This window comes from Physella acuta, unplaced genomic scaffold (genome assembly GCF_028476545.2).
Source record: "Physella acuta isolate Inbredline_101_S28 unplaced genomic scaffold, ASM2847654v3 ptg000079l, whole genome shotgun sequence".
In the NCBI taxonomy this organism is placed as follows: Eukaryota; Metazoa; Mollusca; class Gastropoda; family Physidae; genus Physella; species Physella acuta.
In genome coordinates, this window is record NW_026731599.1 from 195,001 (window position 1) to 297,867 (window position 102,867).

Below are 102,867 nucleotides of genomic sequence, written 5' to 3' on the forward strand. Positions count from 1 at the left end.
TGTCATTATTAATTCATTTCCACACCTATTTGAAAACAATTTAGTATAAATTTTAAAGAAATGTATCTTTTATCCAATAGGTTGTTTCGTTTATTTTTTGTTCAGTCAAAGAAAGAGGTAAATTAAAAGTTTAAAATCTCGACGCAGTCACGTCCCTTTATTGAGCGGTCTACGGCATCAGATATCTCTTGACCAAATCTTTGTATGTGTCCCCTACAGGCCACCTCTGCCCTGGACACAAAAACAGAACGCAGCATCCAGTCGTCCCTGGCCCGTGTCTGTGAGAACAGGACTACTCTGATCGTGGCTCATCGCCTGTCAACAATCATCCACGCACATCAAATTATTGTTCTAAATGAGGGCCAAATTCTGGAGATGGGCACGTAAGTTTTGTTGGCCAAATAAAGTTTTGCTGGCCACATGTTCTTCATGATGGCCAAATTAAGTTCGGTTGGCCAGTACGTACAAAGTCGGCACATCGTTAAATGAGGTGGTAGGTGCCATGTTTTTTGTTGTCAGCAAAGTTTTACATACAGTTTTACATACAGTTTTACATACAGTTTTACATACAGTTTTACATACAGTTTTACATACAGTTTTACATACAGTTTTACATACAGTTTTACATACAGTTTTACATACAGTTTTACATACAGTTTTACATACAGTTTTACATACAGTTTCTTACATGGTTCAGTCATGCAGAGCTGGTAGACCACTTGACTGAAAATGTCGTGTTTCTTTCAGTCATGCAGAGCTGGTAGAACGTGATGGTCACTACGCCGACATGTGGCGCCAGCAGTTGATCCAGCAAGAAAAAGGGGAGATCACAGCGGAAGAAACAAAAGAAACCAAGTCTAAAAGAGGGAGGTTCTAGCACGCCATTAAACACATCACTTCAAAGTCTGGCTTTCATGTTTTCATAAATAACAGAATATCACAAAAACGTCGAGACCATGTTACAAAAATCCGAATCTTTTCCGATGAATACTGACGTTAAGTAGATTTCATCTGACAGATCTTGCTGCTGAAGGCAAAGACAGACGTTAGAAAATCATCGACAAATATATTTTTTTAATAATTTCCCTTTCATGGTTAGTGCATTCGTGTATGGTGAAAGGAAGTCCTCTATCTTGAAATAATCAAATCTGTATTTAAGCTATTGTAAGTTATTCTTCAAGTTTTATCAAATACAAAATGTACACACTTTTAAGGGCGTGGGCGGGTGTACCAAAATGTTTATTTCCAAACCTAATATAATCAGATTTGGCTTATAAAATTATTTGTTTAAATTTTGTAAAAATTCTTCCGTTGCCATGGTTATAGCGGCCATATTAGATTTTTTAAAGCTTCATTTTTTTTTTAAAATTAAATTGTTTTGTACCAACATCATGAAAACGTAACATTGCCAAGAAAGAAAGGTGTTGAGTTATTTGGTAGACTTACCGGTTAGGCTTAGCTCCAGCCATTTATAGCCATATCCAAAGGATAAGAATGTTAGTTCAGAAAACGGTTTAAGAAAAATTATAGAGCCTTACACAATGCTACGCTCATTATAGCCACATCACGTGATGCTGAAATTAACTTACATATGACCTGCCATTTTTAGCGCAATTTCCATTCTGGAGAATTGCGATTATTAACTCGTCATTTCTGGGAATGGATGGATGGATGTCCGCAGCTTTAAGGCGTATCTCCTCCTCAACGAAGCAATATCGAGGACTAGTTCCAAAAGCGAATATGTTAAGCAAGTTCCGAGGATGATTGTGGGCCAAATAAATTCCCGGAATTCCTTCCTGGATTTCCCGGAAAAGCCAAAAAACCTCGAACAAATGCAGTTTTTGCTCCATATCTCGGCAACCAGACCACTTAGCGACTTGAAACATTTACCAATCGATTCCTGCCATAATTTAGACCAATATTGCCGAAGAAAGTTTTCAAAAATATCCTTTCGTTCGGTCACAAAAAAAAAAAATTTTAATTATTTAAACTGAGCATCTTGTAGGCCTAGGATGATATTTTAAACTGAGCATCGTGTAGGCCTACTAGAAGAAGCGAAGCGGTGAAGTTCCAAACCAAGCACACTGGCTCAGGCAGTCGCTAGTGAGAGATAACGTCTACTTGACGCATGTTAATTAAGGAAATTGCGCTTAAATTGTCACTAGATTTTTTATTAACTTGTTTCATATCGCGGTTTGTTGCACAAATATAATGAGGATCTGAATCAAACATCAAACCTCGGGTAACTTCCTACACTACACATACAGCATACTCTATATCTACTTACTACACATACAGCATACTCTATATCTACTACACTACACATACAGCATACTCTATATCTACTACACATACAGCATACTCTATATCTACTACACTACACATACAGCATACTCTATATCTACTACACTACACATACAACATACTCTATATCTACTACACTACACATACAGCATACTCTATATCTACTACACTACACATACAGCATACTCTATATCTACAACACATACAGCATACTCTATATCTACTACACATAAAGCATACTATATATCTACTACACTACACATACAGCATACTCTATATCTACTACACATACAGCATACTATATATCTACTACACTACACATACAGCATACTCTATATCTACTACACTACACATACAGCATACTCTATATCTACTACACTACACATACAACATACTCTATATCTACTACACTACACATACAGCATACTCTATATCTACAACACATACAGCATACTCTATATCTACTACACATAAAGCATACTATATATCTACTACACTACACATACAGCATACTCTATATCTACTACACTACACATACAGCATACTCTATATCTACTACACATACAGCATACTATATATCTACTACACTACACATACAGCATACTCTATATCTACTACACTACACATGCAGCATACTCTATATCTACTACACTACACATACAGCATACTCTATATCTACTACACTACACATACAGCATACTCTATATCTACTACACTACACATACAGCATACTCTATATCTACTTCACTACACATACAGCATACTCTATATCTACTACACCTACAGCATACTCTATATCTACTGCACTACACATACAGCATACTCTATATCTACTACACTACACATACAACATACTCTATATCTACTACACTACACATACAGCATACTCTATATCTACTACACTACACATACAACATACTCTATATCTACTACACTACACATACAGCATACTCTATATCTACTACACTACACATACAGCATACTCTATATCTACTACACCTACAGCATACTCTATATCTACTACACTACACATACTCTATATCTACTACACTACACATACAGCATACTCTATATCTACTACACTACACATACAACATACTCTATATCTACTACACTACACATACAGCATACTCTATATCTACTACACCTACAGCATACTCTTTATCTCCTACGAAAATAAAAGCCACCAGCACTGTTAAATAATGTGTACAGAATTACTAACAATATTAAAACCTAGCTTAAAAAAAAGCAATAACTAAAATTCAACCTTAACTGTGTGAGAAATAATTTACCTTGGTGCAAAGCGATAACCGCCCAACCCCCCCCCCCCCCGGTCATTAGCCCACAGATCACTTACCTCCTCTCAATTACCATCCTGTGTAATTACCCCATTACACAATTACCATCCTGTGCAAAAAGGCGCCCAACCCTACATACACTCCCCTATATAAAATAATTGAGGATATCAGTCATGTATAAATCTGTTTTCTTAAATTTTACTGAAGAATGAGGATTTTTTTAAAAATTGTCTACCCCTTTTGGCGCCCCATTCGATCTGGTGTCTCTGACAGGAAGCAATGCAATTTTTCTCCATAAAAATAAAAGCCAGATGCAATTTGACACTGTTCGTACGAGAGTCATAAAATTTTGGGGAGTTGGTGGAAAGGGTTTCGAGAAAGAAAAAAATTCTTAAGTGTGGCACCCTGGGAGGGTTCGATTTTTCTCATTATACGATTATGAGCCCAGAATCCAGAGGGGAATCCAGAGGGGCTATCTCATCAATTGCGGTCATAGGTAATACTAGATTCAGCAGAGGCGTAGCGAGGGAGGCGGGGGGGTACATATGTCCCCGGGCGCCAACCCTAGGGGGCGCCAAAATGGGTGGGAAAAAAATTAAAAGCTCATTTTAGCTACAGTTTTGCATTATAAATATAAAAAAAACGGGGGGAGGACGCCAAAATGAAAGTTTGTCCCCATGCGCCAGGAATGGTGCTACGCCTCTGAAATTCAGTGATAAAACTACACCAGGTTCATCCGCCAGCTCCCCGGCGGTTGAGTGGCCCAGAGCGGCCAAGACCCACCTCAGGCGACACTACGGTTTAGATGGGCTACTATAAATGTTCACTAAGTAGAATAATGAGCGCCCGCCGGCGCCCTGGCAGTTGGCGACAGAGAGCGCCCCGGGCTCTACCGAGAGTGCCTCTTTAAAGAGCACCCTACAATAGGGACACGGCGGCACACGACATTTTATAATTAATCGAATTAGGGGCGCCCCTGCAGAAGTATAACCAGTGGCTCCCTGGAGCGCCAAGGGACGCGTCTCTAACACATGGGCGGTCGCCAATGTGTGTTCTACCTCACTATTACAGAGGTTGATTAACGTACACTCAAGGCTTTCATACAGTGAGCCTTGGTGCGTCTAGGCGGCAGTGTGGACAAACCCGCGCCCCAAAAACGAATATGTGGGTTTGTTTGTTTAAGCATTACCAAAGATTTCATTCGTTTGTCATTCAAATTTGAGAAGCTAATGCTAATACCCCTGTGGTGGTTTTTGCGAAAAAAAAATTCGATTTGGTGGCGCCCCGGCAGGGTTCTATTTAGCTCCCCGGGTTTTCCCGTGAGTACTATGGTACCTTTGTTCGTTTTAATAATTGCGAAACGCTATGAATATGATGGGCTACTATAATCGCTCACTATACCGAGTGAGGCGCCTTCCTACCTAGGCCCACCTACCTACATACCTAACTCCCTGCCTACGTACCTACCTATCTACTAACCTGCCTGCGCTGCTGCCTGCCTACCTACTTTACTACCTACCGTTATTCCTGCCAAACTGCTTTCCTTCCACCCCGCCTGTCTACCTACCTCACATCCTACTTACACACACACACATATCTTCGTATGTATATATGTATGTGTTAGTGTGCTCTAGGACTATGTACTTTTACATTTTAGTTGTTACGTAGAACTATTCAGTATAAAGGAGTTTCCTTTTTTTTTTTTTGACGTTGTAACTGCCGCTAAAATATTCTTTTTTGTATGTGTGCATAAAATAGTGTAGGTTTATTAACAAAAGTAAATGTTAGTATGTATTTAAGTGTATATAATCATTTTCGTCAAGCCAATGTGTTCATAATCTTAAATTTAAAAACCCATGAAACTCGATAGCCAAAGATTTAGAATGACAATAATTGCTATTTAACCAGAAACACCTATTCTAATTATTGTAATAATATTTTTTAAAATAAATATACACAGAGATATATTGTTTTCTTATATAATTAATTTAAAAAGTCAACTGTATTTCATAACGAAAATTAACACAAAATACATTCGAATAGAAACTGTCAAGGGAGACTACTCTAATATTTGTAGGAATAATAGTTTTTATTTAGAGATTTTTTTTAATTATTAGAAGAACAGTTAATCATGTAGGTTCTATAAAAGATTACCTTGCATTTTAAAAAAAAAATATATTCGATAGGTTTAGAATGAGAAATAGTCAAAATTATTTATTATATTCATTAGTTGTTTTTTTTAATAATATAGTACAAAGACCTGTTTTAATTATGTTTTAAAAATCTTATTTTAATTAATAAATTATAAATGAAGATCGAGGATCTATATTTTAAAAAAATAGTTTAACAGTCCCTAAACAATTGTATCAATCGCTGAGAAATTAAGAATTAATAATTACGTTTAACGCTTTATTAATTAAACGAGTTGAATTATTTCCGTTTTGATAAACTCTCTCTCTCTCTCTCTCTCTCTCTCTTTATAACTACTAACGCTTTATCATTGAGTTTCTCGAGAGAAAAATACAGGAGAGCGGTAGTTATCATTGACTCTGTCATTGATAATTTCATTGAGTCTTTCATAGAAAATAGTGTTTGATCGGCTGCTTTCCCCATAGACTTTACACCAGCATCTGCTAAGTGATGTTGTTTACTGTCTTTCTGATATTGTGACCTAACCACCAACTTTCCGATGCTTTTATGTCATTATCCACTTTCTGTAACCTAGCTCCAAGCCATAAAGTTTAAGAGACTAAACATTTAGCTATAAATCCTGATTGAAAATTTTTCGACAATGCATTTGAATTCCACATTGGCTTATATTGTTTAAAAAAAACATTTTATCGCTGCTGATTCAAATCAGAACATCATGGGCGGTGCCACTATCAGTGGTTATTACAATTTCTTCAACCAGTACAATTGGTTCTGCATTTGTTGTTGACTGTGTGCGAGAAGGCAGCGCACATCTGCGAAATCCAAGACTTCGAGATATTGTGTCCGTGGGATTCTGGTCGGTTTGTTTCCTATAGCTCAGGGGTCGGCAAACTTTTTAGACGAAAGAGCCAAAAGTTACAATTTACAAAATGTCCCAGCTTTTAAAGAGCCACATTTTTTCAATATTTGGTATTTGATTAGGATTATGTAAATAAAGTTGATTTGGTATTTAAAATAAATAGCTTTAAATATGAAATAATATTTATTCATATAAACACATTGACACGTTTCACCAGAATAGTAAAATTAGTAATCAAATAATATTATTCTAGGACTATCTCAATCCACTTTAGAAGCTGTTAATTTTTATTTTATTTTTTCTTTACGGATATCACCGGCTCTGGAGGTGTCTCCCATTAGCCAGTCAGGCCTTAACACGGCAAACGCCTTCTAACTGGCTTGGATATAGGTTTGAATAACTTGCATTGTTCGCTTCTATTCTTTGGTTCTCACCAGGCTAATCTTCCATCCCACTGAACGCAGGGTAAAATCGTACCCCACCGTCCAGTAAAAATGAAATTATATAACTATTAATATTTGTGCAAGGAGCTGGACAGCCGCATATGGACGTCAAAAGAGCCGCATGCGGCTCGCTAGCCGCAGGTTGCCGACCCCTGCTACAGCTTGTTTCATTATACAATAAACTAGTAAACAAAATACCTAGATCTATGTCGTATTCCACTGTGTACAATAAATTAAATGTTTCTGATAATTTGCTATTTTTTGTCACTTGTGTGACCTTATTTTAACAAACTTATAATCCAATTATGTACTATATCATAATAGAGACTGTTCCAAAGATATACCATAATAAACCGGGAGCGATCTCCCCTAAACTTTCTCGAATATTCTTTTATAATAAACCGGGAGTGATCTCCCCTAAACTTTCTCGAATATTCTAATATAAAATTACGAGGGATGGCAACTCAGGACATAGACAATATTTGTTACCCATTTTTAATTACTTAAACTTTTTATAATAGAATAGAATCTCGTAAAAAAAGAATTGCACACCAAGTGAAAAGTTTCCCCTGTCAAACCTGACGATCTATGGGGCAAGTGAAGTAGAGTTCACTTGTGTGATAGATTAAGAATTACACAACGGAGACAGAAGCCATCAACATGTAAACAGCTTTATTTGTTAACCGGAAAGGGACGGAAGTACAATGCACAAGGGACATCACTCAAGATAACAATATAAATATAATGCTAATACAGAAGAGTGAGTTCCCTTGACCTCACAATTATCTCAATCTATTACATCCCTTTACCCTTAGAACACAATAACACATCTCTCAATAGAACAATTGATAGTATCCTAAAATCACCAATTATATTGTAACATGAACATTATGGTAGATTACATCCTTACAAACAATGCACAATATGTTACAACATAATTAAAATACAAAACAATAATGTCAAAGTCCTTTTGACCTTTAAAATCATAGGTCTAACTTATTTGGGACTTTGATTGTCCTGCTTGACCTTCTCAGTGGCTTTTGATTTGGTGACTCAAGATTCTGACCATTTGGATTCTCTATCTCAGGAGGTCTAGGATTTAAATCATTAACTCCAGAATTTACATTTTCTGACTCCAGACAACTTGGTTCACTCATATCAACAGAACTTGGTTGTGGAACAAACTGAGTTGGTGTGAACTGTTCAGATTTGGTGGGATTGACAGATTCACACTTATTATCTGCACAAGTTATTTTTAACTGGTCTGCATGTCTACGGACAATAAGTCCATCATTTGTTTTTACTTTATAAGACACAGGTCCTGTACATTGAACAATTTGACCTGGTATCCATTTTTCCTTTCTCCCATAATTTCTTAGATACACATTATCATTAACTGAAAATTCTCTTTCAATGGATGATTTGTCATGATTTACTTTTTGTGTATGTTGATGTTGGGAAACAGACCTTTGAACAGTTGGATGCAGTAGGTCAAGATGAGTTTTAATTTTCCTACCACATAGCAATTCACATGGTGCAACACCTGTTGTTATATGAGGAGTTGTGCGGTATTTGGTTAAGAACCTGTTTACTCTTTCTCTAAGAGAAAACTTGTTACCGGTATTCATTTTTACCATAGCGGTTTTGAATATGCCTACCGCTCTTTCAGCTAAACCATTCCCAGCAGGATGATAGGGGGATGTGGTTATATGCTCAATACCATTTGCCACACAAAACAGTTTAAACTCATGAGCTGTGAAACTAGGCCCATTATCTGAAACAATTTGATCTGGTAATCCATGAGTTGAAAATATTTCCTTAAGTTCTATAATGGTATCATTTGCAGTGATTGTGTTCATGATTTTAACTTCTAACCATTTAGAATGTGAATCAATAACAATTAAGAACATTTTGTTCATGAAAGGTCCTGCGAAATCTATATGTATACGTTTCCATGGCTCGATTGGCCAGTCCCAGTTTTGCAAAGGTGCTGTAGCTGGTTGATTTGAATGTTGTGCACAGCTTGAACAAAGTTTTACATATTTTTCAATATCAGCATCCATATGTGGCCACCAGAACCATGATCTTGCTAGACTCTTCATTTTGGAAGAACCAAGATGAGTATCATGTAAAGTTCTTAAAACTTCTTTTTGTAACATTTTGGGGATAATTACTCTTGACCCCCATAGTATACATCCATCTTCTAGACTTAACTCTGCTTTTCTTATTTTATATGGCTTTAAGTCCTCATTCACTGACTCTTCAGGCCAACCATTTTTACAGTACTCATATACTTTTATTAAGCACTCATCTTTTTGTGTTTCTCTTTTAATATCATTCACATTTATATTGGAGTTATCCATGATAGTGAAGAGAACAAATACATCTTCTGGTATATAGCTCAGGCTTTGGTTTTTTAAAGGTAATCTGCTAAGACTATCTGCACTATTCTCAGATCCCGGTTTGTATTTCAATTCATAATTGTATGCAGTTAGTGTGATAGCCCATCTTTGAATTCTTGGTGAGGCATGCTCAGGTAGGGTTTTGTTTTCTCCAAATAAACCTAGCAATGGTTTATGATCTGTAAAGATGGTGAACTTCCTACCAAACAGAAACTTATGAAATTTCTTAACACCAAAAATGATGCCTAAGCCTTCCCTATCTAACTGAGAATAATTTTTCTCAGCCTGGTTCAAAGATCTACTGGCAAAAGCAATGGGTCTGTCACCCTTCTCATCCATGTGGGACAAGACTGCTCCTACACCATCTGGTGAAGCATCACATGTTAATATAAGTCTTTTCCCTGGGTCATAGTGAGTTAGTAAGGTGTCAGAAGACAAAGCCTCTTTTGCTGTATTAAAAGCAGTATCTTGTTGTTTACCCCAGTGCCAAGTTGCATTTTTCTGTAGCAGCTTGTACAGTGGTGATAGTTTACCAGACAGATTTCCTATGAACTTTGCATAGTAATTTATCAAGCCCAAAAAAGCTCTTAGTTGTTGGGTATTTTCAGGTTTGGGTGCTTCTTTAATGGCTTTTGTTTTCTCAGGTTGAGGTCTGATGCCTTGTTTGCTCAATATATAACCAAGAAAACTAATTTCTGTCAGCATGAATTGACATTTATCTTTGTTTATCTTTAAACCTTTTTCACCAACAATTTTCAATACTTTATCAAGTGTTTTAAGATGTTCAGTGTCATTCTTACCAGTTATGTACACATTGTCAAAGTACACACAAACATTTGGAATATCCTTAAAAATACTGTCCATGACAGCTTGGAAAATTCCAGGGCTAGATGATATGCCAAAACATAGTCTTTCATATTGGTAGAGTCCTTTATGTGTGTTTATTGTCGTATAGACTTTTGAATCTGGATGCAGTTCTAGTTGAGTGTAAGCATGACTAAAGTCTAATTCAGTGAATTTGTCTCCTCCTGCCAAATTCAAAGATATTTCCTCAATGTTAGGTATAGGGTACCTATTTAGCTCTATTTGCTTATTCAGTGTAGTTTTATAATCTCCACAAATTCTTATAGAACCATCCTTTTTTAACACTGGCACAATGGGCGTTGCCCAATCGGAATAGTCTACCTTCTTTATAATGCCATTAGATTCCAATCTACTTAGCTCATTTTCAATTTTATTCCTCATTGCATAAGGTGGAACTCTAGCTTTGCAGTATCTTGGATTTGTGTCTTTAATGCTTAACTTCACTGTTCTATCATTTAGTAATCCAGAGTTACCAAAAACACATTTATTTTCAGATATAACTCTATCTAGTGAAGTAAGACTAGATTCTTTTACATTCTTCAATGAACAAATACTCTCCCAATTTAACTTAAGATCACTTAACCAGTTCCTACCTAGTAATGGTGGTCCATTTCCTTCAACCACAAGAAGAGGAAGTTTAACACTTTGACCATTATAACTTACATGAACCATACACTCTCCTATTACCGGAACATTGTCACCAGTGTATGTTGTTAGACACTTGTGACATGGCTGTAGAGACACTGATCCTCCTGTGACAGCGTCAAAATCTTTCTTTGTTATGACTGTTAGAGATGCTCCAGTGTCAAGTTGGAAGCTGATGCTCTTACCGTTGATATAAACTGGTACATTGATGGGAGCATGACTTATTGATTTCACAGAGAATAGGTTGAAATCCGGCTGCGAATCAGTTTGAGCATTTTCACAGGTAGAGTGGTTCATTGGTTGGGTTAGGTAGTCTTGGTGAGAGTTAACATAGTGCTGCCTTTGGTTGCGGTACTGTCTTGACTGGCTAGATTTAACAACAGACGAAGACTTTGCAAAGCAGGCCTTGGCAATGTGACCTTGCTTACCGCACTTATAACAAGTTGCTAACTTAAACTTGCACCGATGAGATGCATGGGGACCTTTGCATCGATGACATTTTTGATAATTATTACTAGATTTAGATCTAGGATTTGAACGAGCAGGCTGTTTAGCATAAGTTGGAATGCTCTGATGGGGTTGATGTTTATTGACTAACCTGCTGTTTACTGCATGGATCTCTGAAGGTGCTAAAGATCTCGCCGCATCAGATGACTGCTGGAATGACATTGCAAGTTGTATTGCTTTTTCCAATTTTAGATCTGACTCGAGCAGCAACTTTCTTTGAATATCAGGGCTGTTTACACCTGTCACAAACTTTTCACATAATCTGTCAGACAGCGTGTCTCCGAATTCACAAAATCTACTTAAATGACGTAAAGCAGCAACATATTCTGATATTGACTCGTTTGGTTGACGAGTCCTACTGTCAAATCTAGCTCGACATAGAAACTTTGATGGGGTAGGCGCATGGTGGTCTGTTAGCAATTTGCTCAGCTCGTTAAAGCTCTTGGTAGTTAGACTAGCTGGTGCGCATAAGTCCTTTAGTAGCCTAAATTGTTGAGGCCCTATGACTGTTAACAAAACAGCTCTCTTTTTGGCTTCTATCGTCACGTTGTTAGCTTCTAGGTAAAAGCTTAACCTATCTAGGTAATCTTGAATGATTTCATCATTCGAATCAAATTGATTTATTTGGCCATACAGCGCCATTATTCTAGAAATACTTAGCTAATAAGCTCTAGCAAACCTCTTTTTTGCGTAAGTAGGTGCTCTTTCTAGTGGATTTTTATCCTCGTCGCCAAAATGTGATAGATTAAGAATTACACAACGGAGACAGAAGCCATCAACATGTAAACAGCTTTATTTGTTAACCGGAAAGGGACGGAAGTACAATGCACAAGGGACATCACTCAAGATAACAATATAAATATAATACTAATACAGAAGAGTGAGTTCCCTTGACCTCACAATTATCTCAATCTATTACAACTTGTTTCTGTGACCTCGCATATGAAGAGATAGTGTGGTCAGCACTATGCCCAGCCGCCTTTACTTTCCCTAACAGGAGTTAGGTACCCATCATAGTTGGGTGGACTCAGGGACGGTCTACTGACTTGAACTCGGATTCGAACTCAAGACTAATGGGTTAGCAGTACAGCTCTCTACCGCTAGACCACTCCGTCCCACACCAAGTGAACGCCTAATAAAATGTGTATAAAAGTGCGGGATATTATTAGTACTTTATAAATTTATATGCGTTTTTTGAGAAATCGGAAATAGCGTAAATTAGTACTTCCGGTCAACGGAAATTACTCAAAATTTGACAGAAGGTAGAGAATAAGATCTTTTACTTACTTGTGAAATTTCATGCATCTATCTAAAATAGTACGCAACTTATACGCTTTTGAAAAATTCAAAGTAGAAAAAGTACCACTTCCGGTTATCATAAATCGCTCAAAAGTTGATCAGGATCTACGATTTTGATAAAACACTTATATATGAAATTTCATCAAGCTAGCTGTAACGGTACTCAAGTTATCGTGTTTACACACAGACAGACACACAGACATACGGACAGAATTGCAAAGTCCAGTCTAGTAGTCTGGAATCTTTTACTACAGCCGGTATACTTCCAATAAATACAAAAATATATAGATCTACAAAAGCAATTTTTTATATAAAATATTTCACGAAACAGCCCTCTCTTAATAATCAGACTTATTTTCTTTTTAACACAAAATGAAGTTGTCGTCTTAGCTTACCCATCCCGTAAACAAAATGAATTTTATTTTCTTCAATAATGTTTTTCGTGCACCTTGATGGTGGTTTTATAAAAAGTTAACAGGTCTACTATAGCAGTGATTGTTCTACAGTAACTAACAGTAACACTGTTGCGTAGAAGAATATTTTAAAACCTACAAGAGCTGTAGTTTGAAAGATACTTCCATGACTTACTGCCCTTTTTAAAATAGGGGTGTCCATAAAGCTCATTTAAATATTTTTGTACTAAGTAAATTAAAAAGCAATTGAAATTCTTAATTATTATTTAAATAAGACATACTAAAGAATCGTATAGCTATAATAAACCGGGAGTGATCTCCCCAAAACTTTCTCGAATATTCTTATATAAAATAACAGGGGATGGGAACTCGGGCTATAGACATGATTTTTAATCCATTTTAAATACTTAAAGTTTTAAAAATAGAATAAAATCTCGTAGACAAAAGAATGGCACACCAAGTGAACGCCAAATAAAAAAGTGCATAATGGTGCGCAATATTATTAGTACTTTAAAAATTGACATTAGTTTTTTGAGAAATCGGAAGTAGCGTAAATTACTACTTCCGGTCAACGGAAATTACTCAAAATTTGACACAAGGTAGAGAATTAGATCTTTTACTTACATGTGAAATTTCATTTATCTATCTGAAATAGTACTCAAGTTATAGGCTTTTTAAAAATTCAAATTTGAAAAAGTACCACTTCCGGTTATCGGAAATCGCTCAAAATTTTTCAGGATCTACGATTTTGATAAAATACTTATATATGAAATTTCATCAACCTAGCTGTAACGGTAATTAAGTTATCGTGTTTACACACACACACACACACACACATACGGACACAATTGCAAAGTCCAGTTTTTACCACTCGATAACGCATAAAACGCCAAAATGTTTATATATTTGTATTAATAATTTTTGCCTGATTAAAATAAGTCCACTATACTTCGGATGTGATGAAGGACTGATGAGTAAAAAGGTTAAAACTGTAAAAAATTTCATGTTATTACAATACTTTCTCTATACTTCGTATATACGAGAAAGTAAAAAGACTGGCATAAATGACTTAGCGCCTACTACAAACTTCCATCTAAACTCAGATGACGCTTATTTTTACTTTCTCGTATATACGAAGTATAGAGAAAGTATTAATGTAATCGTGCAAAAAAAAAAGTCGAGATTTTTACAAATATCGACGTTTTACACCTCGCTGATACGGAAAAACATAATTTTGCAATCTTGTCCGTATGTCTGTGTGTGTGTCTGTCCGTCTGTGTGTAAACACGATAACTTGAGTACCGTTACAGCTAGATCTAGATCTTTTTGTCCACAAAAAAAAATGTTTGTTGGAGGTGGCTGAGGAACTTTGCCCAGAAAATTCAAAACGATCTGAAAATGTAGCTCGCCGTGTTGCAGACATTGATGAAAACATTGTGACTTAAGCAGTGGAAAAAGCAAGTTTCGCCATTTTTCAATTGCAATTGATGAGTCGCTGAAATTTATATAGATCTATATTTCTATATATTACTATATAATTTATATTTCGTTGGGGGTGGGGAAAGGGGGGTATATGTTCTTCGGTGGGGAGAAACTGGCCCCCGAACTGATATTTGATAGCTAATATGCGGCCCTCGGGCTGAAAATTTGGAGACCCCTGCTCTAGATCTATAGAAATCTAGATCTAGATCTTCCGTGTGAAAACGTGTTGTCATGATGACAAAGTGAAATTGTATAAGCGATGGATCTAAAATTATTTTAGATCTAGATCTAGTCTAGAGTCTACTCCTTATCTTACAGATTCAGTCAGTGTCGGAGTGTTGTTAAAAACTAAACTGAATGGTCAGTACTATTTTTAAAACGTTTAGATTTAATTTTATAGATATCTAGATCTAGATCTAAAGGAAGATTTTTTTTTAAGTCATGAATCCAGATTTCTAGATCTAGAAGTCTAGATCTACTTAACTAAACTATTCTAAAAACTTAAAGTTCAGCAAGGAACCTAGCCATAGATCTAGAATCTACTTAGATCTAGATCTAGATCTAGTTTTAGATAGATTCTACATCTGACTCAAAAACTTGAACGGAAAGTTTGAACGAAAGGTGCTTTTTAAAATAAGTTCTAGAATCTAGATCTAGACTAGAGTCTAGACTCTAGCAGTGGAAGGTCAGAAAAAGTGAAACTAATCAAAATTTAAATATCATATGACATGTGCAAAGTAGTTGAAAGTAGTTACTAGACAGAGATATAGTTTTATAGTCTAGATCTAGGTCTAGAATCAAGACTAGAGTGGAATCTAATCTAGAGATCTAGATAGATTCTAGATTATTAATAATAGTAGATCTAATACTAATAGCATTTTATATAATAAAAAAATATCTAGATTTCTCTAGGCCTAATGTAATACTAATAATATTAATTATTAATTACTTAAATAATTACTAATACTACATCTAGATTCTAGATCTATTATTATTACTAATAATATCTAACTTACTAGGCCTAATACTAATTACTAATTAATTATAGGCTAATAATCTAGATTCATAAATAATTAAAATTTTTTAGTCAAGAACTACTTTTTACTTTTTCTATTAAATTAAATATTAATCTAGATATTCTTACTAGATCTAGCTATTAACTATTAAATTATTAGGACTACTAATCTATTGTTTTAGCAGGTACATTAAATCATCAAGTAATGTGAAACAAAGGTGACTCATTAAATTTTAGTAATTATTTCACATTTTTAGGAGGATTTATGTTTTTAAAGTTTCAAAACTGTTTCAAAGTATCAATCATGTGCATGTTTTTAAACAATTGTAAAAAATACTTTTAACTTTTAAGTAATAAATCAAGACTAGCTATGTTTTCATCAGATGCAACCAAGCTTATTTAGATCTAGATCTAGGATCTAGATCTAGTTACTTTAGCAGCCGTCTTAGTACTTACTCATGGTTTTTTTGTGATAAAATTATAGTAGGAGATTCAGGGGAAACCACTCTAATTTACAGATGGTCGCTGTTAATATAGCTAATCTTGCTCGCTATGAACGCTGTTTAAACTTAATGTCTGATATATTTAGCCATTGCTTTTGGTTTATTATTCTGTTACCTATTACATTAGAGTTAGACACAAATATATCACAATGAATATAGTAATATACTTGTATTAAAGCCGTAAAAATGAGGTAACTTTTTTCACATTACTTTACTAGCCTCGGCCAGTTTTACGCACCTAAAATGATAGATTACTTTAAATTCTAATTAAAAGTTAAAAATCTAGATTAGTAATCTTATAGGTAATAGTTTAGTCTACCTCTAGAATCCTAGATTGAGTCTAGAACAAATCTCAATAGATCTGGAAAAATTTTAGATTTTGGCAGTTAGGCTGCTATTTCTAGTGGTCAGCTAAATCTATTCTCGAGGTCAAACACGATCTAAAAATTAAAAAAATAGATATCAGGACTGCCTGATTTTTATTTCTTCATAGCAAATCAATGTTAAATAGTTTTATTTCAACACCAAACCAAAGGTATCTGCAGGTTAAAAAAAAGGAATAAAATATTAGTGAATGTAACAGATCTATTCTAGTAGGCCTACTTATATAAAGACAAAGTACAGTGTCAGTTGTAGGTCAGATGATAGTCGTAGATCTAACTACTGCTAGATCGAAGTGTTCTTTTTTAAATTGTTATTACCGCTATCTAGCAAGTGTGGTAGTAGATTTAAGTCTATAAGCCTATGTGAACTTTAAAAAAATGACCAGAACTAGGTCTGTTTTTAATTTTCTTGAATGGGAAGAAGTGAGGGGGGGGGGGGGGGTGGAGGGAAGACATATACTATATTCCTGCTAAACTCCCAGTGACCCAGTCGGTCGACCGATCTATCTAAAATTGATAACTGCCATAAGTGTCTAAAGATCTACTAGGTAAAGTGGAATATTAAGTTGCAGGCATCTCTAGTCTGAGTACATGATTTATGGCCTCTATGTTAAATTATTTAATAATTGGACTTAAAGCCTAGTTCTAGGCCTTTTTTAGTTGACTTTTGAGGTGAATATGTAATTGTGGGAAACACTCTTTTGAATTAAAATGATTAATTAAAAGTATGATTGAATTTTATGTTGGCTAAAATTTGAGATGAAATGTTAATTTCTTCAATTAAGGGCATCTTAAAATAAGTTTCTATTTGACATTTTTTCAGTGTCATCACCCCAGAGTTTATGTTGATCAAATGTGCACATTCAAGCTTTAGCCATCACTGTTCTTAGAAGTGTAAGCTATGGCCTATTAAAGAAACTGTCCTGCTGCCCCTCAGTAATAGAAGCCTAACCCTATTTGAAAGATGGAGTTTTGTGGCAACAGCACAAGCTGGGCAGAAGCTTGGACAGATAATGGCCTGAACCGCTGTTTCTATGAGTCCACATCATCTACAATTCTTTTTCTGTTCATCCTACTGGCAGGAAGTGCTCAGTGTGTCTTATTTAGCAGATATGCCATAGGTCTACACAGGACACCTGTGGGCTGGGGATATCTTGGACAGGTATGTCCCATGTTTGTAACTGGTTAGCCAGGCTATGCATTCTGCGTGCAGACCCCCACACCCCATGGGCTGACCCCTACACCCCATGGGCTGACCCCCACACCCCATAAGCTGACCCCCACACCCCATAAGCTGACCCCCACACCCCATAAGCTAACCCCCACACCCCATGGGCTGACAGCCACACCCCATAAGCTGACCCCCACACCCCATAAGCTGACCCCCACACCCCATAAGCTGACCCCCACACCCCATGGGCTGACAGCCACACCCCATAAGCTGACCCCCACACCCCATAAGCTGACCCCCACACCCCATGGGCTGACCGCCACACCCCATAAGCTGACCCCCACACCCCATAAGCTGACCCCCACCCCCCATAAGCTGACCTCAACACCCCATGGGCTGACCCCCACACCCCATGGGCTGACCCCCACACCCCATGGGCTGACCCCCACACCCCATAAGCTGACCCCCACACCCCATAAGCTGACCCCCACACCCCATAAGCTGACCCCCACACCCCATAAGCTGACCCCCAAACCCCATGCTGACCCCCACCCCCCATAAGCTGACCCCCACACCCCATAAGCTGACCCCCACACCCCATAAGCTGACCACCACACCCCATAAGCTGACCCCCACACCCCATAAGCTGACCCCCACACCCCATAAGCTGACCGCCACACCCCTTAAGCTGACCCCCACACCCCCCACACCCCATAAGCTGACCCCCACACCCCATGGGCTGACCGCCACACCCCTTAAGCTGACCCCCACACCCCATGGGCTGACCCCTACACCCCATGGGCTGACCCCCACACCCCATAAGCTGACCCCCACACCCCATAAGCTGACCCCCACACCCCATAAGCTGACCCCCACACCCCATAAGCTGACCGCCACACCCCTTAAGCTGACCCCCACACCCCATGGGCTGACCCCTACACCCCATGGGCTGACCCCCACACCCCATAAGCTGACCCCCACACCCCATAAGCCAGGGTTCGTGCGGCCTCCTGAAATTCCAGGAGGTCCTGGAAAACTCCTGGAATCTTAAAAAACGTAAAAATCTCCTGGAATTCTCCTGGAATTTGAAAAAATATAAAAACCTCCTGGAATTCTCCTGAAATCTCATGAAATTTTATTAACCCGCGGCGCAAAACCCGACCGAAATTATTTGATTTTGTTCCGCCAATAATTGAATAGTAGTTTTTAAATGGGACGAAAATAAAAATAAACGCATCGGCCGTCGTCCGACTGAATCGCACTGCCATGATCTACACATCGTGTGGCACAGCCGAGTGTGTGGTCACGTGACGCTAGGCGATTGACCCGATTGGATGATACTATAAACAATTTCTAAAGATAGATAGGCCTACATGTGTTCCCGTGTTTGACTTGTCGGCTTTTGGATTTTTAAAGTAGACAGGCATGTTTCATAATTTTGTCTTAAACTATTGAAACAGCAAAAACAAATTGTAGTAGTATTTACGGCTCAAAATTAATCTTCTTTAGAAAACCCGGATAGCTGCGACCCGATCAAACAATGCTGATTCGCGTAACGCTTCATTATTTTATTTTATACATTAATTTTTCGTAAAAATGGCTATAGAAAATAAATTTAATTTTTCCAGTGGCTCTTTTTTCGGTTGACTAAAAATTGTTAATACGCTGAATACTAGCTTGCCAAATCGACCAAAATGGGCTGGGGTGGGTGGGGGAAGACAACTGACCATCCTACACGGTATGTAACACCCAACGTAACATCCATAGCTCAACCCGCCCCCACTACTCCGTGACGCGACAAGCCGACGGTCGGCGCCTTTGATGTTGTGTAACACCCGTACGCTACCCGAGCAGCTCGTGTGGTTTCATGCCCCACCTCCCTTCCCCCTTCACTTTGTGGAGTTGATGTTACTAATCCTTGGGCATAGATCAAGAAATCTTGCCAGACTTTTGTCTCTGAAAATACATAATATTCGTCTGACACGTTCATCGGGTTGGCCGACTAGCCTAGCATCATTGGATGTGGCATCGAAAAATCAATAAAATATCACGAAATGATATTAATAGGTGAAGTCTGCTTGCATTTATACCTCTTTTATAGTGAAAAACTCTTTAAAATTTGGTCCATACCCTCCCAGTATTTTTCCTCTTTCATGGTCTATCCCGGTTGTCTGAAAAATCTGCTATTTTTTTTTTAATAACAAAAAAAAAATCATAACTTTTTTGCTTATGGTCAGATTTTGAAAATTCAAACTGGTCTGTAGTCAGATTGATAGCCTCTATCTATTCTATCCTAATATGTAACTAATATATTGATTACATTTACTGAAATTAAATTTTTGCATTGGCTTAGCTAATTAAATGTATTATTAAGTACGCTTTTTTTTAAAATGTACAAATTGGGTTTCTTTTTTGTTTTTAAAATCTCCTTGAATTTTTTTTTAAACTCCTGGAAAAGTCCTGGAAAACTCCTGGAATTTTATTTGAACTTTTGAGCATGAACCCTGATAAGCTGACCCCCACACCCCATGAGCTGACCCCCACACCCCATAAGCTGACCCCCACACCCCATGGGCTGACCCCCACACCCCATGGGCTGACCCCACACCCCATAAGCTGACCCCCACACCCCATGGGCTGACCCCCACACCCCATGGGCTGACCCCCACACCCCATGGGCTGACCCCACACCCCATGAGCTGACCCCCACACCCCATAAGCTGACCCCACACCCCATAAGCTGACCCCCACACACCATGGGCTGACCCCCACACCCCATAAGCTGACCCCCACACCCCATAAGCTGACCCCCACACCCCATAAGCTGACCCCCACACCCATGGGCTGACCCCCACACCCCATAAGCTGACCCCCAGATGCTGTTGTCCCCAGATAGCCTGCACCATTGTGTTGATGCTGGAGGCCCTGGTGCACATGATACTCTCTGATGTTTACCTCAAGAATAAAATCCTTCTTGGCTACCAGGTATGTGTTCATCTCTTGGTAATGTGTATGATCTGTTGATGGATGTGTATGGATCTGTTGATGGATGTGTATGGATCTGTTGATGGATGTGTATGGATCTGTTGATGGATGTGTATGGATCTGTTGATGGATGTGTATGGATCTGTTGATTGATGTGTATGGATCTGTTGATGGATGTGTATGGATCTGTTGATTGATGTGTATGGATCTGTTGATGGATGTGTATGGATCTGTTGATGGATGTGTATGGATCTGTTGATGGATGTGTATGGATCTGTTGATGGATGTGTATGGATCTGTTGATGGATGTGTATGGATCTGTTGATTGATGTGTATGGATCTGTTGATGGATGTGTATGGATCTGTTGATGGATGTGTATGGATCTGTTGATGGATGTGTATGGATCTGTTGATGGATGTGTATGGATCTGTTGATGGATGTGTATGGATCTGTTGATTGATGTGTATGGATCTGTTGATGGATGTGTATGGATCTGTTGATGGATGTGTATGGATCTGTTGATGGATGTGTATGGATCTGTTGATGGATGTGTATGGATCTGTTGATTGATGTGTATGGATCTGTTGATGGATGTGTATGGATCTGTTGATGGATGTGTATGGATCTGTTGATGGATGTGTATGGATCTGTTGGTTGATGTGTATGGATCTGTTGGTTGATGTGTATGGATCTGTTGATGGATGTGTAAGGATCTGTTGGTTGATGTGTATGGATCTGTTGATGGATGTGTATGGATCTGTTGATGGATGTGTATGGATCTGTTGATTGATGTGTATGGATCTGTTGATGGATGTGTATGGATCTGTTGATTGATGTGTATGGATCTGTTGATGGATGTGTATGGATCTGTTGATTGATGTGTATGGATCTGTTGATGGATGTGTATGGATCTGTTGATTGATGTGTATGGATCTGTTGATGGATGTGTATGGATCTGTTGATGGATGTGTATGGATCTGTTGATGGATGTGTATGGATCTGTTGGTTGATGTGTATGGATCTGTTGATGGATGTGTATGGATCTGTTGATGGATGTGTATGGATCTGTTGATGGATGTGTATGGATCTGTTGATTGATGTGTATGGATCTGTTGATTGATGTGTATGAATCTTTTGTATTTTGGTGGATGGTTTAATTCATGGTTGAACCATCATTGGTACCTATATTGAGTCTAGCACAGGGGTCAGCAACCTTTTGAGACGAAAGAGCCAAAATGTGCAAATTACAAAATTTCCCAGATTTTAAAGAGCCACTAACATTTTTCTTTCACTATTATAATCTTTGATTAGGATTATATATATATTACATATATATATTCACTACTACACCCAGAGGAGTCGCAAGGAGGGGGCCGGGGGTGACACCATATAGGGTCTGACACCCAGACCAAAAAATGCAGAAATGTAGAATATTTTTTGCCAATTCAATAAATGGTTAATTACAAATAAAAAGTATTTTAAGTACATAATGACGATCCCCAAAAGTGGGGGGGGGGGGGGGGGTTACACCATGAGTTGCCGCACCGGGTGACACCCGACCTACGACGCCACTGACTACACCTTTCATCCGATCGCCACAAAACTTAAGGAAGTTGCTGGGAGGTATCTGTGAAAAAAAGGCTAATTCGGTTGACTCTTCGGCAGGGCTCGATTCTATTCTTCCCTGTATATGGTATATAAAAATAAAAGTCGATTGCAGATTGACACCTGGCGTACCCATGAGCACCATGACACCTACGTTCATTTTAAACAGCGCGATAGGCTATGAATACAATGAGTTGCTATAGTCGCTCATTTAATCAAATCAGGCGCGTCCTCCAGCGTCTCTGCAGGGTGCGATTGGGCGCCCAGGGCTATCCCGCAAGCACTACACGCCTACGGCACATGAAATTCGACTTTCCGTCTCCGACACTTTGGCGGATAGTGATTAACGGTGATATTACGGTGAGTGATTAATGTACACTCAAGGCTTTTATGGACTGTAGTGTAGTTATACCGATAAACATGATCCAAGCGCAGACATCGTTTACATTTCATATAATTCAATTTTAGAAAACAAGGAAGTATTTTGAAATAGGGAGTAACTAAATATTTTAATAGAATAGTAAGTTTCTATTGGTTATATGTATTATTATATCGTACATTACAGAGTGTTGCAGACTAATATTTTTATGAGTTTTAAAAATTAAATAAATAATATTTATAAACTTTTGTGCAAGGAGCTGAAGAGCCGCAAAAAGACATTAAAAGAGCTGCATGCGGCTCGCAAGCCGAAAGTTGCCGACCCCTGATCTAGCATCATTTGTACCTGTATTGAGTCTACTTGTACCATCATTTGTACCTGTATTGAGTCTACTTGTACCATCATTTGTACCTGTATTGAGTCTACCATCATTTGTACCTGTATTGAGTCTACCATCATTTGTATACCTGTATTGAGTCTACCATCATTTGTACCTGTATTGAGTCTACCATCATTTGTACCTGTATTGAGTCTACCATCATTTGTACCTGTATTGAGTCTACCATCATTTGTACCTGTATTGAGTCTACCATCATTTGTACCTGTATTGAATCTACTTGTACCATCATTTGTACCTGTATTGAGTCTACCATCATTTGTACCTGTATTGAGTCTACCATCATTTGTACCTGTATTGAGTCTACTTGTACCATCATTTGTACCTGTATTGAGTCTACCATCATTTGTACCTGTATTGAGTCTACCATCATTTGTACCTGTATTGAGTCTACCATCATTTGTACCTGTATTGAGTCTACCATCATTTGTACCTGTATTGAGTCTACTTGTACCATCATTTGTACCTGTATTGAATCTACTTGTACCATCATTTGTACCTGTATTGAGTCTACCATCATTTGTGCCTGTATTGAGTCTACCATCATTTGTACCTGTATTGAGTCTACCATCATTTGTGCCTGTATTGAGTCTACCATCATTTGTACCTGTATTGAGTCTACCATCATTTGTACCTGTATTGAGTCTACCATCATTTGTACCTGTATTGAGTCTACCATCATTTGTACCTGTATTGAGTCTACTTGTACAGGTACTAGAGGCGTGTACCATCATTTGTACCTGTATTGAGTCTACTTGTACAGGTACTAGAGGCGTGTACCATCATTTGTGCCTGTATTATGTCACTGTGGCTACTGGCTATGGAGAGACGAAGTATGTTACCAAGTTTACCAACTAGAGGTCAAGGCCTTGTCCTACTTCTCTTCTACGGCTTGTTGTTTGTCCGCGAGAATCTCATGTTTATTTCCTGGAACAATCCCACTTGGTGGTGGAAGCTGCAAAGGTCAGTGAACAGGTCATAATAGTTGAAACGGTCATTGAACAGGTCATTGTAGTTGAAAAGGTCATTGAACAGGTCATAATAGTTGAAAAGGTTAGTGAACAGGTCATAATAGTTGAAAAGGTCAGTGAAGAGGTCATAATAGTTGAAAAGGTCAGTGAACAGGTCATAATAGTTGAAGAGGTCATAATAGTTGAAAAGGTCAGTGAACAGGTCATAATAGTTGAAAAGGTCAGTGAACAGGTCATAATAGTTGAAAAGGTCATTGAACAGGTCATAATAGTTGAAAAGGTCAGTGAACAGGTCATAATAGTTGAAAAGGTCAGTGAAGAGGTCATAATAGTTGAAAAGGTCAGTGAACAGGTCATAATAGTTGAAAAGGTCAGTGAACAGGTCATAATAGTTGAAAAGGTCAGTGAACAGGTCATAATAGTTGAAAAGGTCAGTGAACAGGTCATTGTAGTTGAAAAGGTCAGTGAAGAGGTCATTATAGTTGAAAAGGTCAGTGAAGAGGTCATAATAGTTGAAAAGGTCAGTGAAGAGGTCATAATAGTTGAAAAGGTCAGTGAACAGGTCATAATAGTTGAAAAGGTCAGTGAAGAGGTCATAATAGTTGAAAAGGTCATTGAACAGGTCATAGTAGTTGAAAAGGTCAGTGAACAGGTCATTGTAGTTGAAAAGGTCAGTGAAGAGGTCATAATAGTTGAAAAGGTCAGTGAAGAGGTCATAATAGTTGAAAAGGTCATTGAAGAGGTCATAATAGTTGAAAAGGTCAGTGAACAGGTCATAATAGTTGAAAAGGTCAGTGAACAGGTCATTGTAGTTGAAAAGGTCAGTGAACAGGTCATTGTAGTTGAAAAGGTCAGTGAACAGGTCATAATAGTTAAAAAGGTCAGTGAAGAGGTCATAATAGTTGAAAAGGTCAGTGAACAGGTCATTATAGTAAAAGCTGAAAAAATGTCATCAAACAGGTCACAAATGCATAAAGTAGTAAACATTCTCCCAATAAAAAAGGTTGCAAATTGAAGCTGCTATAAACTAAGCCTTCGCCTAATATGCGTTACTAAAATTGAAGCTGATATAAACTAAGCCTTCACCTAATATGCGCTACTAAAATTGAAGCTGCTATAAACTAAGCCTTCACCTAATATGCGCTACTAAAATTGAAGCTGCTATAACCTAAGCCTTCACCTAATATGCGCTACTAAAATTGCTATAAAAATGTTTGTGTGCCCACAGTGCTGAAGATGGCTTGGAGCTGGGACTGTTTGTACTGAGGTACCTGCTGGCATTCTGTCTCTTGGTCCTAGGCTTGATTGGTCCATCCATTCAAAGGTCATCCTACACTGCTGTTGCTGACCCAGAGGTTGGTGTCAATGTCTGTCTATCAACTGGTCATCTTCTAATGTCTGTCTATCAACTGGTCATCTTCTAATGTCTATCAACTGGTCATCTTCTAATGTCTGTCTATCAACTGGTCATCTTCTAATGTCTGTCTATCAACTGGTCATCTTCTAATGTCTGTCTATCAACTGGTCATCTTCTAATGTCTGTCTATCAACTGGTCATCTTCTAATGTCTATCAACTGGTCATCTTCTAATGTCTATCAACTGGTCATCTTCTAATGTCTGTCTATCAACTGGTCATCTTCTAATGTCTGTCTATCAACTGGTCATCTTCTAATGTCTATCAACTGGTCATCTTCTAATGTCTATCAACTGGTCATCTTCTAATGTCTATCAACTGGTCATCTTCTAATGTCTGTCTATCAACTGGTCATCTTCTAATGTCTGTCTATCAACTGGTCATCTTCTAATGTCTGTCTATCAACTGGTCATCTTCTAATGTCTGTCTATCAACTGGTCATCTTCTAATGTCTGTCTATCAACTGGTCATCTTCTAATGTCTGTCTATCAACTGGTCATCTTCTAATGTCTGTCTATCAACTGGTCATCTTCTAATGCCTGTCAACTGGTCATCTTCTAATGTCTGTCTATCCACTGGTCATCTTCTAATGTCTGTCTATCCACTGGTCATCTTCTAATGTCTGTCTATAAACTGGTCATCTTCTAATGTCTGTCTATCAACTGGTCATCTTCTAATGTCTGTCTATCAACTGGTCATCTTCTAATGTCTGTCTATCAACTGGTCATCTTCTAATGTCTGTCTATCAACTGGTCATCTTCTAATGTCTGTCTGTCAACTGGTCATCTTCTAATGTCTGTCTGTCAACTGGTCATCTTCTAATGTCTGTCTATCAACTGGTCATCTTCTAATGTCTGTCTATCAACTGGTCATCTTCTAATGTCTGTCTATCAACTGGTCATCTTCTAATGTCTGTCTATCAACTGGTCATCTTCTAATGTTTGTCTATCAACTGGTCTTCTTCTAATGTCTGTCTATCAACTGGTCATCTTCTATTGTCTGTCTATCAACTGGTCATCTTCTAATGTCTGTCTATCAACTGGTCATCTTCTAATGTCTGTCTATCAACTGGTCATCTTCTAATGTCTGTCTATCAACTGGTCATCTTCTAATGTCTGTCTATCAACTGGTCTTCTTCTAATGTCTGTCTATCAACTGGTCATCTTCTATTGTCTGTCTATCAACTGGTCATCTTCTAATGTCTGTCTATCAACTGGTCATCTTCTAATGTCTGTCTATCAACTGGTCATCTTCTAATGTCTGTCTATCAACTGGTCATCTTCTAATGTCTGTCTATCAACTGGTCATCTTCTAATATCTACTTCTCTTCAAGTCAGGGTCTCAAGGCTCCACATGGCGTAATGTGTTTGCTAAAATGAAGATGATGTTGCCGTATGTCTGGCCAAAAGGCAGCTCTCTCCTCCAGTTTGTGGTTGGTGTCTGTTTGATTCTTCTAGCCCTGGGCCGAGCGGTTAATGTTTTTGTTCCTATCTACAGCAAGCTTATTGGTTAGTTGCATTACTAGTTGAACCACTTTTCTACTCCAGTCATGACATTTCTTTATAAACATATATATAAACTCGCGTGCTTATTGGTTAGTTGCATTACTAGTTGAACCACTTTTCTACTCCAGTCATGACATTTCTTTATATACATATATATAAACTGGCGTGCCAGCCCCAGAGCCTTGCCCCGGGGATAGAATAAAGCCTAAGAAAATATTTTAAGAGGGTTCCATCAATGTGTTACCAATCCCATATTCTTAGACACGTGATCTTGTTTTCTAAAACTGAGATTTAAATATAAACAATGCCTGGGCTTTATTTTTTGGATAATATTTGTCGGGGCACGGGTTTTACCTACACTACATCCTAGCACACCCCAGGGTTAGGGTTTTACCTACACTACATCCTAGCACACCCCAGGGTTAGGGTTTTACCTACACTACATCCTAGCACACCCCAGGGTTAGGGTTTTACCTACACTACATCCTAGCACACCCCAGGGTTAGGGTTTTACCTACACTACATCCTAGCACACCCCAGGGTTAGGGTTTTACCTACACTACATCCTAGCACACCCCAGGGTTAGGGTTTTACCTACACTACATCCTAGCACACCCCAGGGTTAGGGTTTTACCTACACTACATCCTAGCACACCCCAGGGTGTGGTGTATGAAAGCCTTGAGTTTACGTTAATCACTCTCCGTAGTAGTGAGGTAGAGCACACATTCATTACGTTAATCACTCTCCGTAGTAGTGAGGTAGAGCACACATTCATTACGTTAATCACTCTCCGTAGTAGTGAGGTAGAGCACACATTCATTACGTTAATCACTCTCCGTAGTAGTGAGGTAGAGCACACATTCATTACGTTAATCCCTCTCCGTAGTAGTGAGGTAGAGCACACATTCATTACGTTAATCACTCTCCGTAGTAGTGAGGTAGAGCACACATTCATTACGTTAATCCCTCTCCGTAGTAGTGAGGTAGAGCACACATTCATTACGTTAATCACTCTCCGTAGTAGTGAGGTAGAGCACACATTCATTACGTTAATCCCTCTCCGTAGTAGTGAGGTAGAGCACACATTCATTACGTTAATCACTCTCCGTAGTAGTGAGGTAGAGCACACATTCATTACGTTAATCACTCTCCGTAGTAGTGAGGTAGAGCACATCACTCTCCGTAGTAGTGAGGTAGAGCACACATTCATTACGTTAATCACTCTCCGTAGTAGTGAGGTAGAGCACACATTCATTACGTTAATCACTCTCCGTAGTAGTGAGGTAGAGCACATCACTCTCCGTAGTAGTGAGGTAGAGCACACATTCATTACGTTAATCACTCTCCGTAGTAGTGAGGTAGAGCACACATTCATTACGTTAATCACTCTCCGTAGTAGTGAGGTAGAGCACACATTCATTACGTTAATCACTCTCCGTAGTAGTGAGGTAGAGCACATCACTCTCCGTAGTAGTGAGGTAGAGCACACATTCATCGACCGCCCAGGTGTCGGGGACATAGAGGGGCGCCGCATACCGCTACTCGCTCGGTTTAATCATCGAATGTGCCACCGTGTCAATATTGTAATGTGCTCCTTAACACTAACGTAGGTGCCATGGTGCTCATAGGATAGCGCAGGGCGCCAAATCGCACCCAGACGTTTTGCCGGCGGAAGCTCCTGATTCAATTTAGCTGGCGACTATAATGCCCATCTTATCCATTGTTTATCACACGGTTCAGAACGAATGTAGGCGTCATTGCGCTCAATGGGAAAGCCCAGGGTGCCGAATCACACCCTGCAATTTTTTACAAGGTTTTAAGTTTATTCTTTAGCAAGATGAACTAATATGATATGAAAGAAGAGTCAATGTAAACACTTAGCATGTTACAACAGGACAAATGCACTCTTAAAATATTGTATTTTAAAAATATCTCATTTGTTAATAAGTCAATTTTGTTCCCAAATACTTTTTAAATTTAATCAACCACAGTTCATTTAATAATTATCACCTTTGGTTTATATTAATTATAATTTTAAAGACAGTTTAGATGCATTTTTACTTTAATTGTTGAAATAGGCCCTCCAAAAGGTCCATTAATATAATACAAATATCACAGCATAAAAAAAGCAGGGTAAAGATATTGCTTGAACCTATTATGTGAGTCAGGTTTTATACCTTGTGTACGTGATAAGCAGAAAATAAAAATAGTTGAAAGTAACATTAAACATGGACTGAGTCCGACTAAAATCATATTAAGTCCGAATATTCTCTTTTTTTAATTGATATAAATACCAACGGAGATAGCGACAAAAAATATTGATACCACAATTTCCTTTCTGGTGATGAATTGAGTCATCTTGTGATTAATTTTTAATGAAGGATTTAAAATTTAATAAAATTTTTAAAAATATAATTTTGTGTTATTTACAGAGATCAATGTATCTAAAAAGTTTGAAGAAAATCTCTGCATTAGATATGGGTCAAAATTGAGAAATGAAAACTTGATTGTTTGTGTTTCAGTCAACAAAAATTGAGAAATGAAAACTTGATTGTTTGTGTTTCAGTCAACAGCCTGACCTATGACCCCCAGCACCCAGATGGAAAGATGGAGTATAGATGGGATTATATTCTCATCTTTATAGCATTGACCTTCCTCAAGGGCGGTGGTACAGGTTAGTACATCAGTCTCTGAATTTTGATAGTACACAGCTGGGATACAGCAGTAGGAGCTGGGGTACAGCTGTAGGAGCTGGGGCCCAGCTGTAGGAGCTGGGGTACAGCTGTAGGAGCTGGGGCACAGCTGTAGGAGCTGGGGCACAGCTGTAGGAGCTGGGGTACAGCTGTAGGAGCTGGGGCCCAGCTGTAGGAGCTGGGGCACAGCTGTAGGAGCTGGGGCACAGCTGTAGGAGCTGGGGCACAGCTGTAGGAGCTGGGGCACAGCTGTAGGAGCTGGGGCACAGCTGTAGGAGCTGGGGCACAGCTGTAGGAGCTGGGGCACAGCTGTAGGAGCTGGGGTACAGCTGTAGGAGCTGGGGCACAGCTGTAGGAGCTGGGGCACAGCTGTAGGAGCTGGGGCACAGCTGTAGGTGCTGGGGCACAGCTGTAGGAGCTGGGGCACAGCTGTTGGAGCTGGGGCACAGCAGTAGGAGCTGGGGCACAGCTGTAGGAGCTGGGGCACAGCTGTAGGAGCTGGGGTACAGCTGTAGGAGCTGGGGCACAGCTGTAGGAGCTGGGGTACAGCTGTAGGAGCTGGGGCACAGCAGTAGGAGCTGGGGCACAGCTGTAGGAGCTGGGGCACAGCTGTAGGAGCTGGGGCACAGCTGTAGGAGCTGGGGTACAGCTGTAGGAGCTGGGGCACAGCTGTAGGAGCTGGGGCACAGCTGTAGGAGCTGGGGCACAGCTGTAGGAGCTGGGGCACAGCTGTAGGAGCTGGGGCACAGCTGTAGGAGCTGGGGCACAGCTGTAGGAGCTGGGGCACAGCTGTAGGAGCTGGGGCACAGCTGTAGGAGCTGGGGCACAGCTGTAGGAGCTGGGGTACAGCTGTAGGAGCTGGGGCACAGCTGTAGGAGCTGGGGCACAGCTGTAGGAGCTGGGGTACAGCTGTAGGAGCTGGGGCACAGCTGTAGGAGCTGGGGCACAGCTGTAGGAGCTGGGGTACATTTATTACAGCAGTGTTTGAAATGTTTGCAGGAACATCAGGGCTGCTCAATGACACCAGAAGTTTGTTGTGGATCAAAGTCCAACAGTTCACCACTAGGGCTATTCAAATCAAGCTTTTCTCACATCTTCATAGGTCGGTAATACATTCATCTGTACCACACACACACACACACACACACACGTGTAGCACACACACACATGTGTATGACCACATGACATCTGTATGTACTTGTTACAGCCTCTCATTACGCTGGCATCTGGGCAGGAAAACTGGGGAGGTCTTGAGGGTTGTTGACCGTGGTACCAACAGCATCAACAGTCTACTCAGGTCAGTCTTACATGGCATCACGGTAGCCAGCAAGGGTGTGTCCTCATGTCACTGTGTCTTCATGTCACTGTGTCTTCATGTCACTGTGTAGGTCTATTGATGTCACTGTGTCTTCATGTCACTGTGTAGGCCTATTGATGTCACTGTGTCTTCATGTCACTGTGTCTTCATGTCACTGTGTCTTCATGTCACTGTGTCCTCATGTCACTGTGTCTTCATGTCACTGTGTCTTCATGTCACTGTGTAGGTCTATTGATGTCACTGTGTCCTCATGTCACTGTGTCTTCATGTCACTGTGTCTTCATGTCACTGTGTCTTCATGTCACTGTGTCTTCATGTCACTGTGTCTTCTTGTCACTGTGTCTTCATGTCACTGTGTCTTCATGTCACTGTGTCTTCATGTCACTGTGTCTTCATGTCACTGTGTCTTCATGTCACTGTGTCTTCTTGTCACTGTGTCTTCATGTCACTGTGTCTTCATGTCACTGTGTCTTCATGTCACTGTGTCTTCATGTCACTGTGTCTTCATGTCACTGTGTCTTCATGTCACTGTGTCTTCTTGTCACTGTGTCTTCATGTCACTGTGTCTTCATGTCACTGTGTCTTCATGTCACTGTGTCTTCATGTCACTGTGTCTTCATGTCACTTTGTCTTGATGTCACCTTTGACATGTGTCCTGATGATTTTGTTCCCAGTTACCTGGTGTTTCAGATCCTACCAACAATTGCCGACATCATCATTGCTATTGTTTATTTCATCACATTCTTTAACTACCTCTTTGGGATCATTGTATTTCTCAGTATGGCTCTCTACCTCGGTAAGCCAACAAGTTTTTTAACACATTTACAACTAGACCACCATTAATGCTTCATTCATTGACCACTAGACCACCATTAATGTTTCATTCATTGACCACTAGACAACCATTAATGTTTCATTCATTGACCACTAGACCACCATTAATGTTTCATTCATTGACCACTAGACCACCATTAATGCTTTATTCATTGACTACTAGACCACCATTAATGCTTCATTCATTGACCACTAGACCACCATTAATGCTTTATTCATTGACTACTAGACCACCATTAATGCTTTATTCATTGACTACTAGACCACCATTAATGCTTCATTCATTGACCACTAGACCACCATTAATGCTTTATTCATTGACTACTAGACCACCATTAATGCTTTATTCATTGACTACTAGACCACCATTAATGCTTCATTCATTGACCACTAGACCACCATTAATGTTTTATTCATTGATTACTAGACCACCATTAATGCTTTATTCATTGACCACTAGACCACCATTAATGCTTTATTCATTGACAACTAGACCACCATTAATGCTTCATTCATTGACCACTAGACCACCATTAATGTTTCATTCATTGACCACTAGACAACCATTAATGTTTCATTCATTGACCACTAGACCACCATTAATGTTTCATTCATTTACCACTAGACCACCATTAATGCTTTATTCATTGACTACTAGACCACCATTAATGCTTCATTCATTGACCACTAGACCACCATTAATGCTTTATTCATTGACTATCATTAACAGATCATTAATTGACCATCATTAATGATTTATTGTTTGACCATCATTAATGATTTATTGTTTGACCATCATTAATGATTTATAGTTTGACCATCATTAATGAGCCATTAACCAGCAGTGTGTTTGCTGTTCCAGCCTCCACCATTATTGTGACTGAGTGGAGAACCAAGTACAGGCGCCAGATGAACCTGAAAGATAATGAGGCCAATGCCAAGGCTGTAGACTCGCTGCTCAACTTTGAAACGGTCAAATATTACGAGGCCTCAGACTGGGAGCGAGATCGTTATGAAAAGGCTATAGTAGAGTACCAGGTGAGGTATCATTACTCTAACATGGCTACTACCAGTAGCACCATTTCATTCACTTCTAACTGACAGTAGCACCATTTGAATCCCATCTAACTACCAGTAGCACCATTTGAATCCCATCTAACTACCAGTAGCACCATGTGAATCCCATCTAACTACCAGTAGCACCATTCGAATCCCATCTAACTACTAGTAGCACCATGTGAATCCCATCTAACTACAGTAGCACCATGTGAATCCCATCTAACTACCAGTAGCACCATGTGAATCCCATCTAACTACCAGTAGCACCATTTGAATCCCATCTAACTACCAGTAGCACCATTTGAATCCCATCTAACTACCAGTAGCACCATGTGAATCCCATTTAACTACCAGTAGCACCATTTGAATCCCATCTAACTACCAGTAGCACCATGTGAATCCCATCTAACTACCAGTAGCACCATTTGAATCCCATCTAACTACCAGTAGCACCATGTGAATCCCATCTAACTACCAGTAGCACCATTTGAATCCCATCTAACTACCAGTAGCACCATTTGAATCCCATCTAATTACCAGTAGCACCATGTGAATCCCATCTAACTACCAGTAGCACCATGTGAATCCCATCTAACTACCAGTAGCACCATTTGAATCCCATCTAACTACCAGTAGCACCATTTGAATCCCATCTAACTACCAGTAGCACCATTTGAATCCCATCTAACTACCAGTAGCACCATTTGAATCCCATCTAACTACCAGTACCATTGTGTGAATCCCATCTAACTACCAGTACCATTGTGTGAATCCCATCTAACTACCAGTACCATTGTGCAGACAGCTGAGTGGAAGTCTAACGCCAGTCTGAGCCTGCTCAACTGTGTCCAGAACCTGATCAACACTGTTGGCCTGGCTGCCGGCTGTCTGCTGTGTGCTTGGGCTGCTGTACATGGCATCAATGACCTTCACCTCACTGTGGGAGACTACGTTCTCTTTGGAACTTACTTGGCCCAACTCTATGTTCCCCTCAACTGGCTGGGCACATATTACAGGTAAGGTACTGGTCATGTCAGCTGGTGGGTGGTGTGGGGGGGGGGGGATGTCAGCTGGTGGGTGGTGTGGGGGGGGGGATGTCAGCTGGTGGGGGGTGGAGAAATCAGTCGGTGTTGGGGGGGGAGATATCATGGTAAGTAGGTAACCAATCAGTTCTATAGCTTATGCAGGTTTTATTGAGCCGTAGAACTGGTTGGTGACCTACTTACCAGCCCTATTGGTGGTGGTTTATGAAATATAAGCTTGTTCTAATAATACAATTGTTTGTTCTTGTAGAATGATCCAACAATCTTTTATAGACATGGAGAACATGTTTGAACTCCTGGCAGAGGAGGCAGAGGTCAGTTATAGGGTTAGGCTGTTGTCTTATGTTAGGCAGATCTTTTTTTAATAAGCCAATTCATTTTTAAGATGAAATGTGCATATTCCGTGTTTATTTAAAATGTGCATATTCCGTGTTTATTTAAACTGTGCATACATTGTCTTTAATTCCATGTTTATTTAAAATGTGCGTATTCCATGTTTATTTAAACTGTACATACATTGTCTTTAGATAAAAGATGTGGCTGGTGCTAATGCGTGTTTATTTAAACTGTGCATACATTGTCTTTAATTCCGTGTTTATTTAAACTGTGCGTATTCAGTGTTTATTTAAACTGTGCTTATTCAGTGTTTATTTAAACTGTGCATATTCCGTGTTTATTTAAACTGTGAGTATTCAGTGTTTATTTAAACTGTGCGTATTCAGTGTTTATTTAAACTGTGCGTATTCCATGTTTATTTAAACTGTGCGTATTCCGTGTTTATTTAAACTGTGCATACATTGTCTTTAATTCCGTGTTTATTTAAACTGTGCATACATTGTCTTTAGATAAAAGATGTGGCTGGTGCTAATGCGTGTTTATTTAAACTGTGCATACATTGTCTTTAGATAAAAGATGTGGCTGGTGCTAATGCGTGTTTATTTAAACTGTGCATACATTGTCTTTAGATAAAAGATGTGGCTGGTGCTAATGCGTGTTTATTTAAACTGTGCATACATTGTCTTTAATTCCGTGTTTATTTAAACTGTGCATACATTGTCTTTAGATAAAAGATGTGGCTGGTGCTAATGCTTGTTTATTTAAACTGTGCATACATTGTCTTTAGATAAAAGATGTGGCTGGTGCTAATGCTTGTTTATTTAAACTGTGCATACATTGTCTTTAGATAAAAGATGTGGCTGGTGCTAATGCGTGTTTATTTAAACGGTGCATACATTGTCTTTAGATAAAAGATGTGGCTGGTGCTAATGCTTGTTTATTTAAACTGTACATACATTGTCTTTAGATAAAAGATGTGGCTGGTGCTAATGCGTGTTTATTTAAACTGTGCATACATTGTCTTTAAATAAAAGATGTGGCTGGTGCTAATGCGTGTTTATTTAAACTGTGCATAAATTGTCTTTAAATAAAAGATGTGGCTGGTGCTAATGCTTGTTTATTTAAACTGTGCATACATTGTCTTTAGATAAAAGATGTGGCTGGTGCTAATGCGTGTTTATTTAAACTGTGCATACATTGTCTTTAATTCCGTGTTTATTTAAACTGTGCGTATTCAGTGTTTATTTAAACTGTGCTTATTCAGTGTTTATTTAAACTGTGCATATTCCGTGTTTATTTAAACTGTGAGTATTCAGTGTTTATTTAAACTGTGCGTATTCAGTGTTTATTTAAACTGTGCGTATTCCATGTTTATTTAAACTGTGCGTATTCCGTGTTTATTTAAACTGTGCATACATTGTCTTTAATTCCGTGTTTATTTAAACTGCATACATTGTCTTTAGATAAAAGATGTGGCTGGTGCTAATGCTTGTTTATTTAAACTGTGCATACATTGTCTTTAGATAAAAGATGTGGCTGGTGCTAATGCGTGTTTATTTAAACTGTGCATACATTGTCTTTAGATAAAAGATGTGGCTGGTGCTAATGCGTGTTTATTTAAACTGTGCATACATTGTCTTTAATTCCGTGTTTATTTAAACTGTGCATACATTGTCTTTAGATAAAAGATGTGGCTGGTGCTAATGCTTGTTTATTTAAACTGTGCATACATTGTCTTTAGATAAAAGATGTGGCTGGTGCTAATGCTTGTTTATTTAAACTGTGCATACATTGTCTTTAGATAAAAGATGTGGCTGGTGCTAATGCGTGTTTATTTAAACGGTGCATACATTGTCTTTAGATAAAAGATGTGGCTGGTGCTAATGCTTGTTTATTTAAACTGTACATACATTGTCTTTAGATAAAAGATGTGGCTGGTGCTAATGCGTGTTTATTTAAACTGTGCATACATTGTCTTTAAATAAAAGATGTGGCTGGTGCTAATGCGTGTTTATTTAAACTGTGCATAAATTGTCTTTAAATAAAAGATGTGGCTGGTGCTAATGCTTGTTTATTTAAACTGTGCATACATTGTCTTTAGATAAAAGATGTGGCTGGTGCTAATGCGTGTTTATTTAAACTGTGCATACATTGTCTTTAGATAAAAGATGTGGCTGGTGCTAATGCGTGTTTATTTAAACTGTGCATACATTGTCTTTAGATAAAAGATGTGGCTGGTGCTAATGCGTGTTTATTTAAACTGTGCATACATTGTCTTTAATTCCGTGTTTATTTAAACTGTGCATACATTGTCTTTAGATAAAAGATGTGGCTGGTGCTAATGCGTGTTTATTTAAACTGTGCATACATTGTCTTTAGATAAAAGATGTGGCTGGTGCTAATGCGTGTTTATTTAAACTGTGCATACATTGTCTTTAATTCCGTGTTTATTTAAACTGTGCATACATTGTCTTTAGATAAAAGATGTGGCTGGTGCTAATGCTTGTTTATTTAAACTGTGCATACATTGTCTTTAGATAAAAGATGTGGCTGGTGCTAATGCTTGTTTATTTAAACTGTGCATACATTGTCTTTAGATAAAAGATGTGGCTGGTGCTAATGCGTGTTTATTTAAACGGTGCATACATTGTCTTTAGATAAAAGATGTGGCTGGTGCTAATGCTTGTTTATTTAAACTGTACATACATTGTCTTTAGATAAAAGATGTGGCTGGTGCTAATGCTTGTTTATTTAAACTGTGCATACATTGTCTTTAGATAAAAGATGTGGCTGGTGCTAATGCGTGTTTATTTAAACTGTGCATACATTGTCTTTAGATAAAAGATGTGGCTGGTGCTAATGCGTGTTTATTTAAACTGTGCATACATTGTCTTTAATTCCGTGTTTATTTAAACTGTGCATACATTGTCTTTAGATAAAAGATGTGGCTGGTGCTAATGCGTGTTTATTTAAACTGTGCATACATTGTCTTTAGATAAAAGATGTGGCTGGTGCTAATGCGTGTTTATTTAAACTGTGCATACATTGTCTTTAGATAAAAGATGTGGCTGGTGCTAATGCGTGTTTATTTAAACTGTGCATACATTGTCTTTAATTCCGTGTTTATTTAAACTGTGCATACATTGTCTTTAGATAAAAGATGTGGCTGGTGCTAATGCTTGTTTATTTAAACTGTGCATACATTGTCTTTAGATAAAAGATGTGGCTGGTGCTAATGCTTGTTTATTTAAACTGTGCATACATTGTCTTTAGATAAAAGATGTGGCTGGTGCTAATGCGTGTTTATTTAAACGGTGCATACATTGTCTTTAGATAAAAGATGTGGCTGGTGCTAATGCTTGTTTATTTAAACTGTACATACATTGTCTTTAGATAAAAGATGTGGCTGGTGCTAATGCTTGTTTATTTAAACTGTGCATACATTGTCTTTAGATAAAAGATGTGGCTGGTGCTAATGCGTGTTTATTTTAACTGTGCATACATTGTCTTTAGATAAAAGATGTGGCTGGTGCTAAAGACCTTGTTCTGTCAGGAGCTCAGATCTCTTTTAATGATGTGTCTTTCTATTATGAACCAAGGTAGGCTGGGTTCAAACAACTGCTTGAGTACTCTACAATCTTGTCATTACTCTACAATCTTGTCATTACTCTACAATCTTGTCATTACTCTACAATCTTGCCATTACTCTACAATCTTGCCATTACTCTACAATCTTGTCATTACTCTACAATCTTGTCATTACTCTACAATCTTGCCATTACTCTACAATCTTGTCATTACTCTACAATCTTGCCATTACTCTACAATCTTGTCATTACTCTACAATCTTGCCATTACTCTACAATCTTGTCATTACTCTACAATCTTGCTAGTTCTCTACAATCTTGTCATTACTCTACAATCTTGTCATTACTCTACAATCTTGTCATTACTCTACAATCTTGTCATTACTCTACAATCTTGTCATTACTCTCATGTCATTACTCTACAATCTTGCCATTACTCTACAATCTTGCCATTACTCTACAATCTTGTCATTACTCTACAATCTTGCCATTACTCTACAATCTTGTCATTACTCTACAATCTTGTCATTACTCTACAATCTTGTCATTACTCTCATGTCATTACTCTACAATCATGATTGAATCTTCATGTTTCAGTAAACCAATTTTAAAGAATATTTCCTTCAATATACCTGCCGGCCACACCTATGCCCTGGTGAGTTTTAATCATAGCCAACCCATTGCAACTATAGCCAACCCATTTTAACCATAGCCAACCCTTTGTAACCATAACCAACCCATTGTTGTAACCATAGCCAACCCATTGCAACTATAGCCAACCCATTCTTGTAACCATAGCCAACCCATTGTTGTAACCATAGCCAACCCAATGTAACAATAACCAACCCATTGTTGTAACCATAACCAACCCATTCTTGTAACCATAGCCAACCCATTGTTGTAACCATAGCCAACCCAATGTAACAATAACCAACCCATTGTTGTAACCATAACCAACCCATTGTTGTAACCATAACCAACCCATTGTTGTAACCATAGCCAATCCTCTGTTACTGAGCACATGTTTTAGTCCTCTGTTACTGAGCACATGTTTTAGTCCTCTGTTACTGAGCACATGTTTTAGTCCTCTGTTACTGAGCACATGTTTTAGTCCTCTGTTACTGAGCACATGTGGTTGTTCTCTCCTAGGTTGGTCACACAGGCTGTGGTAAAAGCACTATAGTCCGGCTGCTGTTTAGATTTTATGACATCCAATCAGGCTGTATTCAAATTGACGGACAAGATATTACAAAGGTTATTCGTTAACTTAGCTATGAAGAATTTATTGTGAGAGTAATTGTATATGATGAGATTTTGTTGTTGTTGTAGGAAAAATGTTGTATTCAGGGTTTCTACAAGTAATGCAGGGAGTCAGGGCTGTGTGGGGCAAGTAATGCAGGGAGTCGGGGCAGTGTGGGGCAGGGAGTCAGGGCAGTGTGGGGCAGGGAGTCGGGGCAGTGTGGGGCAGGGAGTCGGGGCAGTGTGGGGCAGGGAGTCACGGCTGTGTGGGGTAGGGAGTCGGGGCAGTGTGGGGCAGGGAGTCACGGCTGTGTGGGGTAGGGAGTCGGGGCAGTGTGGGGCAAGTAATGCAGGGAGTCAGGGCAGTGTGGGGCAGGGAGTCAGGGCTGTGTGGGGCAGGGAGTCAGGGCTGTGTGGGGCAAGTAGTGCAGGGAGTCAGGGCAGGATCTGCTAAGCCTGGCAAAGTCTACAAAATTGTGATTCTTGAGTGACCCAATTCTTATCCCTACTTGAGCAGGCGGAGGACAGCAATTGAGCAAAACTCCAAAATCAAACAATTGCTGAAATTAGTCTGACCTATATGAAGTATATGGCATTTAACAATTTGACATATACAACATTACAATTAATAGCAAAAAAAAAAAAAAGATTTATTTTTACACTACAAAAGGGGGGGGGGGGGGGGAGGCAGCCCTATAAAAGTTTTTTTCTGACATTCAGTCAGAGCAAGGAAAGCATTCATCGGTACGATACAAATGTCATTACACTGTCATCAAAATGCCAGTACTATTATTGAATTATCTAATAACTAGTCACTACAAAGTTCTCTGTAGAGTTTGGAAATTTCATATTTAAAAAGTATGAATTTAAAAAATGTAGTAGTAGTTGTATAGAAATTGTAGTTGTATTAAGTGTTGTAGTTGTAGAGATGTAGAGAAATCGTTGTAGTTGTAGAGAAATTGTTGTAGTTGTAGAGAAATTGTTGTAGTGTGTGACACAGCAAATATTTTCAGGTCAAGCAGAAATCTTTGCGCAGAAGTATTGGTGTGGTGCCTCAAGACACAGTACTTTTCAACAGTGACATTCAGTAGGTTCTTCACAGTGTCAGGGGTCTGGTGGTCCATGGGGTCACTGGTCTGGTGGTCCATGGGGTCAGTGTGGTGGTCCATGGGGTCAGTAGTCTGGTGGTCCATGGGGTCAGTACTCTGGTGGTCCATGGGGTCACTAGTCTGGTGGTCCATGGGGTCACTGGTCTGGTGGTCCATGGGGTCACTGGTCTGGTGGTCCATGGGGTCAGTAGTCTGGTGGTCCATGGGGTCACTGGTCTGGTGGTTTATGGGGTCAGTAGTCTGGTGGTCCATGGGGCCAGTAGTCTGGTGGTCCATGGGGTCAGTAGTCTGGTGGTCCATGGGGTCAGTAGTCTGGTGGTCCATGGGGCCAGTAGTCTGGTGGTCCATGGGGCCAGTAGTCTGGTGGTCCATGGGGTCAATAGTCTGGTGGTCCATGGGGTCAGTAGTCTGGTGGTCCATGGGGTCAGTAGTCTGGTGGTCCATGGGGTCAGTAGTCTGGTGGTCCATGGGGTCAGTAGTGTGGTGGTCCATGGGGTCAGTAGTCTGGTGGTCCATGGGGTCAGTAGTCTGGTGGTCCATGGGGCCAGTAGTCTGGTGGTCCATGGGGTCAGTAGTCTGGTGGTCCATGGGGTCAGTGTGGTGGTCCATGGGGTCAGTAGTCTGGTGGTCCATGGGGTCAGTAGTCTGGTGGTCCATGGGGTCACTAGTCTGGTGGTCCATGGGGTCAGTAGTCTGGTGGTCCATGGGGTCAGTAGTCTGGTGGTCCATGGGGTCACTAGTCTGGTGGTCCATGGGGTCACTAGTCTGGTGGTCCATGGGGTCAGTAGTCTGGTGGTCCATGGGGTCAGTAGTCTGGTGGTCCATGGGGTCAGTAGTCTGGTGGTCCATGGGGTCAGTAGTCTGGTGGTCCATGGGGTCAGTAGTCTGGTGGTCCATGGGGTCAGTAGTCTGGTGGTCCATGGGGTCAGTAGTCTGGTGGTCCATGGGGTCACTAGTCTGGTGGTCCATGGGGTCACTAGTCTGGTGGTCCATGGGGTCACTAGTCTGGTGGTTCTTGTGTTCTACCATCCAGTATTTTCCGCCAGGTACAACATCCGCTATGGTCGTGTCAATGCCACAGATAGGGAGGTTGAGGAAGCTGCAAGGGCTGCTGAAATTCATGATAGAATTCTTACATTCCCTAAACGTACGTTTGCTCTGATTGTTTACATGCGTGTGTTTACTGTTGAGATGATTGTAGGCAAACCATTGACAAACGCATTTGTTTCTAGGTTATGAAACAGTTGTTGGAGAACGTGGCTTAAAGCTGAGTGGGGGAGAGAAACAACGCGTGGCCATTGCCAGGACTCTGCTCAAAGCTCCAGCCATCGTCCTTCTAGATGAGGTTTGATAGTCTCGTCCTTCTAGATGAGGTTTGATAGTCTCGTTCTTCTAGATGAGGTTTGATAGTCTCGTCCTTCTAGATGAGGTTTGATAGTCTCGTCCTTCTAGATGAGGTTTGATAGTCTCGTCCTTCTAGATGAGGTTTGATAGTCTCGTCCTTCTAGATGAGGTTTGATAGTCTCGTCCTTCTAGATGAGGTTTGATAGTCTTGTCCTTCTAGATGAGGTTTGATAGTCTCGTCCTTCTAGATGAGGTTTGATAGTCTTGTCCTTCTAGATGAGGTTTGATAGTCTCGTCCTTCTAGATGAGGTTTGATAGTCTCGTCCTTCTAGATGAGGTTTGATAGTCTCGTCCTTCTAGATGAGGTTTGATAGTCTCGTCCTTCTAGATGAGGTTTGATAATCTTGTCCTTCTAGATGAGGTTTGATAGTCTTGTCCTTCTAGATGAGGTTTGATAGTCTTGTCCTTCTAGATGAGGTTTGATAGTCTCGTCCTTCTAGATGAGGTTTGATAGTCTTGTCCTTCTAGATGAGGTTTGATAGTCTCGTCCTTCTAGATGAGGTTTGATAGTCTTGTCCTTCTAGATGAGGTTTGATAGTCTCGTCCTTCTAGATGAGGTTTGATAGTCTCGTCCTTCTAGATGAGGTTTGATAGTCTCGTCCTTCTAGATGAGGTTTGATAGTCTCGTCCTTCTAGGTGAGGTTTGATAGTCTCGTCCTTCTAGGTGAGGTTTGATAGTCTCGTCCTTCTAGGTGAGGTTTGATAGTCTCGTCCTTCTAGGTGAGGTTTGATAGTCTCGTCCTTCTAGATGAGGTTTGATAGTCTCGTCCTTCTAGGTGAGGTTTGATAGTCTCGTCCTTCTAGGTGAGGTTTGATAGTCTCGTCCTTCTAGATGAGGTTTGATAGTCTCCATTGTCCTAGTAGACCCAAATGGTCATTTATTTGTGTAAATGCAGTTATTTATTTGTCCTTGCCCCTACAGGCCACCTCTGCCCTGGACACAAAAACAGAACGCAGCATCCAGTCGTCCCTGGCCCGTGTCTGTGAGAACAGGACTACTCTGATCGTGGCTCATCGCCTGTCAACAATCATCCACGCACATCAAATTATTGTTCTAAATGAGGGCCAAATAATGGAGATGGGCACGTAAGTTTTGTTGGCCGCATGTTCTTCATGATGGCCAAATTAAGTTTTGTTGGTTAAATTGATTTTTGTTGGCCACATGTTTTACGTGATGGCCAAATTAAGTTCTGTTGACCAAATAAAGTTCTGTTGGCCAAATGTTCTATGTGATGGCCAAATTAAGTTCTGTTGGCCAAATGTTCTACGTGATGGCCAAATTAAGTTTTGTTTGCCTGAAGTTATATTTAGCTATGTAATTTGTTTATTGAAGGCATCAGGAGTTGCTGGAGGCCAAAGGTCACTACGCTGAGATGTGGAGACAGCAGCTGGTCAACCATGATGTCAATCATGAGGTCAGCAATAGAGTGGAGGACTAGATACTGGTGGCTCATTGACTGGATGCACTGCCAAACTTGTCATTACCCACACCAGGGGCTACCAGCTGTGTACACACCAGGGGCTACCAGCTGTGTACACACCACAGCTGTAATTTGTGTACATCAGCACTTGAACTGGCTTCTTAGGCTCCCATCACTTGTAATCTTGTTTTTTTTTTCTTAGACTAATAAATTATTTACAACTTCTAATTCTATTTCTTATCTATAATTGTAACACATACAATGGGTTACCTGCCAGGGGGAATAATTTGTAATTTTATTTGGTTGTGTCGACCGCAACTGTCCTTTTTTTATTATTTCTCTTCTATGAGCGATGTTGCCGTGTTCCCATGTCATGTGACCTCTGGGTAGGTGTACCGTGTCCGCTGCATTCAAAATCTAGGTTGCGGATGACATGGATTATTCCGTTGCATAACTTGTTTATGTAGACCTAATGAAGGGCAATATGCCGTGTATGGATATGCTGTAATGGATTTGCCGTATATGCAATAAAGCCAGGATCTATCAGCAAAAGTATCATTGATTGTGTGTTAGCTCTCTGGGTCAGCCCTTACAAAACACCACAGTGGGTGATACCACACCACAGTGGGTGATACCACACCACAGTGGGTGATACCACACCACAGTGGGTGATACCACACCACAGTGGGTGATACCACACCACAGTGGGTGATACCACACCACAGTGGGTGATACCACACCACAGTGGGTGATACCACACCACAGTGGGTGATACCACACCACAGTGGGTGATACCACACCACAGTGGGTGATACCACACCACAGTGGGTGATACCACACCACAGTGGGTGATACCACACCACACCTCAGTGGGTGATATCACACCACACCACAGTGGGTGACACCACACCACAGTGGGTGACATCACACCACACCACAGTGGGTGATACCACACCACACCTCAGTGGGTGATATCACACCACACCACAGTGGGTGACATCACACCACACCACAGTGGGTGATACCACACCACACCTCAGTGGGTGATATCACACCACACCACAGTGGGTGACACCACACCACAGTGGGTGACATCACACCACACCACAGTGGGTGACATCACACCTCAGTGGGTGATACCACACCACAGTGGGTGATACCACACCACAGTGGGTGACATCACACCACAGTGGGTGATATCACACCACAGTGGGTGACATCACACCTCAGTGGGTGACATCACACCACAGTGGGTGATATCACACCACACCTCAGTGGGTGACACCACACCACAGTGGGTGACATCACACCACACCACAGTGGGTGACATCACACCACAGTGGGTGATATCACACCACACCTCAGTGGGTGACACCACACCACAGTGGGTGACATCACACCACACCACAGTGGGTGACATCACACCACACCTCAGTGGGTGACATCACACCACACCACAGTGGGTGACATCACACCACACCACAGTGGGTGACATCACACCACACCACAGTGGGTGACACCACACCACAGTGGGTGATATCACACCACACCTCAGTGGGTGACACCACACCACAGTGGGTGACATCACACCACACCACAGTGGGTGACATCACACCACACCTCAGTGGGTGACATCACACCACAGTGGGTGATACCACACCACACCTCAGTGGGTGATATCACACCACACCTCAGTGGGTGACACCACACCACAGTGGGTGACATCACACCACACCACAGTGGGTGACATCACACCTCAGTGGGTGATATCACACCACACCTCAGTGGGTGACACCACACCACAGTGGGTGACATCACACCACACCACAGTGGGTGACATCACACCACACCACAGTGGGTGATATCACACCACATCCCTACTGAGGCAGTGTTACATGTAATTAATGTCTAAATGATTCCATCAAGATTTTGATCAATTTTCTGTGGATGGGGGAGGCAGGAAAGATTGTGTGGGCAGTGGAACTGTAAGTGTAAGCTCACATCAGGTCAACATGTGCTACAGTGGTTTCAATTGTTTGCTAAAGATGTAGTCAGTCTACAACACCTCATCTAGTCATACCTAAACTTTGCTGGTTCCTCTCCTGTTCCATTCAATTCCATAGAATGTCTAGTATTTATACCATTTATTTTACAATGTTAGCCGTCTACCTAAGTATGCTCTTACTTGGGATGGGTAACCTATTTTAATCTACATTTAAAGTTTACTAAACTATTATGTAGGCGCTATTGTGCTCACGAGGTAGCACCGGGCCCCAGTGGACGCACCAGATACTTTGTTGTCAATTTTAGTAGGTTACTGTATCCATACTATGGCACTCTTAATGACAAATGTGATCTTTGGGATAAGGACTAATAATTTTTCTATACAATTCTCAACGTCGTCCAACCATTACGCACACTCGCTGACGCTCTAACCCTCCTCCAGCCCCCTACCTCGCTCTCCAGGCATGTGCAACAGACCGTATCGCTATCACCCCCGCCAGTCTGGTGAACTGTGGTTCACGCTGAATTTTTACAATCTCTACTGGTCGAATTAGAGAAGGATATTAGGGACAGATTATTTAGTTTTCAAAGGATTTAAAACTAATGGGAGGTAACAAGTTCTGCTTGATCTTTTCATTGTCTGTAAACTGTTGTCACGAGCGTGTTTCACGGGGGGGGGGGAGAGGATAAGCATATTTCACAAGCTACTATTAGTGTTTTAAAGGAACAAATTTCAGTCGCAGCATTAATACTAATAGTGTCGAATTCACAAATTATGAATTACTGAAAAGTAGAAAATAAAACAACTAAATAGCGGTTCTGCTTATATTAAATAATATAGCATCCCATATCACCACAACACACTGACTCTACTAATTAAAAATAAAAGTGTTTGCTAAATTACTATTATATTACTAGTAATTATTTGTTTGAATATTTCTAGCCTTAGTAAAACCGCAAGTCATTTAGTACTCTTTTCTCAAATGTTATAAAATATTCAATTTTGGTTGAAAAATGGGGTTTCTGGCAACAACCATTTGGAACCACTTATTTTTGAGGTTTGAAAAAAATGAGTCTGTTCTCTGTGTGTCTTTAGTTGAGTTCAAAAGATTGAGGTTGGGTAATATACAGATATATAACACCGTGGTTGGATTGTCTTTATTCTATAGACACCATCCCACACTCTGTTCTTATATGTTTTAATTTTTAAAAAAACAGTCTTTTTTTTTTTTCAAAAGCCAATCACGCCAGAAATGAGTATACTATGTTGGTATTCTGTGTTTATATATATATATATATATATATATATATATATATATAAATTATTTTTTTCTGCGGGGTGGCCTTTTTTTTTCTAGTTCCGCCACTGGCAAGCGACAAAATTATAGCTACATATTTAAAAACTAAAGCCATTTTGGGAATCATAGATTACATTCATTTTCATATTTTTGTATTCAACATAAGCAGTTGAAAATAATTTGGAATTATTGGATCACCACGTTTACACTTGCGACATGTATACTAGACTTGGTCTACTTAAATGTATACTAAACATGTTACGTGTATATGGAACATCATCTGAGTCGCAGGGCACAAAACAACGCTCCTTTTTATGTTCTGGGTCAAGTTTTTATTTTCGCTTTATTCTCAATCTAGTACTTACTACTTTACTACTAATAGATTGTCTAACTACAAAATCTAATAAGTGTATTAAGTTAATAAGTAATAGATTATAAATAACACGAGCGCTCTAGTAGGCTGAACATGAATTTGCTAAGTGTATTCTATAATAATATAAGGGCAATGTCTGCAAACAATTATTCATTTATTTTTGCATTAGAATTTTCAACTTAGCATTATATCATGTTCAAAGCAAACAATAATATTAAAATATCTTAGGTTATTGTTTAACCTTCAACTTTGGTATTTTGTAGCTATTACTGAAATCTTCCATTGTGTTGAAATAAAACAGTACTATATCTATCATAGCTGTAAAACAGTAAATGATAAGGGAAGAATCAAGAAAATGGGTTTTTGTCAATTCTTGCCATACCAGCATACAAATGTGGAGCAAGCTTAGAGAAGCATGGCTGATAACTAACCATCAACCACAAATACAGCAAACTATTATCACTGCCTGTCTCCTGGTAGTTTGTTGTTAATGGCTGTGCGAGTTTATAAACATTTTGTAATTGTATATTACAAAAGAAAACGACTGTTGCTGATCAGATGCATTCTAGATATTTCAGGAAAAGATGTTTTCTATAAGGATAGTCAGCAATAGCAAATGAAGTTAGGGGATAATATAACATCCCCTTTCACCACGATTGTAGGAAAAAAAGTCACAGGAAAAAAAAAAACAGAAAAAAAGTCACAGGAAAAAAAGTCACAGGAAAAAAAGTCACAAATATATAATTGCATGGGATTTGTTAATACTTTTATGTATTAAATATTCAGAGAGTGCAAATTAACTTAAGATTAATTAAATGTAATGTAATGTGTGTATGTTGTATACGTATAGTAATTTTTATAATTCATCTAAAAATATTTAGCATGAATTATGTAGATTGTAATTATGTTAAACATAATATTTATAGCATTTAATAGAATGTCCACGGTTTTCATCGTGTTTTTTTTTAAAATTAAATTACCGTGAAATGGTAAGGTCATCTGAATTACTGCCCTCAACTCATCGCAACAATAGTTATGCTTAGTTCAACCACCTTTACTTCCCACATTTATCACGCTCATTACATAACAAAACTTAGGATCAAAACAGAGAGCCGACAAGGTTCAAAGGCTGTCATTGACACAAAACGTCAACAACACAAAATATGTTCGGACAATGCCGACTGAGGAGAGGCCGACCATAGAATAGCCTACGGCAAAACCTATGCAAAACACAATAATGTGCCTAAATTTCTTTTATAGTTAACTTTTCTACCGCGTATGTAACTAAATACGTAACAAAAGTTAAGATTGTTGTGTAAATTATCTTAGAGTATTTTTACTTACAATTTTTATCTATATATATAATTCTCTTCTTCGAGCCGTTAGAAAACAAGCTGCAAACGCTCTCCCTACCTCCCCACCCCTACATGGTTTTAGTGAGCTGTGTTCACTCTAAATGTTTACAAGCAGAGCCAACGATTTTAAACGTATGGGGGGGGGGGAGGGAGGGAAGGAAGGGGGGGGGGGGGGTTATGGTCCTTAACGAGCTACTTATAGTGTTTTAAAGAAATATTTTCAGTGTCAGCGTTGGTACTGTCGAATTCACAAATTATGAATTATTGAAAATTAGAAACAACTAAATAGCGGCGTATGTTATGCCGCGGGCCGGCTCGTAAATCATAATACTTTTAACGTCTATAAATAATTTATGCTATCAAAAAATACAACCCACAAAAATAACATACAAAATTTTACAATTCTTAACAAATAAATCAAAAGATTTCTAAAAAGATTTGTGTGACTTTTTTTTCTGTGACTTTATTTCTGTGACTTTTTTTCCGATAAAATTTTTCCATTGTGACTTTTTTTCTGTGACTTTTTTTCCTAGCAAAAACTGTGACTTTTTTTCTGTTTTTTTTTCCTGTGACTTTTTTTCCGTTTACCTTCACCACAACACCCTGACTATACTAATCCAAATTAAAATAAAAATGTTTGGTAAATTACTATTATATTAGTAGTAATTTTGTGCCATAGTAAAACTGGAAGTGATTTAGTACTTATTTCACAAATGTTAAAAACTGAATTTTTTTTTCCGTACTTAATTTTTTTAATTTACAATAGAGTTGCATGACTAAAAACTATTTTGCATCTAATGAACGTGATAATGTGTGTATAATAGTGAGGAATAGCGGGATAAGACTGCCTACTAATTTGGACACAATTTTTATTAATTCCTAAACTAATCAGGCATCCAATTAAGTGAAATTTAATGTTAGATTGCATTCACTTCATGTTTTGACCCACGTCCCAACTTTGAACCGAATCTATCGCTTAGAAGTACCCGACGCTCGGGCGTTTCAATCTAGACAGACAGTCGACATACAGACTGACTATAGAGGAAGCAAGTTAAATAAAAGCTTGTAACATCACCTAATTTAGAAGCTAATAACTAAATAAAACTATGTCACTCAAGTCAAATTAATGCACACTGACCCATTAAAATAATGTCTTCTGAATTAAATAACAATTACTGTTGAAAATATTCGAAAAAAAATTGCACTCCGGTAGTGGAAAGCATAGAACCACTGCCACGGGGCTGGCCACATCAGTTGTGGAGCTGGGCCTTGTGTGAGCTGTCTGTATACACTCTACTCCACTAATTCTTAGTGTTTTTATCTTGTTTAAAGTTTTTTTCAAAGTATAACAGATTTATGAGTTATGTAAATAAAATAATCTATATATATAATTCTCTTCTTGGAGACTAGAAAACACCAAGCTGTAAGCGCGCTCCCTACCACCCCCACCCCTACATGGTCTGGTGAGCTGTGGTTCACGTTAAATGTTTACAATCATAGAGCCGGGTTTAGTGACGGCTATAAGGGGCAGATAATTATGTTTTAAACGATTTTAAACTTAATATATTAAAATAAATGTACAATATTGTACTTGTACAATTATACATTGTAAATCTAGATTCAAAAAGTTGGGGTAATAAAAAGTAGACTATAAGCCTAAGGCATAAGGAAAGGTAAAAAATCGTACGGTGTTTGTGTGTTAAAATGTCACATTTTTATCTTTACATTTTATTTATACACGATCCCTTAGCCTAACAACAGTGGGTAGATCTAGAAGTACCAGATTATTAACCTTTCACTGGCTACTTCACATAAAACTAGGCCTGCTCTGCCATTCTGGAAGTCTCTAATCCGTATTTTTAACATGCGTTGACATGCGCAGCAAAGTAGTTGTGGGCAGAATCTCATGATTACTGAAATATTTCACAAACCGATACCAAGTAGTTGAAAGTGAAATATACAAAATATTTAGTTAGATATGTTATCAAGCCAGTGGCGTAGGCAGGGGGGGGTTAGGGGGGGTCATAACCCCCCCATAGACCCCTCGGTATATATAAAAAGTATGAGGGGGGGTGCAAATCGAAAGTTTGAGGGGGGGTGCAAATCGAAAGTTTGAGGGGGGGGGGGTGCAAATCGAAAGTTTGAGGGGGGGGTGCAAATCGAAAGTTTGAGGGGGGGTGCAAATCGAAAGTTTGAGGGGGGGGGGGGGTGCAAATCGAAAGTTTGAGGGGGGGGTGCAAATCGAAAGTTTGAGGGGGGGGGGTGCAAATCGAAAGTTTGAGGGGGGGGGGGTGCAAATCGAAAGTTTGTCCCCGGGTAAAAATTGGAACCCCCCCCCTTGAGACGATCCTGGCTACGCCACTGTATCAAGCATTATGCATAAAACCAGCCACAATTCTCTACTAGATCTAGTAACAATAATTTATATAAAATAAATATGATACATTGAAAATGACGATTAATCAATGATTTGCTTCAAAAAAATAATATGGAAAAGAATTATAATTATCTTGAAATATCTTTACATCTTTCAGTCTTGTTTCGACCCCATTTTGTCAGCATACTAATGAATTGAACAATATTGACCTAATATTGTGGGAAGCAACAATCACTATATATCTAGTATATTGTTTTGTAGTGAAAATAACAGTTAGTTTGACGATGACAACTGGATTCTTTGTTGTTTTTCTCAATCAGTAGAAAGAAAAACAAGTCACTAAAATGAAATCATTGTAGTAGATTCAGAATATTTATGCGCTAGGGGTGATGTAATCGAATACACCAGTTTTTAATCGTTTTGACCCCTTCTTGAGTCCACTTGCGTATATTAGCGGCGTGTAGTGTATACCTACCTGCTTATTTAGCTACAGCAGTAACTTATTTAACTGTATTTTTAAAAATTATTTAGAGATCTAGATAGAGATCTAGTTCTAGATATGAATTCATCTAGTAATGCGACGTAAGTAACTCTGGTGTGCACTAGTTAGAAGATCTAGATTCTATTAGTTACATAGGCCTTATTTAATATTTATACATAATCATAAAAATAAAGGCCAAGCAATCAAATACAAGCGAAGGCAATGTGAATGTTGAATGAAATGTAAATCTAGATTTCTAGCTAGATTCTAGATCTAGTTCAATGTAGAATCTAGATCTCTACGTTTAGGGTTGGTCTAGATCTAGTACTTGTAGACTTCTATAAGTACATTGTCATTATTGTTAAGTAGACTCTCAACTTACTCTCAAGTCTTGTAGAATCATTGTAGATTGAATCTAATCATTCTATTCTAATGGTAAGTCAATCAAAGATTCTATCTAGATTTCTAGATTCTATTTCTATGTAGAATCTAGATGTAGAATTTAGATCTACACTCTAGATCTACAGGTATTCATGTATTCTTTGGATTGTATTTGTCCTTTTATCTAGATCTAGCTAGGCTAGATCACTAGATCTAGATTCTAGCTAGAATTCTAGAGTAGATTTCCTAACGCCCAACGCGGTCACACATAGCAAGAAATTCCGAACTCCCAATTTTCATAGGGCGCTATTTTGTAACCATTTCACACAGAAATAAATTGCAAGTATCGTATTATTCCGCTGCCATTCTACTCACTCTAATATGTATGAGTCATTTTGTATTCCTACACATAGTATTTGAGATATTCATGTTTTAGTGACGTGCCTTCTTGCGATATTTTTTCCCCTTTTTTCTTGCTTGCCAAACCTTTTCCTGCTAACGTAACGATCGTATTTTATACGTCTTAATCCAATTTTTGTAGCTAAAATAAATAATTTAGGCCTACACCTTTAAACGTGTTGTTGATAGTATTATTAATTAATAGACTGCAACACCAAATAAACACTTTAATTAAATTTATTAACTACACATCACGTATGACCCAGTGATAACTCAAGGGACGCAATTTTAATAATCATAACAAAGGGACGTAACAATTACTAACAAGACGAAACATAACATTTGCTTAGACATGCTTGTATGTGGAGACACAAACTAGTTCTAGAAGAAGTAGATGATCGAAATAATTTAAAACAACAGAAAAATGTATAAACTATAGGCCTACAGATTCAAGACTTAGCTTGAAATATAGAGCATCTAGATCTAGGCTAGTCTAGCTCAAGTCATTGATTACGCTGTGAGGATAAACAACCCGAATCGTCAGCCAAGCTGCGATCACCCCCATTTGACCTCTCAGGTTGCTTTAGTAATAGTATTTTCAGTGCCCCGCACATATGTAGAAGCTATTTATAGTTAACCTAATTATAAACAGCTTTGATTGGTTGGTTTTATTCGTCTCAGCCCGGACCTAGTGTTTTCATCCGGGGGAACTGGGATCACGGCTGAGGTCATACCTCAACTTAAAAATTTAAAAACTTGTCTTCCGGAAAGGGAAAACAAAAGAACTTGACCTGGATATATTTAGAAATGGACATGCGTACAGCAGATACCGGTAGTTTCGTATAAAACATCCAAAAAATTATTATATGAAGCAATAAACAGACGTTGATTCTGAGGCTTGACCGTTCAGAGGAAATCTACTCTAGATCAATAATCAATTAGGCTATGTTTGTCTTACATTTAAAATTTGCCTAGACCTAGATTTAGATCTCTAGATTATTAAAAATAATCCCCTTAGTAGTCCATCTTTTTTCCAAACTGGAGGTCAGAACCTGAAAAGTCACGCTCAGTTTTTGTTTTTTCGTTTTTATTTTATTTTTTGGGGGTTCCCATATACGACGAATGAAATAACTGCACAAAATCTCATTATTTTAATGCGAGATGCTAAGGAAATGGATACTATGCCAGAAAAATTAGCGAGATGTAGTTCTAATAATACAAGCATTTCTTGTGGAGCACTCTCAGGAAAAGCTGAACTGCAGTAAACAACGACCGACCACTGGGCAAAAGCGCCTGACAGATCCTAAATTAATATATATTTGAGCTATTCACCATGATTAATTACATTAATTCTGTTTACTTTTTCCAAATTCCCCCATGAGTAACCGTGCAACAATTTTCTCTATTTTTAGTAACGTTATGTCATTGTTGTCAGGTAGAAACAACTAATTTTTGTTTTTTATTGAATGAACTGTTCAGTCTAGTATTTTAATTATAATTCAGTTGTAGCATGTGCAGAAAATGTAAAATTGTGGACATTATTAATTATATGTAGTTTTTAATTAGGCCTAAGTATTGTTTTTTAAACAATGCTCATTCTGAACCTTTTTATGTGATAGATCAAATTAGGCCTACTGGCAATTATCTTATTTTTAGACTTTGTCAACCTCGTTAATGCTGTTGTGTTAGTTAAAAACATAGGAATTGTGTGTAAAATTTACTCAGTTACTATGTAGAACGATATCAATAAATGAAGTAGTGTTTATTTCCTTTTAGCTGACTTTTTATACAAAATGCCTAATATTTTGTTACCAATCCATTGTTGTGTGGCAAAGTAAACAGAACAGTGCGGAAGGTGACCTCGAAGCTCAGAGTTCGAATCCGAAGGGAATCAGTTGTGCTTTATTTTATTTTTTCGCATAGGAAACGCCACGAGTGGCTGGTTGTTGAAGGGAAAGGGTCAAAATAAAGGTCAAGAAGACAGTGGTCTGTGAAAATTGAGGGGGCGGGGGATAAGACAGATTGTCTTAAGGCAAGGGTGTGTGGTGCGCTATGTCTTAAGGCAAGGGTCTGCGCTATGTCTTAAGGCAAGGGTCTGCGCTATGTGACATGGCTGGCTTAGAAGCCAGCTCAGTGAGTCACAGATTCTATATGTAAGAAAGTGGTTGAATGGGACAGGCTTTGGGAGCATGGGAAATTTGTTTCAATTATTGAATTGCTGTACAAACAAGCAGTAACACAATATAAATGCATATAAATCTATTTTCTTTGTATTATTACAAATGCTGCTGTCACTACACACACCCGTCCCTACCACATCAACAAATTTTCATTTTTTTTTTCCTTGGGAGGTAGGTTACATCTCTGCTCGTGGGGCAATTGAGTGTACTGAACATTATGCTAAAGAATTCTTAAATTGTCATACCTATTACTATATGCCATCACCATGATTCTGTACACAACGTTCAAATAACAGTGTAATACATTTTTTAATTGGGGGTGTTGACTATATTAGGTTATATTAATAACTGTACAAATATAATTCCAGGAGATCAATGGTTGGAATTTTAAACATTAGTTGGAGGAGGATACATTTTTGAGCTAGAATCTGAACCACAGATAATAATTTGGTCTACTTACCTACATAAGATAAAGAAAAAAAAATAATTGCAAATTAATCTTAAACTTAAAACAGTTTAAAGAATATTAAAATATTCTCTACATTCTGTTATAGACTATTATTAATTGTACATTTCTATCACAATTTTGATTTTTTTTTTTTTAATTTCTTTATGTAATATCTGGGTCACATAGACTTAAAATTTTACCTAATTTAACTTTTTACAAACGTAAGTAAAACTATTTATTTTTTTTAGAACATTGTCTAAAAAATATATGGGGGTCTAGATGCTATTGGTTTAATATTTTCCTTAAAAACAGTGCCCAGGATCAAGAACTTAACACACTTGTAAACCGCCCAAGAACTTAACATGATCAAGATCTAAACATGGTTTCAAATTTAGCACTGTAAATATTAAATAGATTTATGTAATGATTTGCCAAGAAAGTTTTCATCTATTTTGTACAGGCATATTCCTCCACCACCTGTGATGTGGGCCCAGCGCAAAGATAAACTTTTTCTCACTGTGCAGCTTGAAAACTGTGTTAATCCTACAATAACTCTGAAAGACAATAGTTTGTATTTCCATGGCAAGGGAGGAACATCAAATTCTGACCACGAGGTCTTAATGGAATTTAACAAAGATATTGACCCTGAAGTAAGCAAGAGTTAAGGGGAGTGGGCCATTGTTATTTTTAGTTAACATAATTATAGTCAAGTTATCAGTTATATCTTTTTGTTTTCTTAGCTATGCAGATTTTTTTTAGCTTCTGTATAACAGTACTGATGCAGGTGTTGCATAACCCCATGTAGACTAGGAGACCATGTTAACCCTAGCAACATTTATAGTTAACTTATATTGAAGAGGCACAAGTCATCTTGTCCCATCCCACACTTACCCACCTCCAGATTGTCTATGTGGTGCTGCCAGATGTGTCTAGGTAAAGTTAAATGACAATATAGATGTGGGCACGGCATTGAAAATAATCTAAAATGAGAGAAGATTGTGTTTGAGTGTGTCAGCCAGATTGGTTTTGTTCTCTGTTGCAGATCTACCTACCTGCCAATAGTAGATATAAAGCTTTAAAAAATGAACTAACACTATTGACTACTTAGAGAAGTTTAGTAAACAATGCTTTCTATTTCTATTTGTGTTATCAGGGAGAGCCCAAATTCATACTTACTGTCTGTTGGTGTTCTTAGTGACACAAGAACAGTATACAGATTGACTATAAGCTTTTATAATTTTTGTTTGACCACTCATTTTGATCAGATTTGCTCCTATAGTGAAGTTAAGGTTATTATTTTGATATAAAAGTGCTTAATAATGAAAAAAAATTGTGCCCTGCAAAAAACTTAGTTTTCCAAGTCCTTCATACATGTTACAAGTGTAAGTTTTCTTAGTCCTTCATACATGTTACAAGTGTAAATGCGTCATTTCTAACATGTCGATAATGACACACCAAATGTCCCAAAGAGACACACCCCTTAGCTAAATCAAGTTTCCAATGTTAACTGCTCTATATTTCAGACATCCAAGTACCATGTCACTGGCAGAGAAGTTATATTTGTTATTATGAAAAAAGAGGATAGTTCTGGTTTTTGGCCTAGGCTTCTAAAGGATTCCAAAAAAGTATTTTTATTATTGTTAATAAAACGATTTCTTTATTAGTATGGCTAGTTAATTATGCATTTGGAATTTTATTTAATAGAAAGCTACACCACAGTACCACTTACTTAACTACCATTACCAGAAAGCACATTTACAAAACAAATTTAATAGCATCAATTTTGTGACACAATTTGTCTCACCACCAGGTCCACTACACTACTTGTCTCACCACCAGGTCCACTACACTACTTGTCTCACCACCAGGTCCACTACACTACTTGTCTCACCACCAGGTCCACTACACTACTTGTCTCACCACCAGGTCCACTACATTACTTGTCTCACCACCAGGTCCACTACACTACTTGTCTCACCACCAGGTCCACTACACTACTTGTCTCACCACCAGGTCCACTACACTACTTGTCTCACCAACCCCACTACACTACTTGTCTCACCACCAGGTCCACTACACTACTTGTCTCACCACCAGGTCCACTACACTACTTGTCTCACCACCAGGTCCACTACACTACTTGTCTCACCACCAGGTCCACTACACTACTTGTCTCACCACCAGGTCCACTACACTACTTGTCTCACCAACCCCACTACACTACTTGTCTCACCACCAGGTCCACTACACTACTTGTCTCACCACCAGGTCCACTACACTACTTGTCTCACCAACAGGTACATTATTTAAAAACAGACTTTGAAAAATGGAGAGATGAGGATGATTCAGATGTGGAAGACCATGAAGATTTTAATTTAGATGAGGTAAGCCTTTGTAAACAGTAGGTTCACTAATTACCCATTTCAAATTTTTACAATGGATTTTTCTTTTAATTAATTATTAATGGGTAAGTTTTTAATTGTACATTTATTGATAATTGATCACTAATATGATTCTACCATTCCAGACTGTTTTATAAAGTGGCAATACTTTTTAATTTTATTGATTTGAACTTGCTGTTGAAAATTTTTTGTGATAAATTCAAATGTTATGTTATAAGTAAATGTGATTATCGGCTGTAATTTGTAAAGTAGATAGAACATGGCCATATTCTAGTAAAATGTATCACAGCTGTTTATTTACAAAGTGTGAATTAACTCGCAACTTGAGCATAATTTTTTTTGTCAGGTGTTAGCGAAATGATTTATTCAACTGTAAAGTGGCCAACCCCTCTACAGTTGGGTGTGTATGCTTGTCTCTAGTGTAGTTATAATTGAATCATTTCAGATGATGCAGTCCATGGGAGGTTTGCAAGGCGGCGGTGCTGCACCAGACTTAGGGGTAAATGTGGTTGATTTCTTGAGATCTTTTTAAATCAATAATGATTGTTGTTTTCAAATGACAACTTGCGTCCATTTATCATTATCACTCATTAAGAGAAAAAATTTTTTTTTACAGGATCAAGAGGACAGTGATGACGAAGGTAACTAAAATAATTGTCTATGTTCTTAACTTTACAAAAAACATCAGGTTTGTTTGAACAAGAGGATTCCTCTCAATGTAATCGATGCTAACTATCAGGTCTTAACTGCCTATTAGGTCAGAATTTAAAGTTTGGATAACTTAGTGGCTGGACTTCAGCTTAATTTTCTGATATTTTGGTCATTTAAAAATTTGCTAGTAATCCATTAAGACTGAATATTGAGATTTTTAGATTTATCTCACAAAATATCAATTGGGCTGGTTGGTGGTGGGTTTGATGTCAAGGGCAAAGCTACCTAATTCCAGTTTTTTCTTTTGATTTCAACATTTAAATTTATTAATGCCTTGTTACCTTAATTTTTTTCAGACTTGCCAGACCTACAATAGTAAAGATGTGTTTTGTGTGTGAGCTAATGATTGCTACATGAATGTGTACATTTGTAAGATTATTTTTAACCATCATTAGTTGTTGGTTGCTCCAAGTGAGAGTAATCTACTTTTTTTTCATCTTGTTTTGTTAAATAAATTTTGGAGAAAAAAATATTAGTCTTTTTTTCCATCCAGATAAGTTTTATATCAACTAATTTGACAGAATAAATCATTCAAAAATGTTTATTTTACATTCCCAGGATCATTGACCTTTGAGTTTAGCATTATTTTTTTGAGTTTCTTTGATCAGCCGCTCTTTGTAAGAAAATATGTCACCTTCCCATTTTGTGACAGTCTCTTTCTCACAGACCCAGATTTCTTCAGTCACCTGTTAAATGGCAAAATTAAATTTAAAATTTGGCATGGTGATTCATTGGAAATAAACTTTTCATTTTCAAAAAATGATTTACCTGAGATATGAGCCTAAAGTCATGACTGACCAGTATCATGCCACCTTCAAATTCATTAATAGCATCAGCCAAAGCATCAATAGTTTCTATATCCAAGTGATTAGTAGGTTCATCTAGTAGCAGTAAGTGAGGACTTTGCCAAGCCAACCAGGCAAAGGTAACTCTACAACGCTGGCCGTCTGAGAGATTTCTAATTGGACATACCTGAAAGTTTGACACAGTTTATGGTCAGACAATTTTATTATAGCTGCAACATATTTTGAATGCTATTGGGTCATGATTAAATATGGTAGAGCAGGCAAGTTCGATGAGAATACAATGACTAAACCCAAGACATTTTTTACAATTTTGTTGCCATCACAGCCTTTAAACGATAATTAAACAAAAACTAAACCCTGAGAATTTTTTTTTTATCAAGTCTTAGTTACAACCTGAAGGTTAATTTTTGTAAGAATAAAGATTGTACAGAAACTAGTCTGTCTTCTGAAAACCCACTTTGTTAGAAGCAATTGTTGGCTGATAAACTTATAAAAACAAATTTTACTAAACCACATGATGTACCAACTTAAAAAAACCAATGCATACCATAAAGTTCTACAAAATCCTCACCACAAGAAAGCTCTTACAACAACATTTATTTTAATAAAATCGCACCCAAGTTTTTAGGTATTTAATAAACCAATCCAGAAATCATAGCTGTCGCCATATCTATTAATAACCCTCTTTCACATTTGTGTAAACCTATGGCTTACTTAAACCCATGACATACTTTTACTTTTATACTTAAATGATATTCAACTGATTAAAATATATAAATGCATAAATAACACTGTTGGTATGAAAACGACTATCTCATAGGGAAATAGGTGGCTTGATTTGAATACTTGAAAGTTTTAGATATAAAAATCAGCCTTCAAATACATTCACAGTTTTAGTATTTAGTATTTATTTTAATCAAAATAGTAACATCTGATAAGTGGACATTTTACCCAACTCTATGGAAAAAGTCAGAAGGCCAACATTGATCTTTTAAATTGGCAGACAATAATGACTCAATTAGGCCTAGACCTTTGACCTATTGCATACAAATCCTTTGTTTGCTATTAGTACATTACCTGCTGCATGCCAGTGAGCCCAAATCTGCCAATGATTTTCCTCATTTCTTCCTTCTCTTTTACATCTGGATAACATTTCATCATGTATTCAAGGGCTGAGAGATTTAAGTCGAGTTGGTCACCTAGATGCTGCCAAGAAAATTTAAATGAAAGCACCCAGGTGTAAGTTCCACACATCATGTTTACAAGACCTAAATGGTTTAAAACAAGTTCAAACTAACCTTTAAGTTCCACACATCATGTTTACAAGACCTCAATGGTTTAAAATAAGTTCAAACTAACCTGGTGATATCTTCCAATTTTAAGGTGTGAATGTCTTCTGATTAATCCATCAGTAGGAATTAGCTGGAAAAAAAAAACTGTCTTCATACAAGGAATTGTTATCCCCCTTGATTTTTCCTCCACAAATGTAACAATCATAATTGAATGCTTTAAAATGATCTATATATATACTAGCCGTCGGTACCCGTGTGAATTATGGATCTATATATTTTTTTATGTTAAATTTGGTTGAAAAAATCTATATATATAATTCTCTTCTGGGATCAGTTAGGAAACAAGCTGCAAGCGCGCCTTTGCAGTCCCCTCTCTTCCTCTCTATCACTATCACTACCACCCCCACTCCACCCCTACATGATCTGGTGAGCGGTGTTCACTCTGTTTACATTTTACAATCATAGAGACGGGTTTGGTGACGGCTATTAGGGGCAGATAATTTAGTTTGAAACGATTTTAAACTTAGAGGTAACTAAGAGGAGGCTGCTTTCACGGGGGGGGGGGGGGTTAGTGTTTTTAAGCAAATATTTTCAATGGCAGCATTGGTACTGTCGAATTCACAAATTATAAATTACTGAAAAGTAGAAAAAAAAAAAAAACTAAATAGCGGCGTATGATACGCAGCGGATCAGCTCGTATTATATAAAATAGTTATTGGTCAAACTGCAATGTGCTTTACTACACGTTGAAGGATATTAGTAACAAAATAAAGAAATAACCAAATAGCTAAAAATCCAACACATTTAAAATAACATAGGTTATCAGTAGCTATTAGAAAAATCAAATTATAAACATTATTAGTCAACACAACACCATATTAAATGCACACACTGATTAAGAGAATTAAATGATTCCTTTAAAAACCCAGCTGCTCAAAGGTATTTCTGTTATTTTTTTAAAGTAATTTGTATTACTTTTGGCAGAAAAAATTTTAAACCTTTCATAGCGAATGTCCCGATAAGTAGATTTATAGATCTCAATCATTTTTTAATTAAATAATTCATTTCTTTATATTCTAAAATCGGAAGATGACACCATTGTGTTTGTGTACTTTCCATAGTTTAAACATGTGGCATTGTTTATTGCATTCTTGTCACAACCATAAACAATTTTCTAGTTGCATAATTAAAAGTGTGTTTCTACATTTAAATATGCCTTTATTTTTATTTTCCTACTTCCCTAATAAAATTTAGTTTATACATCTAAAACACCAAGCATATTATTTTCAACATATATATTTATACATAAAGCAATATATATTATATACACCTTTACTACACCTTTCATCCGATCGCCATGAAACTTTGGTTTCATTTCGATTTGGCGCCCTGGGCCTTCCCCTGAGCGCAGTTGAAAAAATTTAAAAACCCTGAAACTTAATTTGGCGCGGAATTTCAAAATAAAATGGACTATTATTTCATTTTTTTTAGACATTTGATTCATACTATGTTCAATATACATTCCTTTAAAATGGATTTATTTTCTTTGTAAAAGTAAGTTCCCTTTCAAACCTGACGGTCACTTGTTTCTGTGACCTCGGCATATGAAGAGATAGTGTGGTCAGCACTATGCCCAGCCGCCTTTACTTTCCCTAACGTGAGTTAGCTACCCATCAGAGTTGGGTGGACTCAGGGACGGTCTACTGACTTGAACCCGGATTCGAACTCGAGACTTAAGGGTTAGCAGTCCAGCTCTCTACCGCTAGACCACTCCGCCCCACTATTTTCTTTGTAACAAGCTTCAAATGTAAATAAATATTTTAAGGATTGTGCATACAACAAAGTTAGTTTACATGTTAGTCCCATCTCTAGGCCTACCCCATAATGTGTATTGTAGAACTCCCCTTCCCCCATACATGTAAGCCACAATACTTCCTATATATGTTCACAATATGTTCCTAATACTTTGTTTATTAAGACAGTAGTCACACTTTGTCTTCTGTTGGTAATACAGAAATGTGTAGCAATATCTTAAAATATTGTAGTAGGCCTGACTTTCAACAAGTGGTAGGCCTACAATACAATGTACACTGTTGTATGCCTCCTTTTATAACGTACCCAAGTATTTAAGTTTTTAGAACTTCCTAGCTTGATTTAAAGTGTGAAGTCAGCCAACTGTTAAGTAACAAATATTTTGCTAACCTCTACGTCTTGTTATTGAATAATAAGCCCACTATATGCACATCCCTAATAAGATTGTCACTGTATTAAATACAGGTTGACTTACTGTAATTATTCAGGGCTTTAATTATTAACAGCCACAACAAAAACCTAAAGCCCTGTTTTCCCAATTAACCACCATAAATCATGTGACGATTTTTACCTCCCCCCCCCCCTCACCTCTGTCACATATGGTCACAAAAAACCAGACCCCACCCGCTTAAATGACATCACACCTCAGCCTACAACCCCCCCCCCCCCAAAAAAAAAATTGCAGATTAGGATATTTTTTTCCAAAATTTTGTCTGCACTCTGTCTGTCAACAGAGTATTAATCAATTCTTATTACAATTTATTAAAATAGTTTTCTAAAACGCGAAATAACGGCTAAAGTGTCACACCATTTGAAACCCCACCCCCCTCATCACAAAATTTTAGAAGCAACTCCGCTAGTAATACTCAGGTCAGAGATGCAGCCGCCTGCCAAATTGAAAAGAGGATTTTTTTTACAAGCGGATGGGAGAAGGCAGTGACAGTGGAAATTTTCTCAAACACGGTACTTCGAGGTTTTTTTAAACATTTCAAGAACATTTTACCACAGTAAAAAAACAATTAGATCTAGACCCTGCTAGATTGTGTAACTAAATTATAGCAGGCCTACATATTTTGTTTAATGATATATATACATATATATGCAGATCTAGTTTTTTTCATTAAATCTAAAAGTAGGCCCTTATTAAAAATAACAATGTTAAGATTAGATAAACAGCGTAGAACTGCCTAGACCGTGAGACACCACTGTGCTCGCGTGGTCTCGTGTCGTAGATCTTACAATCATCGCGACCTTGAAGAAGCAGGTGAGAAGTGATAAAAAGTGTCAGTAGAGTTGAGTGAAAACAGCAGAGTTCTGTTTCATACATAAAATAGTCATTCAAATAATTCTTTTTCGTTTAGTAATACCAAATACAAAAAAAAATGTTTTAGATCGGCGCAATATCTTTCCGTTTTTTTTTTTAAAAGATGATCGGTGATGCTAGATCTAGTAATGGTAGGATTTAGTTCATTTTATTACACAGCCTAGCAGTAGCCCATTGATGACGTCACATTAATAATGCGAATTTACTCCCAACCCATATCGTCATAAATAGCCAGACAGCTACACTACGAATGACATATCAAAAAGTTCCGTCTACAGCCTCATTCACAAACGTAATAAATAGGGCTAATGGCATTAGGAAATCTTGTTGGTTAATATTTACAGATCTAGATCCACCACTATACTATACTGCGATGTCATGGTAAGTTAGGATAGACCTAGAAGACCATCTAAGGTCACAGTGGCGTCTGCTGTCGGGTAGACCATGAAAGTGACGACGTAACAATGTTAACTCTAGGTTTATACAGAGGTGGATACTGTACTGCATGCACGAAAAAGCGGAAAGAGCCATTGGCGGAAGTCTTGGTGATAAAAACTATTTTTACAATGCCAAAATTTTCAAGCTTAAAACTATCTTAATTTTGAAAAATTTTCAAACTCAAATTTTGCGAATCTGGAAAGGGGAAAAAATATGTGTCTAGACTCTGGAATATCCCGGAGAAGTGGCACCCCTGCAATAGTCTATAGATATATAGGGCATTAGTCATTCACCAAATTGAATCAGGTGCGTCATGGACGAGACCTAACAGACTATGTTGCTGAAACAATGCCCTGCTTTTAGAGTCCTGATAATTTTGGTGACCTTTTTTTTATTTGATATATTTGATATATTCAAATTTTACATATTAATCTTTGTTTAAAATAAATAACTAAATTTTTTATTTTTTTATATTGTTAATATTGAATTGTTTTAATCGAGATATAATGCGCAGGAAAAAATAGATTTCTATTCAAACATGTCAGAGGTTTGATCGGAGCAGGGTTTATTTACTGTGTAAAAAAAATTTAGTAATCACATCAGCGAACGAGAGCTACACATAGTTTTCTTATCGCGCTTTGCCAATCGTGCCAGGTTTGATATTGTAGAGATATTTTCGCATATCCTGTGTACATTAAGCTAACTTTAAAATTAATGTCACATGGTGCCGTTGCGCAAAAGCATAAGAATGGAGCAATGGTAAAAATGGGTGGGTTTTTTTGCTGCTAAAAATCAATGTGGTGATAATCTTCAAGATACAAAAAAAAAAAAATTTACATTTTTGTTTTCATAGTTAGAAACTAAATGGACACCTGTTTGTTAGTATTGTAAGAAAAAGACAAACCTCTCCTGTAATCAACTTAAGGAGAGTTGACTTTCCTGCTCCATTGGGACCAACCAGCGCAACTCTTGTATCAAGATCAATTCCAAAGTCCAGATCCTTGTAGATGTGTTTCTAGCAAATACAACAGTTCCAGCTAACTTTCTTGTTCATTTGTTTTTGAGTTACTATTACAGAGTTACAAGAAATACTACAAATGTGCTTGAACTTTCCAATGTCTATATGCCTCTGGTCTGGTTCCCCACATGTTAGGTCTGGTCTGGTTCCCTACCTGTTAGGTCTGGTCTGGTTCCCAACATGTTAGGTCTGGTCTGGTTCCCTACCTGTTAGGTCTGGTTCCCTACATGTTAGGTCTGGTCTGGTTCCCAACATGTTAGGTCTGGTCTGGTTCCCTACATGTTAGGTCTGGTCTGGTTCCCTACCTGTTAGGTCTGGTCTGGTTCCCTACATGTTAGGTCTGGTCTGGTTCCCTACATATTAGGTCTGGTTCCCTACATGTTAGGTCTGGTCTGGTTCCCTACATGTTAGGTCTGGTCTGGTTCCCTACATGTTAGGTCTGGTTCCCTACCTGTTAGGTCTGGTCTGGTTCCCTACCTGTTAGGTCTGGTTCCCTACCTGTTAGGTCTGGTCTGGTTCCCTACATGTTAGGTCTGGTCTGGTTCCCTACCTGTTAGGTCTGGTTCCCTACATGTCAGGTCTGGTCTGGTTCCCTACATGTCAGGTCTGGTCTGGTTCCCTACCTGTTAGGTCTGGTCTGGTTCCCTACATGTTAGGTCTGGTTCCCTACATGTTAGGTCTGGTCTGGTTCCCTACATGTTAGGTCTGGTCTGGTATATACATGTAAGGTCTGTTCTGGTTCCCTACATGTTAGGTCTGGTCTGGTTCCCTACATGTTAGGTCTGGTCTGGTTCCCTACCTATTAGGTCTGGTCCGGTATATACACGTTAGGTCTGTTCTGGTTCCCTACATGTTAGGTCTGGTTCCCTACATGTTAGGTCTGGTCTGGTTCCCTACATGTTAGGTCTGGTCTGGTATATACATGTAAGGTCTGTTCTGGTTCCCTACATGTAAGGTCTGTTCTGGTTCCCTACATGTTAGGTCTGGTCTGGTTCACTACATGTTAGGTCTGGTCTGGTTCCCTACCTATTAGGTCTGGTCCGGTATATACACGTTAGGTCTGGTTCCCTACATGTTAGGTCTGGTCTAGTTCCCTACCTGTTAGGTCTGGTCTGGTTCCCTACATGTTAGGTCTGGTTCCCTACATGTTAGGTCTGGTCTGGTTCCCTACATGTTAGGTCTGGTCTGGTTCCCTACCTGTTAGGTCTGGTTCCCTACATGTTAGGTCTGGTTCCCTACCTGGGTTAGGTCTGGTTCCCTACATGTTAGGTCTGGTCTGGTTCCCTACATGTTAGGTCTGGTTCCCTACATGTTAGGTCTGATCTGGTTCCCTACATGTTAGGTCTGGTCTGGTTCCCTACATGTTAGGTCTGGTTCCCTACCTGTTAGGTCTGGTCTGGTTCCCTACCTGTTAGGTCTGGTTCCCTACCTGTTAGGTCTGGTCTGGTTCCCTACCTGTTAGGTCTGGTTCCCTACCTGTTAGGTCTGGTCTGGTTCCCTACATGTTAGGTCTGGTTCCCTACATGTTAGGTCTGGTCTGGTTCCCTACATGTTAGGTCTGGTCTGGTTCCCTACATGTTAGGTCTGGTTCCCTACCTGTTAGGTCTGGTTCCCTACCTGTTAGGTCTGGTCTGGTTCCCTACCTGTTAGGTCTGGTCTGGTTCCCTACCTGTTAGGTCTGGTCTGGTTCCCTACATGTTAGGTCTGGTCTGGTTCCCTACCTGTTAGGTCTGGTTCCCTACATGTTAGGTCTGGTCTGGTTCCCTACATGTTAGGTCTGGTCTGGTTCCCTACCTGTTAGGTCTGGTTCCCTATATGTTAGGTCTGGTTCCCTACCTGTTAGGTCTGGTCTGGTTCCCTACCTGTTAGGTCTGGTCTGGTTCCCTACCTGTTAGGTCTGGTCTGGTTCCCTACATGTTAGGTCTGGTCTGGTTCCCTACCTGTTAGGTCTGGTCTGGTTCCCTACCTGTTAGGTCTGGTCTGGTTCCCTACCTGTTAGGTCTGGTCTGGTTCCCTACCTGTTAGGTCTGGTCTGGTTCCCTACATGTTAGGTCTGGTCTGGTTCCCTACCTGTTAGGTCTGGTCTGGTTCCCTACATGTTATGTCTGGTCTGGTTCCCTACATGTTAGGTCTGGTCTGGTTCCCTACATGTTAGGTCTGGTTCCCTACATGTTAGGTCTGGTCTGGTTCCCTACATGTTAGGTCTGGTCTGGTTCCCTGCATGTTAGGTCTGGTTCCCTACCTGTTAGGTCTGGTCTGGTTCCCTACATGTTAGGTCTGGTCTGGTTCCCTACATGTTAGGTCTGGTCTGGTTCCCTACCTGTTAGGTCTGGTTCCCTACATGTGTTAGGTCTGGTTCCCTACCTGTTAGGTCTGGTCTGGTTCCCTACATGTTAGGTCTGGTCTGGTTCCCTACATGTTAGGTCTGGTCTGGTTCCCTACCTGTTAGGTCTGGTCTGGTTCCCTACATGTTAGGTCTGGTTCCCTACATGTTAGGTCTGGTCTGGTTCCCTACATGTTAGGTCTGGTCTGGTTCCCTGCATGTTAGGTCTGGTTCCCTACCTGTTAGGTCTGGTCTGGTTCCCTACATGTTAGGTCTGGTCTGGTTCCCTACATGTTAGGTCTGGTCTGGTTCCCTACCTGTTAGGTCTGGTTCCCTACATGTGTTAGGTCTGGTTCCCTACCTGTTAGGTCTGGTCTGGTTCCCTACATGTTAGGTCTGGTCTGGTTCCCTACATGTTAGGTCTGGTCTGGTTCCCTACCTGTTAGGTCTGGTCTGGTTCCCTACATGTTAGGTCTGGTTCCCTACATGTTAGGTCTGGTCTGGTTCCCTACATGTTAGGTCTGGTCTGGTATATACATGTTAGGTCTGGTCTGGTATATACATGTAAGGTCTGTTCTGGTTCCCTACATGTTAGGTCTGGTCTGGTTCCCTACATGTTAGGTCTGGTCTGGTTCCCTACCTGTTAGGTCTGGTTCCCTACCTGTTAGGTCTGGTCTGGTTCCCTACATGTTAGGTCTGGTCTAGTTCCCTACATGTTAGGTCTGGTCTGGTTCACTACATGTTAGGTCTGGTCTTGTTCCCTACCTATTAGGTCTGGTCCGGTATATACATGTTAGGTCTGGTCTGGTTCCCTACATGTTAGGTCTGGTCTGGTTTCCTACATGTTAGGTCTGGTCTGGTTCCCTACCTATTAGGTCTGGTCCGGTATATACATGTTAGGTCTGGTCTGGTTCCCTACATGTTAGGTCTGGTCTAGTTCCCTACCTGTTAGGTCTGGTCTGGTTCCCTACATGTTAGGTCTGGTTCCCTACATGTTAGGTCTGGTCTGGTTCCCTACCTGTTAGGTCTGGCCTGGTTCCCTACCTGTTAGGTCTGGCCTGGTTCCCTACATGTTAGGTCTGGTTCCCTACATGTTAGGTCTGGTCTGGTTCCCTACCTGGGTTAGGTCTGGTTCCCTACCTGTGTTAGGTCTGGTTCCCTACATGTTAGGTCGAGTCTGGTTCCCTACATGTTAGGTCTGGTCTGGTTCCCTACATGTTAGGTCTGGTCTGGTTCCCTACCTGTTAGGTCTGGTCTGGTTCCCTACCTGTTAGGTCTGGTCTGGTTCCCTACATGTTAGGTCTGGTTCCCTACCTGGGTTAGGTCTGGTTCCCTACATGTTAGGTCGAGTCTGGTTCCCTACATGTTAGGTCTGGTCTGGTTCCCTACATGTTAGGTCTGGTCTGGTTCCCTACCTGTTAGGTCTGGTTCCCTACATGTTAGGTCTGGTTCCCTACCTGTTAGGTCTGGTTCCCTACATGTTAGGTCTGGTTCCCTACATGTTGGGTCTGGTTCCCTACATGTTAGGTCTGGTTCTCTACATGTTAGGTCTGGTTCCCTACATGTTAGGTCTGGTCTGGTTCCCTACCTGTTAGGTCTGGTTCCCTACATGTTAGGTCTGGTTCCCTACCTGTTAGGTCTGGTTCCCTACATGTTAGGTCTGGTTCCCTACCTGTTAGGTCTGGTTCCCTACATGTTAGGTCTGGTTCCCTACATGTTAGGTCGAGTCTGGTTCCCTACATGTTAGGTCGAGTCTGGTTCCCTACATGTTAGGTCGAGTCTGGTTCCCTACATGTTAGGTCTGGTCTGGTTCCCTACCTGTTAGGTCTGGTCTGGTTCCCTACATGTTAGGTCTGGTCTGGTTCCCTACATGTTAGGTAGAGTCTGGTTCCCTACATGTTAGGTCTGGTCTGGTTCCCTACCTGTTAGGTCTGGTCTGGTTCCCTACATGTTAGGTCGAGTCTGGTTCCCTACATGTTAGGTCAAGTCTGGTTCCCTACATGTTAGGTCTGGTCTGGTTCCCTACCTGTTAGGTCTGGTCTGGTTCCCTACATGTTAGGTCTGGTCTGGTTCCCTACCTGTTAGGTCTGGTTCCCTACATGTTAGGTCTGGTTCCCTACCTGTTAGGTCTGGTTCCCTACATGTTAGGTCTGGTCTCGTTCCCTACATGTTAGGTCTGGTCTGGTTTCCTACCTGTGTTTCACTGTACTGAAAACTGACATGTTGAACCATAATCACAGGTGGGGGGATCACACCACAACTTGGAAAGTAGAAGGACACGGTCTGCAATAACATGGTACACAATAACATGGCTGGTACACAATAACATGGTTGGTACACAATAACATGGTTGGTACACAATAACATGGTTGGTACACAACATGGTTGGTACACAATAACATGGTTGGTACACAACATGGTACACAATAACATGGCTGGTACACAATAACATGGTTGGTACACAATAACATGGCTTGTACACAATAACATGGTACACAATAACATGGTTGGTACACAATAACATGGTTGGTACACAATAACATGGCTGGTACACAACATGGTTGGTACACAATAACATGGCTGGTACACAATAACATGGTACACAATAACATGGTACACAATAACATGGTTGGTACACAATAACATGGCTGGTACACAACATGGCTGGTACACAACATGGTTGGTACACAATAACATGGCTGGTACACAATAACATGGTTGGTACACAATAACATGGCTGGTACACAACATGGCTGGTACACAATAACATGGCTGGTACACTATAACATGGCTGGTACACAATAACATGGCTGGTACACAATAACATGGCTGGTACACAATAACATGGCTGGTACACAACATGGTTGGTACACAATAACATGGCTGGTACACAACATGGCTGGTACACAACATGGTTGGTACACAATAACATGGTTGGTACACAACATGGGTGGTACACAACATGGCTGGTACACAACATGGTTGGTACACAATAACATGGCTGGTACACAATAACATGGCTGGTACACAATAACATGGCTGGTACACAATAACATGGCTGGTACACAACATGGTTGGTACACAATAACATGGCTGGTACACAATAACATGGCTGGTACACAATAACATGGTACACAATAACATGGCTGGTACACAATAACATGGCTGGTACACAACATGGCTGGTACACAACATGGCTGGTACACAATAACATGGTTGGTACACAATAACATGGCTGGTACACAACATGGCTGGTACACAATAACATGGCTGGTACACAACATGGTTGGTACACAATAACATGGTTGGTACACAATAACATGGTTGGTACACAATAACATGGCTGGTACACAATAACATGGCTGGTACACAACATGGTTGGTACACAATAACATGGCTGGTACACAACATGGCTGGTACACAATAACATGGCTGGTACACAACATGGCTGGTACACAATAACATGGCTGGTACACAACATGGTTGGTACACAATAACATGGTTGGTACACAACATGGGTGGTACACAACATGGCTGGTACACAATAACATGGCTGGTACACAATAACATGGTACACAATAACATGGCTGGTACACAATAACATGGCTGGTACACAATAACATGGCTGGTACACAACATGGCTGGTACACAATAACATGGTTGGTACACAATAACATGGTTGGTACACTATAACATGGTTGGTACACAACATGGCTGGTACACAATAACATGGCTGGTACACAATAACATGGCTGGTACACAATAACATGGCTGGTACACAACATGGCTGGTACACAACATGGCTGGTACACAATAACATGGCTGGTACACAACATGGCTGGTACACAATAACATGGCTGGTACACAATAACATGGCTGGTACACAATAACATGGCTGGTACACAATAACATGGCTGGTACACAATAACATGGCTGGTACACAATAACATGGTACACAATAACATGGCTGGTACACAATAACATGGCTGGTACACAACATGGCTGGTACACAACATGGCTGGTACACAATAACATGGCTGGTACACAACATGGTTGGTACACAATAACATGGTTGGTACACAATAACATGGCTGGTACACAACATGGTTGGTACACAATAACATGGTTGGTACACAATAACATGGCTGGTACACAACATGGTTGGTACACAATAACATGGCTGGTACACAATAACATGGCTGGTACACAACATGGTTGGTACACAATAACATGGCTGGTACACAATAACATGGCTGGTACACAACGTGGTTGGTACACAATAACATGGCTGGTACACAATAACATGGCTGGTACACAATAACATGGCTGGTACACAACATGGCTGGTCTAATTGTCAGTTCAAGCATGCCTTATTTTCTCCAGTTTTTACAACTATTATTATATACTCTCAAATTAAGTGCACATAAACTGGCGAGAATAAGCTAGGCTAATACCTGGTCCAAATCTCTCGATATTTGGTGAATGAAAAAAATTCCCCGCTAATTTATTATCAAAAATTTCCGAGACAAATTTTCTCAAACAATTGAAGGCATTATAAGTTTTTAAGTATTTCAAGGACAATTTACAACATTTGAAACACAAGTTTAAAAACAGTTTCATCTAAGACTTACAAAACGTTCATTGATTTTTTTTAAAGACCCTTTTCAGCTAAGTCTAAAATGCCCCTAATGTGTCAAACCTAAACTGAGTAGATTTAATTTTTAACCCACGAGTTGTGGCTGGCCGAAAAAAATCGCCAGCAAGTCCCGTTCTGTAGTGTGGCGGCCGATACAATCGCCCAATGCAAAACACGTTAGAAAATTGACTTCAAATCAAATATCTTCCGGAAATGACCCTTTATTTTTAAATTATTAAATCTTCCAGTTCATGCTGTCTGTTGTTAATTTTAATGGACGAGAGTGCTTAACATTGTGGATTTTTGCGATCAATCTTTTTCATTCCAAAATCTGTCCTAGCCCGGCCTTCTGATAGATCGAATAGAAATATTTTTATAGTATTCTACGCCATTTTAAATCATATTCAGATCTTAGTTCAGACTAATAAATACTATGACATTAATTATTCAACATTAAATCTAAAATCTAGTTATAGTAACATAGAGATGTCGAAGATTGTTCTTAGACCCCCCAACCGATACTGAGAAATGCGTTGGACTGGTAAATTACTGGATTCCCATTACTACTAAATCTGATTTTAGGACAAATTTAATTTAAAATAATGTAACCAAAGCATTAATATTCTAAAAAGAATCAGATTATTATAAATTAAAATGTTGGAGGAAAGGGTAGCACAAAGTCTAGTGTTGGAGGAAAGGGTAGCACAAAGTCTACTGTTGGAGGAAAGGGTAGCACAGAGTCTAGTGTTGGAGGAAAGGGTAGCACAAAGTCTAGTGTTGGAGGAAAGGGTAGCACAAAGTCTACTGTTGGAGGAAAGGGTAGCACAAAGTCTAGTGTTGGAGGAAAGGGTAGCACAAAGTCTACTGTTGGAGGAAAGGGTAGCACAAAGTCTAGTGTTGGGGGAAAGGGTAGCACAAAGTCTACTGTTGGAGGAAAGGGTAGCACAAAGTCTACTGTTGGAGGAAAGGGTAGCACAAAGTCTACTGTTGGAGGAAAGGGTAGCACAAAGTCTACTGTTGGAGGAAAGGGTAGCACAAAGTCTAGTGTTGGAGGAAAGGGTAGCACAAAGTCTACTGTTGGAGGAAAGGGTAGCACAAAGTCTACTGTTGGAGGAAAGGGTAGCACAAAGTCTAGTGTTGGAGGAAAGGGTAGCACAAAGTCTACTGTTGGAGGAAAGGGTAGCACAAAGTCTACTGTTGGAGGAAAGGGTAGCACAAAGTCTACTGTTGGAGGAAAGGGTAGCACAAAGTCTACTGTTGGAGGAAAGGGTAGCACAAAGTCTACTGTTGGAGGAAAGGGTAGCACAAAGTCTACTGTTGGAGGAAATCTACCTTGTCTGATGCAACCCGCTCTGTGAGTCCACTGTCCACCATCTTTTTCAGAGTTTTTTCTTTGCTTTGGGCTTGTCTGGCAAGTTTGGCGCTGCCATGACCAAACCTGGCGATATAATTCTGGAACAAACGAGTTCTTTTGGTAAAAAATACATAGAAATCTAATAATTCAATCAGAAAATGCGCTATACAATAACTTAAACAAGGAGTGTTAACTTGTTTGAGAGTTGCTAAAAAAATAAACCGGGAGTGATCTCCCCTAAACTTTCTCGAATATTCTTATATAAAACAACAGGGGATGGGAACTCGGGATATAGATCTAGTTATGATTTTTAATCCATTTTAAATACTTAAACTTTTTAAAATAGAATAGAATCTCATAGAAAAAAGTATTGCGCACCAAGCGAACGCCGAATAAAGATGTTCATAATGGTGCGCAATATTATTAGTACTTTATAAATTTAGATGCGTTTTTCAGAAATCGGAAATAGCGTAAATTAGTACTTCCCGTCAACGGAAATTACTCAAAATTTAACAGAAGGTAGAGAATTAGATCTTTTACTTACAGGTGAAATTTTATTTATCTATCTGAAATAGTACTCAAGTTATAGGCTTTTGAAAAATTCAAAGTAGAAAAAGTACCACTTCCGGTTATCGGAAATCACTCAAAAGTTGATACGGATCTAAGATTTTGATAAAATACTTATATATGAAATTTCATCAACCTAGCTGTAACGGTACTCAAGTTATCGTGTTTACACACACACAGACACACACACACACGGACAAGATTGCAAAATTATGTTTTTCCGTATCAGTGAGGTGTAAAACGTCGAGATTTGTAAAAATCTCGATTTTTTTTTTGCACGATTACAATATTTTCTCTATACTACGTATATACGAGAAAGTAAAAAAGGAAAAAACAGAACACTGGTTTTAAAGACTGCATAAAAATAAAACAGACTTAAACTAGGAGATACTACTAAGCATATGGGTTGTATCATTTGAAGAACAACAACTCTCTTCACTATTTTACAATCCATAAACTACTAGAAAAATTAGTATTTTTTTTACTATTCCTTCTTCTGATAACTAAAGAAGTGTGGATTCCTTAAACACAGCATGCAGTGGACCACTTAGACAAGATGAAACAAGTCAACTTGGAAACAGAAATCAAGGAAAATATTAAATTGTTTCTCATGTTTTTTTTTCATCATTTTTAAAAAAATGAATATTTTAGAACCAATTTTACTGATTAAATGAAGTAAACTGATGCCAGCTTAACAGAGAAGTTTTGCAATACCTCTTTCAGTTTAGTCATCAATTGTAGCAGTTCAATGGATACCTAGTGTAAGATGCTCTTTAAGCCGAATGTAGGCGGCATAGTTCTTATAGTCACATGACTGCCAATTGGACTGTTGATTCAAATAGCACCAGGGCAACCAATCAACTAACAGCCAATGTGGAACTCAGATTTCAATAGCACACAGCAACCGGGGCACCACCGTATACAGATAATGGCACCACCGTATACAGATAATGACACAGACCTTCTTGTGAGTGTTCTCTACAACCTCCATATCTTTTAAAATTTTGATTGGATGAATGGTGTGGTAAGAAAATACTACTATTTATATACATATAGGTATCTAAAGATGGCGCTATTTTATATGAATACAATTATAAAAGAAAAAAGTAAAAATTGATTAAGAAAACTTATTTTGCACTGATTACTCTTTTCAAATATAGCACAAACTTTTCATACATAAATGAGGGATTTTCAAACTTTTCTAAACAAGTAATTTCATTTTAAAATACCCAACAATTGTCTTTGTGGGAACCCTGGAGATATAGTCCACAAGCAACCATTGAAATTGTGTTTGCTATAGCGCCATCTAAAGCAATAAACTATCAGTCAGCCACGCAGGTCTTACCTGTAGCGCCAACTAAAGCAGTATTCTATCAGCCAGCCTCGCAGGTCTTACCTTCATATGAGCTATCTGATCCTGCTCCCACTTGTACTTTTTCATCTGATTTTCCTCTAGTTCATAACGCGTCTGTATATAGCTGTCATAGTTGCCCTAAATAATATCAATTATGTAAATATGTGTTGTAGTTGATTTAAGCTTATCAATTATGTAAATATGTTGTAGTTGATCTAAGCTTATCAATTATGTAAATATGTTGTAGTTGATTTAAGCTTATCAATTATGTAAATATGTGTTGTAGTTGATTTAAGCTTATCAATTATGTAAATATGTTGTAGTTGATCTAAGCTTATCAATTATGTAAATATGTTGTAGTTGATCTAAGCTTATCAATTATGTAAATATGTGTTGTAGTTGATTTAAGCTTATCAATTATGTAAATATGTTGTAGTTGATCTAAGCTTATCAATTATGTAAATATGTTGTAGTTGATCTAAGCTTATCAATTATGTAAATATGTGTTGTAATTGATTTAAGCTTATCAATTATGTAAATATGTTGTAGTTGATCTAAGCTTATCAATTATGTAAATATGTGTTGTAGTTGATTTAAGCTTATCAATTATGTAAATATGTTGTAGTTGATCTAAGCTTATCAATTATGTAAATATGTTGTAGTTGATCTAAGCTTATCAATTATGTAAATATGTTGTAGTTGATCTAAGCTTATCAATTATGTAAATATGTGTTGTAGTTGATTTAAGCTTATCAATTATGTAAATATGTTGTAGTTGATCTAAGCTTATCAATTATGTAAATATGTGTTGTAGTTGATCTAAGCTTATCAATTATGTAAATATGTTGTAGTTGATCCAAGCATATCAATTAAGTAAATATGTGTTGTAGTTGATCCAAGATTATCAAACAGCTATAATTTAACAAATAATATAAAGCGGGAGTGATCTCCCCTAAACTTTCTTGAATATTCTTATGTAACACTACGGGGATGGCTACTCGCGATTTAGACAATATTTTTAATTACTTAAACTTTTTAAAATATAATAGAATCTCATAGAAACAAAGAATTTGCACACCAAGTGAATGACAAACAATATTTGTATGATAGTACTGAATGTTAGTACTTTATAAATTCATATTGGTTTTTTTTTTTTGAGAAATCAGAAATAGAGTCAATTACTACTTCTGGTCAACAGAAATTACTCAAAATTTGATAGAAGGCAGAGAATTAGATCTTTTACTTACATGTGAAATTTTATTTATCTCAAAAAGTTACAGGCATTTGAAAAATTGAAAGTAGAACAAATCCCACTTCTAGTTACCAGAAATCACTCACAAGTTGAAACACAACTACAAATTTGATACAATACTTATATATGAAATTTCTTCATCCTAGCTGTAACGGTGCTCAAGTTATTGTGTTCACAGACACACATACACACACAGACCGAATTGCAAAACCCAGTTTTTCCGACTCCATTACGCAAACAACGCCTATATTTGGATAAATCCTGATTTATTATTATTGCCCCATTAAAATAAGTCCCCTATACTTAGTATATAAAGATGTACTGAGGTGTGAAACTGTCAAAATTTCTTGTGGTTTTTGTGCACAATTACAATACTTTCTCTATACTCTGTATACAAGAAAGTAAAAGATTCATGGTTAACCCAGATAGAAACCATTTATAAACCAAGATGCCATAAACAATTTGTTTTTTCATAACTATCTGGCAAGTCTATAATAAAGCACAACATTCAACATGTATTTTGCTGTATTGGATTGGGAATCAGAAAATGTTGTTTCGCTTCAAGGAATTTGAACATGGCACCAAACTCAACTACACTAGGATGTAGGAGTTTTGATACTATAACTCGGCCTTTTATGTCATCATTCCCCAATCCAAGACAGCTAGTCTATTGTAACCACTTACTCCATAATACTTGAGTTTCTTCTGGTGCATGTGGATGATGTTTGTACAAACTCCATTGAGAAAGTCTTGAGAATGTGAAATCACCACAAGAATTCTGGGGTACCTGAGAAAAACAAGCAGCATCAAATTGGATGACATCTAGACAGCCCACATGACCAGGCACAACTAGACAGCCCACATGACCAGGGACATCTAGACAGCCCACATGACCAGGGACATCTAGACAGCCCACATGCTTAGGGACATCTAGACAGCCCACATGACCAGGGACATCTAGACAGCCCACTTGCCCAGGTACCTGCAGTAGGTTTGGGACAGCACAACATTTCATTTTTTCAGACATTTTTTTATCATCAGCTTCGAGGAAAGTTTAACAAATATTCCACTCAACATAAAACAGAACTGTCACAACAAAATCAGTAATTGGTCTAAATGTGAATGTCTTGCTACTATCACCAGGGATTGCATGGTCGAGTTGGTAAAGCTCTTGGTTGCTCAACTGACAAGTCTCAAGTTCCAAACCTCTGGCAGATGAGGCTTGTTAGCTGGGGACAGACACTCTTCTAAATCAAACAACTGCTGCCTTGTAGTTTGTTCTTGGTTGGACAAAGGCTATGGAAACAAATCCAAAAAGAAATGCAGGCTGAAATTGGAGTCAATGGCCTCAATGGCTCATAACCAGTTGCCACATATACTTAATTGTGTTGGAGGCGTGGTCGAGTCGACAAAACTCATGGTTGTTAAATACGAGTCTCGAGTTCGAACCCTCTGGCAGATAAGGCTCAATCCCTTCCAACACCAAAAATTAAATTGCAGAGAAAGAAAGAAGCTACTATCACCAACTCAACAAACTGATGCTCTAGTTGTCTATGTCCTGCTACTAAGCCACTTTACTTACGTTTTCAATTCCTCCTCTAACCATACACAGGCATTTAGATCTAAATGATTGGTTGGTTCATCTAGCAGCATCAAACACGGCCGTATAAACAATGCTCTTGCCAGTGCTATTCTCATCCTCCAACCTCCAGAGAAGTCCTTAACCTGCTCAAATACACATCTTCAACTTCAACCATCAGGGAATAGCCTAGACCAGGCACAAAACATGGCACCTATTCTAATTGCTCAATATGGAGTCTAGCTAACCAGGATAAAATTATCAATTCTAATTGCTCAATATGGAGTCTAGCTAACCAGGATAAAATTATCAATTCTAATTGCTCAATATGGAGTCTATCTAACCAGGATAAAATTATCAATTCTAATTGCTCAATATGGAGTCTATCTAACCAGGATAAAATTATCATTTCTAATTGCTCAATATGGAGTCTATCTAACCAGGATAAAATTATCATTTCTAATTGCTCAATATAGAGTCTAGCTAACCAGGATAAAATTATTAATTCTAATTGCTCAATATGGAGTCTAGCTAACCAGGATAAAATTATCATTTCTAATTGCTCAATATGGAGTCTAGCTAACCAGGATAAAATTATCATTTCTAATTGCTCAATATGGAGTCTAGCTAACCAGGATAAAATTATCATTTCTAATTGCTCAATATGGAGTCTAGCTAACCAGGATAAAATTATCATTTTTAATCACTGTGTACAAGCTCCAATAATAATAGAGGGCTTTGCTTCATCTAATAGAGTCCTTGCAAACAAGTGACCTAAATCACGTGATATATACGTCCACCGCCACGGTGGTGAACACCCACGAGTAACCAATCAACTGTTCCGCAGCGGTGGGCGTGTCTCAAAATGTGTTCATTATATGTTGGGAGCACCCACAGAACAGAAACAATATGTAAAAAAATTTTATGAATTGAAGATAGTTATATTTGTGTTGACATAAAATGCAGTAATATAGATAATTTAAATCTAGATCTAGTTAGTATAAATTCTAGATACTCTAGTTAAGTACAAGATTTAGTAGCAATAGATCTGGTAGATCTACACTACAGTATCAAATTTGAGACCACTTAACCCCTATAAAAAAAAACCCAATAAAACTGCTTATCTATTTCTGAATCTACAATTCAATTGCAAATACTAAAAATAACATTCAGTAGCTATATTGTCCATATTATCTATTAGTAGATGTAGATCTAGTCTAGCTAGATCTAGTATTAGATGATACTTGTAAATATAGTAAGTAAACTAGGCTTTTCCCTGCCTTTTTTCAATTCACTTTATTACCTTTCTTTATAAATTATTTTTTTCAAAAGAATCGGAATAATGAGTCAAAATAGGAATGACGGAACAAATTACGTTTTTAGGTGAATTTGGCGGGATGGTAGGCAAGTCTGAGTACCACTGTTCTGCCTCTAAATATAACTAAACTCAGTCCAGTATCAGATACATAGTACTGTCATTAGACACATAGTAGGTAGGTCTAAGTAATTTATTAAAGCCTTCTACAACAAAAATATCAACTACTTTTAAAATTTAACTTAAGTAGCAGATTCTAGATCTAAGTCTTGTCATACAATCTAAAATTAACTAAAATTATTAGAATCTAGAGCTAGATTCTAGATCTTAGAGACAATTTTATTTTTATTATTAGGCCTATTTGTTATTTGTTAATTATTGGTGTATTATGAATCAAATATGGGTCTAAATTTTGTAGGCCTAATTAAATTTAATTAAATAAGTAGATTCTAGATTCTATGTCTACTTTGCCTAGCCAGTCACTCTAAATCTAGATTTTATTTACAACATGATTAGATTTAGAGCTGGATTATAGATATAAATATTAAATAAATATTCCAATTAAATTTTATTATTACTTTTGACTTTGGTCAATTGCTATTTAATATTTATGAAGGCCGAGCATATTTGTTTTATTACCAGTTGCTTTGTTAATTGAAATGAAGTTTACTGTCACTACCTTTATTTACCGCTGCTTCACCCACACTGCTTCGATAAAAATAGGCTTATTGGCTAAACATTGACAGCGTCTACATTCTGTCGATTGCCGATCTCTATAAGCTTGGTTTAAAATGCGGACCTGTACAAAGCGATGGCGGATGTTTGCATACTGAACGATCCGTGACGTCATATGCAAGGACTCTATAGAATTATTATCATGTGTACTTTACCTTTGTGTGCTGCATAGCTCTTGTAAAACCAAGACCATGCAGTATATAGCCAGCTTTAGCCTCTGCTTTCCCTGCATCCAGCTCATCAAGTCTCTCATAAACATCCAGGAGGCGCTCATGGGCTTCTGGAGATAGAAAGTTTCATCACTGGTCAACTCAGCATACTGACTAGTATCACAGTGCTGGTATTTATCAACTCATTCTTAAACTAGAAAGGTCCAGCTACCTTTACTTCTAGCTGAAGGTTTTCAAGAATTTATGTGTACTTTATTTGGGTAGTGTTACCTGGGTCTGGGTTGTGTTACCTGGGTCTGGGTTGTGTTACCTGGGTGTGGGTTGTGTTACCTGGGTGTGGGTAGTGTTACCTGGGTCTGGGTTGTGTTACCTGGGTCTGGGTTGTGTTACCTGGGTCTGGGTTGTGTTACCTGGGTCTGGGTTGTGTTACCTGGGTCTGGGTTGTGTTACCTCACTGGGTCTGGGTTGTGTTACCTCACTGGGTCTGGGTTGTGTTACCTGGGTGTGGGTTGTGTTACCTGGGTCTGGGTTGTGTTACCTGGGTCTGGGTTGTGTTACCTGGGTCTGGGTTGTGTTAACTGGGTCTGGGTTGTGTTACCTGGGTGTGGGTTGTGTTAACTGGGTCTGGGTTGTGTTACCTGGGTGTGGGTAGTGTTACCTGGGTCTGGGTTGTGTTACCTGGATCTGGGTTGTGTTACCTGGGTCTGGGTTGTGTTACCTGGGTCTGGGTTGTGTTAACTGGGTCTGGGTTGTGTTACCTGGGTGTGGGTAGTGTTACCTCACTGGGTCTGGGTTGTGTTACCTGGGTCTGGGTTGTGTTACCTGGGTGTGGGTAGTGTTACCTGGGTCTGGGTTGTGTTACCTGGGTCTGGGTTGTGTTACCTGGGTCTGGGTTGTGTTAACTGGGTGTGGGTTGTGTTACCTGGGTGTGGGTAGTGTTACCTGGGTCTGGGTTGTGTTACCTGGGTCTGGGTTGTGTTACCTGGGTGTGGGTAGTGTTACCTGGGTCTGGGTTGTGTTACCTGGGTCTGGGTTGTGTTACCTGGGTCTGGGTTGTGTTACCTCACTGGGTCTGGGTTGTGTTACCTGGGTCTGGGTTGTGTTACCTGGGTGTGGGTTGTGTTACCTGGGTCTGGGTTGTGTTACCTGGGTCTGGGTTGTGTTACCTGGGTGTGGGTAGTGTTACCTGGGTCTGGGTTGTGTTACCTGGGTGTGGGTTGTGTTACCTGGGTGTGGGTAGTGTTACCTCACTGGGTCTGGGTAGTGTTACCTGGGTCTGGGTTGTGTTACCTGGGTCTGGGTTGTGTTACCTGGGTGTGGGTAGTGTTACCTGGGTGTGGGTAGTGTTACCTGGGTCTGGGTTGTGTTACCTGGGTCTGGGTTGTGTTACCTGGGTGTGGGTAGTGTTACCTGGGTCTGGGTTGTGTTACCTGGGTGTGGGTAGTGTTACCTCACTGGGTCTGGGTTGTGTTACCTGGGTCTGGGTTGTGTTACCTGGGTGTGGGTAGTGTTACCTGGGTCTGGGTTGTGTTACCTGGGTGTGGGTAGTGTTACCTGGGTCTGGGTTGTGTTACCTCACTGGGTCTGGGTTGTGTTACCTCACTGGGTCTGGGTTGTGTTAACTGGGTGTGGGTTGTGTTACCTGGGTCTGGGTTGTGTTAACTGGGTCTGGGTTGTGTTACCTGGGTCTGGGTTGTGTTACCTCACTGGGTCTGGGTTGTGTTACCTGGGTGTGGGTAGTGTTACCTGGGTCTGGGTTGTGTTACCTCACTGGGTCTGGGTTGTGTTACCTGGGTCTGGGTTGTGTTACCTCACTGGGTCTGGGTTGTGTTACCTGGGTGTGGGTTGTGTTACCTCACTGGGTCTGGGTTGTGTTACCTGGGTGTGGGTTGTGTTACCTCACTGGGTCTGGGTTGTGTTACCTGGGTGTGGGTTGTGTTACCTGGGTCTGGGTTGTGTTACCTGGGTGTGGGTTGTGTTACCTGGGTCTGGGTTGTGTTACCTCACTGGGTCTGGGTTGTGTTACCTGGGTGTGGGTTGTGTTACCTCACTGGGTCTGGGTTGTGTTACCTGGGTGTGGGTTGTGTTACCTCACTGGGTCTGGGTTGTGTTAACTGGGTGTGGGTTGTGTTACCTGGGTGTGGGTTGTGTTACCTGGGTCTGGGTTGTGTTACCTGGGTGTGGGTTGTGTTAACTGGGTGTGGGTTGTGTTACCTCACTGGGTCTGGGTTGTGTTACCTGGGTCTGGGTTGTGTTACCTGGGTCTGGGTTGTGTTACCTGGGTCTGGGTTGTGTTACCTGGGTGTGGGTTGTGTTAACTGGGTGTGGGTTGTGTTACCTGGGTGTGGGTTGTGTTACCTGGGTCTGGGTTGTGTTACCTGGGTCTGGGTTGTGTGCCAACTCCTCTGCTTCCTTCTCAAGTCTATGTCTTTCATTATCTACTTCCATAACACAAGCTAATGCACTTTTCTCACTGGGAGGCATTTCTCTTCTCAACAAAAATGTATCAATGTGATCTGGCACTGGAACTTCCCCCGCAGCTAATGCAGCTAGCAAAGATGATTTACCTAGTGTTCAAATGAAAGGCACATTTTAACTAAACACATTTGAAGAAATAGTGGAAGAAACCTTCCCACTAACAGCTCAACAAAAGAAAATATTTCTGCTTATTGATAAAACTTATACTTGCAGCATCTCATTTCCTGGCACATGAGCCCACATGGGTGCGCCAACAGATTCTTCTAAGATTCTGTCCTTAATGAAAAATAAGACCATCATCACACTTACCACAGCCGTACAGATTCTTCTAAGATTCTGTCCTTAATGAAAAATAAGACCATCATCACACTTACCACAGCCGTACAGATTCTTCTAAGATTCTGTCCTTAATGAAAAATAAGACCATCATCACACTTACCACAGCCGTACAGATTCTTCTAAGATTCTGTCCTTAATGAAAAATAAGACCATCATCACACTTACCACAGCCGTACAGATTCTTCTAAGATTCTGTCCTTAATGAAAAATAAGACCATCATCACACTTACCACAGCCGTACAGATTCTTCTAAGATTCTGTCCTTAATGAAAAATAAGACCATCATCACACTTACCACAGCCGTACAGATTCTTCTAAGATTCTGTCCTTAATGAAAAATAAGACCATCATCACACTTACCACAGCCGTACAGATTCTTCTAAGATTCTGTCCTTAATGAAAAATAAGACCATCATCACACTTACCACAGCCGTACAGATTCTTCTAAGATTCTGTCCTTAATGAAAAATAAGACCATCATCACACTTACCACAGCCGTACAGATTCTTCTAAGATTCTGTCCTTAATGAAAAATAAGACCATCATCACACTTACCACAGCCGTACAGATTCTTCTAAGATTCTGTCCTTAATGAAAAATAAGACCATCATCACACTTACCACAGCCGTACAGATTCTTCTAAGATTCTGTCCTTAATGAAAAATAAGACCATCATCACACTTACCACAGCCGTTTAAACCAATAAGACCATATCTGCGACCAACATTGAGTTCCAGAGTGGAATCCATAAGCAGCTCTGCTCCATGAAACAAGATAGATAAATTATGAATGTGAAGATCACGACTATCAGGGTGGGAGGCCAAAACTCCTGTACAAGACCTGTGTTTTGCTGCGATTGCCATTTCATCCACCAGTGCAGCTATTGAAGATTCTTCTTCTACACAAGAAGAAAAAAAAATGAGTTAACCAACTTGGCCATAAAGCCAGTTTTTTTCTTATTCCCTACTTTCTCTATTATGTTTAAAGAATGGCAACCATCTCTTGACTAGTGCAAGATTTCACCAAGTAATGTAAGGGTGGCTGGTGCCAACATCAACACACTGAGATTTCCTATCAAAAAAAGTTAGCCAAATCTAAGTACCTGGAGCTCCATTGAAATCTTCACCATTTAATTCAGCTTCCTCCCCTTCATTGACGTCAGGCTCAGGATCACCATCTTGCTTGGAAACTTTTTTCTGACCTCGAGACTTTGCAGCCTCCTTCTTCTTTGCATCTCTTTTCTTTTTAGAATCAGAAGGCATGACAACTTCTGCAACAGACATTTCTTGTAGTTACGACACCATTATCTAATCCTGTTGTCAATTGTCATTAACAACAGAAGACACGAGATCTGAATACAGTAGCCAAAAATTAAACAGGCTACTAAGGTATTTTAAAGGCTAACTAGACAGTCTGTGTAGCATGTGCTATGATTTGTTTACTTTAGTTAAGATGTTTTTAAAACAACTGCAAGGCTCTATTTGGTACATTGTTTCCTGGCGTTAGAAATAGTAAATCAGGATTTTTTTCCAGACCAATCCTACAACTGTACTCATGAAAATACAAGCAAGAATTTGCAGAATTCTGCGACTATACTCATGTACAAAAGAGGATGCCTGTAAATTTTTAATAGCTTATTTTCAGTTGGTTGGTAACAATTGTGAAATGGCATAATTTTTTGTCTATAAGGCTTTAATTTATTGAAAGAGACATGACATATCTAAACCCTATATAAGGCTTTAATTTATTGAAAGAGACATGACATATCTAAACCCTATATAAGGCTTTAATTTATTGAAAGAGACATGACATATCTAAGCCCTATATAAGGCTTTAATTTATTGAAAGAGACATGACATATCTAAACCCTATATAAAGCTTTAATTTATTGAAAGAGACATGACATATCTAAACCCTATATAAAGCTTTAATTTATTGAAAGAGACATGACATATCTAAACCCTATATAAAGCTTTAATTTATTGAAAGAGACATGACATATCTAAACCCTATATAAAGCTTTAATTTATTGAAAGCGACATGACATATCTAAACCCTATATAAAGCTTTAATTTATTGAAAGAGACATGACATATCTAAACCCTATATAAGGCTTTAATTTATTGAAAGAGACATGACATATCTAAACCCTATATAAGGCTTTAATTTATTGAAAGAGACATGACATATCTAAGCCCTATATAAGGCTTTAATTTATTGAAAGAGACATGACATATCTAAACCCTATATAAAGCTTTAATTTATTGAAAGAGACATGACATATCTAAACCCTATATAAAGCTTTAATTTATTGAAAGAGACATGACATATCTAAACCCTATATAAAGCTTTAATTTATTGAAAGAGACATGACATATCTAAACCCTATATAAAGCTTTAATTTATTGAAAGCGACATGACATATCTAAACCCTATATAAAGCTTTAATTTATTGAAAGAGACATGACATATCTAAACCCTATATAAAGCTTTAATTTATTGAAAGAGACATGACATATCTAAACCCTATATAAGGCTTTAATTTATTGAAAGAGACATGACATATCTAAACCCTATATAAAGCTTTAATTTATTGAACGAGACATGACATATCTAAACCCTATATAAAGCTTTAATTTATTGAAAGAGACATGACATATCTAAACCCTATATAAAGCTTTAATTTATTGAAAGAGACATGACATATCTAAACCCTATATAAAGCTTTAATTTATTGAAAGCGACATGACATATCTAAACCCTATATAAAGCTTTAATTTATTGAAAGAGACATGACATATCTAAACCCTATATAAAGCTTTAATTTATTGAAAGAGACATGACATATCTAAACCCTATATAAGGCTTTAATTTATTGAAAGAGACATGACATATCTAAACCCTATATAAAGCTTTAATTTATTGAAAGAGACATGACATATCTAAACCCTATATAAAGCTTTAATTTATTGAACGAGACATGACATATCTAAACCCTATATAAAGCTTTAATTTATTGAAAGAGACATGACATATCTAAACCCTATATAAGGCTTTAATTTATTGAAAGAGACATGACATATCTAAACCCTATATAAAGCTTTAATTTATTGAAAGAGACATGACATATCTAAACCCTATATAAAGCTTTAATTTATTGAAAGAGACATGACATATCTAAACCCTATATAAAGCTTTAATTTATTGAAAGAGACATGACATATCTAAACCCTATATAAAGCTTTAATTTATTGAACGAGACATGACATATCTAAACCCTATATAAAGCTTTAATTTATTGAAAGAGACATGACATATCTAAACCCTATATAAGGCTTTAATTTATTGAAAGAGACATGACATATCTAAACCCTATATAAAGCTTTAATTTATTGAAAGAGACATGACATATCTAAACCCTATATAAAGCTTTAATTTATTGAAAGAGACATGACATATCTAAACCCTATATAAAGCTTTAATTTATTGAACGAGACATGACATATCTAAACCCTGTCATCACCTGTAGGCCCTACCCTACAAGATGACATAAAAATGGAAGTTCATGTTGCAAACATTTCTATGTCATTCAGACATGCCTACCCCTGTCAGCCAAAAGTAGAAACAGTCATGCCTATAAAGAGGAATTTGAAGCCAAAAAGAGGAAAATACGTGTGGACGCTACTTTATTAAGTCAAAAATAAAAATAATTAATAAAAAATTACTCTAATGACATTAGTAGGTGTCTAGTCTATATCTATATATATAAAAAGCAATGTATGTGTGTGTGTTTGTCCTTTATGCATTACTACACCTCTCATCACATCGCTGGAAACTTTGGGAAGTTGTTGAGAATAGTCCTGGGGAGGTTTCTGAGAAAAAAAAAATTTCAAATTCGCAGGGGTGGCGCCCCGGCAGGGCGCGATTTGTTTTTCTCTATATACGGTATATAAAAATAAAAAGTCAATTTTGGTTTGACATCGTTCATCTGATAGCCATTAGACTTTGGGGAGTTCATAATAACACTCTAAGGAAGGGTTCTGTAAAAGAATAATTTTTAATTTCGCAAGGGTGGCGCCACTGGAGGGTGCGATTTTCCTCTATATATGGTATATAAAAATAATAAAAGTGAATTGCAGTGACACCGTTCATCCGATAGGCATGAAACTTTAGGAAGTTGTTGAAAATATTCCTAGGGAGGTTTCTGCGAAAAGAAAATTTCAAATTCGCAGGGGTGGCGCCCCGGCAGGGCGCGATTTGTTTTTCTCTATATACCGTAAATAAAAAGAAAAGTCGGTTTTGGTTTGGCATCGTTCTCCCGATAGCCATAAGACTTTGGGGAGTTCATTATACCACTCTAGGGAAGGGTCCTGTAAAAAAATATATTTTAATTTCGCAAGGGCGGCGCCACGGGAGGGTCCTATTTTTCTCTATATACGGTATAGAAAAATAATGAAAGTGAATTGTAGTGACACCGTTCATCTGATAGGCATGAAACTTTGGGGAGTTCATTATAAAACTCTAGGAAAGGGTTCTGTAAAAAAATTATTTTTAATTTCGCAAGGGCGGCGCCACGGGAGGGTGCGATTTTTCTCTATATACGGTATATAAAAATAAAAGTCGATTTTGGTGTGACACCGTTATCCGATAGCCATGAGACTTTGGGGAGTTGATTAGAAGAATTCAGGGAAGGGTTCTGTAAAACAAAAATCCTTTTTTTAATTTCGCAAGGGCGGCGCTACGGGGGCTGCGATTTTTTGTCTCTATATACGGTTTATAAAAATAAAAGTCTATTTCGGTTTCACACCATTCATCCGTGTACCACGAAACTGTGGGGAGATGATTAGATCACTCAATGGTAGGGTTCTGCAAAAAAAAAAAAAATATTGTTTAATATTGCAAGGGCGGCGCCCCCCCCCCCCCCCCCCCCATCGAGCGATTTTTTTCTCTATACACGGTATATAAAAAATAAAACTCGGATGCGGATCCGAGTTCCATGAAACTTTAGGGAGTGGATGAGAATACTCCACAGAATATTTCTGCGAAAAAGAAAACTAAAGTTTCTTATGGGCAGCGCCATATAGGGTACAACTTTCGTCAATACACGGTTTGGCGCCCAGAGTTTTAGAGCGACGATGTTGGCACTTGGCATCCGTTAATCGAGCGTCATGCATAGCGAGTAAGGGGTACTACTATATTCAGCGTTAAAACTACAACAGGCTTATAAAAATAACTTTGTACGAGAGGAAATCCTTCTGTACAGTTTCGTCACCTTGCCAAAGATGAAAAAATAACTTTTTGAATATGAGTAGCCTACTGTAGAGTTTCGTCACTTTGCGAATGATGCAATAAGCATCTATTATTAGACAATCCAGTCAGAAATTGAGATCGAGCATCTAATAATAGACCATTAGTAACGCTAGCATATTGATCAGTCACACTGATGTTTAAAACACGTCAAATACTTTATTTACGTGTTAAAGAAAAAATCCTGTTCATTTGTGTCAATTTAGCGAATGACGAAATCAGCATCATTATTAACAGGATGCTATTTGGCACGATGGCGCCTGTTAGTTTTAAGGAGCCAGGGGTCGTACGCCGCGCCTATGCGGTAGTGTAATCGTGGGGTGGGGGCCCTGAGAGCGCCCCTCTACGTCTCTGACACGTGGGCGGTCACCGAAGTGTGTTCTACCATATTATTTCGTTGAGTGATTAATGTACATTCAATGGTTTCATGCGGTAGTGTAGGTAAACCCGTGTCCCGATATTTATGATCCAAGCGCAAGCATTGTTAACATTTAAATAACTCACTTTTAGAAAAGACGGTCTGGCGTCTAAGAACATATGATTGGTAACGCGTTGGTGAATTCCTCCTAATACATTTCGTCAAACTTACTTCTATCCCCGCGGCAACGCGCGGGGGACGGGTACGCTAGTATATATATAAAAAGCAATGTATGTATGTATGTCTGTCTGTGTCTCTTACCACACCTCTTATCACATCGCTGTGTAACTTTGGGAAGTTGTTGAGAATATTAATGGGGAGGTTTCTGCGCTTAAAACATTTTCAACTTCGCAGGGGTGGCGAACGATGTTTTGCCGCCGGCGATAGTGACGAACGATGTTTTGACGCCGGCGATAGTGGCGAACGATGTTTTGATATTGAAGGTAGTGGAGTAGAGGGGGGGGAGGGGAAGGTCTGGAGCTGTATTAGCAATAAACATTCAATATTTAGTGTCTTCAGAAAAACCATTTTATTTATTTTGATGTGAAAGCAAATAATGTACTGTTTACTTTTCCAGATAGAACCTACACTTCAAAAAACCAGCACATCTCTACAATATGATAAGCAGTTATATGGCCTAATAAGGGAACACTGTTATCTTGGGCAGGTGAAGTAGAGTCCATCTTTAAGCCATTTTCTTATAAAACTGCTGCGCAAATATGAAAATGTTTCTAAAGCAATATTTTATATAAATACAGTGAATAAAAGAACTCCATAGTCAGAAATCTAAAGTAAATGACTTGAAAACTGTAATGTGTCTATAACTGCCTTGTTATTTTGGGCAGGTGAAGTAGAGTCCATATAAGCCATTTTTTAATAAGTGAAATGAAGTTATCAGATCAATGTTTTTATGTGTGAATTGTGTATGGATTCTGATTTTCAGCATATAACTATATCTAAGAGTAAGTAGAACTTGAATACTTAAAATTGCAGTTAGCACAATGCTAGTGTATAACAACAGACAGGTAACCTAGGTCTGACTCTTGTCAGTCTAGTCTGACAAAATTGGATTTTAGGAAAAACATATTCTGCAAAACTAGAACTAGAGCTGAAAAATTTAAGATGGGTATGTAAATATATTTTGAAAACAACAATTAGGAAATTTGTTTGCACATTCCATAAGAATGCTGTTGTTAGTTGATCAAACTTAAAGGCCGGAAGATCGGGATGAAAAAATATAACAATGGTGGCAACGCGACCTACATACAGTGACTACCTCTAAACGAGTGTATCTAATGTCAGAGTCAAAATATCATTTCAACATACTTAAGATATGTCTGCTCAGTAATCTTCTCTCATCTAGAATAACCTTTTAAAAAATCGTGATTCCAACGTATTTGAAACTAGCCTTCATACAGGGGGAAGACCAAAGCAGAGACAGCGTGCAATCAGATCGCCAAGCCATCAAAACAATGGGAAAACCATTCTACTTTTCATTTAACATTAGGAAATGACCTTTTAAACTTAATTAATTACCATAAATTAAAAACTTATTAGTATGCAAAACCAAATCTCGTGCGCCCGGTGTCAGAAAGTAATGGGCGATTTCGGGTCATGTTTTTACCGCTATCTTGGCCGATACCGACAACCCTATAATATTTAATATACAAACAAAAATTTTAAATTCATAAATATAAGTAGGCCTAGAATGCCGTAGATTCTAGATTTTTAAATTAAAGTCCACTAACCTGGATAAAATTGAGTTAGGCCTTCAAGAATCTAGAACTAGACTAGCTAGTGTAGTAATAGATCTATTCTAGTTAGAAGTAGATCTAGATCTAAAGAACTAGACCTAGTAGCTATGAGTCTACTCTCTAGAATAAGACCAAAATCCTGCTAGATCTAGAAATCTAGATCTAAATTCTAAATCTAGAAGATCTACTGGCTGGACTGAGTCTGAGTGAGTGTCACTGTCACACACTACTACACTGACTCACTGTCTCAACTGTCTGTGAGTGTGATTTTATTTTAAAAACTCGATTCTAGACTCTAGATATCAAAGATAAGAATACGTGCGTAGATCTAAATTCCCTATAGATCTAGATCTAAATTTGATCGAGAAAATAGAGAAATCTATATAGATCTCGACCTCAAATGCATTTCTGTTGGTTCCCTCGCAGCAACGCATGTGTAACACAGGTTAACATGAACCGGAAAAGGATGAAATGACGCAATGTCTATTTTTAAATGTATTCTTCCAAGCTGTTATGGAATCCCTTAAAAATTCAAATTCAGAAAGTGGAATAATTACTTTTATAAAGAAAATCTGAAATGTGAGTTAGAACTTTGCTCTTATAATTATAAAGGCCTTATTGCCATTACGTGATTAGACTATGTTTAAAAAAATATATAAACAAGCTTTTATGTAATTATACACTAAAAATGAAAAAAAGGAAATGACTTTCATTAACTATATATATAGGCATAATATAGGGGTAGCGAGGTCGTGTGTCACCCGGTGCGGCACTTAATGGTGTCACCCCCCAGAGGCATAGCGACCCTTCCCGGGGCCAAGCTTTCAAATTTTCAAATTTTCGATTTGCACCCCCGCTCAAACTTTTGATTTGCACCCCCCCCCCCCTTTTCTCTATATATTTTGCTATTTTTTGCCTTGGTGTCACACCCCCCCCCCTAAATGGTGTCACCCGGTGCGGTCCGCACCCCCCGCCCCCCTCGCTACGCCTCTGGGCCTAATTATATATAGTCTAATTATTATATTACGAGATAAATGGCCCGTTGAGGGAGACACAACGGACGCTTTCAATTTAACTGGAAACGGGACGAAAGTCTCATTTAGAGTTTCTCTCAGTCCACTGAACGGGGGCGGGGGGGGTTGAGGGTAGTGGGTTTGGGTGGCCCTTTAACGAAATAGAATTTATATAGAAAATATTATTTTGCCAGTGCTTCATCCCTCCCCAGAAAATTTTTAAAATTTTTCCAAAATCTTGTCTGAACTCTGTCAACACTGCATTCCTATTACAATTTTTTAAGTTTTCTAAAGCGCGAAATAACCTCTAAAATTCGTTTTCTAACATGCTTTTTATAATTAAAAGTGTGACGTCACACCATCTGAACACCCCCACCCCCTCCACCTCATCACACACCGTCACAAAATTACGGACTCCCCCCTTCCCTCCTACGCGTGTGACGTCATTTATGGACGACCCCAAACACAGCAACTGCGTGTACACGATCAACGCCCGCCTGTGTCGGTGGCGTTGACACGATTCATGGTGTATATATGTGTCGTGACGTCAAGGGTTCCGCAATATAGATACCTACACGTGTTATCTCGCTATGGCGTACTTAATTACTATTTTGCAGAGGCGTAGAGACCCCTTTCGGCGCCCGGGGACAAGCTTTCAATATAGCGTCCTGCCCCCCATATATATATATATATATATATATATATATATATATATATATATATATATATATATATATATATATATATATATATATATGTGTGTGTGTGTGTGCGCGCGCGCGTGCGTGATAGTCCGGATAAGACTTAATAATTACGGATCAAGTAGCGATACAAGAATCCGTGATATTAATTTCTCCGAAATACATTGGATCAAGGCAAGATGTCACGAAAATCCCGCGGTCACCCGATACATTTTTTGTTGGAAACTTTCTAGCGCTGATCAAACTTGTTGCGCTGTATGAGCCACTGTTGGCATACCACAGCCAACACGCAGAAGAAAATCCGAGATTAATTTCTTATTTGTTACCGGAAATCAGAATGTTCACATAGTTACGTCGGCTGTAATGTAAAGAAGCAAGTATTGAGTGATATCAGGAAAAGAAGTTTTATGGTATCTATTTGACTCAAGATTTATGGATGTTGATTTTCAAACTAAAAAAATAACTATCAATGAAACATTTTTAGTTTATATCGAGATACATTTAAATGATGCAGCAAGCCTAGAGAGAGTCATCGTCGAGAGACTGAAATCTGACGGCATACTTCTAGCCGGCTGTCGGGCACAATGTTATGACAATACTGAAATCTGACGGCATACTTCTAGCAGACTGTCGGGCACAATGTTATGACAATACTGAAATCTGACGGCATACTTCTAGCCGGCTGTCGGGCACAATGTTATGATAATACTGAAATCTGACGGCATTATAGCTGACTGTCGGGCACAATGTTATGACAATACTGAAATCTGACGGCATACTTCTAGCTGACTGTCGGGCACAATGTTATGACAATACTGAAATCTGACGGCATACTTCTAGCCGGCTGTCGGACACAATGTTATGACAATACTGAAATCTGACGGCATACTTCTAGCTGACTGTCGGACACAATGTTATGACATTACAAGACTAGACCTACGATTCTCTGACTTTACACTGATTAGGCGGATATAAGCAGTGAGGTATGTTTAGTTGCGTTAATAATTTTCTTTTTTTTTAAAGATAGAAGTAGGCTACATTTATAAAATCTGGATCTGGTTATAATAAACGTTTTTATTATTTTTAAGCTAAGATTTGTGTTGAATGGACTACATTTTACTGGTAAACCAGCATTTAGCCAAAATTCAATAATAGGCCTATGCTAAAAATTACAAGGTCAAAATCTGGCTAGGCCTATGCTATCTAAAAAAAAAACCCTCCGCGTTTACAATTACGACATGTATACTATACATTTCCAGAACACAAAGCCCGCCAAAATTTATTTTTATCTGGAACAATTTTCTCCACAGAACATGTATACTTTAGCGTTCACACTTACAGAACATGTTATATAACATTTTATAAAACAAGCCTGACCTTTGACCCGGAGCGTCTGCTATATAGGCCTAGACAAATAACATAAAGAGTAATCAAAGTAAAAAAAAACGTAGATAGTGGGCACACAGCTTTATTTAAAAAAAAATAAATGGTGTAGCCACGGTGCTTGCGATTCAACAATGAATTATCTAAAAATTAGAGAACATGCAAGATTTTATAAATTTTACTGGAGTGCCAGCTACTGGAGCTAGACAGTTTTTAATAAATATAATGCTGTGTATAATAGCGCGGGTAGTAGACATTACCCACATGTTATTACCCCTTCCTCCCATCCCACAGTACAATCACCACTTCCCACCAGTGTTTCTTCCAGACTTTTTTTCTCCGGGGGTGCACTTGAAATTTTCGAGGGGGGGGGGGGCGGCGGACACTGTCAAAAGTATATATTTTCTATATAAATTCCATTTCGTTTTGGGGTAGGGGGCGGTAGACTTTCTTCGGGGGGCGGTGCCCCCCCCCCCGAAGAGATGCCTGGAAGAAACTCTGCTTCCCACCCCAACCCCATGGTAGCCATTTCCCCAGCTTCTTTAAATTTTAATTGCTTGTCTATATCCTTCCAATAAATAGGGCAAAATATTTGTTTGCTGAAAGTAAGGGCCCGATTTCTCCAAAAACTTCCATCTGCCAAGTTCATTAAACGTATTCAGATCGTGTTATAACTATACTGAGTCTATTATTAAGAATAAAAGTAGATCTAGTTTTTAGAGTAGGGCCTATGACATCCCCCCCCCCACTTCATTTCTGTATGTTTATTATGTCCCATTTTAAACCTAAATAATTAGCCTATGACATCTTTATCCGCCTGTTTTTATAGTTAGTTGATTATGTGTGATCCCACGAACATATTCTGGTCAGAGTTTCTTCCAGGCATCTCTTCGGGGGGGGGGGGGGGGGGGAATCCGAGAACGAAATGGAATTTATATTGAAAATATATACTTTTACCAGAGTCCGACCGCCCCCCCCCCCCCGAAAAGTGTTGACCCCCCCTCCCGAAAAAAATATCAAGTGCCCTCCCCCCCCCCCCCCCCGGAGAAAAAAGTCTGGAAGAAACAATGATTCTGGGGGGTGGGCCTAAAGATTTATTCATGTCAGACGGAAACTGAAAATATGTTGATACACTTAAAACAAAATATTGGTCAAGGAAAAATTGGAGATAAATTTGGTTAAATATTTTTAAATTAACTATTATTTTTGTAATTAATACCTAAACTGGTTTTAAGACAAAATTGTAATTCCTTAGACATTACATTATTTCTTTAAAACGTGTTTGGAATGTGGACTAATTAAAGAAATAATAAGTAATTATAAAAATGTAAATTTTAGTAGGGCCTAGAGAAGTTATACATTATGAAATCGTGTGCTCAAAAACTCAAAATCAGTAGGCCTAGAATCTATATTTAATTTTACAATCAGCTGAGACCTAGGATGCACTTACTGCTTTTGACGCATGCGCACTCATCTGAAAATTCAGAACATGTAGTATGTTTTCGCTCAGCGAGCGAAGACAAAAACTTGACCCAGAACATAAAAAGGGGCGTGGTTTTGTGCCCTGCGACTCAGAAGATGTTCCATATACCCGTAACATGTTTAGTATACACTTTAGTAGGTCAAGTCTAGTATACATGTTATAAGTGTAAACGCGCCTACCACTGAATCTCAAACTACAATATTAGGCCTATAAAAAAAAAAAAACTTAAACAAGATGGCTGCTAAAGTAAATGAGCCTGGTTGCATCTGATGAAAACATCTTTATTCTTTATTTTTTTACTGAAAAGAATTAATACCATTGTTTAAAAACAGGTACGGGTAATCTATCGTTTTAGGTAGGCCTACGTAAAATCGGCCGAGATCTAATAATCATTAATGTGGAAAAAAGTTTAAAAGGTAAAGATTAATATTATTTAATAAAGATGATATCCGCGGTAATCTAGATTCTAGATCTAGATCTATCACAGAATCTATCGTTTTGGGTACGTAAAATTATGCCTTTAATAGAAGTATATATTGTGACATAGTTGTGTCAAATATTAGAATAATAAACCAAAATCAATGGTTAAATTTAACTAATAATAATATGGCCGATGTAGTCACTTCGTAATAGTTTATCAAATTAATATAGAGATCTAGGCCTATAGGCCAGAAATTAACTTTAAACAGCAGTGTTTACCAGCAAGCTTTGCAATATCAATATAAACATCGGCCATCTGTTAGTAAGAGTGGTTTCCCCTGAATCTCTAACTATAATTTTACCAAAAAAATAAATGATAAAAAGGGGCTGCTAAAATTAAATGAGTTTGGCTGCATCTGCTGAAAATAGCGCTGTCTAGTCATTATTTTGTACTGCAAAGTTTTAATACAGTTACAGTTGTTTAAAAACAGGTACAGTAATGAAACTTTGAAACATTTTTGTAACTTTCAAAGCATAAATCCTCCTAAAAATGTGAAATAGTTATTAAAATTGGATGTCACCATTTTTTCACATACCTAAAACGATAGATTACCACCAATAATTTATATAGATCTAGATCCTCTAGGCTAAATCTAGATTCTATTCATTAAAGCAATTTTGGGTAATATTTTTAAACATTTCAGTGCATTTAAGGATAGACACACTGGATAGAATTTTTTTTTTTCTAACACATTCTTGGGCGTTTAATAAATTCATGCTAATAGTTGTTAACCTATTGATAAAACTAATATATAGATGCCAATAACAGTACTGGTTGCCATGGAAACCACAAAAAGGTGTGAAAACTAACACCTTTTCAAACATCTATAAGATTTTAAAAAGCTGATGAAAAATGTAGATTTCTCAAACCAAACTATACATTTCTATGTTTATTCATAATCATTGCGATAGCTTGTACTCAATTTTTAATGAAAGTGTCTATTCACGGTATACTGTGAATAGCCGTATTGGGGCTATTCACAGCTGTGACAGTTTTTGATAGATTTAATGTTAAAAATAAATAACTGGGCATGAAGAAGTGTAGTTGAGTGGTCATGGGCAGTGACTGTCGTGCCAGAAGGTGGGGGTTCAAATCCATCAGATGTCATATTGCTATGACTCTTAATGTATGCCTTTTAATCTTATTATCAAAATATTTTTTCAGTTACTTGAGTTACTCAAGGAATGGTTATTTTTGTTAATTTTTTTTTTATTGTGACGTATTGTTGACATATCAGCAAAAAAAAAAGAAGATCTGTCCCCTAGATTTTTGCTAAGAGAAAAATCACAAAAGTGTGGTGGAAACTGTGAATTATAGCTGATGAAAAAGGACATCCAATTTCACCTGATATTTATTCTATGTGACAATGAGAATTTTTAATGGTAATTGATAGTTCACTAGCAATGTGAACATCCAACTAAACAGATAATACTTAATTAGTATTATTTATTTAAAAATTACTAGATCTATGATTCTAGTGTATAGATTTAGAGTGCATATTTGATCGTCTATGACCTACGTAGATGTAGCCTGTAGCTGCAGATATGTCTGATATGAGCCTGCAAGCTAAAATAAACTTTAACTGTACCCCTAATAACTTTTTTATAAAAATATAACAAAATAAAAACAGCACTGCTCTCTTAATCTATACCTCACTCCCCATTCACAATAAATGCTTTTATTATTTTAAGATAATATTCACAGGCGCATTTAACATGAAATGACAGCCGTCTGTGAATAGCTGTATTGGGGCTATTCACAGTCGACTGGGAATAGCCCCAATACGGCTATTCCCAGTCGGCTGGGAGTAGCCTTGGCCATTTTTAATACAAACTTTTACTTACATTTATGTACAAAAATTAGGGGGTGGTACTACATAAATATCAATATTTTCTAAAGTATTGCAGTAAACTTAATGTACAAACGTAGTCTTGTAGATGGTTTAATGCTGAATACACTTGGAATGTTTCAGACTTGTATGACAAAGGGTTCCAAAGCCTTAGCGATTTGAATGTGGAGTTTTGAGTAAAAATAAAAAATGCAAAGTTGAGAAAACGTGAAAAGAAGGGTGGAAAAAGGCACTGTGCGTTTCCTCTTATAGAACACAGAAAAAAAGTCTTGTTATGTGTAGAAGAACCATTTGACTAATAAAATACGTGTTGATTTGTTGTAAGTTTAGACAGATTTTTTTATGAAGGCAGAAAATATGTATACAACAGGTAATGAATTAATGACTATTAAGTAGTACACTTCCTATCAATCGAGTATTATTCTCAGAACAGCTATCATCAAACCAGATTGATTTCTGTTTGTTAGCTGGTCTTCTCACATCAATACAATGTCTATCCCTACTTAAATCTGTTTGTTAGCTGGTCTTCTCACATCAATACAATGTCTATCCCTACTTAAATCTGTTTGTTAGCTGGTCTTCTCACATCAATACAATGTCTATCCCTACTTAAATCTGTTTGTTAGCTGGTCTTCTCAGATCAATACAATGTCTATCCCTACTTAAATCTGTTTGTTAGCTGGTCTTCTCACATCAATACAATGTCTATCCCTACTTAAATCTGTTTGTTAGCTGGTCTTCTCACATCAATACAATGTCTATCCCTACTTAAATCTGTTTGTTAGCTGGTCTTCTCACATCAATACAATGTCTATCCCTACTTAAATCTGTTTGTTAGCTGGTCTTCTCAGATCAATACAATGTCTATCCCTACTTAAATCTGTTTGTTAGCTGGTCTTCTCACATCAATACAATGTCTATCCCTACTTAAATCTGTTTGTTAGCTGGTCTTCTCACATCAATACAATGTCTATCCCTACTTAAATCTGTTTGTTAGCTGGTCTTCTCACATCAATACAATGTCTATCCCTACTTAAATCTGTTTGTTAGCTGGTCTTCTCACATCAATACAATGTCTATCCCTACTTAAATCCTGGGTACAGCTCTTGAGGCTAAACAAGCCCCCCATCCCACTCCTCCCCACCGCTGGATAGTGCATGAAGATCCAATGAGACATAGATTACGTATGTTTATTCAACCGTGAATAATATCTGTGTACATAGGGTCGAGCACTGTTTCCGTACAAGGCCTAAGTATGGCTATCCCATGTAGTATTTACATTAGTTGCTAGCAAGCCCTATACGGAGTGAAGGGCATACACATTAACACATGTGTCGTTTAAAGTCTGATGTAAAGTCTGATGAACGTGTTCAAGCCTATCACAGTCATAAACTGGCCGTTGGTTGAGTAGCAAGAAGGGGATGGACTTAGTACATTCTTTACATTGACAGACATGTCCATGACGCATTGTTTCAACTTAGACCTAGTATAAAGCGTACTAAAGTGTTTAATAGTGTTCCAATGACAATCAACAGTACACTTCTTTGCAAAGTTTCAATTATTAACCTAAATGTTGTTGTATAATTTTAAAACAACAACTAGAAGAGTATATGCTAATAAAGTTAACTAACGAACACAGGTGATTTTTTTTTTTAAATCTAGAAACAAGATTGTTGCCTAGCACACATGGTTAGTTACAATCTATCGTGAATTATTTTGATTTACTGTACTATAATATGATTGATCAAGCGTATCAATGAATCTCTTCCCATTCATTATATTTACGTGCATGCCCTTATATGGAGTTTGACATCAAATTTTACTTTGTAGAAAACAACTTCTATCACTTATTTTTAGAACAAAAGATAAAGGTCACTACACCAGTGTGTACATGAGTGCTTGGCTGGTAGTTTGTATACTTTAACTTGTAACAATAGTTGCATAGTGTGACTTGTAATAATTTTATTGATATTTCTGTTTCAGTTTGAAAATGGTGATGAGGACAGCTTTAGCCAGGTTTAACTATTGGTACTTCTCCTATACTATCCTGTCCAACGTATATTTCCTGGAGCCTGTAGAGAGATGGGCGTGTAGTATCCTTTTAGTCTCAGACTATTGCCGTAGTTTTGAAACATATTGATGATTGTATTGCTCCACCTCACACAGATAGAAAAGAGGAAACTTGTACACTTCTGGCTACACACCACCCACCTACCAATGGTAGCACATCATACTACACACTTACCACCCACCTACCAATGGTAGCACATCATACTACACACTTACCACCCACCTACCAATGGTAGCACATCATACTACACACTTACCACCCACCTACCAATGGTAGCACATCATACTACACACTTACCACCCTCCTACCAATGGTAGCACATCATACTACACACTTACCACCCACCTACCAATGGTAGCACATCATACTACACACTTACCACCCACCTACCAATGGTAGCACATCATACTACACACTTACCACCCACCTACCAATGGTAGCACATCATACTACACACTTACCACCCACCTACCAATGGTACCACCCACCTACCAGTGGTAGCACATCATACTATTACTACACACTTACCACCCACCTACCAAGTATATTTTAAATGGTGCCCTGTCAAAACGGCCCGGGACAAATAGGCCCCGTTAATATGACCCCGTCAAATCGACCCCCGACAAAATAGCCCCGTCAAAAGGGCCCCTACATATTGGCTCCCGTCAAATCGGCTCCTGTCATATTGACTCGCGACATATAGGCTCAGGACATATTGGCTCCCGACAAATGGTCTCCCGACATATTGGCTCCCGACAGATAGGCTCAGGACATATTGGCTCCCGACAAATGGGCTCCCGACATATTGGCTCCCGACAAATGGGCTCACGACATATTGGCTACCGACAAATGGGCTCCCGACATATTGGCTCCAGACAAATGAATGGCATGACCACTATTGGCATAAAAGTAACCGATTTGTCCTACCTCCACTACCACTATAACCTCTTTTAAATGCCTGAATGAAATTGTTTTTCATGAACCAACATCAATTCACAAACAAATCGAGCCCTTAATAGCTAAATTCCACCAATTCTAAAGTTTTGATAATGTTAAATTTACAACAGAAAACATCAGTTGCTTAAAAACGAGCATACGAGTGTAAATGTATGATGAACATGATGTTTACAGGATAACGACATTTTGTTTTGATAACCTACAAGCATACTGCAGGTAGGAATGTACAGCATGGACCCCTCTCCCCACACACTGAGTTGAAACAGCCTATAACCGACTCATTTATGGAAGTCATAGATACTATTTCTTTTTTAATAGATAAAAACTATTATAAAATTAAGGCTTGACGAACAAGAGATGCATACGTCGTATTACTTAAAAGTGTTGAATAAGCTAATTCTAAAGAATATTCTTGAAGGGGCCCCACTGGCAGGTGCAGAGGCGTAGCGACGTGGGGGGGGGGGTACATATGTCTCCGGGCGCCAACCTTAGGGGGTGCCAAAATGGGTTGTAAAAACATATTAAAATGCCATTTTAGCTGTATTTTTGCATTTTAAATAGTTTGAGGGGGAGGGGCTGCAAATCAAAGGTTTGAAACATTTGCTCCCGAGGGGAGCGCCAAATTGAAAGTTTGTCCCCAGGCGCCGGGAAGGGTCGCTACGCCTCTGGGCAGGTAGTGTCATATTTAATCAGACCGTTTTGCCGGGAGACTTAGTCTCTACAGAAACCGTATTGTCAGTGGTCCTTTAGTCGGGAGCCAAATTGACAGGAGCCTATTTGTCGTGAGCCAAAATGACGGGAGCCTATTTGTCATGAGTCATAATGACGGGGCCACTTTGTGGCGAAACTAAATGGCGGGAGCCTATTTGCTGGGAGTTGTAATGACGGGGGCCGTTTTGTCGAGAAACTAAATGTCGGGAGCCTAAATGACGGGAGCCTATTTGTCGGTAGCCTTATTGACTGGAGCCCTTTTGTCGGGAGCCTATATGACCTGGTCCATATGTCGCTGGCCCTTTTGACGGGGTCGCTTTGACGCCGCACAATATTTTAAATACATATATTAGAGGTCTTAGGTTTCCTCTGCTATCTTTCTATCTACCATCACAAAGGAACCTCTTCACAACAACAAAAACACCCCAACACCCCCAAACTGCAACCCACCCTTCTCATTAACCTCTGCAATAAGATGCCACATGTGAGTTCTGTCAAAATAATTTGTATAAATATATTTACTAACTCATTCTCCCAGTTCCTTCTATGTGATAAAAGTCAAGTGGGACGGAGTGGCATAGGGTTAATAATGCAAAAGTGTTACGTGACGTCATCTGAACAACACCCTCATCACACACCGTCACGAGTAGGACGTCATTTTTGGACGACCTCATACACACACTCACAAACATACTGAGCAAGCTAAATATAGTCCTTTAATATTAATTCATCTTTAATTCTTTATGTATTCATTGCTAAAACGTTGAGTTTAACTTAAATATCAATATCATTGTAATTGTAATCCTTCCAAAAAAAAAAAGAAGTTCAATATTATTAATTCATCTTTGATTCTTGATGCATTAAATTTAGACTAAAATACTAACTTATTTTTAACTTAACTAACTTAATACATCACTTATACTATGAAATAATAATGTGAATTTTTATTAGCACATAAGATGGATATAATTTAACTTCTTGTTTTAACTATTTAAAGCTTCGATTAGCTGCTATTCCAGTCCACTAGCTGGCCTACTGTACTGTGGATTTAGTTTTTGAAACTTAACCCTAGCCAGATATATTGTTGCTGTTTTTTCTTGGCCTTGTCTTCTACACATCTTACTTGTATCTACCTGGACACTCACTTATGATGCTGCACTTCTTCAAATACCTTCTGGGCATGGAGACTGAGATTACAGTTGTCACATAAAAACATCAACTCATGAAAAGAAAGAAACGATGTTTTTTTCCTACTGGTGTCCAGCTTGTGGGTGAAAGTGTGTGTGTTTGACCACTGGATAGCTTACACGAATGAAAGCTAATGTTCAAGATGTATGTAATGAAATTTGAGTAAACAATGAGATAAATGATTTGTGTTTCTTGTTTTATCCCAGCTGCAATGTTTGTTCCAGACTTTTTTCTCCGAAGAGATGCATGGAAGAAACTCTGCCTAGCTGCTAGCTGTTAGTACAATTAAGCATTCTAGAATTAATTAACTTCGTAGATCTCAGATCAACTAGAACAATTAAAAACTTAACCACGAAGGTTTATTGAATAGTATGCAATTTTACGCATGCTATTAAAACAGTCATCAAGAGTAGTTCAAATTGAAAGTCTACTAGATAATCTTATTTTAGTGCTTATTAATTTCCATACTAATTTCGGCTTTTTAATTCTATGGGGGTCGCGGGTCACTTACTTTTTTATAAAAGGGGGGTCGCCGAATTTTTTTTACCGCCCCCCCCCCCCCCCCCCGAACGAAATGAAATTTATATAATTTATATAGAAAATATATACTTTTAATAGTGTCCGCCCCCCGAAGAAAGTTTACCGCCCCCCCCCCGAAGATTTCAAGTGCCCCCCCCCCCCCCCCCCGGAGAAAAAAGTCTGGAAGAAACACTGCACGGGGGGGGGGGGGGGGTTAGTGTTTTAAAGCAAATATTTTCAGTGACAGCATTGGTACTGTCAAATTCACAAATTATGAATTACTGAAAAGTAGAAAATAAAACTAAATCGCGGCGTGTAATACGCCGCGGGTCGGCTCGTAAAATATATTTAAGTCGTTATATAAACAAACCCTACTCCATTATTCATAACAAGACACCGCGATGCAAGTACAAAGCACGACATGTGGTGTGTTTACTTTTATGTTTCCAAAATGTAAAGCGATGACGGACCGATACACTACCTAGCCGCTTACAAGCTGTATGTCATTTCTTCGCTACAGTGTAAATTGTGTAAACACTCAACGAATACTCTGTAGAAAACAAAAGAACAAAACACAATGTAGGCCGACAATACAAAACAATTTATCACACGAAACAAACAAAAACACTATATGTACAGATGTACATGCGCTTAAGAAGTGGACAGACAATGTGGCAAATAAACCGGGAGTGATCTCCCCTAAACTCTATCGAATATTCTAATATAAAATTACGAGGGATGGCAACTCAGACATAGACAATATTTGTTATCCATTTTTAATTACTTCAAA

General features: G+C 38.6%; 4 protein-coding genes across 11 annotated transcripts in view; 3 read left to right on the plus strand and 1 right to left on the minus strand.

Annotated features, from left to right (window-relative positions):
* Window positions 1–902, plus strand: part of LOC131954848 (ATP-binding cassette sub-family B member 6-like) — an 81,825-nt gene extending 80,923 nt beyond the window's left edge. The window contains 2 exon segments of the mRNA XM_059318665.1: window positions 220–383; window positions 748–902. Coding sequence (XP_059174648.1) covers window positions 220–383; window positions 748–877 — 294 coding nt within the window. The 3' untranslated portion in view covers window positions 878–902.
* Window positions 903–14,851: 13,949 nt separating this feature from the next.
* LOC131954856 (ATP-binding cassette sub-family B member 6) lies at window positions 14,852–43,269 on the plus strand. Of its 6 annotated transcripts, none has more exons than XM_059318675.1 (21): window positions 14,852–15,027; window positions 17,392–17,730; window positions 20,632–20,724; window positions 23,870–24,069; window positions 25,306–25,432; window positions 26,826–27,000; window positions 29,565–29,672; window positions 30,691–30,793; window positions 30,899–30,988; window positions 31,684–31,805; window positions 32,706–32,881; window positions 33,704–33,918; window positions 34,196–34,259; window positions 37,795–37,880; window positions 38,466–38,523; window positions 39,018–39,122; window positions 40,121–40,194; window positions 41,263–41,363; window positions 41,449–41,561; window positions 42,543–42,706; window positions 42,954–43,269. In XM_059318675.1, exons 2-21 carry the CDS (start codon window positions 17,533–17,535, stop codon window positions 43,057–43,059), a joined length of 2,478 nt encoding a protein of 825 aa, XP_059174658.1. In that variant the 5' UTR covers window positions 14,852–15,027; window positions 17,392–17,532; the 3' UTR covers window positions 43,060–43,269. The 6 variants fall into 6 exon arrangements, with proteins under 6 accessions (XP_059174658.1, XP_059174665.1, XP_059174672.1 ...); XM_059318682.1 differs by lacking the exon at window positions 14,852–15,027 and adding an exon at window positions 15,153–15,352; XM_059318689.1 differs by lacking the exon at window positions 14,852–15,027 and adding an exon at window positions 15,153–15,288.
* A 7,605-nt stretch (window positions 43,270–50,874) lies between these two features.
* On the plus strand, window positions 50,875–57,994 carry LOC131955070 (uncharacterized). Its single transcript, XM_059319024.1, has 7 exons — window positions 50,875–51,030; window positions 54,798–54,987; window positions 55,861–55,962; window positions 56,635–56,721; window positions 57,185–57,238; window positions 57,356–57,380; window positions 57,747–57,994. The coding sequence occupies exons 1-7, from the start codon at window positions 51,008–51,010 to the stop codon at window positions 57,764–57,766; spliced, it is 501 nt and encodes a 166-aa protein (XP_059175007.1). The 5' UTR covers window positions 50,875–51,007; the 3' UTR covers window positions 57,767–57,994.
* LOC131954914 (ATP-binding cassette sub-family F member 2) lies at window positions 57,976–90,210 on the minus strand. 3 transcript variants are annotated; one of them, XM_059318770.1, is made up of 15 exons: window positions 90,117–90,210; window positions 83,345–83,512; window positions 82,928–83,140; window positions 81,804–81,992; window positions 79,411–79,535; window positions 77,209–77,351; window positions 76,311–76,413; window positions 74,417–74,512; window positions 72,432–72,551; window positions 68,657–68,746; window positions 64,027–64,137; window positions 59,616–59,678; window positions 59,334–59,462; window positions 58,219–58,422; window positions 57,976–58,136 (listed from the first exon to the last, which is right to left on the minus strand). In XM_059318770.1, exons 2-15 carry the CDS (start codon window positions 83,502–83,504, stop codon window positions 58,011–58,013), a joined length of 1,872 nt encoding a protein of 623 aa, XP_059174753.1. In that variant the 5' UTR covers window positions 83,505–83,512; window positions 90,117–90,210; the 3' UTR covers window positions 57,976–58,010. The 3 variants fall into 3 exon arrangements, with proteins under 3 accessions (XP_059174753.1, XP_059174762.1, XP_059174746.1); XM_059318779.1 differs by having other exon boundaries at window positions 89,965–90,194; XM_059318763.1 differs by having other exon boundaries at window positions 89,716–90,194.
* Window positions 90,211–102,867: the final 12,657 nt, after the last annotated feature.

What these genes read in the sequence shown, in the direction of transcription:
- LOC131954856 (XM_059318675.1), top strand. Translation starts at nt 17,533, where the DNA reads ATGGAGTTTTGTGGCAACAGCACAAGCTGGGCAGAAGCTTGGACAGAT. An exon ending in TATCTACAGCAAGCTTATTG is followed by an intron (nt 27,001 to 29,564) that starts GTTAGTTGCATT and finishes TTTGTGTTTCAG; the next exon opens with TCAACAGCCTGACCTATGAC. An exon ending in AGCATCAACAGTCTACTCAG is followed by an intron (nt 30,989 to 31,683) that starts GTCAGTCTTACA and finishes TTTTGTTCCCAG; the next exon opens with TTACCTGGTGTTTCAGATCC.
- LOC131955070 (XM_059319024.1), top strand. Translation starts at nt 51,008, where the DNA reads ATGAATTCATCTAGTAATGCGAC. An exon ending in ACAAAGATATTGACCCTGAA is followed by an intron (nt 54,988 to 55,860) that starts GTAAGCAAGAGT and finishes TCTATATTTCAG; the next exon opens with ACATCCAAGTACCATGTCAC. An exon ending in AAGATTTTAATTTAGATGAG is followed by an intron (nt 56,722 to 57,184) that starts GTAAGCCTTTGT and finishes GAATCATTTCAG; the next exon opens with ATGATGCAGTCCATGGGAGG.
- LOC131954914 (XM_059318770.1), bottom strand. Translation starts at nt 83,504, where the DNA reads ATGCCTTCTGATTCTAAAAAGAAAAGAGATGCAAAGAAGAAGGAGGCT. An exon ending in GAGCTATGCAGCACACAAAG is followed by an intron (nt 77,352 to 79,410) that starts GTAAAGTACACA and finishes GTATTTGAGCAG; the next exon opens with GTTAAGGACTTCTCTGGAGG. An exon ending in TTAGAGGAGGAATTGAAAAC is followed by an intron (nt 76,414 to 77,208) that starts GTAAGTAAAGTG and finishes TGTTTTTCTCAG; the next exon opens with GTACCCCAGAATTCTTGTGG.